The sequence below is a fragment of the Curcuma longa genome, unplaced genomic scaffold (assembly GCF_044706935.1).
Source record: "Curcuma longa cultivar G26 ecotype Majalengka, Jawa Barat unplaced genomic scaffold, ITB_CL_G26_1.1 utg3290_np1212_1714210_RagTag, whole genome shotgun sequence".
Classification (NCBI taxonomy): Eukaryota; Viridiplantae; Streptophyta; class Magnoliopsida; order Zingiberales; family Zingiberaceae; genus Curcuma; species Curcuma longa.
In genome coordinates, this window is record NW_027435602.1 from 343812 (window position 1) to 455033 (window position 111222).

The 111222-nt window shown below is 36.6% G+C and overlaps 15 protein-coding genes, 1 non-coding gene and 1 pseudogene across 17 annotated transcripts; 8 read left to right on the plus strand and 9 right to left on the minus strand.

Moving 5' to 3' along the window:
• Positions 1-5037: 5037 nt before the first annotated feature.
• LOC141820306 (polygalacturonase At1g48100-like) lies at positions 5038-6892 on the plus strand. Its single transcript, XM_074707596.1, has 6 exons — positions 5038-5372; positions 5445-5579; positions 5666-5836; positions 5920-5964; positions 6040-6247; positions 6348-6892. Exons 1-6 carry the CDS (start codon positions 5058-5060, stop codon positions 6890-6892), a joined length of 1419 nt encoding a protein of 472 aa, XP_074563697.1. The 5' UTR covers positions 5038-5057.
• A 455-nt stretch (positions 6893-7347) lies between these two features.
• LOC141820393 (uncharacterized) lies at positions 7348-26993 on the plus strand. 2 transcript variants are annotated; one of them, XR_012601135.1, is made up of 10 exons: positions 7348-7447; positions 7539-7748; positions 10971-11241; positions 11511-11661; positions 14626-14848; positions 15405-15496; positions 15598-15733; positions 22314-22645; positions 25590-25911; positions 26483-26526. XR_012601135.1 is itself a non-coding variant. In XM_074707697.1 (9 exons), the coding sequence occupies exons 2-9, from the start codon at positions 7540-7542 to the stop codon at positions 26731-26733; spliced, it is 1665 nt and encodes a 554-aa protein (XP_074563798.1). In that variant the 5' UTR covers positions 7348-7447; position 7539; the 3' UTR covers positions 26734-26993. The 2 variants fall into 2 exon arrangements, 1 of the variants encoding a protein (XP_074563798.1); XM_074707697.1 differs by lacking the exon at positions 25590-25911 and having other exon boundaries at positions 26483-26993.
• Positions 26994-27037: 44 nt separating this feature from the next.
• On the minus strand, positions 27038-29591 carry LOC141820308 (glycerol-3-phosphate acyltransferase RAM2-like). Its single transcript, XM_074707597.1, has 2 exons — positions 28968-29591; positions 27038-27946 (listed from the first exon to the last, which is right to left on the minus strand). Exons 1-2 carry the CDS (start codon positions 29589-29591, stop codon positions 27038-27040), a joined length of 1533 nt encoding a protein of 510 aa, XP_074563698.1.
• Positions 29592-31980: 2389 nt separating this feature from the next.
• Positions 31981-41008, plus strand: LOC141820427 (putative enoyl-CoA hydratase 1, peroxisomal). Its single transcript, XM_074707736.1, has 3 exons — positions 31981-32461; positions 40124-40406; positions 40689-41008. The coding sequence occupies exons 1-3, from the start codon at positions 32052-32054 to the stop codon at positions 40788-40790; spliced, it is 795 nt and encodes a 264-aa protein (XP_074563837.1). The 5' UTR covers positions 31981-32051; the 3' UTR covers positions 40791-41008.
• A 2017-nt stretch (positions 41009-43025) lies between these two features.
• On the minus strand, positions 43026-43401 carry LOC141820476 (transcription factor ILI7-like). The gene is made up of 2 exons (XM_074707801.1): positions 43261-43401; positions 43026-43178 (listed from the first exon to the last, which is right to left on the minus strand). The coding sequence occupies exons 1-2, from the start codon at positions 43399-43401 to the stop codon at positions 43026-43028; spliced, it is 294 nt and encodes a 97-aa protein (XP_074563902.1).
• A 1424-nt stretch (positions 43402-44825) lies between these two features.
• Positions 44826-88603, minus strand: LOC141820309 (uncharacterized; annotated as a pseudogene).
• On the minus strand, positions 47416-54461 carry LOC141820473 (chaperone protein dnaJ 20, chloroplastic-like). Its single transcript, XM_074707799.1, has 2 exons — positions 53952-54461; positions 47416-47869 (listed from the first exon to the last, which is right to left on the minus strand). The coding sequence occupies exons 1-2, from the start codon at positions 54414-54416 to the stop codon at positions 47726-47728; spliced, it is 609 nt and encodes a 202-aa protein (XP_074563900.1). The 5' UTR covers positions 54417-54461; the 3' UTR covers positions 47416-47725.
• LOC141820475 (uncharacterized) lies at positions 55647-58045 on the minus strand. The gene is made up of 3 exons (XM_074707800.1): positions 57883-58045; positions 57658-57798; positions 55647-55848 (listed from the first exon to the last, which is right to left on the minus strand). The coding sequence occupies exons 1-3, from the start codon at positions 57916-57918 to the stop codon at positions 55669-55671; spliced, it is 357 nt and encodes a 118-aa protein (XP_074563901.1). The 5' UTR covers positions 57919-58045; the 3' UTR covers positions 55647-55668.
• On the minus strand, positions 58523-59014 carry LOC141820377 (calmodulin-like protein 3). Its single transcript, XM_074707680.1, has one exon. It carries the CDS (start codon positions 58985-58987, stop codon positions 58523-58525), a length of 465 nt encoding a protein of 154 aa, XP_074563781.1. The 5' UTR covers positions 58988-59014.
• LOC141820299 (uncharacterized) lies at positions 60162-80267 on the plus strand. Its single transcript, XM_074707589.1, has 16 exons — positions 60162-60428; positions 60537-60622; positions 62352-62506; positions 62587-62651; positions 62761-62952; positions 63036-63090; positions 66274-66540; positions 66656-66789; positions 67376-67562; positions 67678-67737; positions 67815-68042; positions 69878-70136; positions 70210-70415; positions 72516-72566; positions 75310-75332; positions 79912-80267. The coding sequence occupies exons 1-16, from the start codon at positions 60358-60360 to the stop codon at positions 80054-80056; spliced, it is 2184 nt and encodes a 727-aa protein (XP_074563690.1). The 5' UTR covers positions 60162-60357; the 3' UTR covers positions 80057-80267.
• LOC141820472 (RING-H2 finger protein ATL58-like) lies at positions 80931-85388 on the plus strand. The gene is made up of 3 exons (XM_074707798.1): positions 80931-81364; positions 81472-81557; positions 84758-85388. The coding sequence occupies exons 1-3, from the start codon at positions 81155-81157 to the stop codon at positions 85140-85142; spliced, it is 681 nt and encodes a 226-aa protein (XP_074563899.1). The 5' UTR covers positions 80931-81154; the 3' UTR covers positions 85143-85388.
• LOC141820487 (small nucleolar RNA Z161/Z228) lies at positions 86818-86909 on the plus strand. The gene has a single exon (XR_012601139.1). It is a non-coding gene; the product is annotated as a small nucleolar RNA Z161/Z228 (small nucleolar RNA).
• Positions 88604-88851: 248 nt separating the features above from the next.
• Positions 88852-90150, plus strand: LOC141820446 (uncharacterized). Its single transcript, XM_074707763.1, has 2 exons — positions 88852-89434; positions 89499-90150. Exons 1-2 carry the CDS (start codon positions 88870-88872, stop codon positions 90104-90106), a joined length of 1173 nt encoding a protein of 390 aa, XP_074563864.1. The 5' UTR covers positions 88852-88869; the 3' UTR covers positions 90107-90150.
• Positions 90151-90656: 506 nt separating this feature from the next.
• On the minus strand, positions 90657-91362 carry LOC141820411 (dirigent protein 22-like). Its single transcript, XM_074707719.1, has one exon. It carries the CDS (start codon positions 91318-91320, stop codon positions 90766-90768), a length of 555 nt encoding a protein of 184 aa, XP_074563820.1. The 5' UTR covers positions 91321-91362; the 3' UTR covers positions 90657-90765.
• A 1186-nt stretch (positions 91363-92548) lies between these two features.
• On the minus strand, positions 92549-97491 carry LOC141820410 (uncharacterized). The gene is made up of 4 exons (XM_074707717.1): positions 95612-97491; positions 95219-95405; positions 95025-95073; positions 92549-92813 (listed from the first exon to the last, which is right to left on the minus strand). Exons 1-4 carry the CDS (start codon positions 97489-97491, stop codon positions 92761-92763), a joined length of 2169 nt encoding a protein of 722 aa, XP_074563818.1. The 3' UTR covers positions 92549-92760.
• Positions 97492-99024: 1533 nt separating this feature from the next.
• Positions 99025-100990, minus strand: LOC141820310 (polygalacturonase At1g48100-like). Its single transcript, XM_074707598.1, has 8 exons — positions 100781-100990; positions 100530-100658; positions 100265-100423; positions 100122-100157; positions 99841-100048; positions 99664-99745; positions 99488-99596; positions 99025-99426 (listed from the first exon to the last, which is right to left on the minus strand). Exons 1-8 carry the CDS (start codon positions 100988-100990, stop codon positions 99025-99027), a joined length of 1335 nt encoding a protein of 444 aa, XP_074563699.1.
• A 2499-nt stretch (positions 100991-103489) lies between these two features.
• LOC141820397 (uncharacterized) lies at positions 103490-110882 on the plus strand. The gene is made up of 7 exons (XM_074707704.1): positions 103490-103633; positions 103741-103805; positions 105991-106118; positions 109689-109843; positions 109949-110096; positions 110186-110340; positions 110430-110882. The coding sequence occupies exons 2-7, from the start codon at positions 103793-103795 to the stop codon at positions 110527-110529; spliced, it is 699 nt and encodes a 232-aa protein (XP_074563805.1). The 5' UTR covers positions 103490-103633; positions 103741-103792; the 3' UTR covers positions 110530-110882.
• Positions 110883-111222: the final 340 nt, after the last annotated feature.

Sequence of the window (111222 nt, forward strand, 5' to 3'; positions counted from 1 at the left end):
GATATATTATTTACATTTAAAAGTTTAGAAATTGAGTTTGGTATGTGAAAATAATAGGCAATCATTTGTATAAAATTAGACAATGTTGTTCCCAAGGTTGAAGGCAAATCAATTTATTTAATTTGATTTGGCTCAGTTCACTTAATTTGTCTCCGGATCATGGTGCCGCGGTAAGATATCCAGGTTGTCACCCAGACACCCGCAGTTCGATCCCTAGTTACGGCGTATTTACAGGAATTTTCCTCCAAATAGGGATCGCAATTAAAGGATGTTGGACATCTGGGTTGGACCGGATCGGTCACCCCAGGAATTGAGTCAATGCGACTCAATTCACTGGGATTATCATATTTTTTTCAATTCACTTAAGATATAATATGAACGGTTGATAGTAAGTTAATTTGTAATATCAATTATATTCACTACAGGAAAATCTGTAAACTCAATATATCTTTGATTTTTATTAATGAATGTGCACACATTTATAGTATTTACACCAAATTCGAATAACATTCACAATCGCCAACATCACAATCGCCAACGTCACAATACAAATACTTATCACATGTTTTAAACACAGCTAAATTAATGTCAAACGGTTATAACCACATCACACAGTTTAGAAATTAAGTTTAATCCCATCATACAGTTTCAAAGTATCCAAAATACAAACAGTTATATATAATATAATCTTTATCTACTTATTAGTAGGTAGGGTCTCTTGGGAATCAAAAATAGGCGTAGGATATTCGAAAAAAAAAAACAGAAAGGAGTCGAGACAACATCATTCGAGATATAAAATCTCACATTGACTCTTATAATATCGTGACCCAAGCTTTCGATTCGACAATCATGATGACATTGAAATTCTAAGATTGTCTTAAAAATTGATTTTCTCGTTGCTTTTTCATTAAGTGTTTCTAGTTTTCACTCTACTTTCATAAGAATTTATTCAATTTGATTCATCTAGATAGTAAAAATTCTACACATACACACTTAAGACAACGTGAGATAAACCTAACTTTAAGCCTATGTCAAACACATCAAAATCATATAGTTGGAGTTGACCACTTGGAGCATGATCATAGATATATTTGAATATTTTACATGTATAATGAACGAAAGGGTTACAAAGAAACACTTAGTTACTTCATGTAAACAATAAAAAAAACTCCCCCATAAGAAAAACTTATGGGTGCTACTTCCCCTTAAAGTTTAAGTCGTAGATCAAAAAGAATTTGTTGATTGAGCAAAGGGATAAGATAGAAAAATTTTTCATTTTCATTTTAGGCTAGTTGACTTAGCTTATTTAAATGGGCACAATTGCACCAACATGAATGAGCAATCAAAAGTAATCAACCTCCCTAGCCTCACCATCGATCGAACACTATTGTTCATATATAATGTATTAACTATTCTTTTATTTGTAATTTTCAAGTTGAATTGTCTTTTAGTGCAAGTAATAAGATTTTGCTTGATTGATATAATTTTAAATTAAATATAAAAAATATTTACTCATAATATAAATTTTTAGTTAATAATCGAATAAATTTATGAAAGATAAAAAAATAAATAATAACAATTTTTTAAGATTTATAAAGCGTTTAAATTTAAATGTTTGAAAAATATTTATATATGCATGGGGCCAAATTAATTAAGAGATGCGTTAACAAGTCCTAAATCATTCATTATCGATCAAAGGGAAGAAGTCAAAAGAAAGAAATTAATGACATGGATCCATGAAGCAAGGGCAGCCATTCAAACTTTCTCGATCAACCAAAAAAAAGGGCAGCCATTCAAATTTTCTCGATCGACAACCAAACATTGATGTATCACGTTGCTCTCTATCAATTCTCTTGTAATAGTGGCGTACCTGTCAGAAAATCATCCAATCCAATCCAACTCAATCCGAGTAGAGAATACATGAGACTGGGCAGATACAGAGATTCAAAAGATTTCGTCAGGGCCGTCGCGGTCCGGTCCATTTTAATTAAAGATGATTATCTTTCATTGTTATAGCTGTAAAGTTGATTCCTATCAGCAAATATTTCACTTTAAAAAAAAATGATAAATCCCAGTTAGCTCCATTGACTATCTCTAAGGGTGGCCGATCCGGTTCCACGAAAGTTTTTCACCGGCCACCAGGGTAAATCGGGAAGTGCACGCAGCGGCCAGCCGTAGTTGGGGATCGAACCGCAGGTGCCTGAGTGACAACCTGGATGTCCTACTACGGCACCATTGCCCCGAGGACAAACTGTAGTAGGTAAAATTTTTATAGTGAATGACCCCATCGCCGAAACAATTCCATATCAGAAAACCCTTTAAGAGATTTTTTGAAGGCGCGGTACCACTATGTTGATAAGAGCATACTGCCTCAACAATATCCAATAATTAATTAAGAACATATATAGGAGAATAAAACAAGTGCACATTTGGGAAAATGACCAAGTTTGCATTTCCTTGATTTTCCTTTAAAGGAGTTAAATCCTAAATGCATGCGATTAGAAGAATCGAATGATGCATGTACTGACAACTTAGTGATCATAATTAAGAACCAAAATACATGCATAGGAACGTAACTGTAAAGTTTTCCACAAAAACACGTCTCCATTCAAATTATTGATAGAAACGTTGCAATTAATATGGGGGAGTTTGGCACGTGGTTAGTGTGGAAGATGCTCCATAATTACGTCAAAGACACCTATTCACCACGTTGTGTAATAGTTTAAAGATACTACAGATTAATGTTGTTATGTGAACCCATCACAATAAAGAACAAGTGTCATCTGAGGGAGGTCTTCGGAGTATAACTGAATTGATTACGATGGTACAGACTTATAGAAAAGGATAAGGGTTCGAATCTCAACGAAGCTGAGTAATACTCTCCTCTGTCGTAACCAAATACAGTTTCTCGATTTACCTCCTCACAAATGATCGTGGGACCGACCGTGTGGGACCGCTAGGGTGGTGGATTCCACCTTTTACAGAAGAGTGTGATCCGAGGGACAGATGAGTTAGATCGAGGTTGATGAATAGCGATTGAATCTAAAATTATAAATTCTTTCTACTTTTTCTACAAGCTTAACAAGATCACACTATCTTTCTCCTTTGTTGATAACTACAAGAAGAATAAGAGAGGAAGATTTTAAAAAATTACAATGAAAAGGCTCAATATATATAATCTAACCAATTTATATTTGCCAACTTTCAAATGCGCACTTTGCTTCCTTTTATATATAGCCTTCAACCCCTTCAATATTCATTTGTTGTTACTTAATATATCGGCGATGAGTCAACTATATCCTCTCATCAATATACTAATTAATTCCTCTAATCACTTTAGCCCAATTTCTAACAGCTACATGAGTTTATTAAATTGCATCATTAGTAGATTGCTCCATTATAGCCCTTAAATTATCTGATCATTCTAGTGTAACTTTATTTAATCAACATCTCCTTCCGACTATTGTAGAATTAGTAACTTGAACACAGCTCAATCAAGCCAACTCAGTTATACATTTTAGTAGTCCTAACTTAATCAAGGAGTGCTCACATACATTACTTTCGTTATATGGAAGGGGACAAATTTTATCAAAATCACTCACATTTCTTCGCATAACTTATTACATACCCAATGAACAATTTTATAATCAACCTTATTATATGTGATGTTTGCCGATACTAAAGTATTCAACTTGATATATAGAGAATCATAATGGCTTCGGATCAAAGAACTATTTATATTGATAGTCACTATGAGAATATTTATAACACTCAATCCCAGTACATATTCTCTAATATATATTCATGTGTTTAACAAAGACAAAGACTTCAGTGGAATTTAGCAAAAATTAAAATAGCTAATTAACTAGACCCCAAGTACCCCTGGGTTTGTGCCTTGTTCAATTCAATTTCGTTCTAGCATGTCCAATTATATATTTTCTACACAATTAAGTTAGTATTGTTATCATAATAATTATATTAAATTGCCAAAAAAATATGGCAGAAGTAAATCTTGTCATCCTAATTATATACCATATCCTCATTCAGTTAAGAAAAATCAGATGACTAATTAAGGTTGAGGTTGGGCTTGGTTCTTTTTCAACGAAAACAACACTGCAACAAACTCCACAAACAGCTAGCATGCGTCGACATCATGATTCTCAAGAAAGAAATTAGTTACTTGGTTTCAGGGATTAAGCAACTACCGTCACACATCACATGGATACTCTTGTCCCTCACAATAAATTGAAATCCATAATGTAAAATGAAAATGAAAATGCAAATGAAAACGGGGAATGAGAACAAATTATAATTAATAACAGTGATTAGTTTCATTAATCTGCAAGCTAATATCCACTCGGTTCATCCCATACAACGATGGAAATCTAAATTAAATCAAATTGAATCGAAAATATGATATATATATTCTATAAAAAAATCTAGAAAATTGAGTTTAAACTAGTTCTACGTGCACGCATTTAACTACATTTTAACGTTTTAGAGCCCTAAAATCTCGACAAATACTGTTAATCTCGCTTACACGTCTCAGCAAATCAAAACAAAACGTTAAATCCTAATTATAATTACTCTACAAGTAATTTGGTGACCCACCATATATATATGTTCTAGCTATTATATATTTCCTAGCTAGCTATCTAGGCCATTTCTTGTGGAAGCACGTAGCCAATGAGCAAGTGCAGTGCAGAGGAACCCCCGTGATCGTTGCTGAGTTCAGATTGTATATATATAAATAGTTTACGTACGGAGACGACAACGCCGGTTGCAAACTTGCTTCTTGTTTTCACCCAAATGAAACCTTCTCCTTGTTTCATACGATCAGTATATTGAAATCGCATGCAGGTTATGTATGCACTTGTTTACAGGAAATTAAGCTGAGAATTAATTAAGGACTATCCATGATACAAAGAACAAGACAAGGAGGGCTTGCGGTCGATATATATATATTAATATGGCGTGGCTATTTAAGCCCCTTCAGCCCCCTGCTGTCGTCTCACACACAACGAGTGAAAAAGAAAATCAATAAAGGGAATCGATCGATGGCCAACCACTCTGGTGGGTTGAGGGGGTTAGTGGCCATCCTTCTCCTCGTCATGTTCATTGCTACGTGCGATTCAGCAATAGACCCAGCAGCGAACTGGTTGGCAAACAAAAAAGAAGGATCAAAGAGGAAGCCTTCCAATGCTAATCCTCCACCCAAACCCAGCCCTAAGCCTAAGTTGAAGTCGTCGTCTACACCTAAGCCTGCGCCTAACCCGGAACCAACGACTCCACCAGCGCCGATCCAGGGAGGGTCCACGTTCGACGTGCTCGATTACGGAGCAAAGGGAGACGGGGTAACAGATGACACCATGGTGCGTGCAGTAAAGTGTTAATTGTAATTGTGTATTCATAAAGCTCGCTCAGCTTACAACGATTAATGGCAGGCTTTCCTGGATGCATGGGCAGCTGCATGCAATTATGAGGCGCCATCAGCGACGATGTTCGTTCCTTCAAACGGGGAGTTCCTGGTTGGCCCAATCTCTTTCTCAGGACCCTGCAAACCCAACATCGTGTTTCAGGTCACTATTTTACAATATATATAGCTTAATCAACAATAATATTACTTGCAGAACGAATGACTAGCTAATATATATATGTCTTGCAGTTGGACGGAACCATCATTGCTCCAACCAGTGCTGAAGCCTGGGGCACAGGTCGACTACAGTGGCTTGAATTCAGAGTGCTAGAGCAAGTAGAAATCCAAGGACAAGGTACTATCGAAGGCAGAGGCAGTGCCTGGTGGAGCATTAATACTCAATATCTGTTCTCCAATTCTGTAAGTCGATCGTATACCTAGCTCAGTGCCTACCATATTCGCTCTTGTACTGCTTCATGGTGATATATGTTTCTTAATTACAGTTGGACACTGAGCTCAGAGGAAACTTGCCTCACACAAGACCAACGGTAAGATTGCTGCAGCTATTCAATAAGATGCATGCCGAGGTTTTACTGGTCTTGAGATTGATAATGGTGTTGTAGGCGCTTAGATTTTTCGGGAGCTCTAATGTAACTGTGACTGGTATTACAATTCAAAACAGTCAACAGTGCCATCTAAAGTTCGATAGCTGCCAAGCTGTGGAGGTCTCGGGTGTGACCATCTCTTCTCCGGGCGACAGCCCCAACACGGACGGAATTCATCTGCAGAACTCTGTGGGTGTCACTATCCGCAATACTGATATGGCTTGTGGTAATGAGTTTTTTCTAATTAAACTGCAGAATAATTTCTTCAAGAACATTTAATTTCTTTCTTCATATACGTGCCATATAATTAATATAATGGGCGACAGGCGATGACTGCATCTCCATCCAAACTGGATGCTCCAATATCCTGATCCAGAACGTGAAGTGCGGGCCGGGGCACGGCATCAGCATCGGAGGACTGGGCAAGGGCAACACGCAAGCCACCGTGTCCGACGTCACCGTTCAAAACGCCGACCTGGTAGGCACGCCGACCGGCGTGAGGATCAAGACATGGCAGGGCGGGTCAGGGTACGCGAAGGGGTTGAGGTTCTCGAACATCAAGGTGTCGCAGGTGATGACGCCGATCGTGATCGACCAATTCTACTGCGACCGGAGCAAGTGCAAGAACCAAACGTCGGCCGTGGCGTTGTCGGACATCACCTACGACGGGGTCGCCGGGACTTACACAACGCAGCCGGTGCGCTTGGCTTGCAGCGACAGCAAACCGTGCAGTGGAATCCATCTCAGCGACATCCAACTGCAGTTGGCGCAGCAGCGAGGGAAAGTCCTCGACCCTTTCTGCTGGAAAGCCTACGGCGACGTAAAGGGACCAACGGAGCCGGACATCCACTGCTTGATCCCAGAGAAGTAGCTCCCAGTAACAATTAGATTGTATTAATAAGGAGGACTGGACGGACACAACCTGCGTCATCTCTCACTATTTATTCAGACCAAAGAAATAACAAGATTTGGGATAGATGTCCGTTTGCATCTGCGTTCGGCCGAGCAATTTTCAAAGAAATATTATTTATTTTTTAAATCGTTAATAGCCCCATCGCTTACTGCCACTGTGTCACACGGAAAGCTAATTGAAAAGCCTTTTCTTTTTGAATATGGATTTTCGGCCGAGCAATTTTCCAGCCGTCCGTTTGTTCTTTGACGGCGTGGACCACGGGACGTGTCTCACTGGGTTTAAACTATGAATCCTGATAGGGACTCTCGTTGAAGGCCATGTGGGGCAGGACTAGTTGGGCTAGCTGCCCAGATAAATAAAAAGAGCTACTCCCGAATACACTCGACAATACGAACATCTCCGTCACGATAGGGCTCAGCCGGCTCCGCTCACGGTTAGGCGAGGGGTGGCGGTGGCTGGGTGAGCAGCCTCGCCCGCTCAATCCTTCCATCTTTCTCGCCTTCCGCTCCCAAGGTACGAAAAAGCTTCCTGCGAAGTCGCTTGCTTTGAAGGTTTGACGCTTGGATGAATGTCAGCTTAAATCCGCCCTCAATATGTTTGTTAGAATGACGGAAAGGGGAATTTCCATCCTGTTCTCTGCGCGCTCGTGTTTGCCGTTTGATCTCAGGTTTTCATCTGCTCCGCTTTGCCCTGCACGCCATTGCAAGGTCCCTAGGAAGCTTGTATCTTGGCGTTCCCCTGCAAAAGAGTTTGCCAGGCTGAAATACGCTACAAAAGGGGACTATTTTTCCAGCGGGTTGGAGAATTTGCAGGGGTGGGTGTTGTCTTTCATTCTTATAAGCTCCATGAATGTATTTTACTTATCCACCATTTCTTAACTGCCTCAAGTATCTTTTGCACGCACGGTCTGCAGTTTCTTCTTTCCCCAAAGAGTTTTATCGAAGTGGTGAGAGTCGTGGAATGGCACTTTGCTAACGTGACTTTCCTTGGTCAGATAGTGAGCTAATTGTCTTGTCTGCGGCTCATTTCGGTTAGTCATAGTATGGTGACGTGGATCATAACTAGTAATTAGTCAGACTACCTTTTCTGGTTAGTCAATCTATCCCTTTGGGTTTTCAAGTCACCCCTTTAGGATGTTGCATTGCATTTGGATATTTGGATAAATGGTAAGGCCATGAATCGAACCATTTCTTTTTAAGACAATATCGTGTTGCCTAGGTAGTAACGATTTATTAGCAATCAACTCCTATGATATAATGACCATCAACTCGAAATAAGAGTACTCAAAATTTTGAGTCTCGACAAATTTCAATGCCTTTGGTAGTCTTACAGAGGAGAAAGGAGAACAACTCAAGAGTAGACTTTAAAACTTAAGAATTGAGTGACTTGAGAGTGAAGAGGGTTTGTTATATACTAATGACGGGGCGACCCCAATGGGTGAAAAAATAGGAGCGAAGGGGTGAAAGGGCATAAAACGGGGTATAATCGTTCAATTTAGCCCTTTATTTTTTCTTTATTATTAATATTTTTTTTATTTCCACATGCAAGCTGTGTGCAAAGGAGGTGCATCCCTCCTCTACCACGCCGGTGCGATCATTCAATTGTTTGATTATTTGATTAACTGCAACTTATTTTTTCTCGTTGCTTAGGCTTCAAGTAAAATTTATGCCTTGATGCAAGCCAACAAAATTGGATTGAAAAAAAATCCTTCATGCATATTAATTAGTTTCATAAGAATTAACATTCATGTACACTTGAGTTAGTTCTCATGCATTCACCTCCATAAACTATGCTCGTGTATAAGCGTATGCCCTTGTTGGATCAAAGCATATTAAGCTGATAATTTTTATTCTTTCCTTCATCACTTGAATAGGTTTTAGACATTAATTTATCGAAATTGATTTACGGATTTACTTGTGAAATAACTCATCTATGTTGGCATCATCCATGAGTCTGTCTGGTCGCCCGGATATGGCTTCTGATTGACAACAACTTGGTCAAACAAGAACTTTGATCGCCTCATTGGGATATGATGTGGATCACGCTCCAGGTGTTTCCAGTCGCTTGATTCATTTTTAGCCACCTGAATCTCCGATGGACTCTATATCTTGTTTATTGAGATGATTCCTCCGGTAGCTATTGTTCTATTCCTCTAGAAAACTCTGCAGTCGACTAGAACTTTGATTGCTAAGTTCGCTTAGATTGAGTTCTACCCTTCGTCTCAAGTTCACTTAACCCTCATCTCACAACAGTTTATCTTGTGTAGTTTTCCATCAGAACTTTTTATCCCTTGGATGCATTGAATCCTTTGGCTCCCTTCCTGTGCTTCTTTGTCGCTCCACCAATGTGCTTTTCTGCAAAACTTCTTGTTCCTCGGATGTTAGCTTCTTTCCCATGCCACCCTTTTTGCTTGCTTACGTCTTCTGCTCTAGGTGTACTTGTCTCCGATACTCCTTGTCCTTTGGTTCCTCGGGTATCCTATATCACTCTTCTTTGTACTTACATGGACCCTGAGTTATTGGGTATACCTGTGTGTATTCCTATGTTCTGCACACCCTTTGCCTAAACATAAAATCTATGGTCAAATTGTTCGGTCTACCCTTTTCGATGTTTGACAACAAATTGTTTAAATTAGGGAAAATCAACCAGAAAATAAGCATTAATGCCAATCAAATAAAGATAATTCATAATCAAATAAAGGCAATGCAGAATCAAATCAATCGGCTCCTCCTTCATTCATTCTCCCCCTAGATTAACTTTTCAATTTGGATTAATTTTCGGTCGTGATTTATCATGACCTACTTCGCCCCCTTTGACAACATAAAAATGGGGTCCAAATAATCCAGGAATTAAGAATTTTTTTATACAAATCTTCCATTTCTCCCACTTTTTGAAGAAATGTATACAAGTCCTTTCACTCATCTCTTGTGGACTTTCTCCAAGTCTTGAGGTCTTCTCATGTGCTATGCCCCTCAATGTTCCGAGTTTTCGACTCCTCTTAATGTCATCCTTCACACATTCATCTACGTAGTTCACCTCCTCGGCTTTATGTCGCTCTAATGCTCCTCCTCATGTGAACCCTTAGATGCAAGTGTCATTCTTCTTTAATCTCCATGAACCTTGTCTTGAGGTCTCTCAAATGCCTATGTCATCCTTTTTTGATCTCCATGGACCTTGAGCCATCAAGCCAACAAACATGTTGGCCATGCCAAGTCGACTTGTATATATGGTAGATCTTGCACAACTTCACATATGTATCAAATATGATATGCAACAAATCTAACATAATTTATCCAACTCACACTTAATTGACTAACTGCCACGGAGGACGAAAGTTCCAACAAATTCCATCAACTATTTAACACATACTCATAATATTCTATTCATACAATAACTAAGCCTTATCCCACTAGGTGAAGTCGGCTAATAATATTCTATTCATACGAAAGTAAATTTTATTTTATTTTGGAAAAATAGAAGACATGTGTCCTTTTGTTTGAGTTCTTTTAAAATGATACTTTTTATTTGATATTTTATGTCCTGTAACCTGTTCAGACATGTCAATACTAGGTATGCTTGCTAAGCCTTTTTCCTGGCTGGTTTTCATTAGTGTTATGTCAAGTTAGGGTTGGAGTAATATTGCTCCTTCATTTGGGAGATACGACTGCACCATGGTTCTTCATACAAGGATAGCTCATAATCATTCGCTGGTTCCTGACAATTTATATTGTGTATATATTGCTGAGATAAACTTTCATATTTTATATTCTCTATAACTTCTCATGACACTTTAACTATTATGGAACTCTGGTTTCTGTGACTCCAAGACAGAATTTTGTTCAGTTTAAACTTAAGTTCGGACTTTTAATGTTCCCTGTCCAACCCGCTTATATACATCCACTTAGACATTGAATGGGAATTTGAAACTCATGTGGAATGTTTTTTTGCAAATTTAACTTTAATAAATGTATTGGTGAGATGGTTATTTTAAACCGCTTTTATAAATTTGAGATTAAAGAATATCTTATATTAGCAGGTCAAACGTCCTTGATGGACCAACTACTACACTGAATGAGATGAATGAATTTGAGATACAGCTAAATAATCTATTTCTTGAAGTTAGAGCCAAGATTGAGAAGGGGCATATCAATGATGCTTTAGATCTACTTAAAGCAAATTATGCAGCAGTAAAAGAGCAGATAAATGGTGGCTTTAGGGGCATAGAACAAGCTGCTATTCTTGATACCCTAACTTTAGGGTTCATAGGTGCAGGTGACTTAAAAAATGGCAAGCATCTGCTGAATATGGTACTGTTGTTTCCAAACTGCACTTGCATTATGATCAAATTGTAGTATCTACATAGAGAACATTAATTCGCCAACTGCCACTATGAGATCCTTTGCTAATTGCTTGGAATTCAAATTATTGAATAACATCACCTTCATTTTTTAGGACAAATGATTCATTGTATTATATGAAGGTTATGTAGATTGTAGAGGACTAATCTCTTTCATAAAGAATATAGTTATTACTACAATGTTCTTGGTGTTTTACAATGAACTTTTATGACTTGCAGTTGAAAGAAATAGTAGATGATCTGCATGATGACACACTCATATTAGATTCAATATTGATGCACATGGGAAGTGGTTACACTACTTTGGGAAAGTTTGACCAAGCAATTTCTTTATATGCAAGAGGTCTCAAGATCATAGAGCGAAAGTTTGGTAAGTGCTTAATATTTGGTTACAAAATGTGTCATTTGTCCAATTGAGTATAGCATCTATCAGCATCATATTTATTTATGGATTCACTAATACTCTTAGGGAATCTTATTCTATGAACATTATTCCTCACAATGTTATCAAAAAGGTTAATATTGGATCTTATGGTGAGATAATGGCAATGAATGATGAGTCGTGATTTTTTTTGAAGTATAAAATATTCTCTGTAAAAAATTAACTAGAATTTAGACTACAAACATCAAACATCTTCAAAATCTTTAAAATGCTTGAGTAGGGAATTGGATAGTAATTGCATTAATACACTTTCTACTAATTATCTTAAATTATTGTAATATAATTTATATATTTTTAGATATCAAATATTTTTGTAGTTTGTATATTAATATAGGTTTTCGTTGAAAGTGAACTTTTCCCTGAAACTCTTAATTAAAGTACTAAGCTTCTCCTTAATGTGAACAAGAATGTCTAATGAACTTGAATGTTGGTTAGATGTAATAGTTCTTAGATCTTTCGATAATTTATCATTTTGAAGCTTAGTTACATGAGAAGCATTAGTTGTTGTAAGTAACAAAGTGATTCATTTTAAAAAAAAAATTAACAGCCACCATTATGGAATCTTTCTTCCCTTGAATGAGTTGTAAGCCTAAGACAAAATGAATACTAACATCTTGTGATTGTGCATTAGATATAGATGAGTGGTAGTTTGGGAATGTGCGATAGCAATTTTACAAGTTTGATATAATTTGATATAAAGTATGACATCGTGAGGTAAATGGTAATAAAAATGTTACTGAACTTTTATTTTGATCAGAATGTCTACTAAGTGCATCCTCATGTGCTTCTCGAATGTTAATATGGGTAATGAATAAGTAGGAATGGGTAAGAGATTTTGCTTAAAATGAAAAGCATTTTGTAACAAGAAATTTGAGAACTGTCATCTTGGCATACTTTCCTATATGTCACCAAAAAAATACACCTTCATCTCCACAACTAAATTTTATTATAATGAGTGCACTTGGGCTTACCTCGCCTTCCAGAACTAAATTTATAACCATGATAATAACTCCACTACTCCCACTACTTTCTCTTGGATTGGGAGCATGTTGTTTTGAAATGCAAGGGTAGATTGATTTGTCAGGATATGGAATAGAAGTGGAAGTGGCATTTTCATATATACATTAGACACTAGGAATAAAGGTGCCACCTAGAATTTGAGTTTTTAAATTTAGTTAACACAATATGAAGGAACATAATATTAAACAATTTCTCAGTATTAATATTAAGCAAATTTTCAATATGATTCTAGATAAACATCTGGAATGTTTTGGAGCAAGTCTCCTAAATTAGCAACAAAAGTTTGAACTAAACCCTAAACATATAATCATCTATCTTTCAGATTGATAAAGTTGGAAGATATTGCCAATCAAGGAATGAAATCTCGAGTTGTTTCGTCTGATACGAGTGAAACGTCTCGTTCCGCCTGCGGACCGAAACCAACACAATCACTCTTCCTGTGCCGGCGTGTTGAGGCCCCGTGGAGGCGTCGCTGAGTCCTCGCGACTCGTCGGGAGAGGTTACCGCTGTCGCGCGATGAGTCCGGAGGCATCGCTGAGTCTGCGTGATGCCTCTGGAGGTGTCGTCGAGCTTGTGCGGCGACACCAAGGTGTCGCGCTGTGTCGCACGGGTGTGGAACAGAGTACCTATGAACTTTGGTTTAATTAAATTAAAAATCTTAATCAACTCCCAAATATGACGGAGGTAATTTAAATAAGCTTTATTAAAGCCTAATAAAATTATCCCATTAATTAATATAACGATTTTAATTAAAATCATTATATTAAAATAAAATAAAATTTTATGAATTATAATTATAAGTTTTTTTATAAAATGTATTATTTAAATTATATAATATAATTTTTAATTAATAATTAATTACTATATAAATTATAACTACATATTATATAAATTAATAATTAATTAAATAAACTATTAATCAACTAATATAATTATAATATAAAATTTTATTTTTAAATTATTTTTATTAAAATATAAAAAATAAAAAAATATTCTAATTAAAAATTTTAATTTCGTATTAATAATTTATTCAAAATTGAATCTTAAATTATTTTTGTAAATAAAAAATAAATTAAAATTTCTAAAAAATATTTAAAATATTTGAAATAATTTTAAAATTTTATAAATAATTTTAAAAATTTTAATTATTCAAAAAATAAAAAAATATATCACAAGTCAACTAGAAAATCAATGACTCTCTAACTAATCAACCACCTAGTCAACTGCACCAATTGACTTCACTCGGAATCAAAATATTTTATTCACTTAAAATCCACATTCAAGTCGACTATCATGCTCTAGTTGACTAGAACAAAGATCAATCATTACATATGCAAATCCTATTTCATTTAGTTTAATAACTATCATCCCACTAAGTGAGATCAACTATATGTATCCTCCTACGTTATTGGACTAGATCTCCTATTTATTTTTAAATTATACACAATAAACATGTTTATTTAATAATTACTTATATATATAAATAAAAAAGTATCAAAATCATATCGGTACGACATGATATGGTACTAAAATCGTATCGTTTCGGTCTGGGACCGAAACTTCGGCACGGATCGACATTTTAAACCATGTTTCCAATCACCTCATATGCACAATCGTTGTAATACCATCATTGGTTTGATTCTGAACTTGAAGACGGTTCAGAATCCTAGAATCAACTCATACACACAATCAGTATAATACAATCACTGGAGTGACAAAATTTTTCAAACTCAAATACAATTCAGCATCCTAGAATCATAAGTTTTAATTAGCATCTTGCAGCCAAAGTTGTAGATATTCCATATTTTAGAAAATAATTATTATAAAATGAGGCATTAGGATAAATATCATGTGAGAAAATTTTCTTTGCAGGAATCAACAATCCTTTTAACATAACACCTCTTATGGGAATGGCAAAAGCCTTGGGTCTTACTGGAAGAGCCTCAGAAGCTGTAGCACTTTATGGTCGTGCTATTTATATTCTGGAGAATGAGAGGGGAACTGAAAATGAAGAACTTGCAGTTCCTTTATCAGTGCTCGGTAATCTTTTAATCACTGAAGGAAAGGCAACAGATGCTGTAAATTGCTTCAAGAGGTAAGTACCAGATAGAACTTTAAGGTCTCTTCAGAACTATGAATGGTGGAAACATAATGTCTACTAATGACAGTGTGATTTCAGGTGTAACCAGACGTTTGTGAAAATTGGTAATTAGTATTTTTCTGTAGCTTTCTATGCTTTTTACCAGTCTATTTTTGTAGCTTTTGCAGCCACTAGTATAAGAATGTTTACTTGTAGATGCAGAATTAATGGACATTGTTCAGCATTCAATTCTCTTTGATGGATAAAGGGCATGCCATGCTTTTACATTAGCTATTTTTATGCACTAAAATGAACTCAAAAAGACAAATACGATTTCTTTATATTGGAAGCTGCAGAGTTTCTTTCAATTAGGAAATTTCACAATCTTAATGCGTTATGTAGAACTTTGCTTCTTGAAACAACAAAACCAGTTTCCATGTGCATCAGCAATTAACTAATAAGACATTGTTCTTGGAAAATCTCACTTTGCCTTTTCTTCTAAAGCAGTAAGTCATTTAAATATCACGATAGTCATGGTTGTTTGGTACTTACTCCCTGTTCTATTTCCCAGAATCCTAGATATTTACAGGAAAGTGTACGGAGAAACTGATGGAAGGGTGGGAATGGCTATGTGCTCTTTGGCATATGCTATGTGTGCGAAGGGTAACTTCTCTTTACAATTGTTTTAGTTATGCTAAAGTTTTAACTTATTTTACGGGATAACAGCCATCTACTCCCTCTATCTAAAGCTTCTGGTTTTATAGGAGATGTGAATGAAGCAATTTCCATGTATGAAAGTGGTCTCCAGATAATCAGAGATACAAAATATATGTCTGTAGATGACAATTTGCTTGAGAAAATGAGGACTGATTTGGCAGAATTGCTTCATGCTGCAGGAAGGTAAATGCAAATATACCTTTATTTTACAAGGAATATAAATTACCATGTGTATCACACCCATGTCCTGCTTGGTTTGGCTCACCAGAATGAGCTTTGCTCTCCTAGATATGGATGGGAAAAACCCCCAATGACTGGGCCCACACTGCCCCGACTGAAAAATCAGTTTATTTGGGAACGTTGGTTGATTCACTAGCTATAAATTTAGTGATAATGGGATTCTCTAGTGGGTTTCATCCCTAAAATACCCAGTAACTGTACTGCAACTATTTATGTCAATTGTTTTACGATGAAGTTGTTAGCTAATCTGTAATACACAATTTCATTTTTCTAAAAAGGCAGCAAGTCCAGCAACTTTATCTGGAACCTGCTCAATCCTCTCATATTATAACACTAAAATTGGGCTACAGTGGGTTTTTCATTCCTAGCCTAATACTTCATAATGACCTGACCGGGCTCATGCTGGTTTATAACTACCGAACTTGGTATTCAGTTGCAGTTTGATCAAATTCTTGTTACCTGAAAAAGTTGAGTAGGTTCCAATTTATGTTGAAAATGAACTCAAACTGACTCCGCTTGAATTTACCCTTTATTTTAGAAAACTTACCATCTTTCTACTTCTTGTTCTTTTAATACATGACAGTGATAAATGCACAGATCTTATTTTTCTTCCAGGAGAATTATGCCTATAGATTATTTTTCCATTTGATGATCTTTAGAGTTACTTCCAGACTTTGATTCCCTATCAACAAAACCTTTACCTTTCTTTGAATAAATGGGGTTGCGAATATTATTTGGCACTTCATTAACAACATATTATTGTAGGATGGTGTCTACACTAGAGGGGGGTGAATAGTGCATATTAATTTTTTATGAGTTGATAGTAAAATAAATAAATAAATTGAGTAGGCAATTGAACAATCTAAGTAAACTAACTTGTAATTTACTAAAGTAACTAAACTTGCAATTTACTTAACCAAACTTAAGGTAACTGAACTAGCAATTAACTTAATCAAACTTGAATTAACTAAACCAGTAATGATCAAACTAATTAGAATTGCAATGATCGAATTAATAAAAATAATGATTCTATTAAATGATCTCCTTTCTAGAAAGCTTCTGAAGGTGGAGAAAAACCTTTTAACAAGAATCTAAAGTTAAGCACAATATAATCACATATAATCAAAGTATAAGATGTACGACAACAAAATAAAAATAGTAGTTACAAGTATGATCTTGCCGATTTAAAGAAGAGCACGGACACAGCGTATTAGCAAATATGAGCAAGGAGACGAGGACTTGAAGAGTTGTTTCGAAATGTATTAGATGTAGAAACCACTGCCTCAAACCTCCTTTTATAGAGCCTTGTCGATGTCGACGTGGTACTATTCCAGTCAACTAGAAGTCTTTTTGGTCGCTTGGATTATGTTGACATGGCTGTAAACTTCATCTGGTTCGACTCGGGATGAAGATGATTCAGCAGCCTCTGGGCGCCTGAAACTTGGTTAACTTCTATCCTTGACCGTCTCTTCCGGATTGTTGGATCTTGCTTTCTCTGGTCGCTCGGACCTCATTCCGGTCACCTGGAATATTGTGATTGGGTTTGATAATATTATGTGATTCTAGTTGACCAAACTCCTTCTCGTCGTCTGGAACAACCAAGTTGTCAAGTGTTGGTCCAGCTCTTGCTGACCCAATGAGATTTCTAGTACCAAATGTTTGGTCCAACTCTTGCTGACCCACTGGGACTTCCATTGCTTGGTATCTGATCGGCTGACTTACCTACCAAGACTTTCGCCCTTCGTCAAGTTACCTGCATCTGCATACTTGACACAAGCAACCTAACTTTAAACTTATTCTTATCATACATTAAAACATAGGTTCGATATGGTGCTATCAATAATCTCCTCCTTTTTATGTTTAGAAACTAAGTTTAAAATTAGTAAAAAAAATTAAAGTTAGAAAAATGGATATGCATTTGTACATGATAATGTTAGAAATGAAATGCAATCTTGCACTTATGCATAAAATTAAATTTTAATAAATTTTATAAAGTTTCTCTCTCCCCCTAGTAAGAACTTAGTTAAACTTTAAAATTTTAAAAACATTAAACTTTTGTTTTTTCACTCCCTCTTTTTCATACATCAAAAATGATTCGAAAAGAAGTTAAGAGAACTTGGGTTTTCAAAAATCAGAAATTTTTTAAAGTTAATGCTTAAAAAATTATGCAGTATGGAATGAAGTCATTTAAGTATAATTAAACATGCAAAGAAATGAATTTAATTGTAGTGAACTAAAGTAAAGTAAAAATAAGCGTAGAGTCGATTAAAGTAAGCTTAAAGTCCACTTAAGTAAAGTTAAGTAAATTTTAAGTCAACTAAGTAGGTAATCTTCAAGTCAACTAAAGTAAGCTTAATAGTCAATTATGGTCAATAATTCAAGTCAACAATTATAATTTAAGTCAATAAAGCAAGTCAACAAAAGCCACATTAATAGGTAAAAAGTAAGCATTAACTGAAATAAACAAGTAAAGCATTCCATTAACAAGTAAGCACGAAGTAAACATCAAGTAAGCATGAACTTAAGTAAGTAGAAAGTAATCATCAACTTAAGTAAGTGGAAAACATTGGAAGTCAACAAATAAACATAAATTAAACTTAAAAAGTTGACTATATAGCAAATAAAGGCAAAATAAGTCAAACGAGTCTAAAGCTAAGATCTAGTCTAAAGGAGGAGGACGCTTGCTCATATGTCAACAATGGAGGAGGCGCATCATCTCTGAATGTCTCGTCATCATCTCTGAATGTCGCTCCTACTATTGCTCCTCCAAGCACTGGAATCCATGAGTGATTGTCTCCTTGAGCCTAGTTACTCTCTCATCTAGTGAAAGGGAAGGTGGAGGTGGTGGCAGTTGGGGTATATTAATATCAAAATCGAGCATCTCCTCGTCCTCCTTAGGCTACCTTCCATACATCCAAACTAAACCTCTATCTACTAATTCCATTTTAGCTAAGGAAAACTATCTAAGTCATATCTTATCGAAATCGGATAAGGGTTTAACGTTGCCACTGACAACATCATCCCCTAAGGGAGCAAAAGTCGAAGTAAGGACATGACAGTATGGTATATGTGTTAGGATCGGTCCAGTGCGTTGCGTGTGTTTACACAGTTCACAAACGTACATAGTGAAAAAAATAAATAATTATAACTAATTATTACAACACTCGCAATACACGCATGCAGTATACAACAGGTATATTTCATAATTGAAAATTAAAATTTTTAAAAAATAATAATTTATTCTAGGTATACCTGACGGATGTCGTGGAATGGAATTGACATCAATCGAGCGGCTCTATCAAAGCTCTGCCTCTATCGGTGATCCACGCCAAGCTTTCGTTTGGACGACTTCCCAAGTCACGAGTCACGTCATCGTCTTCGGTACTAGTCGATGATCAACAACGGTCGATACGAGAGAAAACCTTAATAATCGAAAATACGCAACAACACTTGTCGTGATAAATTTTTCGGAGCTTTCTAATGATCGTTGGCAATCGTATTTCCGGCGTAGATTTCAATGGTTAACCTTTGACCGCCAGTGTAGGCAAACGGTCGGAACCCTTTCCGGCGACGATGGAACAATCTTTGAGAGCTTCACAAGCTTCTAGCGGTGTCAAACAGCAAGCGACACACGAAAAGGAGCAAGCTTGACGGTGGCAAATAGATAGCCGGTCGTGGATGGCAAGTTCCGACTGCTGGAAACAATTTCTGGTGATGGACTAGTGGCTGGCAATTGCTTGAAAGAAAACCCTCCACCAAGGCTCTGATCGGTGGTTGCTAGACAATTCTTCACCAAGAACTTCGGCACCGGTAGCTTCACAAGCTTGGTGGTCGGAGATCGGCGATGGGCTGCTCACAGGGAAGAGGGAGAAGAGAAGGTCGGCGTGCGATCAACTAGGGCTTTCCGATCACCACTCTCCTGAAGCCAACAACACTCAACTTACCGGTTACACCTGTCCGAGAGCGGCAGACCAAGCTTCAACCATTGCGATTTCAGAAATCGCTAATCCCTTTCTCGCGAGGAAGCGAAAACCGGAGGCAACGCCGGGGAACATTTCCCTTTTTCTCGCGAGCAACCGATCCGGAGAAGGGCTGCCAGCGTTTTGGGAGAATCGCGATTAGGGCAAAATCGCGATTGGGAAGAGTTGGAGAACGCGGCGCTCGGCTTAGGGTTTAAGCTCTCCTCCAGCGAACGACGCATGATTTTGAGGAAATCGCGATTTTGGGTTCATTATCTATCGCGATCGGAGCACCGACCTTAAAAGGGAGAAAATCACAATCTTTTCTCTTGACAACGCTCGCTCGGGAGAGACCTAAACCGAGAGAAGCCAAACCGAGTTAATGATTTACTATAGCAAATCGGGTTTAGAGATGATTGTGATTTAATCCTAACCATTAGGATTCAATATCAACCGTTTATTCATATTTTGATATTATATCTCATACAACATCTTATTTGGGTTTGGATCCAATCCAAAACCCCATCTCTTAACTCAATACCCGATACTCATATGTCAATTAACTTAAGTTCAGTTCAAAACCAAACAAAGTTGGTTCAAAACCAAATCATTTGTTTCAATAATCAAAACACCTTCAATCAGAACCAAACAAATTTGGTTTATTTCGTCTTTATAAGACGAAGTCCATCATCGCTTCTGATCTGCCAAAATATCTTCCATTAGAACAAAATCAATTTGGTTCATTTTGTCTTCATAAGACAAAATCTATCATCTTTGTCCTTTGTCCGATCCAACCAGACTTTATTTCTCTCGTTCTGAGAATCCAATTCTCAAACTTATTTTACGTCTTTCAGAGAAACTTGTAGTGTGTGGCCCAATAGATTCCCGATTATGTTGGTCGTCCTACAGAACAATCATGAGTAGCACTTAGTAGTACATCATGACCCCCAATTGGTCGAAAAATCAACGATTGATTCCAGAACCATCTCTGAACTTTTCAGTAGCTACAATGAGACGTACCTCGTTCCTTTCATCTTCTTATACCCACTTAGTTCAGGACATGGTCTATGTGTGTTAGTCTCCACTAGACTGACTACGTCACACCTAGTTCAAGCTTGCTTTCTTGTCCTGTGAATTCAAGTTATTTATACATGTATCCAAGAATGTCATACTCTTGATATGCAATGCTTTGGCCAAAGATTTCAAGTAACAATCCTGATAAGTGACCGCAAGGTATACATTTCCTTTTTCAAGGAGCGGTGAATCTTCTGTGAGCTATCCAAACACCTTTGGGCACTTCGACTTACATCCAATCATTCCGGATCTACACCTCCTTGGAGATGTTTGCTTAAGATGTCAAAGTATAAGCTTTCATGATCAAGATAACTTGAATACTGTAAGACAAAGGAAATTCGCATTTAAGTTGCACTGAGATCTTCATTGACATATCTCTATAGAACCATATAAGTCTAATGGCAGATCACTCTAATGAACTAGTTACCTTTAACTAGCATCCACATTTAACTCTCAACATCCAATGTCTCCTAGCTAGTGGGAACAGCTGCTTGGTAAACCAACCAGTTTAAAACGTGCTAATCTCAACAGAATCGATGACACCCGTGTTCATCAATTCATCGACTAGGCATAATTTCAATACATTCATAATTGCATATGTAGAGATACTCACTAATTGTGATCCAATTATAAATTCTCTCATGCTATGAATCGTATTGTGGACATTCAATAAATGAGTTTAAGATCCAATCAAACACATAGAGAATGTGCACTCAAATAGTGAATCACTATTTATCTAATAAATAATACTACCATAAGACGATTATCTTAGGACACCTCTCAAATATAACATACTCTCACTTGGCCTAAGGCCAACGGCCATGGTATCCAATACCACGTGCCTCTATATGTTCCTCAAACTTACTTTGAGGTAAAGGTCAAAGGATCCACAAGGTTCCTTTCGGTGGAAATTTTTTTGATTTATATTTTTCTTCTACTGATAATTTCTCTGATCAAATAATGATGTCGAAGCACATGTTTGGATCGATGGTGAGACTTTGGTTCCATCGCCATTCCATTGGATTTTTTTTTATTACAGAACATGAATAACTATCAGCTAGAAGTAGGGAGGAATGCTTAGAATGAAATGATTAATTAGCAGTCACCGCATGATAAATGATAAAATATAATATGTAGCTTGGATCATACCTTGAATATCTTTGAGTAGTCAATTTAAGCATAGTATGAAAGTATGCTGTATAAAATTGGAATACTTTTTATTATCATCATATTTTCTCAATTCATTTTATTACCTCTTATACATGTATGACGCTCAACCTACAACAAGCTCATTTGGATCATGCATATTTCTTGCATCTAAGTGTCAATCTTACTCACAGATATGTTATGTGCTTATACATGCATCTAGATGAACAGATACTCTTTATTGTTTGTGTTTCAATTTCCTTTTTGACCAAGAAGTTTGAGCTTAGTTTAACTTGATTGAATGTCTTAATTCTAAACTGTTCTTGCATCTTCCATGTTCTTAGGGTACAGGAGGGAAGGGAACTACTTGAGGAATGTTTACTTGTCTCAGAAAAGAACAAAGGATTAGAACATCTTAGTTCAGTAACTCTCCTTCTTAACCTTGCTATGTCATATTCTCGTTCAAAAAACTTTGTGGAGGCAGAGCGCTTGCTCAGAATATGCTTGAATATTATGTTGAGATCAGTGGGTCCTAAAGATCAGTCAATTACGGTCCCTATGTTACACCTTGCTGTTACATTATACAACTTAAAACGAGATGAAGAAGCTGAGCGTATTGCTATAGAAGTAGTACACATCCGTGAGAATGCATTTGGAAAGGCATCTCTTCCAGTAGGTGAGCCTGTTGTATTATTTTCTACATTTTTATATTATAAAGCTCTTGCACTGAAATTTTAAGGTGGTCCTTGTATACTCTCAAAATCATTCTATGACCATCAAATTTTTTAGAAAGAACCAACTGTTATTAATTCATTATTTGGACAACACTAAAGACTTTTTCACTAATAATTCTTAAGAGACCAAAAGTATCATAAAGTCTTGTCTGTGAAGTCTGCTAGCGATAAGGAATGTTGTTGTGATCCCCTGGATTCTGAACCTCTCCACCATGTGTATGACCTGACTGAGGCATTTCATAGGGGAATCTTTCAAGAAAATTTTGGCAACACCTCCATTGTAATATATAAGTTATGAATACAACTTTATAATGGGTTGTGTACCTCACAATCCCTAACATAAAATATAACACAACAAATTTGTGGCCACATAACAAGAGTAAAAAAACAAGTAGCAGATAAAGGCAAAGAAGCATTCCCAAGTCGGACTTGTGCTAGTTCCGAGACATCTTAGTAGGCTAAGATCATGACTACTTTTAGCCTAAAATGCCTAAGAATCTGGAGGCTAAGATCTTTTTTTTGCCTTCATAAAAAATACAACCTAATTATCCCAAAAATCTCAAACAAACTTTCTAAAGATTCTAATTAAGATTCAAATTCTTAAAACAAATAAAAATTAGAAACTAAAATTGTTTATGTAGGATTTTAAAGGATTTATAGAATGGATTGAAATGAAAATGGTAATGGGAATGGAATGGTTTGAAGAGTAATCATAAATGAATTGATGAATTTCATTTCTATGTTTTGTTGAATTATGAAATGGAATAAGAAAATAAATTATTGGCAATATGAGAGAACTATGATACTAATGCACTCCCAAATCCTGTTGAACCCTTGAAATCCATGGTGCAATGCACTACTCTTGCCTTCCCCTGATCTCATTCAACCTCCTCAGCAAATTGGTAGCCTTTTCCTTCACTTCCTTCTAAAACACCCTGACTTGTAGCAACTCCTTCCTCTTTTCCCTCGTCCATGTTCCTAGCTTCTACATCATTGACACTGCCATCTCTGTCGCCGCCTCTGACACCCATTACATTTTCTTCACCATGTTGACACTACCAATGTGTGCCTCTATGCTGCCTTCCTTCCATGATCCAACCCAATTAACTCCTGTAGCACGCCCATCACCTTGTTGTTGCTGGCCAAGCAGTACTTTGATGCTTCTGACTCCTTGGTGGTTCCTGCATACCGAACGTAGCCTTATTGCATTACCAGTGACATTGTTTTTTTTTTTTTTTTTTTGTCTTTGCAGTTACCTGTGAAATAGCAGCAATGTTGGTGGATAATTTCAAACTTGCTTTTAAGGAAAAAGTAGAGTGCAGGTTGATAGTTCCCTTGCTATCAATGCTTATAATTTATAAGGACTCATCTAAAAATACATAATATATATATATATATAATATTTTATTTTAGATGGATCCTTTTTAGTTATAAGAATTGCTAGGATTCATCAAAGATGACATTTTAGATGGGTACTTATAAGCTTATGACCATCAGTGGCAAGGAACCCTCAACTTGAACATTACACTTTACTCTCTCTTTCTCTCTCTATATGGTTGACAAGTGTTGAATTTGATAGGATTATGTGTTTTATGATGAGTAACCATTGAATTCAAAATGTAAATATTAAGTTGGTTAAAGAGACATTAGAAATACAAGAATGTTCTTGTTTGATTTGATAAGCATAAACTTGAGTTAACCTCTTAACTTCTTGATTTCTTTGTTGAATTCATCATTTTCTCTGTTATTCTCTACTTAAACTCTTGTAGGTTCGTAGTCACTAACATGAGCTTATCTACACTATTGGCCTTTAAGTCCTTCATTTTGTCTAAGTGTTTAGTACTTTTCCACAAGTTTAAAATCTCATTTGGAATCGAGGTTTCAGCCTCTTGTGAAAATGACTGGAAAGAAAAGTCATTTTTTCGATACCCATGTATGAGGCCAGTCGCAGCAAGAACGAGCAAGAAAGTAAGAGGTGGTGGAGGAGAAAAAGAAGGAAGAAGCTACCTGGACTGGACTTGGCGTCACTTGCACTAGAGAACCGTGAGGAGGGATTGAAATGGCTTAGAGGAGCAATTGCTTGCATTACCAGTGCTGTAGAACTGCAAGGAATTGCTTGCTGTTTCCACAAGGATGATTTGCTCGACTTTACTCACCGTTGGCAGATTGCAAGGAGGATCAGTCAGTCACTTTGCTCTCTGTAATTGCTTTGGTTGCTGCAGTCCAATGGGAATGAGGAACTGCAAGGAAGAAGAACCCTTTTGCTTCTCATCGTCAACTCTTCGCTGTGTCATAGCCATTCCACATCTTGACACCACAGTCAAACAATGAATCTCAGTCATGGTGGACAGCATGGCTTAATCATGCGTTTTGATGAGTTTAAAACAGTTTTCTTTTGCATGGAAAATCATTTTATAGTATATAAGCCAAAAATTATCTTTAACCGTAAACTTGATAGTCTCATTTGACTCCCTGGATTATATAGGACTGCCTATGGTTTTCATCACCAACTAGTCATCAAGGTGGAGCTTTCTGCCAAGTTAGACTCTAACATCAAAACCATTGTACTAATTCTTGAGAACACCTCAGTAAAGGGTGATGGCTTTTGTTTTACAAGGATTTGAACTGGGACTGATCAATGATTGGCCTTGTGAGAGAATCAAACGGGCAATCACTTGAGTAGTTGTTGGATTTGTTTGCTAAATTTCATTTTTCATATTCCTATATTAATCCATCTCCAACCGCAGTCTCTTCATAGAAAAAATATTCAGTAATAGTTTGATCACATTGCTTACTATTTGTAGTCTTGGTCTTAGATCATAGATAACAGCAGCATCCCCATTTGTGTATGTTTGCTGAATTGTTTCCCATTTTTTTATGCTGTAGAGAGGAACACCATGTCCCTACTGATCTCCCAATGCTTTGAACTCGAAAGCCATCACATAATTATTGCATCTTCAACATCCCATTCTTGATACTTTGGATATGTGGAAGCTGGGAAGGCTTTAACAAACAAATGGTTGTTTGTTACATTCCAAGCGATAAGAGGCAGTTAAGCCTTGCAATTTTCCGCCATGGTTTGAAAAAGCATTGGCAAAAGGGAGGATAGGTTGAATTGATATAGATATATTCAGATGTTTTTGACATGATTTTCCGTGAAGAAAAAAGAAGAATTCTGGTATTGAAACCTCGGCTGGAGATTGAACAGGTCAAGCACAATCCTCAGATGAAAATGAACTGGCAATGAAAACTCAACGAAAGAATACAGAATCTGTGAAAATTGAACAATATCAAGAACTACTATGAATGCTTAAAGCAGTAGGCCAAATTCCAATAGCATGGGGCTCAAATACTTTTGAAGAAATTAACTTTCATTCTTTTTCATTACTTTATGTACATGGGTTGATTATCAGTGCATGCCAAGGCAAGAACTACATGCATAGTATTCCAATCAGTGCAACTCTTTGCATGAATGAAATTTTATTTATTTGAAAGCTTGACCAATGATAAGAAATTTCAAAATAAACACGTGTACATCTTTCTTCAATTACTTAGTTATTCTAGGTGTTCCTAGCATGCCTTATATTGCATAATGTTCTCATTAATACTTGTTGCACAAATTCTTCAACTTCTGCAGTCACGTTAACTAACTTAATGATGACAAGGACAGTTTATTTAGCATTGTTCATCTTTAAAGTTGGATTCTTTTAAATTGTTCGCATGCTTTATAGACTACAGGATCATTTTTTTAACACAGATTTTGTTTTCATTATTTGTAGGTGAAGCCCTTGAATGTCTTGCGTCAATTCAGATGAGACTGGGGAAAAATGATGATGATGTGTTAGCAATCCTCAAAAGAGTGTTGGCAATTCAAGAGAGAGAACTAGGCTATGAGAGTGAGGAGGTTGTGACAACATTAAAAAAGGTTGCCTTTTATTTGGATAAAATGGGAAAGAGGGATGAGAAACTGCCTCTTATGAGAAGATTGTCTTTTCTCAAAAGCACATACAAGAATAAAGTTTCAGTTTGAGAGGCAATACCTCTTCAGACTAGTATCAGCCATGCAACTCTTGAAGCTACTACCTACACCTCATTGTGGACCTGCTGAAATCTTCTTTAGCTCAAGCCAATTGGATTGTAACAAATTATGCAGTGAGAAACATAGCGAAATTGGAATGAGATGAGATGTATGTTGCATAGTATATGATTACCTATAAATGTGGTGCATGGCTGAAGTGGGTATACACTTTAGTTTATGATTTATAAATGTAAAATTAATTACAGCTAGTGCGTATAATCATGATATATATATATATATATATGCAGCTATAGTTTTACTTCGCAACCCTGAACTTTGATGTTTCCTCCTTGGCCTTCTCCGGCACGGTGCCATCGTTGCCGGCGAGAGCCATGTACTTATCCTTCCTGGTGAAGTGAGTGCATTCATATGAGAGAACGGAGCCAATCGCATGCTGTATGTAGTTGGCGACCTCATGGCTGGACTTGTTACCGCCACCGCAAGTCAGCTCGGCGGGCAGCTTGTCGAGGAAGGTGATCTGGTAGGCTGGGCTGGGGTTCATGAAGAAGTAGAAGGAGTCCATCCCCTTCCATCCCCTGGCCGTGGTGCCATGGAACATGCTCGTGCTGTTCGCCATCGCCACCGGGATGATCTCGTCCGTGAGCTCCGCGAAGAGCGACGAGAAACGCAGCAGAAAGGGCTCGCGGCACGTGGTGCCCTCGGGGCAGATCACCAGGTCTCCCTCCCGCAGCAGCCTCTTGATCATGGCGGCGTCGCCTGCTCGATCGCGAGTGAGGCGCACGGTGGGGATGGGCGAGATGATCTCGGAGAGACGCGAGACGGAGTAGGTGACGCAGGCGATGGGGCGGCGGAGAGCAATTGAGAGGAATACCGGGTCGAGCAAGGTACGGTGGGAGCAGACAAAGAGGACGCCGGAGCGACCCGCGGACTTGTGCGGGGGCGGCGGTGGCGTCCCGCGAACCGTGATGCGGACGCCCAGCGCGCGGAATGCGTGATAGACGAAGCGCAGCGGGAGCAGCGATCCGGCGGCGACGCGGAGACAGGAGAGGGGGAAGCCCACGGGGAGCCAGAGGAGGGTGAGGACGGCCAGCAGCGGCGTCGGTCGCAGCGCCAACCGGCCATCGTGGAAGACGACGGGTTTGGGCAGCTTCTCTCTCGGGAGGGCCTTCAAGCCTTGTTTATTAGGTTGCACCACGTACCCTTCCTGTTGTTTCATTTTATTATTAGTCGCTTAATTAAATTTTAGTTAAAATTCGATTAAATGTTTATATAAATTTTTAAAAAATTATGTTAGGGATATTAAATAATTATAAGATGCAATTATAACAAAAATAAATTTTGAAGAGGATAGTAATAGGAAATCAATCAATCTTATTGGGGCAAGGGAGTGAGGAGAGTTGAACTAATTGGATCAGAGATAGGATGGTAAATCCAATTTAAACAAGAGATATATTCATTCTCACTTAATGAATTAAATCAATCAATTTAATTGTGGTTAGTTGTTATTGTTAAACTTAGCGAATTCAATTGGGTAGCCCAACCAAGTGTAAGAAGGCATCAGGCTCAAGGTGCCATTAATCGGGTTAGTTATTAGTATAAATTGATCTAAATGATTGGGTCTATCAATCAAGCTAGTTGGCCACTCCATCGACAAGTTACATTGGTTGGTCTAATTGATTTAGCTCGGATAGTGTCTATCAATCAATTTGACATGGTTGATCATTCCAATTAGAATATATTGTTCAAGTCGTCGAGTCGATTAGTAGGCCAATTGTTCAAGTTAGTTGATTTGTGTAGTTAATTTAATCTATTTGGGTTGGTTAAATGACTCATCTGAATTGATATAGCCGATTTATATTGGCCAACTAGAAGCCAATTTAATTTTCACAAAACTAGTATTTTGATTTGCTCATATATAAATTATTTTATAAAAAAAAGCTCATAACTTTCTTTTTCAATTATTTCTTTCTCTTACAGAATAGTTTAATTAATTTTATAAAAAAATATAATTATCTAGAAAATAGAAAAATATTTGATACAGCTAAATTAAACACATTTAAAAATTTTCAAAATATCTATTTTAGTGATCCAAATATTTAATTAATTTCTGGAATGTTGTGAACTAGTATTTTTCCATAAGTAGTTTAATCAATGGTTCATGTGAAAAATAATTAACTAAATAAAGAAAGAAAGAGAGAGAGAGAGAGAGTTAAAGACATATAAACCTGACAGAGATGCATGAACGGGTAATCGGTCTCCCTGTCGCCCAGGCCTATCTGTGGCGCTGCCTCCGGCAGCTGCTTCCTCATGGCCGCAGCCTTGTTCCGGCCGACGAGAACCCCTGAGCGGCTGACGAAGCCGGTGGCCCGGCCCTTGTACGCCTCGATCTCCGTCCCAATCACAAGATGGACGCCGAGGTAGCCCTTCAAGAAGGGCTCCACCATGATCCTGGGGTTGGCCGTCAGCACGCACCTCCGCCCGCACGCCGAGAACACCCTCCACGCTTCGGGGTGCAGGTCCGTGGAGTAGAACTTGGGCAGCACCGCCTGCGCCGCCGACTCGATGTCTCTGATGCGTACCCCGGCAAAAGTGGCGAAAATGAGCACCTGGATGCCGGCCGACTCCGACACGGAGTAGTAGAGCAGGGCGGCCAGAGGCGCGGCGAGCAGCAGGAGCAGGAGCCTCAGCGGGCCCCCGACCTCGTAAGCCACCAGCGCGAAGTAGGGAAAGGAGCTGCGGCCGAGGAGCAAGGTGCCGTCCATGTCCGCCACCACAGTGTGGCTGTCGCGGCCCAGCGACGAGCAGTGTTCTATGCTCTTGAATGCTGCTGCACCGTCGAATGCTTCCATTCTCCCTCTTCCTTAATTTAGCAACCTCGGAGCTAGCTACAATTGATCGATGCTTCCGGTGCACATTTCCGCATATAATTTATAGACGATCGAGAAGCACGCACGCGCGAAATGAGTATTGGAAGTCGAAGTGATTTAATAGGGAGATACATGTGTTGTCTACATGTGTTGTCTGAGATTTCGAATTTGAGTCCTTTTAGTAATATGTATCTGTTGACTGAGATGTTATTTCGATAACAGACTCTTATCAATATAACAGTATCATACCTCTAAAAAATCTTTTAAGTAATTTTCTGAGATGAAGCCGTTTTGACGGTGGGGTCAATACAATTTATGATCACTATAAAAAATTAACTCAATACAGTTTATGTTCTCGGTGCATAGCTGAGTTGGTTATGATGAAGCAGACTTGCATCTAAGAGGATAAGGATTCGAATCATACCCTTCTCCTATGTCATGATCAATTGCCATTTTCAATTTATCTTTTTATATATGATCGTGAAATAGATCGTATAGAGATTTTCTTTTGTAGAGAAAAAAGAGTATTGGAAGCAAGGTATAATGACGAATTGATGGCGCGAGCTAGCTAGAGTGAAATAATTAATATTTGGTTGGCAGTCAGTCGGAGCTCCACCTTCGTTACGTAATTCATCAAGCAACAATCCTTTGGATTTAACGCCACCCTGCGTTCCAACACATGCTTATTAATTGGGTAATCAATATTCTTGTTATGTTATTAATGACTTAGTTAGCTGTTGTAATCGATCATTACCGCCAATCAACTGTTATGCTATTCATGAACCAAATGTTCGAATAAAACTATAGCTAGCTAGTGTGAAGTCTTAGCTCACCATTAACACTTCACAATATCTATCATTTAAAGTCGGAGTTCGATTAAAAATCTAAATGCTCAATGCCCCTTTAATTTGCTTCTACTATATATATATCCAGGTCCTGGACATATATGGTTATTTATTCACCTCCAGTCGATCTCTCCTCTTCAGTTCTCTCCGAGTTAATCACAAAAAAATTACTAATTCCGTCGCTAATTGATCGCTAACTGTTGATTAGCGACCCCGTTCTTTAAACATTTTTCAGCAAGTTCACATGGTGGTCACACTCTAATTGCATGCTGTTGTAGTCTCCTGACACCCCGTGACCATGCCGTTCTCTTAATTATAGGGAAGTAGCTACGCTGCTCCATCACGTATTAGTGTCCATTAATTAACGTAACGTATGACCGATCGATGGCTGCATTGGCATAGCACGTCCAACGCGAAACACGACGTGCATGAGACTAACGATATATGAGAAATTTTGATTAAATCAAAATAACTGATAAATAAAATTAATTTAAAATTAAATTTTAGTTCAGTTTATTCATAAGTTTTTTTTTAAAAAAATAATATTAATCATTTTGATTTAATTGATTTGATTTTCAATAATTTTGAAAAATAACTAACTAAATTGATTATTTGTAATTAAAGGAATTAAGTTTTTATTAATTTTTTTTCATAGTATTCGATTTGTTGAGTCCTCCTACCTTGGACTATGACCGGTGCAACTTCCGTGTGTGAATTTTATAGTATTCGATTTGTTGAGTCCTCCTACCTTGGACTATGACCGGTGCAATCTTTTTGATAGAAATTATAATAAAAATAAATTTATTTTCTCTATAATCATTAAAATTGTTTTTTTATAGTACTAACTGAAGGTAATATTTTTTTAATTATTTATGTAATAAAAAAATAAATTTGACCAGTATTTAAAAAGACTAATATCATTCGAATGAACGAGGAGCAAAGAAGGGAGATCATCGATGAGGAAAGGAAAAGAGCGTATGAACATCGACGAGAGAAGAGAATGACACGATATCACCAATGATTGTGAGGACATATATTTTATAGAATCAATACAGGAAACGCAAGAAGTTGATTAAATTTTAAATAATAAAAAATATATATAATTTAATTTTTAAAAATAATTTAAATTAAAAATAGATATTTTAAAAAATAATTTAAAATTTAAAATAAACTTTTATAAATTTTTTAATATAAGTAATATTAAAATATTAAAAATTAGAGGCTTCAATTTTTATTGAAATCCTAGACGTAGACCTATCAGATGGCACTGAAGAGGAGAATAAGACAAAGAAACTTAGATGATAAAAGTTAGGATAAAAGATTTATATAATATGATAATTTTATTATTGCAGAAGAAGATTTATGTATCTTTTTTTTATTCTTTCCCTCTACTTTCCGTTCAATTTGATGGACTGATAACTTCTTTATTTTCCTTAAATTTTTTATAAAATAAACAAAGAAAATTTTTTTTCTCAATTTTACTTTCCACCCATCCAAGTAAACAGGGGCAAGGGGCAATTCCATTTTCTTCCCGTATTTCTCCGTCGCGTCCACCGTCTCCGTCCGAACCCTCCCCCATCTCCCACCATTCAATCCCATGGAGTCCGTGCGAGCGCAGGAACTGATCGTCGTTGAGCGCGACGCCGATGGCGTCGCCGTCATCACCATCAACCGCCCCGCGTCACTCAACTCTCTTACTCGTCCGATGATTGTGTCTCTCGCTGGTGCCTTCAGGGAGCTGGATGCCGATCCCACTGTGGGTGCGGTGGTGATCACGGGGAAGGGGCGTGCCTTCTGCTCCGGAGTCGACCTCACGGCTGCAGAGGATGTGTTTAAAGGAGACGTCAAGGACGAGGAATCCGATCCCGTGATCCAGATGGAGCGATTTCGCAAGCCCATAATAGGCGCCATCAACGGCTATGCCGTCACCGCCGGTTTCGAAATTTCCCTTGCCTGCGACATTCTCGTAGCTGGAAAGGATGCCAAGTTCATCGACACCCACGCAAGGTAACTGATGCTATAATCTGTCCCGGTGATCTAGTTCAATACCTGTACAACTTTATACAACTCATTCCATTGCACTCTATGCAAGATTTCATTGCTAAGAATATGCAAATAAATTAAATATCTTTTTATTATATTAGTTCGAGTTTTCTTTGATTTCACTCTATTCCACTGCACCCTCTTTTCAATTAAATTAAAATTACTAGAGTCATTTGAATTATAGACCCCATCTCAACTATGTACGGATTTGCTATGAATTAATATTACATGGAAGAATATTACAATGATTTCAATCTATTGCTTCCCACCTTCCAGTTTCGAATTTTCAATTTAACTATCAAAATTTGATTTGATCTGAATTTGGTTCCACAAAATTGGCCACTGAATTAGTCATTTGTGGGACCAATATTAGGGATTGATTTCATGCTTAACCAGTGAGGGAAAACTCCCAAAGTTAAACTAAGCACCCCCAGATTTAAAGGAAACAAATACAATGCATGATGAATAAAAAAAAATCTAACTAATGTGAAAGGACGAAAAGAAGTAAGAATTTTATTAGGAAAGAGAAAGGGGAGGAATAAAGGAAAGTTCTATAAAACGGCAATTAGACCTGCCATGTTATATGGCGCTGAATGTTGGGCTATGACTCGAGCACATGAGCAAAAGATGAGAGTTGCGGAGATGAGGATGTTAAGATGGATGTGTGGACATACGAAGATGGACAGAATAAGAAATGAGAGCATTAGAGAGAAAGTTGGAGTTGCATCTATTGAGGGAAAACTCCGTGAGACACGTTTAAGGTGGTACGGACATGTACTTAGACGACCGATAAATGCTCCAGTTAGGCGGTGTGAAACTATAACAAATACGCATATCAAACGAGGGCGAGGTAGACCAAAAAAGACTTGGTTAGCAACAATAAAACAAGATAAAATTTATTTAAATATAAATGATGATATAATAGGAGATAGAGCTCAATGGCGTAAAAGGATCCATATAGCCGACCCCACTTAGTGGGATAAGGCTTGGTTGTTGTTGTTGTTGTTGTTGTAGAAGGGGGAGGAAAACGACCTTAATCGAAACATTTTCTTATCACGTCCAGGGGGGGCATAGCCATGGTGAGAGACATGGCCAGGCCGTGGAGTTCTCGAGAAGTTTCTATGGCTGTGTTCAGAGGTTGGCACAGCTGTGGTGGTGGACACAGCTCAGCCATGCTTCATTCTGGAAGTTTTCCACCCTCGTGGCAATTGCCACGAGCTAGCTATGGATCCTTCTGTCCCTGAGATCAAAATAAAAGAGTTAAAATGAAGAACAAAGGAAAAAACTCAAATGAAAAATGAGAAAGAAAACTTAGGTTGTCGCCCAAGAAGCGTTTATTTTAGGTCATAATCTTGACCCTCGTGAATCTCAATCGGGAGCGCATGATTTGAGGTGGTTGTACTTCTCTCTTCTCTCAATAAGCCTATCAAAGAAATATCTCTTAAATCTTGCTGGCGTCAGGATAAGATACTTCCTAACTTTGTTGTTGTCATCCTTTGGTCCTCCATCAATTTTGCTCAACTTCAAAGGGTGACCATATCTCCTAAACCTTGCTCATGGAGGAACAAGATATTTGCTAGCTCCATCTCTTAGTCCTTTATTGAATATGCTCAATTCTAAAAGGGGAAGTCCATAATATTCTTCTTTCGCCACCTACTGTAGACAATGTACCATGCAACAAACATCCTCTGCAAAAATTTGATTAGTAGCCTTAGGTAGTTCAAATGCAATTTTACCTTTGCCAATCGCCAAAGAGGGTTTAGCATATTACAGTTGCAACGGTGGCTAGGAAAGACTTTTCTAAAATAATAGGGATTTGAGGAATAGAGTCAACTATAATAATAAAATCAAACCTCCCTTCATGCGATGTTCGAATGACCTCATCCTTTTCGTTCTTTGTATTGTCGTCATATTCATTGCTCACCTTAGGCTCCTCCAAAGTTTTACCACTTCCCAAAGTGATGGCATTGCAATATTCAATAGAATTGGTCTTAGGTTGACTTAGAAATTTATCCTGAGTGCTTGAAAAGAACTAACATCTTGCGAAAATTGAGTTTCCAACATCTTAGTATAATCAATTGATTCATCGAGCATACCTGAGATATGTTTGATTTTGTCCATTCGTTGCATAAACTCATCTTGTTTAGTTTGAGTCGTGATGAAGTTATTTATTAAAGTTTTCAAGTCAGATTTTGGAGCTTGATGAAATTCCGGTGGTGGTCGAAAGTTGTCCTCCTCAACTTGATTTTGATAGTTCCTGTAAGAAAATTTTAAAGGGTTGTCTTGTGGACATGGATTGTCTTGTGGTCACTGGTTGTGGTTGTAGATGGCATCCAAAGATGTAAGCATCCAGCCCGACATCGCATGACCCTCTGTCGCAGCCCACGGGGTCGTGCGATGCCTCTGTCGTGGTCGACAGGGTTGCACGATCCCTCCGCTGCAGCCGTGGGCCTCATGTTGGACATGTCAATCAACGAGCAGAACGCGGAACAAAATGTTTCGCCTATTTCGTCTAGTACGACATGAAATTTCAAACCATGGATGAAACCACTCAACAAGATTGAGCTCATATTGGGTTTCTCTAAATAGGGTAATTTATCAAGGGGGCTCTTAAATCAAGTATTGGAATTTGCTTGGAGGTTCTTGTATCTTAGGGATGAGATGACTCATTAAGATAAAAATTTTGAAAGCATGTTGAGGGTTTCTTAATAAAAGTGTCTTAGGGACAAAATCACCCATTAAGATAAAAATTTTGATAGCATGTTGAGGGTTTCTTAATAAAACTGTCTTAGGAACGAGATCACTCATTAAGATAAAAATTTGATAGCATGATGAGGGTTTCTTAATAAAAATGAGTTACTCTTTTTAACTAATGGTCTGGGTTCAATTAAGAGTCTTTCCAGAGGACAAATTAATCAGAGGTAAGGAGCTCGTCTAAAATGTCATTGGAGAGCTCTCTTGAGGTCAAGTTATCAAGAAATTCTTCTACAATCAAGACATTGAGAAGTTCTTGAAAGTCAAATTATTAGGGGATCTTCTAGGTTTAAGTCAATAGAGGAGTTTTCCTACATCAAATCATTCTTTTTAAAATGATAGATACTAGTTAAATTAGGAAAAACAGATAATGTATGATGATATTTTTATATTTTAAAACGATTTTGATTATACTTATAAGTTTTATAAGAGAAACTAATTTGATGGAGAAAGTTTAAATTACCAATTAAATAAATTAAATTTCAAATAGAAAATGTAATTTACTTGAATTTTTTGAGCCATATGTTGAAGTTACCACGAGGTTTGCATCTCAATCGATTGGCATTGTATCACATGATGCTCCTTTCTGCCTTATAATTTGCAATCAATATTATATTAGATCAAATTAACCTCATGTCCAATTCTTGGGTATTTCTAAGATACCATTTTACAGTAAGCCATGGAGCACATCTAACATTTATAATAGATTCAAAGGGGAGTCAACAGACCACAATAGGAAGCACACTAGCCAGTTGTCTCCATTTTCGACTACAAATGTGATTTGTGATTCAGAGTTGGCTCTTCGCATGAAGGGGTCTATAGGCAAACTGGAAAAAATAAGAAAGGTCTCAATCTCAACACCAAGCCCTTGCTACTCTAGTACTGAGGTGAGATGCGACGAAGATTACATAAGGCCCACTAGTGGAAGCTAGAGATGTCACTATGATCATGATAGCAAGTCTTAGTGGAGGTGGTCTAGAGGTGGTGAAAACGACATTGGTGAAGGCTGATTGGTGCTAGAGTGCTCAATGACAATATTGTGAACACTAGCATTGGTAGTGAGTTTGGAGGTGTTGATCATGCTAGTGGGAATTTGTTTATGGTGGAACATAATTGTGAAGAGAGGTACATGCACTATGTGAAGGCCGAAGATGAGAACAATGACATCATTGGAGATGGTGTAACTTGTGATTGCGAGTAGCAACGAAGATTCTGTTGGTGCCTTTTGTCGTTAGGAGTCAGGGAACAAGTGAAGTTTGTACACTTTGTTAGGCGATGATATATAGTAGGCATCAGGGAGATTGGGGACGGAGGGCTTCCACTTGGTTTAATCTTGGTTCCACAGAGGGCCATGATTATGGGAGGGGAGTCGCGGTTATTGATCTTAGTGATAACAAAGAAGCACGAGCTAGATAATTTTGCACAATAGTTGCTTGCTAGGAGTTCTGCTCCAAGCTTCAAGGAAGAGGGAAGCCTAGTCTATGGTAGTGAGCAAAACTCTGAAAGAAAATATACCTCAGAATGAATTTTTGCAAATTGTCAAATATAAACTTTATGCTTACACACTTATGCAAATTGCCAAATATAAACTTTTACTTAAAATGCATTGTTAAATCATGAAAATGTCAGAGTTAGACCTCACCTATAAGCCTTTTAAGTTTTAACAACTACGACCTTCATTGATCCACTAGAGGTTTGATAATAATAAGTTAATTAGTCAATCAAAAGAACACACTTTTAAAAAAAATAAAAAATAAAAAACACTTATATGCATCGTGTTCTATATGATAACTCCCATATCCCAATTTTTTATGATAAAATATACTCAACTGCAGATGAAGGAAGAGTTTCAGAAACTCTGAAAGAAACCTAAGGTCATAATTTTCATGAGATAATCCATATCCCTAGTAGAGGCTCTACTATCTAAGAATGTCTGTATATAGCTGTGACTAGGAGTTAGACCTTCCTGGAAATCCTCATAAAAAATTACAATACAAGCACACAATCATTAATATATGTTCCAATCGTTTTCACTTTTTAATACTATATGTGCTTTAGTGGAAATTAGATTCAATGTGGTACAGGTAAAGACTTAGTTGACTCTACGCCTAATATAGAATATTACTCTAAGGTTCAAAATTTGAAAAATACCTCATTGATCATACAGTATGATATGTCTTAAGAAGTCTCTTTTTCCCCCTTTTTATTTCAGGAAACTTTTGTGTGAGAGATTGTTGGAGAAAAGATAAATCCCTTTTTTCCTTCCATCTTTAGTCCAAAGTGAAATTTGGTTTTCAATTCCATATAATAGGTCTTGTTTCTTTTTCTTAAAAAAAATTCACTAGGCATTTGGGCTTTTGGGAAGGTGAGATGGGTGCAGCTGCACACACTGGGCCAGACAAAATATAATAAAAAAAGATGGCACTATGAATTTTGAAAGAAACCTAAGACTAAATGGAAGGAATATAAGTTAGACTAGAACAAATGTTTGGTACATCATGAGCTTTCTTTCTATTTATACAGACATTACTCAGACCACAAAAGTAGTGCTTGAATGTTCCTTGCAGCCCTTGATTATATAAGCTCAATCATTGGGATGAATATTTATGGATTTCATCGACATGCTTATTTCAACTCCCTAGTTGGAACTTCATGGATTGGTTCTTGATCGGACTATAGCTTTACTTTGCCTCTTTCCGACCTTAACCATGAGTTTGTATCAGTCTTGCTAGCAATCTCACATTGAGGGCAACATTGTCAAGCTCCATGATAAATCGAGATATGTTGTATGTGATTGAGATGCAACAATAATTGACTTTTGTCACAGCTCTCAAATTAGCCAGATGAATTGTTTAACCTCTACTTGATTGGAATTGGTAGAGGCTAAGTCTTGTTTGTTCAAAATCCTTTACCTAATTGACTGAAAATCATTTCTAATTGAGGGACAACATGAGCAGTTTCCTTTCAATTGACTAATAGTGTGCAAAGGTCTAAGATCAAGTTACAAACTATGACTAAGGGCATATAATTTCCTGATTGAAGGCTTTACAGCCAAGTCATCGATTAGTCTACGCCTACTTAGCTAATCACACCATTTACAATGATGTCCTCAAAAGCAAAATTGGAGATTGTATTCACTTGGCAATCTCTCATGCCTCTCATGCCTCAAGGTCTTTAGCTCCCTTAACCCAAGTCATCAGTCTATAGAGCGCACCAATCTCCCCGAGCTCTCTTCATGCCACTTGACTAACATTCCATCCCATTGAGTCAAATTACTCAATGCTTCATGCTTTAAAGTCTCATGAGTTGCTTCAAAGCTTCACCACTCATATACGACGCTTATATATAATAAATATATGCAATATAACCCAAGGACATGGTCGTATTCTTGTGATAAACGTAATGATTCATATAACATGTAAGGGAACCATGGCCTTATGACTTTGAGATTGGATTTGTAATAGTTGGGTATAACCCAACCTAACTGATAAGTATTACTGATGCCCAATTGATTGAAAAAAAGAAAAGATATTATTAATGCTCAATTGAGTATTATCTCATGCCCAATTGAGTCTTTTGAGGTCCAAAGAAAGGGTATTGTTTATTGATTGACGATTATGATTGAAATTTTCTTTATTTTTCATGATAGAGATTATAGCATTTGCATTGTTTATCTCTTGCATTACCCTCTAAAGTTCTCCTAACAGTGTTTATTGACAATTCTTATATTATACTCGCCCTACAAAAGTTAGCATGAGATGAATTTTTAGGTCTACTCGCCTTGGTTAACCATTATGATTGAGGGTCCTTTTTGTGTTTCATGATAGAAATTGTAGCATTATTCTTTTTAGATTATTAGAGAAGCTCTTCTACTGGTGTCTATTGACAAATCTTATATCGTCTATCTCTTGCATTATCCCGGAAAGCTTTCCAATTAGTGTTTATTAGCAATTCCTTTCGTTGTTAAAATTTAATTTTGTAGTGCTTTATGATTATAAGATTTTATATATTTTTTTCTTTATTAATTATATTATTGCTTATATTAAATCAAGATCCTAGCTCTGCCTCCTGAAGGTGAACTTAATAATATGTTTACAAAATTACTAATATATTTAATTATCTTGAAAATGACATTAGACACTTAGTGATTCTAAAATTAGTTTCTTTTATTAAGATATTTTTTATATAATTTCTGGTGTCATTGTTTTGTTAATTAATTTATATTTTCATATAATAAATAAATTTTGATTGTCTTCTTCTTTTCTGTTTTTATCTGAGTGATCTTGCCGATGGTCGAGATACATCCTGAGCATAAGCCATGGCTTAAGGAGACAAAGCATGATTATTCTATTGAACATGCCAGTTGTGGCAATCTACACAATCAAATCATGAGTCCAATCGTATCCTTCTCTGAGGTTTAACTGGATTTGGTTTTCACTTCCATTTAAAGAGGAGCTCACCTTGTTCATTTGTATCTTAGAGAAAACTGTAATTTCCTGTTTCTAAACTATTCTTCTGTTTACACTTTCTGGGATTTGTGATGAGTGGCTTACCATTTTCTACCTGTAGAGGCGTCAACTTCTGTTACATATGGTCTATAGATTTGAGTTATTCACTTTATAGGTCAGTATCTTGCCTTAAGATAGAGATTGTTCACCTAGAGGTTGATTTTCCTTCTACATTTCTTTTTGCTGTTATATTAAATCACTGCCTTACAAAATAGAAATGCTAGTACAGCTGTTGCTTCACCAGATGTATTCTTGGTGATCCAACAAAATTCTAAATGTCTTCTTATCTTTCACTATTGGCATGTAGTCTTTTGCTGTGACTCACATTAGCAATTCAAGTTGCAAAATTGACACTTTGTTTCAGGTTTGGAATATTTCCATCATGGGGCCTTTCACAAAAACTTTCTCGTATCATCGGAATAAATAGAGCTCGTGAAGTATCACTTTCTTGCATGCCCATAACTGGTGAGATGGCTGAAAAGTGGGGCTTAGTCAACCATGTTGTGGAAAACGGTGAGGTATTAAAGAAAGCGAAAGAAATTGCACGCGCCATTTTAAAAAACAATAGGGACATGGTCTTCAGGTACCGATCAGTTATTAATGATGGTTTCAAAATGGATTTGGGTCATGCTGGTTTGCTCGAAAAGGTGAGATCTGAAAGGGTTCATACTCTCTGTTGGTCAATAGGATGCTAAATTTTAAAACTAATTGCATATGGAATGCAAGTATTCTTTCATTGCCTTCATCTATTAAAGGAAGTATGCGTTGATGGGCTACCTTTGAGCATGACAACATGAAATTTGTTATTGTATGTTTGTCTTTCCAGCAAATGTTGGATCAGAAAACTCATGCTCACACTCACTTTAGTTGATTATTCAGCTTTCTTGTTTCGGTTTCATTAATTCTATTTGCCTTGTCAAAAATTTCAGGAAAGGGCGCATAGCTATTACGATGGCATGACCAAGGAACAGTTTGCAGCCATGCAGAAGTTTTTACGAAATCGAAGTTCAAAGCCACCGTCAAAGCTTTAGATGTATTTTATGCTCATTTCTCTTAAAGTTGCATATCAATAACATCATAGAATAAATCAATTGATGTAAATTTATCACTTCTGATGATCATTATGATGGGACATCATAAATCAGTAGAAAATCAATTTCAATGTGAATTGCATATGTTTATAGTTTCTGAATGAGTTTTAGTCGAGTGTACTTGACTTTGAAGATTAATTACATACTCCTTTCTCTAATGAGCTCATCATGATTATATTTTTATTTTATAAACATTTTTTTAATTTCATGTATCATTTTTTTTCTAACTGGGTGCGGGCAGCTGTTCACGCTGGAGCTACATTAGTTTCATCCATGATTGATGGAGGCTCGTCTCAAATTGATCTTCCCGAGGCACATGTTGAGCTTATTGAGGATAGATCTTTGTCTCGTATGGAGCTCCTCAAAGCGAGTATCGATCGATTGAGTCCTCAGTCTAGGGATGGCAACGGGTTCGGGGGTTCGCGGGGAAGCCTTCTCCATCTCCGTCCCCGAAACCCAAACCCATATACCATCCCCGTCCCCATCCCCATCGGGTATCATAATTTAAATATCATCCCCATCCCCGTCGAATTTCGGGTATCCAGTGGGTTTCGGGGATCCCCGCAGATTTTGGAGATCCCCGCGGGTTTTAGGGTGGTTTTCCCCAGGTATTTCCATTGTTATCCCCATCCTCATCCCCGTCTTATATATATATATATATATATATATATATATATATTATAAAATCTTTACAAAATAACATTATAAAATCAAACATTAAACTCTAAAAGAAAATATTATCTCTAAAATAATATTCCCCGTCGGGTTTGGGGATGGGGACGGGGAATATTTGGAATACCATCCCCGACCCATCCCCGCTTTCTGAGATTCGGGGATTCTCCATCCCCATCCCCGCTTTCTCGGATTCGGGGATTCCCCGATCAAAATGGATTCGGGGAACGGATTCTCCATCGGATCCGGGTCTAATTGCCATCCCTACCTCAGTCGTGTGAGAAATCATCCTCAATAGGATCCACAATGTGATTGATCTGCTTTGCAAACGCTCAGTGGAGGCACAAGCGACAATGTGGGAAGGTCGTCGTCCTCCCCCTGTTGGTCATGCTCCTCGGCTGCAAGGTATCCAGGTTTCCATTGCATATATGACCCTATATATCCCTCGACCATCTTGACCAGAGCAAATTGCCTTATCCCTATCTGATCTTTAACTTTCAGATAGACTTATTAATGTCAATGCCTAAGAGCATCTGCAATTGGGTGTTAATAACATCCCAGTAACGCTCAAGGGTGTTAATCCACGTTGTGAAGGATATTATAACACCTCTTCGCATGAACGCGTTCATGTGGCAGTGGGGTGGGCCAGCAGGGGCTGGCCCACCCAGGCCACATGTATTTTTTTTATTAATATTGTGGTGTTATTAATGCAGGAGCATTGCAGATGCTCTAAGTACTCAAGGAACTCTATGATGAGGTAGCAGAAAGGCATATATGCACCTTTTTACCGTGCATTGGGGTAACAAACTGAGTAATGCAATACAAAAATTTAGAGGGGAATGTTATTATTGTACATGAGCTAGCATTGAGGTAGAAGAATGATTCAACCTGCGCACACAATGCAAATTAACATCATAGGGAGCCAGAGGTGGTCTCCGACAAAACCTCTCTGATACTTAAATTACTAGGTGTCATGAAAAGTGGAAAATAGACTATATTTAGAGAATATAGAGAGAGTAAACGCTTAGTATTTATATAGGAGATACCTATGGATAAGATAAAAAATATTGAATTTATCCCATTAACTACCCTTAAAATGTATGTTATCCCACCTTGTTTAACTCATGCGTCTAGAAAGCATCAACTGAAAGAGCAGATCAATCAAGACAAAAAAGAATAAAAATAAAAAGTAACGCAGAACTCTCAAAATTAGAGATTTGACTCGTACGTGGTTCTCTTGAAAGAAGAGTGGACATTAAAGCATGCAATACCATCTTGATCCATGTAAACAAACCACCAGCTTATATTAATTCCCTAGAAAGGCCAGAGCTCGTCCTATATTCTCGCAGCTTAGTTACCCTATAATTCCAAGACATAAATAACATCTAAACATTATTGTCATCCCTAATTAATATTATAGCACTTGTGGCTTTTTATTGATTTTAACTACTAGTTCGAAGGTTATGATCAGCAGACCACACACTCTTCCATGCAGCTAGCTCCTTAGTTAAGGAAGCTCCTAATGATGGCCGCCTGAGCACTGTTAACTTCGGCGTCCGCGAGCAAATTGGAGAGCCTTTCACTTAAGTCGTCCACCTCGCGGTGCAAGCTCCTGATGTAGTCGCACGTCTCCTGCAACACTTTAGCAGCCGAAGCCTGCATCATTAATGTTCTTCAAACGAACACATTTGTTCATGTTTCAGAAACAATAGATATATATATAGATATATTTACGCACCCGGCGGTCGGTGCTCCGGAGACGAGCCTCAGGGAGCACAGCTTGCAGCTTGGAGAGCAGGTCGTCGATCTGCTCGTCTGTGATACTGGCCGACGACGAGCTCATCTGCCTCGACCGAGCTGATGATCGTCTGCTTGACATCTTAAACCTTTTGATTAATTGGTTCGATGACAGAGGAACTCAGGAAAAGAGGGGGAAGTAGAGCGATCAGTAGAAGGTAGTGAGTGCAGTGAGGTGTGAAGCGGAGACGGACGTTCGTTGGAGAAAGATCTGTGGCATTTAAAAACAGTGATGTGCAGAGAGAGACGATTAAGATATTGTTACCTAAAAAGGTTGAATATGTCATTTTAACGGTTTTACACGGTCGATTCTATGATCAACTGTAAAAAAGTAAATTAAGAAATTATAATTAATCAGGTAAATCGAAAAACTACAATTAATCACAACACAAGAAGATATTACTTAGCTTCATGAGAATTTAAACTCTTATTCTCTTCTACAATACAATAGACGATTAAGATATTGAATTGCGTATATCAGTGCACGTATATCTTTGCATATCCTCCAGTGGAGATTATAATAAAAGGACAGCGTACGAGTATTAAATGAAAAATATTGCTTCAGATCTAATGAGAACCAATTTCGAGAGGATTACCCTGTTCTATTTTGATTTTATTAGGGTAATAATATTGAGAAGGTACGTTCATTTAGAAAAATAACAAGAGATACGATATGATCCTGTTATCCAGGAACGTAGATTTTAGTCAAGAGACAGGTGTGATTGCATGCCGATTAATTATTATATATATATATATATATATGCATGGTGATATTCGGAGGAAGGAGTAGCGTCACTGCAAGAGTAATATTTTATAAGGACACATAAATATTCTTATATAGTATATTTTTAATTATATTAAAGTTTTAGTAACATCATCGAAAAACATCTTATATAAAATGATGTTGTCTTTAGCCCGTCTGATATTTCTGACATTTGATAATAATATCTTTATAAAATATCAATGACAACTTTAATCTCAGTTTAATTAGAGATATAATAACAATCTAAAATATCAAAAAAAAATCATTTTTCAAGACATTATGTATGCTTTGTTATTATTATAATAAGGATAAATTTAAATTTCACCTAAATTTATTTATATTGATAATTATAAATGTCTTATATTTTTTATGAGGACATTAAAAAAAGTTATTGGTAATGAAAATTTATAAGGTCATTTTAAAATACCCCTTATAGAAAATTTATAAGGTCATTTTTGAAGTTGAAAAAGAGATTCATATTAATTAGTTCAACGCTTATGAGTCATTCCTACTACAAACAATAGTCAAAAAGTTATTTATAGACTCTTTGATATCAAATCTAAAAAGTCAATATTTAAAAATAAAAAAGAAATACATATCACCATATATCATTCAAACATCATTTAGAAAATTCATTCTACTATTATTACAATTAATGACAATTGACTAAACATAATACATAGATTAAATAAAATCTCATCATATATCTGTATCAATTTCCACTCCTGCAATATCATCACAACTCAAACCACTCCTTCATGTTTATTGCAATCTTCAGAATTACAAATATAACTTTGAAAATATGTATCAACATCTTCCATAGGTTGTATTTTATACTTCGCTCTGCATCAATGGTAATAATAATATGTCAATCACAATCAATTGAATCTTCCACTTAAAACACTTGCATAGCTTGAAATGCTAAATATATGGCTCGTTATGAGGCCTAACATTTTTAAAATTAGCCAACACAAAATAATCCTCATCCAATTTTAATCATTTTTCTTTAGAGATCCAATCAAATTCAAATAAAATAACATTTTGACCTCCCCATAATCTAACTCAATCACATTAATTTTGTACAATCCCATAATAATCAAGTTCACTTAATAGGGACCAAATCAATCCGATATAATAATAATACTTTGATAATATATAAGTAAATAAATATATTTATTTCTAAATTTTTGGAATAGTTTTATTAAAAAAAATTAGGATAATAGGATAGTTCTATTAGAATTTTGACATTATCTTATTTATAGTTAGGAATTGATTGAAGTTACTAACTTATATTTTAATTATAAAATCTAAGTTATTAATTTTAAACCCTCCGCTCCCTCACCGGCGCTCGAGCGTCCCCGCCGCCATCACCGTCGCTCTCGGCCTTGTTTCCCTCTCCTCCTTGCCTCGCTGCCCGCACACACAGCGCTTGTCTTCTCTACTCTTCTCACCAGAGCAGCCGATGTGCGCAGCCGCCGTCACACGACGAGGAACGCAGCCGCCACTTGCCTTCACTGTTCTCCCCGTCGAGCAGTCGCCGCGGGCAGCCACCTGAGGAGAAAACATCCACACCGTCGGACCGTTGCGAGTTGCCGCCGCCGCAGGCTGGCGTCCAGATGACGGCGATTATACCGAAACAGTAGAGTAACGGTTTATTAATAGGAATTGTTGATTAATTAAGATTATTAGTTGATTAATTTAAATGGCAATTAGGTAATTAAGGTTAGTTAATTAATTAATGCTTGTTTGATTAAACAAATGATATTTGATTAATTAAGATAATTAATCTAGTTTAATTAGATTATTAATCAGTTTAATTACATATTAATCAGTTTAATAATTAGTTAATTAGTTAATAATAGTAATTAATTGCTTTAATAAGTTTATTGATTAATTAGTTTAATAACTAATTTATTTAATTGTTAAGTTAGATAATTGATTAGTAGTTAATTAATTAAGTTTAATCAATTTAATATTGAGGATTAATCTGTTTAATTGAACATTTAGATAATTGATTATTTGATAATTAATTAAGTTTATTAATTATTTTATTAATTGATAAAAATTTAATTAGATGGTTAATTATTTTGATTGACAAATTAGATAAGTTATTAAATTATTAATCAATTTAAGATTTAATGGGCTAATTAATAATTAGATTAATTATTTTATTGTTAACTGTAAATGAATTTGAGAATTATTTAATTAACTTAATTAAAGTAAGATTTAATTATTGACCAGTTTAATAATTGATTAATGATTATTTAATTCATTTAGAGGTTAATTGAATTATTAATCAGATTAATAATTGATTAGATCATATCAATTAAGTATTAATTGAGTTGGTAATTAATTACTACCCAGGGCATGATTGAGTTGGTTAATTACTGCGGGGTAGATTTGCTGCAATGCACAAGAGTTGAATCTCAACAAAGATAATGCCCTTCCCTGTAGTCGTCAACTGCAGCTTCTTGATTTACCTCCTTACATATATTGATCGTGGGACCGAATGTGTGAAACCGTTGGGGTGACGGATTCTATCTTTTATTGCATTAAAGACCACATCAAAGCCGTCGAGGCAAGATTGGGTTGGCTATTGCGGGTTAGATATTATTACAACGAACAAGGTTCGAATCTTGACGAACGAGAAAAATACTCTTTCTACAGTGGTCAACTACAACTTCTCGATTTACCTCCTCACAGATGTAGAATCGATCATGTAAGACTGCTGAGGTGACAGATTTCACCTTTTTTACTACAATTAAAGACGACATCAAAGCATTTTCTTTTTTTATAGTATGTTTACAAAAACTTAAAATATTTCTATTTCTATTTATATCAAATTTTCTATAGAACTCAAAAATATTTTTCTACTGCATTTTAACGAACTCTAATAAAGTTTTATAAAATAATTTATGACTATGCTATTCACTACCGATCCACCACTTCGTGTCATGAAATATAAGGAATGAGAGAACTTGATTCGGAGAGAAGGGTTGTTCCCTCTTTCTCGGGTAAATGACAAAAGCTTACATGTATTTGTTTACTGGTTACTAGCTCAATTGTTGGGAAAGCACTGAAGCACCTTACTCTAAGAACAAACTTATAGCTAACAAATTCATTCCAAGAGCTGCACCAAAAAGATACCTCAAAACAGAAGCTTAGGCAGAGAATTTTTACGCATATGGCCATTAAGTTCAGGAGTGGAACCTCTTCAACAAGGCACCTGGAATTTGTATAATATTTATTTTGATTTTTGTCGAACTAGGAATAGTCATTTCTTTCACCATCCTTGTCATGACTTGTGGAAACCATTTGTCCACAGTATGAAAAAGAAAAGAAAAGAAAAGCTAACCATTTCTTCCGATCAACCAAACTTCATTTCCACCAACTTAGTCACGACTTGAGCAAGCCAGCGCAAGACTACAAATGCGACGCGTAGAGTTTAATATAAAAGTACCATCCATTATAAACAACACTGAGTTCGTTCTTCCACCATCTTTCGCCACTTTAGAGCCTTAGCCTGCTAATTAATTTAGGCCATGTACGATATATGCTGAATCTGTAACCAAGGCATGTGACGCCCTTCTCCGCAAGCAGAAATTTTAACATTAGAATTACACATATGCAAACATAGCTCTGGTCATGTGGATGATTTGGCACGTTGCCTTCGCATTTGAGCCCCCCAAGACAAGTTGCCTTCGGAATCCTTATCCCTGCTCCTCCTCTTCAATTGTGAGAGCTGATCTTGCCACTGGCTCTTCCAGCCAGATCTCTCCTCCACTTCCTGACAAAAAGAAATTATTCATTTGTCATTCGCAAAGAGACGAATAAGGATAAACATGAGTGGATACGTTTCAACATATTCAAAGACTGAGTTAAAGATGCAAATTACTAGTGATAACCTTGCATATAGTGTAGATCCATATAGCTGACCAAAACAGATGAGGGTAGTGTAGATTGTTATCGTTGGTGTACTCAAAAAGAGATACATAAAGTAATTATTTGGAGCCGCATTGACCACTATCCAACCCCATACACAATATGCAACATCCTAAATGATTAGCCAATTATGAACCACATGGATTAGAAAGTCAACCTGTCAATTTGTCATGCTCAACTACTAATCCCAATTTCTTGAATCAAGTTACATCACTTATTTAAGAATATAAATTTTAACTCAAAGTGGCAGCTGAGATCATGAAAATCATGAAGTGGCTCACTCTTTCCAAGAAGCACACTGCTCTCTAAGCCCTTAGAAAAAGACAGTCTGCACAAGAGCCAGACGGACCATGGAAGCCTACAATCTTTCAAATTGATGCCAACAAATCAAGTGAAGAACTAGCTCAAGGTAAATCCAAGTTGGCCTCGCCATCCCAGTGTCAACCTATCGGGTGCACCATAGTAGGATTGTTGGAGGCATGCAGGACTGCTTCCTAGCCTGCCTAGTGTCTACCTTTGTACACCAGAACTAATCTCCCGAGCTGCCAAAGGTAGTGTCTGCTTCTTCCACAAGACCCTTTTGCTCCAAAATGAAGGGAGCATGGGTACAAATCAACTTATCAATTAAGATGATAAACAAAACCGAGAAAGAAATGGGATCCTATAGTCAAAGTAGGAAAAAGTAACTATGGTAGAGAGACTCACCGGCAATGGAAGTGGCAGGACTAACTATCCAACTTGCACAAACCAATGGTAGAGAAGAAGAAATAACCATGAAGCAGGTGTAGCTGACTTCCTAACCAAATTCTACTAACTAATCTGGAAATGAAAATGTTTATTAAATTGGAAATCATCTTGAAGGTCATTAAGTGGCACATAGCAAGGTCATTAAAATTCAGCCATTATGCATGGACATGAGTGTTGGTACAGTGCAATCAGGCCTGGTTTGGTCTTAATTGACCTAGCTTTATGTTTTCATGTTTAAGGAATATGTTTGTAATGTTAAGTAGGTCAAGGTTGACCACAATCAACAAAGTACAAACGAGTCGAGGTCGGCCAGACATTAAGTAGTGTTGAAGTTCAACAACTATTGACAAACGTGGAAAGTCCAATATGAAATCGGCAAGGAAAAAACCAAGTGAGTTTGACTAGATGTTTGATAGTGATGAAGTTCCGATAGGTCAAGGGTTAGATGTCAAACATGGTGGAACTCCCAAAGACAAGAAGACTCTAGGTATAAAAAGTCTAGTAAGTTAAGGTCAACTAGATAATAGGAAAGGATGAGGTCTTAGTAAGTCAAGATCGACCTATACTAAGCATATAAGAAAGTCCCAGAGTCTCTTAACACGCCATAAATTCAACATTAGTGTGACCGAATAAAGAGTGATGAATCTAAGATCATGAAATTATAGTTTAGTTGAATTTGTGATTTGGAGTAGTCAACTGGTGTTGATTAGCAATCAACTATTGAATGAGTCAACTGACCAGTCAACTCAAGCAGAAATGCAAACAAACGTGTTTAGGGACTAGTCAATTGGTCCATCAATTGAAAATAGTAATATCAATCGAGTGACAATCCAAGATGGAGATAAAATTGTGACGACAATCAAATTTTAGGCGACTACAATGAAGCAATAAAACTAGATGGTAATATGCAGCTGATTGAGCAACAAACAATTGACTGGAAGCCAACGAGTATTTGACTAAATGACAGCTTCTAGTCACGAACAGAAAACTCTATAAAGGAGAAGACATTGTAATTCTTCAGTGAGCAATCCAAAGTTATCTAAAGTCAAAGCAAAGCAAAAGTATTTATATAAAGCTTATTTACTTGTACTCATATTTTGAAATCTCTTCTATGGGAAAGGCCCAAGACTGTCAATGTAACCTCCATTGATAGAATGATACAAGACAATCCAAAAGTAACATTTCTACCGCCACATTGATAGAATGATACAAGGTCTTTCCAATTGAATGCCCCTCTAGGCTAATCAACACCAAACCATCTTATCCACTTTTTTTAATGGTCAAATCATCAACAAACAACACTCAGCTCTGTTTTGCTCAAAAACCTCCACAACCGTATCATCTCTTCTATAAAATCTACTAATAGCTAACCATTATTGCTGGCCTTTAGCAAATTAAAGCAAACTCACTCGATATTTTGGCCCAACAAGCTATCGTCCCAGCCACATCACATGGTGCAAAATTTCCCTGAATAGGTAGTTTGACAATACTCGCATTGTAAAGCTTTAGAAATAAGCTCTAGGTTTTCTTGCTTCCGACAACAAAGCATAGACTAACTTTTCTACTAGCATATACTTCAACTCAGGCCCTTTCATTGGATAACTAATGTAGTACATTGGACGTTCATTTCCTTCATCCACCTTCAATAAAACAGCACTTGGTGAATGATTTGATACTGACAAGTAAACAATCAGCTAATACTTCATATCTGGCATAAGCAAGTTGAGCAAACTCACCAATACTTCTTTCAATCCATCAGAGGCTAGCATTTGATAAACAACCCATTTAAACCTTTTAGCTTTCAAAACTTTAAAGAAAAGGGCACATTTTTCCATTGATTTTGATGTAGATCAACTCAATACTATCATATGCCCATTTCACCAAGAGATTTCTTCTTGGATTCCCTGAAATTAGATTCCTTCCCATGGAAACCAACAAAATCACCCCAAGTAAATAAGGCCTAAAACTAACAATTTCCCATGTGAGGTCGTGCGAGCCATCAGTGTGCCACCTGCAATAGGGTGATAAGGAAAACTTGACAAATAGGGCTTCTGAGTACTCGATGCAAAGATATTCAAGAATAGTGTTCATGTTTTGATTTTAAGTTTCTATAATTGATACTTATAAGTTCTTGACTAAGGCTCCTCTTGTATCGCTATACTATAGGTGGTTTTGAGATCCCATTGACTACCATTTGGTCACTTCATCTCCTCTGTCACTCAGAATCAGTCTCCAAGAATAAGGTTCCTCATACTTTTTCTCACCTCTTGAAATGTTTAAAATCCTCCTGCTTTATATTTGATTCACATGTTCCCTACAAATTATTCATCACCATAGTTCTTCCCTTATACCTTTCTTTCCTTATTACCTTGAGAAACATTTTTTTCCCGTCATTCCTGTCAAGAGTCTCTACTGGCAATTCATGGACTCACACATTTCCTTAACTATCACCATTGAGTCTTGGGAAATTTCTAAGCTCATTGCCTGGAACTAAATAACCTCTGAATCATCAAGGAAGTAACTGCATGCTTAGCCTCTTCTGGCTAGTATGACACTTTAGAACCCTTCTTTACTATCAGGTCTAGTTAATTACAGATTGGCCTCTTCTCCTCTCTTCCTTTGATCTCCATGCAGAGTCTCTTTCCAATAGAAGGTGCCAATCTGTTATGTTCAAATCACAAAAAAAAAAAAGTGAGTTCTGTGATTTTTTTTGTTCCTAGCTGGACTTTGACTTTGGGTGATGGGCTAAAGGGGGAGTGATAGGAATTCATCTGATTGATGCCAAAGTTAGGTGGCACTTGCCCGAATCGGATTAAGTTGGCCAAGATGGGAGGAGCTTCACTAAGTGGATTCAAGTCGGCCCATCTAAAGGCACCTCATCTGAGGTGAAGTAGTTAGATTATGGGCTTTGTGGCTGATGTCTTATGGATGAAATGGGTAAAAGTGGTGTCATGGGCCGATGTGGGCTCAAGGAATTTGGCAAGTTTGAAACGAGGAAAGAGTAATGGTGAACTAGAAGAAATGAGGTTAGAGATGTCCAAGGTAGAAAATTTTTCTGTTATATGTCTAACTACTAACTGTAGATATTTTTGGTGGTAAACCAGAAAAACTCCCTCTTTATAAGCCTTCAGATGAGTGCACGACCAATGGGGAACTCACACATGATGAAGTTTTACTAGTGAATCTAGTTGGACATATGTCGATCTCAAGTTGGCTAGTAATAGTTTACACATCGATTCTTGTTCTACTGTGATCCAATTCAAACCACATGGTATCGCCATCTTGACCATCTATAGTTAATAGGCAATATTACCGACACTAGAGCGAGACAGTGGCATGAGAATGAAAGCTCCAATGTAGACTAAAGTTTGCTAATAAAAAGAAAATCTTTTCATTAATGAAGAAGTTTGATTTACCATTATAAAGAAGACAGACTTTCAGAAAAAAGAAAACAGTTGATCAAGGGGATCAAGTACTAAAAAAACAATATACACAAAGAAAGGACCACCTAGCCTTGGTATATGCATCTGATATACCAAAACACCAATTTTATCTGTGTTAACTCAGGTAAAGTTAAGTGACATCTTGAAGTTCTCCATTGGAATTAATTGGCCTGGGAAAGGACAGAAAAGATATTTTCACATATATGTGGGACAGAAAATTGCAATTCCAAATTTGCAATTCCAATCAAATGGTTTGATCATTTGCATTGAGTGTGCAGGATTTTTATCATTTGATTATGGAAATTGAAGCCACAGAGCTTGGATGAAAGAATTGATGAATCAAGGGCAGAGTAGGAGCTTCAAGAAACATTCAAAGACTAGGTGACCATGTCTTGTGTCGATTATTATAATTTATTTTTGATGATTGTATCGATATTTTGATAGAATAGATAGGCATTAAGTTACCTTGAACTTGTTTTCCTTTAAAGTCTTGCAACTAGTGGTGTTTCTAAATCATATTTTGTTGATGGCTTAGGTTTCAATTTAAAAGTGTAGCTTACGGAGTTTGTAATTCAATCAAAGTAGATTACCCAGAGTACAATAGTGTCAATCATTTGAGGAATAAAATGCTACTGTGCGAGCTACAGTACACTGAATAACTTAAGCACACAATTAGGATATAGCTAATCAAATGAAAACCCTTTTTAATATACTAGAACATTTCTATTGGATGAAATATTCATATTCTTAATGTAAGTGGACTAGACTATATTTCTAATTAACTAGACCAATCCTTTTTGGCTTTGTATAAGTGAATATTGGACCATGATACATAAAACTTTTGGATGTTATTTTGAATATTTATCTGCACTATTGTAGACTTCTATTGGTTGTACTTCAGTGCTATTAAATGCCCAAATACATCCAAGAATTTGATTCAAGATCAAGGTTTTCATTCATTTATTCAAACTTCATCTCTTAGAGAGATTAAGGATTTTGAGAGTGTGCTTGTTTCCAGAGGACATCAAGTTTTTTCTGTCTATTAAATTGTAATCGTTTGCTAAAAGTTCTATAGCAATAACAGGAGCTCGCCTGGGATAACTGAGGTAGGTCACAAAAAGAAAGTGAGTAGCATCTCAATGGTTTACATAGGCAGAGGGCATCTATCTTTTGATTTAGGAAGGAGTGAAGATTAAGGATTCACTTGCCTAGGGAGGAACCGAATCAAGGTTGTTTTCATTGTGTTTCATAGCTTGTCATTGTAACGTGTTCTAGCATCTTCTCATAATATTTGTAGAAGTTTACTCCATCATATCTATATCTGTTGCATATTCTCCAATAAATCTTAAATGGTTTGAAGCTAAGGCCTTAAAGAAGTGTGAAAACTTTAACATGTAGCTTGCAACTTGTGGAATTTAAATCCACAATTGACAGTCGGGTGGAGAAAATGGCTTACTGATCAAAATCCAACCTAGTTTTTATCAGTCTACAGGTTTGGAGAACTATGAGTGATAGATTCGAACCTAAAGGAGAGACGACACCAAAGGTCTAATTAATAATCTTAACATTTATTAATGAATTAGGACAAAGAAAAGTAGAAACTAATTTGCCGACTACAACTACTGAATGATGAAACATTAAACAAATCAAATGTCATATTGACGGATTCAACAACAAACGGAAAAAAAATAGACATCTTTCGCATGATCCTTTCATAGATGACTATAATTTACCAACCTCATCGACTCGCCTCCGAGCGGAGAAAGCAAGATGGAGCCCCCGCGCTAAATCGAGATCATAGAGCACGCGGAGGCGAGGATCAGAGAGAGTCTCGTAGGCCTCCTGCACCTCGATGAACCGGTGCGTGTACTCCTCCATCCGATCGGGCGGCGACACGTCTGGGTGATATTTTCGGGCCATCAGCTTGTACGCCCGCTTGATCTCGTCGAAGCTGCCGCTCTCAGGAATTCCCAGAAGCTCATAGAAGTTCTCTCGCGCCTTTGCCCCTTCTCCCACCGCGGCGCAAGCGCGGGGACCGGGAGAGGAGAGCTGCCGCCGCAAGGTGCCACGAGACCGAGGAAGCGGCAGCTGGAAGGGCCCGCCGCCGAGTCGAAGGGTTAAAGAGGTGGAGCGGCGGAGGGGCAAGGAGAAGGTCCGCCGCAGAGCGGTGGAATTGTTCCCAGGGACGACGCCGAGGCTCATCTAATCGATCACAATGGACACACTCGCTCTCTGTTCCACCTTTCCCTTTTGTTCTGTGTGTGTGTTAAAAATTGCGATTGGCGATCCTTTAAAATCCCTCGATGGAAAACTACCCGCACGGCTAGGAATCGAGAAAATTGGGATAATTTAATTTAACGAACGTCTAAAATTAACGGGGGCGGGCCCCACTGAAAACGCAGTGTGTGTGTAAAAAGCTTGGCGTCCACGAAAATACTGAGGCTGAGATAATCCAAACAACGGCGGGGGTGATATTGTTTATAGGGTTCAGCACGACGGATTCCACTTTTATTTTTGTATTGCCGAGTTTACTGTCATAGAAGATGTTTTTTTTTTCTTTAACTTTAACTTGATTAAAATAAAAAAATATATAAATAAATAATTGGTCCATCAGAATTTTGACATTTCTATTAAGAATTTAATATTTTTTACTACAATCTATATATATTTTTTCTAATTGATCAATAAATCGATAAGAAAGATTTATTCTTAGTTGAATGTTTTGATGGATCGCGCAGTTTAATTCAATTGGTTTTTTTCGATCGTTTAAGTGATATTGTTAAGCATTAAAATAGTACGTTAGTTTTCTCTTAAGTAGATATTTGTTCATGGAAAAGATAAAACAAAGAACACCCTTTATTATTATTTTTACTAAAAGAATGTTTTAAATAAAATATTAAAATAGCATCTTATTTTGCGATGGCCAAACGGCGAGGCAAGGGCAGCGGCGGCGGTGGGTCGCGAGTGTCGCGCACAGATCGCGAATTCCTCGTCATGCAGCGTAGCATTTCTCATATATATATATATATATATATATATATATATATCTTATTTCTTCTGCAAAAAAAGGTGGATCCGCCACCTTAGCAGTCCCACACGGTCGGCCCCACGACCATCTGTGAGGAGGTAAATCGAGAAAGTACAGTTGGTTAGCAGGAGGGTATTGCCTAGCTTCACTAGGATTCGAACCCTTGCCCTCTTCTGTAAGTCTGCTGCGTCGTAACCAACTCACCTATGCCCCGGGGCATATATATCTTATTTCAATATTATGTAGGATAGTAACTACTTATGACATCGAGCAAAATTAATTTAACTTGATCAAATTGACGACCTAACCTTGCATGAAATTAAAATTAAAGAGAAGTAACTGATAAAGCACGATTAATCGCATTGCAATGGGTGAAATGAGAAATTCATGGGAAGCTGGCAGTGTAGCAAATTAAATTAATTAACCTCATGACTTCTCTAGCAGATCATTCAGATACAAGTTCAAAATATATCTACTGGTCCTTTGCACATCAAGCCTCTTCTCTCGTGGTTCATACTTTCCCTTGCGTAATTGATACCTATGAGTCACTGCACAAACTGTGTATGTTTCTCCTTCTATCGTCACGCTTTCTCCGCAGTGTATATTCTACAAGAAATCAACAAATATGATTGATTACAACAAACTGTGTCTCTATTGCTCATGCACATGTACCTCACAAAAGAACCTAATTGGAGGATAAAAGTTTCAAAGCTTAATTATATTTATTAGGTATGTTCACCAAATTCAATGCATATATACAAGTGATTCAGATCCTAATTTTCAAAAGTTACTACTATACATAGAGATGTGAAATTCACCCAAGAAGACTCATAAACAAAGTCGAAGAAGATTCAAGGATGTTTAATTTGGGTTTGAAAACGCATCGACCATTTGCCATCCAACAATTTAGTTGTTAACTATTAATTTCATTGCATAAGACAATCCAATCCAAGGTCACAGAAAACAAGAACATCTTAAGAATGTTATGATATAATAGATGAATTGCATCTTGTTTGTTTACTCTTTGATAGTAAACAGCTAAAAGTTAATGATGCTATACAAGATGAACAATGGAACAATCAAAAGAACAACACTTGGGAGCTAACTTCTCTACCAAAAGAGCAAAATCCTTTTGGTGTAAAATGGGTGCAGCAAATAAAGAGAAAAGTAGGCAACTTTGGTGGCAAAAGGATACAAGAAAAAGGCAACTTTGGTGTAAATGGGCAATCTAATGAATAAATGTCAAATTGGAATTTTTGAAAGAATTTCTTGAGTAGGTATATGTTGATCGAATAATGAGGAACATCAAAAAAGGAAGTTGTCATGCCCCTGCTTAGATGAGAGAATGTCTTAGCTTATCATTGCCCCAAAATGCTTAAACCCAAGTTAATAGTCTCGTTGAGATCCAAACTCTCAACAAACTCAAAACTCCTCCCTAATTAGCAGTATGTGAGTTATATAGGCAGTTATTCCTAGTAACTCATCACGCTTAGAATTAAGTCCACTCTGATATCAATTGTCACTCCCCGCTTAGAGAAAGCACTAACCTATTAACATATTGGGTCTAACAATTAGCCTATAATGTTTAAACACAAATGCTTACAAAACTCCTCTATTAGCTCACAACTCTCACTAAGTAGGACTAAATTGGAATATTATAGAAGTGAAGGAAAAGATCTCCATGTAAAGAAAGAATTTTATGGTCTAAAGCAAGCTCAGACCACATAGAATGCTAGACTTGATGATTACTTTAAGAAGAATAGTTAAGTTCAATATCCTTACAGAAATTCTCTTGTATGTACTCTTTATATGAGGAAGAATAACAATGAAGATCTTGTATATAGATGATCTCGATTTTAAAGGAACCAACTCACTCTTGTTTGAAGATTAAATAGTTCAAGAGTTTGAAGATAAATTGCTTGTTTTCTTGTATATAGATGAAAATCTCGATTTTGACGACATGATGATGATGAAAAGCTCAGTGAGAAGCTTAAGAAACTTGACATGTGCAAGACATAAAGGCAGGAACTGGCACTCATGTTTGAAGATTAAATAGTTCAAGAGTTTGGGATGATGGATTTTGGACTCATTTTTACTTGGCATTGAGGTGAAGCAAAGTGAAGAAAATATCTTCATCTCTCAAGAGGCATATGCAAATGAAGTTCTCAAATGTTTCAAAATAGAAAATTACAAACCACTTTGCACACTAACTAAATTTCGCTCTATTTCATCGCACAACAATCAAGCATTCAAATTTGTCATGTCAATACGATAATTTAAGCACATTCCACCGTCTAGTCAAATCCAAGAAATTGAGCTATGTGTTAGCATATCACATGAGAAGCGTCAAGAGGAGTCGAGCAAAGACAACAGACGAAAAGCCAGAGGCGGAGGATGAGGTTGGAGAAATAATACCGAGGGGAAGCAGCGGATGCCAAGGTTCCTTGGTGGCGGCGATATCTCGACGACTTCGAAAGGATGATGAAGATCCCTCTCCTTGTCCTTCTTTCTGACACACATTATCCGCTGCTGAAGGAATCCCGCACCTTGCGCCAGCTGATCAACCCCTCCAGCAAAAAAAAAAAAGACGACTTGGTTACGAGCGAGCAGGATGGATGAGTATCTGATAACTGATCGTACCTTGTAAGAAGGAAACGACGCGGAGGCCATGGCCATTCGGCTCTTCGCGCCGCCCACCGCCGGAAACAGAGGAGAAAGAGGCAACGCTAGCTACTTAGTTACTGAAGTGAACGAGAGAGCGCTGGGTGATGGTGGCTTGCCGTCCTGCCAATGGCAGAAGCAGGAGACGATATTTTGCTGATTCTGGTGGTTTTGGAGATGTGCGAGACGTGGAGTCTCATTGACCTTTCACTCTTGTTGGAAAAATATTTACATATATACGTTTGTCACGAGAAATTCAGGCCCTTTTATATGGTGGGTCTGAATACATTATCGGCCCATCATCAATAACAAATTCAGGTCAATCTTTTTCTTCTAAAAAAAATAGAATCTGTCATCTTAACGATTTCACACGGTCGATTTTACGATCATATGTAAAAAGATAAATCGAAAAATTACAGTTAATCATGATACATGAAAAAAATTCAGGCCAATCAATTGTTTTCATTTTTTTTTAAAAATATCTTAAATTGCTCAGTGATATATACATGTAGATATTATTTGATGGAACGCATAACATCATTCCCTCATCGATCTCTCTCCTTGGGCAATGGGAGAGAGATCGATGAGGTAATTAACAAAATTGTTGTATTTATATATATTAGTTTGTTAAGTTGATGTGCATGCATGAGGCCTCCGCCTTCATCATCTGCTTGAACTCATAAAAATTGACCTTTCCGTCGCCGTCGACATCGACCTTGCTGATCATCTTCCTGCATGCCTCGACAGTGTTTCCTTGCTCGAGGCCGAGCAACCTGAGAACCAACCCAAGCTCCTCGTCGGTGATGAATCCGTCCCCGTTTCGGTCGAAGACCTTGAAGGCCTCCTCCATTTCCTGCTTCTCGTTCCGCTCCTCCATGATCATCAGGTACAATGCCCCGAACTCCTCCACGTCCATGCAGCCGTCCCCGTCCGTGTCGATCTTCTCCATCATCTCTGCCAGCTCCTCCTTCGGGATGTGCAAGCCCATGTTCTTCAACGACGCGTGCAGCTCATCCTTCGTGATGCTTCCGTCGCCGTTTTGATCGAACATCTGGAAGACCTGCTTCAGCTCCGACGGGTCCATTTCCAAGCTTCCTGTTGGAGGCGCGGCCGTACGTTACGGTACGGTACCGGCGATCGATAGATCATATGTATGGAGAGCTATATATAGCTAGCAGTATGGCAGCTAGCTAAGCTAGGCAAGTTAAGAAGGCGATCGATCGATCGATCGAGGCAAAATTAAGGAGAGATATATTGTGAGCTTTTTAATTTGATGGCAGAAAACAGAGGAGAGGAAAAGGAGGATATATTGTGATACAGGTTAATAAGGACGTACGTACATACGTACATGCAGGAAATTAACAGCTTGAAGCTTTCCCAGCCTTGAATTCCTGTTTTAATTGTTTGAGAGGTGGTGAGCAAATTATGGAGCTAGCTAGCCCACGAGTGCCAAAATAAAAAAAAATATATGTTAAATTTTTTCGTGGTGGTCAACTGTAACTTTCCAATTTACTCCTGATAGATGATTATGAGATTGTGGGACCGCTGTGATGATAAATCTCATCTTTTACAGAAAAAAAATAAATCATAATATATAAACAATAGTTCTTATCAACTTTTTAAGAAGGACAATGTTCGCAAATTTATTTGATGATCAATAACATATTTCTGTGGGATTAAATTCATCATCTCTAAAATTAATTGAGTCAAAAAAATTAAATACCTGATTTAATAAAAAATAATGATTAAGTTTCGGGATCATGGTAATTAGACTCTATTAAAAGATTTTATAAAATTTTGTGCTTTTGAAAAACAAAAATAAAAAAAGTAATCACATGAGAACCTTATTTATCTTAGGAAAAGATGACCCCTCGAGGTGAAAAAAAAATTAATAATATCATTTGCTACGTATAATAATATCTAAATATATAAAATTGTAGACAATTGCAGCAAAAAAAAATCTATTATCGATGAGATTCGGCTGCCAAAGGTATATTTCAATGAGGATAATTTTTTTATTTAAAATTTTATAAAAATAATTTAGTTTTTTTCGGTAAGAATTTTTTAAAAGAAAATTGATAGAAAATAATAAACATAGATGCAAAACGAAAATAATCCTCCCCACGAAAATAAGAGGAGACTGAACGCCCGCCTTCTCCGTCTTCCCCTTCCGCGCCCTCCGTCCTCGCCTCTTCCTTCCGCGATCATGTCCGAAACCCTAGAGAAGTAAGAAATCCTGGATTGGCTTCATGATCTCACATTACTCTAATCCTTGACTTGAAGATGGATCGGGAGAATTAATTGTTAATATGAGATCTGGGTGCAGAGATGAGGCATGCTAGGTTCTTTTGATCGCTTGCATTTCGGAGGATTAGATGCCTCACGGCCCTAACCCCATTGACCATCCTCTACAAGATTACGCGATCGCGTTGAGTCCTGTTCATCCCTCTCGACATGCTGGAGACCGTGCATGAGATCGCCATTTACATTCATCGCTTCCATAACCTCGATCTCTTTCAGCAGGGGTAATCCTCTAGTTCCTACTTCTTCTGTTTACATTCAACGGCAGGAGGAAAAAAAAAAGCGAGCTGGATCATCTTGGTTTTGAGTCAATTTTTTATTTGAAAAAGCAGATGGTATCAAATAAAGATAAGTGCGATGAGAGAAGATCCTACCCTGCATTCTTATGGGACTCCATCCAGAGTTATTCAATATGAAGGTACAATTTTGTTTTTAATTTTTTGTCAGAAAAGGAGACAGTCAGGCCCTACTTGTCTTGAGAAACTGTCCTTATAGTTTGTCCTCTAGATTCTTTAGAATTTTAGTTGTTTTTAGCATAACTTTCTTTTTTTTTGACAAGGCTTGTAATGGTTGAATGGTGCAGAACTTGTGTGTGTTTGAGAAAAACTTAGTGAATATTTTTTCCTAAAAGAGTTTGTATTCAGTTACAGTTTCTGATTGAGATGGAAGATATATATGTTCCCATTGATTTACCTCATGCTTTGCTGTGTCATTGTAATGGGAAAATTATGACAAATATAGAAGTCTACCAATCACTTATGTTGGCTTGAACCTTGATTAGGGATGTTGGCCGGCAAAGACCAAGATGATAGGAGCTTGGCTGAAGCAAGATCAGCGTTTGAGTAATCTCAGCTGAACTGCAAGAAGCTCAATTAAAGTGGAATAAGGTTGACCAAGGTGCATATAACTCAGTCAAGGTGAGAGTGATGCAACATAATAAGAGAGATTGAGTGTTGAAAGGTTTGTGGAGTAGGAATTTGAAATTAAGTGGTAAGAAGTGTAGAAAAATTACAGAAACTTAGGTATCACACCTAAGGGTTCCAGGCATCACACCGTAGGGAGATTGCATCACACAACCTAAAGAAAATTCTCAAAAACTCAATTTCTATTCCATGTCCCAGCAATACTAGGATCGTGATGTCAGTGTGGTAGAGGAGGTTGCATACCAAAACTCGCCTGCAATGTTAGTGTTATACAGAAAATAGCGAGCAACAAAAATAAAGAACACAACTAGAAAATCAAACCAAAGTGACACCAATAATTTACGTGATTCATAGCCCTCAGGTTGCCAACGACCTATGCACAAAATATCCACTATCTTTCTCCTCTTTAGTTAATCATCGGAGGTAAAGAAACCTCTTACAATTAGTCAATAATAAATTGAAAATACAAGTAGAATGAAAGATAATGAAGGTTTAAGAAGACTGAGTGTGGGCATGATTTTCAAATCAATTGTTGCTATTCTCTATTTATAGCCTTCAGGGTTGATTTGGCAATCATCAATCGACTGCTTGCTGCTCATTTATTGACGGATCTTTAAATCTTATCCACATCATATTGTTAATCTTTTAAAGATTAAACTAGGAAAAATAATTTCTGCTACCAAATTAAAGATAACTAACCAAACCCAATAATTACCAAACAACTTAAAATCAGAATTTGAAATTCAAAATATGAATCTTTTTCCTGCATCATATTTCCTCTGTACCATCAAACTGTTTAACTCTGTGGAGGAAAATTTCCACTGATTTTGCAGTTTGATATCCCTATAAAATTTTTCCACTGTTGGATATGAGGGGATCTGAAGGTTCATATGAATGGAAGTAGAAACAAACCCTTTAATCTTGCACACCAAAAAAAACTGACTTCAGTTTGCTTCATTGGAGTCATTTTAATGTTAACATCTACTTTTGGAGTACAGTTTAGAAAATGCAAACCAAATAGGTGGGTTTTCATTTGTACTTTCCATCAAATACTGCGACCTTAGTGATGTGTTTCAACATCTTATAGTATATCCTTAAAATTTTGATATTTACATATTTATAGTATATCCTTAAAGTCCTGATATTTATATACTCTTCTTTTCGCTACATTCTCTGTGAATATTTATGGGCATCACTTTTAACATCCTAAGTCAAACTGTACAGCCCCCGATATAGTACCAGACAGTATATTTCCTGTTTGGAGGATTGATGATACAGAGCACAGTTTCAGCACCCAGTCATTCATAGTTAAATATGCTAGACAGGATGTTCAATTATCCGTCATGGTGTCTTTTAACTTTCCAATAGGAAAAGATGAGGTTAGCCTCCTTTTTAACATGCACATTTTTAGGGAATATTTAATTTGTCAATACCATCATCTTTTACTTTTAATGTCCAGAGACCGCTAAACTCTGCAGTAGTTTTGAAGTTTGAACTTATGTATGCTCCATTGCTGGAAAATTGGTAAGCAAACATTTTTCACCCTATAAAAACTCTTCTGCGATTGATCACTTGATTTTTTGTTCTTGATGATTTTTATGACTATTTTTATCTTTTATCTTTTCTTCCACAGCCAAGAAATTCAAGCCCCTTGTGTTATGCTTCCAACTGCAGTCCATGAATTCAGAATCCCTCCTAAGGCACTTCTTGGTCTTCATGCATACTGTCCCGTTCATTTTGATGCTTTTAACTCGGTGCTTATTGATTTAAGTATCCATATTGTTTTCCTGAAATCTGCTACCAGCATACGCGAGAAGGTGCCAAGGTTTATAAAAGCCTCAATTTCTTTCTCTTTCCTTATTTGCTAAATTGACTAGTTTTCTTGACATTTGAGTTTTTATATATTAGCAAGTCTCCAAAGGTGGACACTCTTGCTCAAGAATGTTATGCTGAAGCTGATCAGGTAAGTGTTTTTGAAGTTTGAACAACAAATTCATATGTTCATGTGATCATTTGATTTTCTTGCAGATCATTATGTCCTAACTATTCCTATTAGCACAATTTTTCCTTAAATTCTACACTACTAGGTGGAAGTGCAACCCTTTATCTTTATTTCCTTGTATGCCAAATTTATCTTCACATTGTTTGTATTTATAGACTTTTCACTTGCTTATTTAGTTCTCTGTAAACTGCCAAATTATCTTTATTTCCTTGTATGCCAAATTTCTCTTTTTTTCTACTGGTATACAGATCAACGAGTATTTGTTTCTCAACTGTGTTGTCTCTGTATATCAATAGCATTAGTTAAGCTATAAGTGTACAAAATAAAATCTGGTATATCCAAGTTTGTGATGACTTGGGGTATGCCACCATGTATAAGGAGGTACCCCTCCTAGTGATAATTCACTAGAAAGCCATAACAGTAAGCATGACAGGAAAGGATAAAAAAAAAACTTGATATCAACATACGACTAAAAAGGCAATTATGCATTGTATTCATATGTCAAAGTAACATAACAGGGTTCCATTATAAGCAAGAATATCTCATATAAGAAATAAAATTGTTGTAAGAAAAATATAATTCGTATATATATGAAAAATACACTAAATCATGTGTAAATAAAATGCTAAAACAAATGTAAATGGATGAAATTATCTATTGACAAAATCCATTTTTATTTTCAGAACATATCTCTGAACAACTTTAACTCTAGCTGAAGTCGACTAGGACCCTAAATTCTTATCCTCCTACAAAAATGGAGGCTAAGTAAAACACAAAGTGAACATAAAATTATAGAAAACAGAGTGAACACAAAATTTCTAAGTAGGTGAACAGAAAAGACACATAAATTATAATTGATGTCTTTTTTTTTAAATTTAGCATAGATCATACATTAATTTTATTGTTTATTTGGTTGATCTTAAGTAAAACCCCTAAAATTAGGGATTGATGATGCATTTATGAAAAGCAAACTCAGTTTGAATTCTCCGTAATGTTTTGTGCATAAGTTTCTCTATGTACTTGAATTAGTGTGATTTTTGATGCTACAGAGAGCTAAGAGATAGGGTTTGATGCATACATCTCAAGGTGGTTTGGTTGTTTAAAGGTACAGAAACATACTGCAAGATGGTTTATGACTTAGATTCATCAAATGTTTTTCAAAGAAGACCCCCACTTAAGACCTAAAACCTTAAAAAATATCTGTAAAAGAGGAATTCAACAACAACTAAGGGGAGAATTCAATGTGGAGTTAGGCAAAGAAGTAGTGTGGAATTTGGCAAGGGATTGAATAAGTTTTTCAATTGACGAAACTTATCACAAAGAATTTATTTTACTTCTTTTTGTCAATGCAATCAGTTTTGATATTAGGCAAAAGGTTAAGTCAGAATATGTGCTTGATTAGTTTGTGACGAATACATGCAGGAGTAGGTCACAAACTATGATCGGATGCCCTTATAGATTAAGGGTGATCAGATAGTTAGCCAGAACAAGTCTCAGCAGGATGATCAGATACTTGGCAAAACAAAGTCCTAGCTGATGGAAGGATTGGCAAGGCAAAGAAGATTCCATATAAGGTCCTTCTAGTGGCTTGACAAATTTTATTTGTGCAACAATGAATGGAGTGAACATGTAATTATAGGGAATTGAGAGCTAGATTAGGCATGAACAAAGTTTTAGAATTGGCTTAGTCACCACTCTAGTCAACTAAATTGAAATTATCAGTCGAGATTGCTAAGTCAGCAGATGACCTGGAAATATTCTATTTGTTTTAAACATTCTGTTTTGTCATCCCTGGAAAAGCAGTTACTGATGATCACTTGAATCAACTGAAATAGCAGTTAATTTATTGTAATGAAACGATTAATTTGTTGTAACAGTAGATAAGAGTTGATAACAGTCGACTAATGATAGGAGTAGTCGATTGATCGAAGTTGGATGGCTATAATGAAATGGTTAATTTGTTATAATGAATGTTTCAAGAAGAAGGCAAGTGACTGATGGAGCAAACAGTTGATCAAAGTGATCGTTGGAGTGGTTACTCAATAGCGGCTAGCAGTTATCAGCTCATTGATGCTCAAAGACTAGTCAGTTGATGCAGGGCAGATTAGATGCTTTTAAAGACTTCTTGGGAGTTGTTGACTAAATTGAACTATCTTCAACTCCTCAAAAATTCACTAACTCGTCCCGACGTGTCTAAATTGAACTGCCCATGTTTACAAATTTATTTTGGCTCTAAAGTGGCAAAAACAAATTTAAATCGACCCCGGTTCAAATCCACGTGACTCTAATCATTACAACTACTCAATGAGTTTATTTCAAATCCAATTTGATTTCAACTTGATGCTAAAAATTTAATTTGTTTGTTTGATACAACTTATTTTGTCTGTGAGTTTGATTCAATTTGGTATTAGTGCCTTTTTGTACTACATTAATTTCTTATTATAGTGTTCTTGTATTACATCACCCTTCTATATACATTATGCAGTGACTCAACCGTATACCTTCTGGATGTTGTTTTTTTTTAAACTGTGGTTCCAACTTGCTCCCCTTATTCTATGCACTAATGAGATGGTGATTGATTGGACTTATTGATAGTGAATGTCCTGCCACATAAGGAACATTTTAAAATTCAAATATAAGATGTCTTTTGTATCACTCCTGTGCACCAATGAGTAGTGATTCAATGATTCATTGGATGGATACTAGGGATACCTCCCAATAAACGACATTCTTAAAATCCTTGATCTGATTCTCAAAATCAGATGGTGTTTCTGTTGCTTCTGTTCTTGATAATATCAATGAAGTAATTAAGAATTTGGCTACTTATCCTCCTGAATCTGCAGTTCATGCATACCTAGTGAAATTTAACTTGCTTTTTTTTTTTCAATCAATTATGTTGAATCAGACATTCAATTTGTATTTAATGATGTGTTATTCCTGAGCATTGCATGCAGATCTCTCTCACTTGTTGAATATTTTATTGCATATTTATGTTTATGAAGTTGATGAGATATCTTGATTATTATTCCATGCACTGATCTAGAAATTAGAACAACCTCATGCACAACTGAATTAACTTGATCTTATGCCTGTTACGTTGTCGACCTTTTGCACATGGCTAATTTTTTTTTTATGAAATGTCAGTTATTAGGTCATGGTTGGTGCTCAATAGCCATTGAGACTGTGAAGTCACTGTTTGTTTCTCGTGAGATGCTTTTGGAAGAAATGAAAAACTTGAGCAGCACAATAGGTCAACCAATTGATGATTTTCATGATGCTGACCTGAATCTTGGTAGATTTGAGTTTGTTGGTTCTTCATTGAAAACTGATTTATCTACCGGTGATGGGGGCCTTTATAGGTCAAAGATGGGTGTTGGACATTTGGCTGGGATGCTACAAAATATTTTGGAGGTAATTGTCAGCTTGTTCTTATGTAGTGAATTTCCTTGTGAATTTTGGTCATTTAACCAACAGAATTTATCATTTAAGGTTCGTTTTCAATTGATGCTTATAATTGATTATGCAGAAATCAGACAATACAGCTGATTTTGGAAATGATGCCAAGCTCTTCTCTCTGTCTAAGGAAGAACTGTTGAATGTATGTTTCACTTTGGGTAGCCATCTGTCTTTCCTATGGAGTACGTTTTTGAAATTCCATAGGTATGGGTTTTCTTCTCCTCGTGAGTTAATATAGTGAGTATTACATTCTGATCTTTGGAATGATTGTGGAGGTATGAATTTGATGATGTAAATGCCTTTCTGATAATGTTATTTGTTCACTTATGTAAGTAAGCAACATAGTTTCTTGAGTAATTTAAGGGATGAATTACAGAATATTGCATGTCCAGAATGAAATGATCCAACACATTTTTGGATTTGCATCTTTATAATTGTCATGAATATGTTGTTTGAAAATGCTCAGTGGTAAGTAAGATTTGAAAGTTACAATGCTGTTGAACAATAGTGGTGAACATGTGTAAACATCATTATTAGCAAAGATTATATCTGTGTGATACTTAACAGATTCTTGCTGCTAGATTTATAGCATGTAGAAAATAAGAAAAAATGTCAAATGGATAATTGGTAGTCTAAATTTATTTTGATCATTATATTATGAAGAAGCTAATCTTCACCTATTTATATTGCATATTGTTTGGAAATATGATGTGATATTACAATGGGTACTCTTGCAATTATGGTCGCTATGTTAAGTCAGTGAATAAGGTAGTTTTCTTTTGGCTCTTAGGAAAAATAGATTTTCCATACTTGAACATCTCCATGATACTTGGGCTCTGGGACGCAAGGCAGAATGGTCGATATGGATGGTTCATCTGAAAACTCAAGTTCCCCACCGTTACTTGAAAAGTGGAGCTGATGATTCTTCTCACCATAATGGACCTGGAAATGTCGGTCCAAGAAAGTCCAGTGATGAAGTATGTTAAACAATGTCAATTTAACTTTATCAGACTTGTATGACATGCAGATTATTTTGTAGAAATATTTTTTAACTACAAAGGAAAATAAGTTTTCCTTTTCCATTATGTGCAGCCAACTCAAATTGCAGTGGCACGTGCGGAACTTCAGCGGAAAAGTATCAACCAAATGAAAGTGAGATATCATAATTGTTTAATTGGTAATATGATAACTTTTACCTGAATTTTCTAAATTTCATAGGTCGTGTGCAGATCAATGGCCTATATATTCAAGACATGCACATTTTTCGTGATCCTTCACGAGTACCTGTTGTTCTTGTAGAACAGCATGCTATTAACTTTCCCAACAATTCATCACAGCTTTCTTTGGATCAGAATGATGCCACAATAATTGAGGAAGAAAATTTAGTGCCCAAGTTCAGCATGGGAAATAAGAGCAGCCATGTACTACATGCAGTTGTCTTTGTCCATGGTTTTCAGGTTTATCCTCCATTACATTGCCAGTTGATTCCTTGCATTCTTTTGATATTAACTAGCATCTGTAGTTCATGTTGATTTGAGTGAAATTTCCTCATAGTGGCCTAGATAGCCCCCACTACCTAGAGTCAACAAGGTATGTTACATATAAACCATTATTTATATAAACTTGTTTATATGACTCCCTCTCCCCCTCAAGACAGTTGGAATATATTGTAGAACCTAGCTTCCTAAAAATATACTCAACTAACTATATGTCTTTTAAAGATTTGGTCAATAGGTCCACTAGCAGATCATTAGAGTTGACAAATAAAGTAATGATTTCCTTTGTTTGCGCCTTCTATCTTATGATTTTACAATCAATGTATATGGTTTTGCACTCGTGAACACTTGGTCAACAACCTATGTGCGTAGTTGTTTGATTGTTACAATAAACCCTGTTGGTGTATACCCTATCTTAGTCATTAGCTGCTTAACCCAAATTAGTTCACATGTTGCTATTGTTGTGGGGATATACTCTACCTCCACATTTTATTTAGCAACCACAGTTTATTTCTCACTAGATTGCTTCTCAAGAATATACAATATCGAGATGTAAGATCTTCTATTTCTAGGATAGTTTATCCACTCTATATCAAAATAACCCAAAATCCAATGATGATCTCACTCATGAAATAAAGTATCTTTTCTCAGAGAATTTTTAAGTTATTGAAGAAGTCTACCATCCAATGTTCATGTCATGAGTTTTTTAAAAAGTGGCTGATCAAACTAATCGTGTAAATATGATGTCAGGTTGACTATGAGATAGGTTATTTTTCCTACCAGCCTTTTGTATATCCCTAGATAAATTAATGGCTTCTTCTATGGTCATATAGATTTGACATTAGAATCCGTAGGAATATCTACTTTTTTAGTCCATAGTATGCTCTTGAGTATACTCAAGTGCTTTTAAACTTCTATATTCAATTTCTCGAGAAAGATCAGATTAGCCTTTGCCAGTACCATTTCATCGAGGGTGATCTGTTTGACCAATTTTTACAACTAGGTAAAGGTTGTAACTGCATGCAACATTATCTCTAAAGTGCAGAAACTGAAATATGGCCTAACAGTAGTTACATTCTTATTACAGGCTTGGTTGTTGTTGTTGTATAGATCTATCTTGTGTAAATGGACAGTCTGCTAGGTTTAGTGCAGAATCTACTTTGCATTGATTTATTGGCAGAAAATCAAGAGTGACCTATTAATATTTTCTGCCTAAAATACCCTCTGCACTCCACCTTGGAACTGCTTTGTACAAAACAACGTGACCTTGAACTATTTTGATCAAAGCAGCTCCAACCTTGGAGCTTTGACCAAACTAGCTCTAAGGTGATTTTCCTATTTTTGGTTTTCCTTTCTTTGTTATCTTTTTTACTTTTGTTTCCTTTTCTTTTTTTAGTAATTAGATATTAAAAATAGAAAATAAAAAAAATAGGTTTTTTATTTCTTAGTATGATTTTCTATTCTATTATTTTTCCTTTTTCCTTTCCTTTTGTTTTGTTTTCCTTATTTTTCCTTTTTTTCTCTTCTAATTAGTATATTAAAAAACCAAAAAAATAAAAATAAAAAACCAGAAAATAAGCTGGAGTTGCTTTGACCAGAATAGCTCTAAGGTATATCACACAGGGTTGTTTTGGATAAAATTTTTTGAGTGGTACGCTGTTATGATAATTTTTAAAAAAGGGTGTCCTTTTGATGATATGTGATAAAAGGGTCACTCTTTTGATTTTTAGTCTAATTTATTTCTTCATAGATTCTAGCATGTCTGACTGTTTCTACCTACATTCATGTGACAACAGGGACACCATCTGGACTTACGACTTGTTCGGAATCAATGGCTTTTGCTAGATCCTAGAGCTGAATGTCTCATGTCAGAAGTTAATGAAGAGAAGACTACAGGAGATTTTAGAGAAATGGGCAACAGGTTAGCTACAGAAGTGATTCTCTTCCTTAGAAAGAAGATGGATAAGCTTTCAAGATATGGAGGCTGTAAAGGCATAAAGCTTAGTTTTGTTGGACATTCTATCGGAAACATTATCATAAGAAGTGCCTTAACACGTAACTTTCAAATAATTTTAAGTATTTTTTGTTCCATTAAATTTCTTTCCCTAATTCCTATGATCTTTTGCAGAGAGTATAATGGAACCATTTCTAAAGCACTTGCATACGTATATGTCTATATCGGGACCACATTTAGGGTACTTGTATAGCTCAAACTCTTTGTTCAATTCAGGAATGTGGCTTCTGAAGAAACTAAAGGGTGCCCAATGCATTCATCAACTGACCTCTACTGATGATCCAGATCTCCAGAATACCTTCTTTTACAAACTCTCTATGGTAAAATCAAACTACAATTATTAATATACCTTAAATTGCCGCATAATACAAAATTTATATACCTAGAAGTTGAAAATTTGGGTACAAGAGTAATTATTTTATTGAAGGTAATGGTTTGTTATTCTTATGCCATTCTGTTAGATGTCCTGTCCATAGTCAGTTGAAGAAGTAAAAAAGGAATTTCAATATGTGGTAGCTCTCCCTATTTCCAATATGAACTTTTGGTTATTCTAGTTTATTTTCACGATTTTTATGAGGAATTTTTAATAACAGATGCGTATATTCATTATGCATGTTTGGCGTTGTTGATCCAAAATGCATGATCTGCTCCATAGGGTATATTAACGAGTTCCCTAGTTTCCTAGATTTGTATTGCTTGTGAACATGGTAGCCATATAATTAGTTATATCTAGATGAGAAAGGATAAGTGTAGTCTAATCATGCCTCTGCGTTAGTGAAAGTGACACATTTTAGGTGCAACATGCTTTTGAAAACACAATTATCTTTAGCATGAAGTGAATGCATTAAAGGCATGGATTGAGGTGTTGAACTCTGCCTTGTAGAATTTACTCTTCCCATTGATAGACATGAGAAATGCTTTGGCATCGACATCGGAGCAGTGGTTTGTGAAAGAAACAGGAGAGAAAAGAGATGAGGGAAAGGAGAGGGGAGAAGATACTAGAGAGAGAAAGAGTATCTTAGGACAGATGACGAGTGTTATGGGCAAGCAAGAGGGTTCAAGGGAGGAGAGTGAGGAGTGTATGGAGGAAGAAAATAAAAGGGAAATAAATAATTTTTAACATTATAAAAATATCATTATTCTAATTAAATAAAATTGAATTAGACTATCCTATATATATATATACTTAAATTTTAATTTGATTTAGGTAAGTAGTTATTTAAAATAGAAAGTTTTAAATAGGATAAAATTTGGTATCTAGCATCAATATGTTTTTTTTCATATTCTAAATTTTGTGACATTGGGAGAGAACAAGGGAGTTTATGTAAATAAGCAACAAAAAATAGGATTCAACAAGATTATGTGGAGCTTCTCCTTCTCTTTTGGGTTTTTTTCTCAGCTTTGGTTCGAGTGTCAAGGAAATAGGTGCGCACTGAGATTCATTTTTTTATCTTTTAGAAATTTTATGATATAAAATTAATTACAAAATCCTAAATCTAATTTAAAACTAAAATATAATATTTTACATCCTAAAATTTGAACATCTGTCTATTTGTTGGCCACTCTAATAATTGTAGTCACTTAAAAAAAATGTTAAAACTAAATGACAAATTTGAACTGATTTATTGTAGCTAATAGTTCTATTTAGATTTGATCAAATAAAATATAATAAGAATGTGATATTTAATGCTTGATTTTTTTTTTCAAATTCTCTTGAATAAATTTCAAACAAAATTGCATAAACCTATAAAAATATATGTTCATTTCAAATAAAATTAAATTCTTAACAATGAAAATATCTTGGGTCTTCAAATATGAAATTGTTCCAATGTTGCAGAGTTCTAAAGTAAAGCATGCCCTCTTTCTACAGAACAGGCAACGCCTCATTTTTTTTCATTGCTCGTTTCATTATATTTGCAAAAGAATAGATTATAAGTGTAATTCATTATGAAATTGAACAGGTTTACAATTTATAACTGACTGAAGCTAAAAATTAGAATTATAATTCAATTAAATATGTGTAAAAACTATAACGACATAACATGATATGGTATTGGAACTGTATATTAGAAACTGAAACTTCAGCACAGCTTAAAGATTTAGAACCTTGCATTAAGATACTTGATAGGTTATGTTCACAACAGTTAAAGTGCATGGCTAGGCTTCAACTAAGGTCAGACATTTTAAGTATCATATTTATTTGTTCCAATGTGTCTTTCCTGCTCATGAAATAAATAATGAATGCAAATAATATTATAATTTTTTTTCTGTTAAGACTACTTATGTCTTTGTTTCATTGTGTGACTTTCCTGGTTCTCATATTGTTCATTATTTAATTGCTAATAGTTATAAATCTTTGTATCTTTTCTATCATTATTACACGAATTGAGTTTCATGAATGCTTTCTTATTCTTTTTCAGAAGAAGACACTGGAATATTTCAAGAACATCATCCTCCTGTCCTCCCCACAGGTACCATGTTTTAGCTCTATCTTCAAGAATTTTAAAGTTGAAGCCCATGGATACAAAGTTGTTCCTGATGCAAACTGTATTCTTTCCATGGCATTTGCTTGTGCTTTTAGTCTATCACAGGACATATTTTCATAAAGTTTAAGCAAAAGAATAGACCATTAGTTGTGTTTTCATTTTTTCCATAAATACTTATAATGATTAAACACAAGTTTATAAAAAGTGCATGTAGGTGGTATATAATCGGCACATTCATGGGTGCATACGAGTTGGCGTATGCAATTGGTATTAATTCTTTAAAAAGTATATACTAATAAAAATGACTAATGTATATACACAAAAAGTATATTAATAAATGCGTCCAATTCATATCCCTACATAAGATAAAAAAAACATTAATTATAAGGATAATATTAATCAACAATATTGAGTAAACGAGGTATGCAACTTCTCATACAAATCTACCTTGCTAGTAGCATCTGCAACTCAGATGAAGTGTTGAAAACTATGATTAAACATTCAAAAGATAATGTGGGTTCATTGTTCATTTTAAAGGTCTAAAAGATAAACCTATTTTATTTTGACAAAATCAAAACAAATAGCATTATCAAACATGTTAATTCACAGTTCCTGGAACTGATTCGTCTTATCTTTTTGTTAGAGAAAAAAGAACAAATGAAAATTGCATAACGTAATTGTGATTTCAATCTGGCTTAATTAGCATAATTGACTTTCAATTTTTACTCCTGCATGATCCCTAGTTTAATCAACGCATAAATATTGTTACTAATTGTTATGCATGATGATCATTCTTTTTTTATTTTCATTGGAAAAATTACCATTGTAAGCAAGCAGACAATTGCATGTTCTGAGTCAACTAATACCTATTTAAGAACCACAACAACAACCAAGCCTTTATCCCTAAGTGGGGTCATCTATATGAATCCTCCTACGCCATTAGGCTCGATCCCCTATTATATTTTCATCTATTTTTAAATAAATTTTATTCTGTCAAGGAATTGTAATCACTACAACAAAAACAGTCATAGACATCGGTGGAAAACCGATGTCTATGAGAAAATCGACTGATGTCTATGAAGGCGTTGTAAAAGGTCTGACATTTTAGACATCGTTTTTTAACCGATGTAATACAACTCAACGACATCGGTTTGTAACCGATGTAAAACCGATGTAATATCACTCAACGACATCGGTTTCGCAACGGTGTACAACCGATGTAATATATGTATCACAACGACATCGGAACTTGCAACGGTGTAAAACCGATGTAATATATGTTTAACATCAATTTAACAACGATTTTCGACCGATGTAATATCACTCAACGACATCGGTTTCGCAACGGTGTAAAACCGATGTAATATATGTTTAACATCAATTTAACAACGGTTTTCGACCGATGTAATATCACAACGACATCGGTTTCGCAACGGTGTAAGACCGATGTAATATATGTTTAACATCAATTTAACAACGGTTTTCGACCGATGTAATATCACAACGACATCAATTTGGCAACGGTGTAAAACCGATGTAATATATGTTTAACATCAATTTAACAACGATTTTCGACCGATGTAATATCACAACGACATCGGTTTGGCAACGGTGTAAAACCGATGTAATATCTGTTTAACATCAATTTTAACAACGGTTTTCGACCGATGTAATATCACTTATTTTTTTTATGATCGAGCAAGATGACAAAATTATCATAATATATAAATTCATCAAACAAATCACAAATACAAAAACATAGATATATTTAATCACCTCAATATTTACAAATAATCAAAAGTAACTAACAAAAATTATTCTTCTTGCAACATATTACATTGTTTTCATCCTCCTCAACGTTTACAAATAACCTTTTGACTGCTGTACTACAAATCCAAAAGGGAAAAGTAAACAAAATCTCCATATAGCATAGCAATGAATCATGAGCCACTCCATTCACCTCCAGTCCTGGTTGTACCACGTCTACCACCCATAGTCGATACACATACAAGTAATTCCTTATTGTGTGATAATCCAATGATTAGCGAGCAAACTCCAGACCTTTGGTGCCGATTTGAATTACAACAAATGCAGGTGTCATCTTCACCTTGAACATGATAGGGCCAGGATGTGTAAAGTATGGTATACTCACCAGATTGAGCAGGAAAGTGTTAAAATCGAGATGGACGGTAAGTCTCTAAATCAGGTTCTACTATACATCTGAAATATGGATGCAAGTGAAATTACATAGTTTATAGTTAAAGCACAAGGCATGATGCACAACACAAATGGACCGATAACTTACCAGCTTTTGCTTTATCATCAGCCTTCACTGTCAGAGCAGCAGCATCGTTTATAGTATGGCATGCTACTAGGCTGATATTTGCAGAAGATATGTCAGAAATACTATATATTCAATGAATGCAATGCTTAAAGGGGGAAACAATATCCATGGACAACATAAAATAATCCAATAAAGAAAATAAGGAATAATTTACCTGAAAATCGAAATGATCAATGATATAAATCATAGAGCCACCATCCTCACATGGTCTTATCAAATAACCACTGGGCAACATTTCTGACCTTACAAAATGTTCCAGGGGGGCATGCTTGGACCACCTAGCATGCTATTGAGAGATCTTTGACAGACCTTGTCAGATATAATTTAGATTGTGAAAGGGGAAAAACTTGTCAAGCATACATTGAAGTTGCTGGACTGTTGCAGATTGTGGCCAAACTAGGGATCAGGTGCTTACCACAAGACTGTTGTCTTCAAGAATTTTAGTATATCTTAGCAGCCAGAAGTCCTGAGCAGGTGCTAGAGTCGTTGGAGCATAGACCTTCATTCCAACCATTTTAGTTTGACAGAAAAATGTTGCCTACAATATTTAACATGCAGCGAACATGAAGTCTAGCAGACATGACAGTTTACCATCCTTCTTTTGCACAATATAATCATCCTGTCACGCATCAAAAAACATTAACTTTAAATATATACATATATCATATATGTACAAATTAAAAAGCAAATTATGTCTAATTTTTCTTACAATCTGATTCACTGTTTGCTTCAACGCATCGCCGACAAAGTCCCCTTCTTTATTGATTCGTCCTCTCTTCCAGAGAATGGCTCTGTTTATCTCCTCGTCATCACATAATTCACTGGACTGCAAGCAAAAGAACACACGAAGTCAACATGTATTTAACACCAATGAAAAAATCGACCATAAGTAGGAATTTAATGTTAACTAAATACTTACTATTTCTTGAGACAACCCTGCATATCCTTTTCGAGAAAGTCGGTGAGGGTATAAGTTTGCCTTGACTCTTTGACTTTGTAGTTCACTTTTTTTCTACACATTGATAGATGAATTATAACCACAATGAAGAAATTCACATAAATCAACTAAAGTTAAAAACAACAACATAAAAACTTACTATAAAGTCTTCAGACATCCGACTAATAACGAAACTACTCCAATCTTTAGGTGATATGCAATGCCCTTGAGGAACCTTGTTCAGAAGCTTCGGATTATTTCTATTTGGTCGGATGAATGTCCTGGTAAGGTGAGTTTTATACTGACGCCACTTTGCATTTGCAGATGTCAAACACCCATTCCTCCATTTAGGGTCCAATTTGTATGTCAACTACACACAAAAATTCTAAAGTAAATTACTAAAATATAAGAAAAAATTGTATCACATAAGTGTCATGTTACTTACATTGACGGATTCCCATATCATGTTCTTAACTTCATTCGGAACCTGCTTCCAAGAGTGGTAATTAATATTAACTTTTTCCCTAGCAAGGACACCAATAAAACTCTGCAGTTCACAAGCCTTTTGCCCCACTGGCTGTCCATACTCATTAAATTCCACACTCTGTTTATCTCCATGAATCCTCTGAACAGCAAGTTTATTCATTTGAGGACAGTACATCCTGACATGTTTCCATATGCTGGGAAATCATTAATTGTCCATAATAGGACAGCTCTAAGCAAGAATCTTTCTTCTCGGTGTGCATCATATGCTTCAACACCAACTTCCCATAATTCTTTTAAATCATCAATCAAAGGTGCCAAGTACACGTCAATATCATTTCCCGGCTGTTTAGGACCAGAAATCAACAACGTCAGCATCATATATTTTCTCTTTAAACACAACCATGGCGGAAGATTGTAGGTAATCATTATTACTGGCCAACAACTATATGTAGAAGTCATCAAACTATGCGGATTAATCCCATCAGCTGCTATGGCCAATCTTAGATTTCTCTTCTCAGAAGCAAAATCTGGCCAATTATGATCCACAAGTCTCCAACAAGGTGCATCAGCTGGATGTCGCATATAGGCATCACATACTCTTTTATCAGCATGCCAAGTTAACTCCTTAGATATTTCCTTACTCCGAAACATTCTTTGAAATCTAGGAATAGGAGGAAAGTACCATAAAATCTTTGCAGGGACTCCTTCAATTATCCTTGAATTCTTGGCCAACTTCCACCTTGACATCCCACAAGTAGGACAATGGGTAAAATCCTCGTACTCCTTCCAGTATAGGACACAATCATTAGGGCAAGCATGTATTTTCTTATAAGTCATCCCCATTGCACATAAGCTTTTCTTTGCATCATATAAAGATAAAGGCAATTCATTTCTAGCAGGAAGCATTTCTCCAAACAAGATAAGTAGGTCAGTAAAACTAGTATCACTCCAGCTGTATTTCGCCTTCAAGTTATATAACTGCACAATTGCAGATAACTTTGTAAATTTTGTACACCCAGGATACAGAGGTTTTTCAGCATCTTCAAGTAATTTTATAAATTGATCTGGATTCTGTGAACTTTCATATGCAGCGTGTACCATATCTACAGGTTCATCAGCAGCAAAATAGTTTTCACATTCTCCATATGCATCTTTCTCTTTCTTTAAATCCCCTAATATAGATTCTTCCCCATGCCATATCCATTTTTTGTATGTTAAGTCTATACCATTGCAGTACACATGTGCCCTTATGCTGTTAATATTATTGTTCCATAGATTTCCACATTTTGTACAAGGACAAGGTATACTAGTAGGATTAGCAGCATGTTGCAGCGCAAATTGCAAAAAATATTCCAATCCAACTTCAAATTCATGTGATAATCTATCCTTTGACATCCATGCTTTGTCCATTTTGTTGTACTGATGAATCAAAAATATCACATTGTTAACAAAAATCATTGCTCTCCAAATTGAGAATTGTTTATAGAATTTAACCAACTCGTATGTTTACAGCAACAATGCAGAAGAAATCAGATTTGCCTTCGAAGTCAAGTTTATACATTTTGTACATGCTACATATAATTTAAGGAGAATTGTTTCAATTATAAACTTAAGATGTGAAACTAGTTTAAAAGATCTATCATAATTTTTGCCAAAGAGATTTAAGCATGTAACAGGGTGGTTCAGACAAAAGCAACTTATATGTGAATATTAAGAGAAGCAAGTTTCTCCTACCCAGAAAAGAACATCCATTTGATTGAGACAACATTGTAAATGAAAAATAAAATGCCAGAAGACACCCAACTAATTATGAATTAGTGTTTATTTCATCTGATCACTATAAGACAAAAGCAAATATTATCAGTAATCAGTATATGTTTCTAGAGAATAGCAATCAATAACCACAAACACTTTTTTCCACAAGCCATAGTGAACTTACTCTTATTTCACACATCGTGTTAAAAGTTTGGTATTTACTCATGATCAAAGAAATGGTTAACTAGATCAGATTATACCTCAATTAAAATCCAAGAAAATGTAGGACCGATCTTGCCCTAGTTTCCCCTCAAGCTCTGGTCTTCTCCAAGCTGGCAGCAAGGGCGGAGGACTGAGGAAGGAAATCAACGGCGGTGGCTCCCCTATCTTCTCCCTGCGGCAGCAAACCGAAAAGGAAAGAATCTGGTTAAGGAAGGGGGAATAAGGCTTCAGCGTCGGTGCAGCAAGTCAGTCGAGGAAGAATCGGTGACAGTAGACGGTGGTGAAAGGCGAAAGGGATGCGGTGTTGGCTTGCTCTGTCGGCTACGGAGCTGACGAAGGCGAAGAAGCTTTGCGGCGGTTGCGGAGGGGAGGTGGGCCACTCGAAGAGATAGGAGGGGAGGTGTGGAAGTGGAGCCAAAGGTTGCGGAGGAAGCTTAGCGGCGGTGGAAGCGAAGCTTAGTGGAGACGAAGGTTGCGGAGGAAGCTTAGTGGAGACGAAGGTCCGGAGGAAGCGAAGCGGCGGAGATCTCCCGAACGTCGGTTGAGAAGGGGAGGGGAGGTTGAAGACGCGGCGGTGTCGTTGAAGTGTCGTTGAAGCGGCGGAGAAGATCGAAGATGCGGCAGTGAAAGGTGCGGCAGTGTCTAGGGTTAAGACAGAGACGAGACGTCGGGAGCGCGAAGAACAGAAAGGTGCGGCGCGACAAAAACCTAAAGGGCAGTGCGTGTTAAGTCGAGCGGCGGATGGGAAAAAGAAATAAGTTTTTTTTAAACTATTTATAGTTAATCATCAGTAGTCACCTACTACTAAGTAAAGTTAAGTAGAGTTTGGAAAGAGAACTAGAGTAGTAAATTAATATAATTACGGATAAGAATTGTTTGCGAATAAATGTTGTCGCACATAGACAACGGTTTAAAACCGTTGTTGTATCCTCAAAAAACTGTTGTCGTAGTCTCCAATCAACCTCTCAAAGACAACGAAAATAGACAACGGTTTTCAAACCGTTGTCGTAGTCTTCAAAAACCGTTGTTGAAAGCGCAAATAGACATCGGTTTTAAAATGTTGTTATAGCTTCCAAAACCGTTGTTGAAAGCGCAAATAGACAACAGTTTTCAAACCGTTGTCGTAGTCTTCAAAAACCGTTGTTGAAAGCGCACATAGACAACGGTTTAAAACCGTTGTTGTATTCTCAAAAAACTGTTGTCGTAGTCTCCAATCAACCTCTCAAAGACAACGAAAATATACAACGGTTTTAAATTGTTGTTATAGCTTCCAAAACCGTTGTTGAAAGCGCAAATAGACATCGGTTTTAAAATGTTGTTATAGCTTCCAAAACCGTTGTTGAAAGCGCAAATAGACAACGGTTTTTAAACCATTGTCGTAGTCTTCAAAAACCGTTGTTGAAAGCGCACATAGACATCGGTTTTTAAAACCGTTGTTGTAGCCTCCAAAAATCGTTGTCGTAGGTTCTAACCGATGTCTCAAAGACATCGGTTTTTGTTAAAACCGTTGTTAAAAAGTAAAAGACATCGGTTTTGACATAAAACCGATGTCTTTTGAGTGTTGTTAAAGACCGATTTTCTTGTAGTGAGCGGTGTGATGTGAATTTTGACACATCTTCTCAAGCCAAAAACTTGAATACATACATTGGCCGAGCCGCACACATAGAATTTCTCGAGTCTGACATATTTGCAAAATTCATCATGTGGTCCTTCCCGGAGTACTTTCTTTGACAAATTCTCCTCGTCGCTAACCATTTCCATGCAACTTACTGTTATCCTCCAACCTACAGGAGCATGTTGAAAATTATCTGGAGCCATTCCTTTTCCTCCCTTAATTACAATTGTTTGGGTCTTTCTAATAGATGTATTTGTCTTTATAGTTATGTCCACAATGTGACCTTATTCAGCAGATGTTTATATGCTGAAAAAATGTAGCACGGTCGGTTGCTGTGTTGATCAAATTTTCTGTACCTTACTCTCGATAACATTATTAAAACATCGGAACAAGCATAATTTTGTTGATTTGTCATTAATGGCAGAGCGAGCGGAACTCGGTGCTTTGAAACTATGGTGGAAATTGATGATAAACTTCGATTGTAGGATTAAGTCGAGGGCTACTTGATGAATGTTCTCTTGTAGTATTCTACTTCACCAATTGGGTATAGAGAAATATCTTCTTTTGTGAGGAGGTAAATTGAGAAATTATAATTGGTCATAATGGAGGAAGGTATTGCTTAGCTTTGTCAAAATTTGAATTCTTATCATTTTCTACAAATTTACTCTGTCGTAATTAATTCAGTTATGCCTTGAGGACAGATATAGAGAAACCTCAATTACAACAATTGGTATTATCGAGTGCAAGTTATGGGATCTAACGAGACCCCTTTGTTTTATGCCAACGACGTCAACGAAACATTATTATTATTATTTTACTAGTTATAACATAAAAACTATACTAAAATATTATTTTAGTTGTTAAAAAATATAAAATTAATTCTAATAATTAATTTTTATTTTTACCCAATCAAATTAGCACCGGAGAATTGCGGCTATTGGTCTGTAGCTTTGATGAATCTCGTCAAGGAGGACTGACGTGGTCCCTCCGTCTCCTCTCCTCTCCAAATAAAAAATTGCTTTTTCGTCGTCTGTCTTAATCTCTTCTTCTCTTGTTCATCTCACATCCGATCCATGAACCACTGACTCAATTCTATTCGCATTAGATTTTTTTGCCTTCCATGAATCCCCATCATCTTCGCAGGGCATCCTCCCCCAAAGATTTCGCCCCTGGCTGTCCATGAATTGGTACCAGGGTTTAGGGTTTTGTTTGTGATGTCTTGTGGTTCCTCAGACCCAGCCACATACTGTTCAGATGCTTCCCCTGAGCTGAAGCTCTACCAGGCCTTCATCTTCTCGGTTCCGGTCTTTTTCACCTTTGTCCTCCTGCTTTTGTTCTATCTGTCCTACTTGCAGCGCCGCCGGGCGCATTGGCAATCCCTCAGATTGAGGGCCGCCCAGCTCAGTCGAGGAGAAACATCGAGAGTATGTTATTATCTTTTAACATCGGCGTGGGTTCTGCCGAACTCTGTTCTAGTTGCTTTCATTCTTTAATTTTTCTTTTTTTTTTTAAACTTTATGTGCGCATCCAGCGGCCGGAGTCGGGCATAAAGAAGGAGTTGAGAGAGATGCTTCCGGTAGTTGTGTTCAAAGAGAGCTTCTTGATTAGAGAGACACAGTGAGTGGTTCCCATGGCTCATTTTACGAATTTCGTCATTCCTTATTATATTGATGCGTTGAGTTTTACATCCTTTGAGCATATCGTAGATTGTTGAAAACGACGTGCACTTACTATTCCCTAAACTTATGAGAAATACTTGACTATCTTCCTTGCGTGCAATCTTGTCTCTATTGTTTATAAGTGTTTGCTTCAATTTGGTAATGAGTTCCAACTGCAACTGCAACTGTGATTTTGTGATTAATGTAGTTTTTTTTTTTTTTTGGTTTGTGACACTGCCTTGTGTTAGTGCTCTTGCCTACAGCCAGTGTTATAAGGAATCAACTTTGTTACCCATAGAGGCCTCTGTGCCATATTGGATCTTCTGAATCCACCAGAAAAGCAACACAACTGTGGCTTGCCAATGCACTGTTTTGTTGAGTAGGAAAGCAATGTGAGGTGTTGGCGGGCAGATTTCTCCACCATTAACCAGAAGAGAAATTGTGATATATTGCTCTGATATCAATGTTGAAATCAAAATGAAATAGACTCACTGAATTTCAGCAGCTTCTATCATTGTTCTAAGAAGAGATCACCAATATGGAAAATCTTCTTGGATTCACAATCTAAGTATCTTCTCTTGTAGACATCATAGGAAAAAGATGAAGTTAATGGGAAGGAGAATGTTTTTTCCTGTGTCATATCATTTGGATACCTGATAGGTATATAACACAAACATGAAATAACTACCATGTACTTATTGTAAGGTATGGTAATGTATCCATGTTTATCCATTATGGACAAATCTGACCTGATCTATTTATTCCTTCATAGGAAACCTCTCTTCTTGCTTGTCGTACCATTTTTCCTTTTCCTGTTTAAGCCACGGGGAGAGGGGATACAAAGCACTTCTATATCTCTGCAATTAGCCCTGCCATAAAAAATCCTATGCACAATTTCTTTCTGTTTTCATCTTCCTTCAACAATTATTCAAAAGAATTAACTTTGTGCTTTCATCTTTCTTGGTTGATTACTTAATCTAGTTCTAAGTTTATTTTCATGATGACTCACCATTACAATTTTGGAAAATAACTAATTCTTTTTCTTGAACATGGAGTTATGTAATTGTGGGTTAAGATGCATGTTAGTGTTCAGATCAGTATCAATCCAGTTGTATGTTTTTGCAGGATGCTTCCCTTAGAGAAGACTCTACACTTTTGTCCATTTGGCAAGTAATTTGCCAATATTTTCTTCTAAGTTTTCCAGGATGTCCAATACAGTCTTTATGGATCTAAGATTGTCTTCTGTATTTGAGTGTTTTGATTCCAAGGTCCTCACACCAAATATCTACTTCTCTCACAATGATGGTGTTATTTTCTCTCATCGTTGAGGAGAAAGTTGCTACAAGTAAATGTTGATTATAAAATAAAATTGCACAATAAACTAGAGCTTTGTGATTTCTTTATTAATAAGGTTTGGTGCAGTTTTTACTAGAAATGTTAATTAAATGCTACTAGCCAATAAAACAAAACAAAAGTGATTTCAAAAGGTAGTGAGTGTACTAAGATTATATTGACTTGTCTTGTTAAAGTTGTCATGCATCTAGATCTCCATGTATTGAGTGTAGCTTTATACTCAGTGGACTGCAAAATTATTCTCCTCATTATAAGTTGTCCAACTGCTTTTATGTCAATTGGGAACTCCATTGTTGCAATTGATCCCAACAATTATAATATCAAAAAATTGTGTGGAGACTTGTACTCTGTGAACTGCAACGCATTCTCTCTCTCTCTCTCTCTCTCTCTCTCTCTCTCTCTTCTTTGAAGTAATAAAATTGTTGTTACATGGATTACAAACTCCATTTTGGCAAGGGATCCCAACAATTATATATAATTTTCATATGTGGTCTACAAATGATGTTAGTTCCTGACTGTTGTCTTCAAGAGAGGTGGACAATGAATTCTAGTTATGCCAGAATTTTTGGGAATTTAATTTGGTAGGGGTTGGTAATTTTTTGGATAGGAGGAGCCAATTCATTGATTTACGGGAGAGAGGTTTGACAGCATGCTCGAGAAGAAGGGGGAAAGAGAAATATGGTGAAGAAGATAGAAAAGGGGAGAAATGATGTTAAATCCTGGCCGTAGTCTAACTAGGGTGGACTTGTTTACTGGTGACGAGACAAGGCAGATTTTGGATTGAAGTTGGGCACCAATGGACACAGTGTCTTGATCACAAGCTCATAGGGTGGCATGCTTTAGTCAGGGATATCTTGAGGGAGGAGAGATAGAACATCAAAATAGAAAATTGTGTTAATAATTGAATGATATAACAATGAGGTGCAGCTTCTTTTATAATCTTTACATGTTCTTGCTAAGCTAAAATAGAAAGAAAATAGGCTGTGTACTGAAAATAGTTAAAGTAGCAATAACAAAATTGTTATCTTAAAAATTTGTATCTTGGATCAAATAGTATAGAGGTTGTAATTTAGCCCTAATTCTGACTAATCACTGGACCAACTTATTTTAAATGATTATTTTATTTGCATCACTTTTGTGTTACTTCAATTGCAGAGTTTTTTTTTTCTTCTAAATGATGCTCTCACACAACCAGAGTCAAACACATTCCTCCTATCAAGGGTTGCTGCAGGTTCAGCATCTAAATATAGACTAGTCACCTTTTCCCTTCTCTATCATTGTGCTCATGAAAGAAACATAAAAATTATGTTACTCTCATTCTGAGATCATATATTGTCAAGTTAGTTGACAAAAGTCAATGGGAGTGAAGCATTCATTAAAGAAGATTTTGGTGCAAACAAACTTAAAGTGATTGGAGAAGATAATAAGGGTTGTTGTATTGAGCAACTTGAGTTTGTCTTGTCCACTTATTAACTCAGTAATTGTCATAAATTTTGAATAATGTAAATACTATCCAAATACATGATAAACCAAGGTCAATGTGATTGCATCATACCTAAAAAGATACAGTACATTACATAACTGATGGTGCATATCAGTTCGAGCCAGAAATGAACCATCTAATCTCTATTAAGTGGGAAGATGCAGGTTGTGTAAAAGGTATTCCAAGTTCTCCTCTTTCCTAAAATTTTCATTTAAATTAGAACAAATTAATCTGATGAACTATTCAACTTTTCAATAAGATATGACTCAACTCATGTCGCATGCTTTATGAAATGTTAGTTGTTTTTTTTTTTATTTGTCTAGATGCTCTGTATGCTTGGGGGAATATCAGTCAGATGATCGCCTTCAGAGAATACCTCATTGTGGCCACACTTTTCATGTCGACTGCATTGATCATTGGCTTGCATCCAACACCACATGTCCTCTCTGTCGAGTTTCGCTGCTTCCTTCAACCAAATTCACATCTAGCATTTCAGATCACACGGCCATAGCAATGGAACATGGGGTATTGGACCCACAACCATTGGAGAGGCCGACTAATTCAAGACTTGTTAGCTCCGAAAATGAAGCATTTGATGCACAAAATGGTGTCAATGGATTTGCAGGTTCCAGGAGAGAGGTTGAACAACATACAAATGTTCAGCAAGGGTCAGTGGCAATTGTAATTGAGGCCAGTGGAAGCGTCTGAGGAAAGTACTAGTGCCTAATCTTCCACGAATGTTATTTCGAATAATGTGGCATCTCAGGATGTACCAATAGTTTCAATTATCATGCGCATGCTTTCCGCAAGTAGTTGAGTCTGATAAGAGTTGTTTGATTGAATGAGGTTGGAGTTATGCCATTTGCAGTAAACATGTAATTTAAAATAATACCACATGTTGTAAACATTGAACTGTTCAATGATTGATAATGCAATAATTATCGTTTTCATAGCCATGCTTAATTTCCAAGATGTATTCGGGGGTGAACAGGAAGAAGAATAAATTAGGTAAGTTAGTCAAACTAGACGAATTAAGTGAGATGCATGGTGGAGTTCTATGTGAAATATAATGGATTATGAAGACTAATGCTTGGACTATCCTATAATCCCAATATTATATATGTTTTATTATTATCTATGGTCTTAACTTTATTGCACATCCAAGAGGGTCTATATAAAAATCAAGCTACCTTGTGGGGCCGCTAAGGTGGCGGATTCCACTTTTTTGCAGAAGAAATCAAACTAGCTAGCTAGCTTACATAATATCAAGAATTATTCACTCTAGGTTTATCTAACCTCGATGATTATAAATCCGTCTAGGATGTCATGCTGTAAAAATTTAATGTAATTTAAATAAATATTAATAAGAGTTAATTAGAACTAATTAGATTTAAAACAAAGATTTTTATGAAGGAATTAAGTATGTAGTTTAAAAATTGATTTAGTGGTTTTAGATTAATTTTTGAGATACTTTGAGGATTAGATGTAGTTAGCTAGCTAGGGTGATATATATAAATGAGGTCTACTTAATCACTTAAAGATCAAATTATAAAGCTTGAACTAGGGAAAGTTCAAATTTAAATCAAATGTTTTATGGATAAATTAGTGACAAACCAAGTTGAATCAGTTTAGTTAACAAAGTTTAATTGGATTAAGTTTTAGGTATATATATATATATATATGATTAATATCTCTTATTTCCTCACATCTGCTCGTCCTTAATCACATAAAGCTAAAAACCTTAGTTAGTATAGAGTTAATTAGGAGCTATTTACAAGAACAATTTTTAAATTTATTTAGACCTATTTGCATGGTAATTAACTTTAGACTATAATTAAGAAAAATACCTCATTTTCATTTGAAATTAAGGAGAGATTAATATTTTTAGCCTTTTTAGGGTTTTTGAAGATTGGTCTAAGCAAGCCAAACTTGACAAGGCCCAAATTTTGATATGTACGTGCATGACCCAATCAATCTGCTTGACACCATCCACTAACTAGGGTTTTAATAATCCCCCCTCGCACGCTATAAATATTGGTCCAAGTTAGGGTTTCTTCCACACGCCCCCACCCAACACCAAGCCACGCCACTTCTTCGACGGCCCTTGTTTTTTCCTCAAGGCCGCCGGTGTAAGTGTAAATGATAATGCAGTAGATACAATTATTAATTAAGCTCTTTCATGTTTTGTTGTCAGTTGGTTTCTTGTGATGTTCTTCCGTTCCGTTCAGATCAATTCATCTCCATGAAGCATATTCAACTTAATTATTTCTATCGCCATGCATTTTTTTTTCTCTTTCATGGTTTTGAATCCGACGACGTTGTTTTTACGAATTATATTTCTTCTTTTTACACTCTACTCTTAATTATATCGATCGAAGTGCGAAGCTTGATGATGAGAATGGATATTTACATCTCACGACGGTCATCTGAGACGCTTCAGTGTCAATGTCGATGCATATCCAAACTCTGATAGCTCCTCTTTACCTTTTATATATATAATTCAGGTGTCAGAATTTCGATAGACAACTTTCTTCTTCTTCTTTAATTCGTCTATCAAATAAATCTATAGATAAATCTGAAGCATAATTTATACACACTACACTTAGAAAGCCAAGGAATGCATTAATATTTTATTTTGCAAGTTATCATCCTGCAATGTTTTAAATAATAAGAAATTAATTATTTAATCTATGAAAATTATTATGAGTAATAAAATCTATTAATATTGGATTCTGGATTAATTTTTAAATTTTATAAACTAATATTTAATATCTTTTTATTTATCTGATTTTTATAGTTAAAGAATAGTCATCATGTTTTAAATTTTATAAAATTATATATAAAGTACTTAATTTATAATTAATCCTGTCATTATGCTTGGATAACTTGAAGAATAGTCCTAAGAATTACACCGTAATTTTTAGTTTTTCTCTTACGTTCCACTTAATCTAAATCCATTTGAAATAAAATTTTCATATCATATGATATTGGGGCCTCTAACAAGTGATTTCAAATCATTTAATATTAGATCATCTTCTAGAATATTTATATCTCCAATCTATCATACAAGAAAATTTTAATAAATTATCTTTGAAAAAATTACAACATATTAATGACTATTACAACGCAACTTACATGATTAACAAACCACGAGGCAAGTAGAAATTGTCTATGCACAAAAAATAAAAATGTTGAAGCAAACTAATTAAAATTGAATGGAAAATTACAAGAGTTTCTCCAAATTCCCTAACCAAAAGCTTCTATTTAGGATTCCAACATGCATAAGTAGGCAACGATATTTTTTAAAAACTTAAATACCAAGGGTGACTCGCGGTAACATGAGGCGGCCACGGGTAACCTCGGAATCACCATGAGGAAATGACTCGTTATTGTGATGGGAAAAAGAAAGGAAGAAAGCTTAACTCGTCGAGAATGAAGAGAGAAGAGAATTAGGTTAGGAGGAAGATTTGAGGGAAAAATAAATCAGATTGGGCTAATCAGTTTGAAGGAAAAATAATTGACTTATAAATAATAATGGCATACATTTGTGAAAAGTGTTGTTAATTTAATTATGATTTTTTATTTTTTTAATTAATAATTTTTAATAAATATAATTACAAATTAAGTGCTTGTAATCATGTTGTAAAAAAATATCACAATAACTATTTATCTTTAATATAAACTTAATTAAACTCTTTAATTACCTACCATATCACAATAAAATAATCTACTATATCAAATTTTTAACCACTAAGAGTATAAATATTTCCGAATGTGCTCCGATAAACAAATCTACTTAAAATCGCCAATATAATAATTAATTTGCATATTTAGATGGACATAAAAAATAGATTATGTCGCACCAAATTAATTTTGTCTGCCCTACAATTGGTGTAGCCCTACAGAGAGAGAGAGAGAGAGATTGGTGGAGACCAACATGCTTTTAGAAAATTGATTAGAGAAGACATGGGCAAATAAAGACGGAGGCGGTGATGGACCTTGTCTAGGAAACACTGCATCCACTCACATGCTTCATGTACGTCGATGTTGATGCTTGGCATTGAACACAGCCACGGCAACCGCATGACCTCTACCTCCTGACCATCGTCATTCATCAACCAAAGGAACAGGCCGGGCTTCATGTGTGTGCCCTGCCCTACCCCCAGCATCACCACCTTCTTAATTAATGTCCCTTCTCCTTTCCCATTAATTCATCCTGGCCACGTACAATCAATGTGATCAGGCTCTTTCAATGGACGGTGGGCTTGTCCTTTACGCCGTCTGCAGCTGGACTAGGCCCCTTCCTCATCCCCCATGCATGCATCGAATCATCAGGACGACACCAATTACCTAACCTTCATTATATATATATATATATCTGGAGTTCAGGATCGGTATATGGATTAGAAGTAGTGTACATGAACAAGGAGAGGAAATGGCCGTGGAAACAGTCTCTGCCTGCAAGAGAAGTAAACCGAAGAGCCACAAGAACTCATCACTTTCATGGGGATTCCTGAGAAAGATCTTTTCCTGTAAAGTCCCCTGCGAAGAAGGCGAGCAAATGAAAAAAAGCAAGAAAATTGGCTCCTCTTTGTCTGTCTGCAGCATGAGGCACTGCAGTCCTAGCGTTGTTAGTCCAGAAACTGATAGCGTAGTTGAGGTAGTTGGCAATGCTTCGAGCAGGTACTCGAGATCTCCTTCCAAACACATGACTGCTGCTGCAGCTGTTCCCACTTCCTTTTCTTCTTCGTCGTCGTCGTCGCATTCGTCTGCCTCCATCACTGCCTCTGCTGTTTCTTCCTCTTCTCTTGGAGGATCTTCAAGAGGAATGCACCTGAGGAAGCTCTCTGGGTGCTACGAGTGCCATGTGATGGCTGATCCGATCAGTGGGCCTTATAAGGTTCCTTCCTCCAGGACTAACTTCTGTCCTTGCCCCGAGTGCGATGAGGTGTTCCTTAGGGCAGAATCCTTGGAGCTCCACCAGGCGGTTAGACATGCAGGTAACTCCTTCATTCAGCTGCTTGTCATTTGCCGGCCTAATTACATCTGTCTTCTCTGAACTAGTGTCAGAATTGGCCCCTGAAGACGCGAGCAGAAACATAATCGAACTAATCTTTTACTCGAGTTGGATCAAGAATCAAACTCCGAGTTGCAAAATCGATAGGATTCTCAAGGTCCACAACACTCACAGGGCCATCACAAAGTTCGAGGAGTACAGGGACTCCATAAAGATCAAGGCCAACAAGCATGCGCGAAAACATCCTCGGTGCGTTGCCGACGGCAACGAACTGTTGCGGTTCTACTCCACGACCCTCGCGTGCTCCCTCGGCCTCCATGGATCCACCAGCTTGTGCCAATTAAGCAAGCAGTACTGCAGCGTTTGCAGCATTATCCGGGACGGCTTCAAAGCGGATGAGGCAGGGAGAATACGAACCATGGCTACGAGCGGAAGGGCGCACGGCATGCCTCACATCTCGTCGGATGGGGGGAAGAGGGCCATGATCGTTTGCAGGGTAATTGCAGGAAGAGTGAAGAAGAGCGAAGATGGCTTTGGGGAGTATGATTCAGTGACTGATCACGCAGCGGAAACCTGTTCAAATTTGGACGAGCTATTCGTGTTCAATCCTGGAGCGATCTTGCCTTGCTTTGTTGTGATGTATACAAGTTTCTAGTGGGATTAATGTTGATACAGAGAATACATGCGTTTCATCTTCATTATGCCCTTTTTCAGTTTTATGAATTCATAAGAATGAATGTTTGGTTGAGGGTTAGTTGTTCTATGCTGTCAATTTTCCAGTGTCTCAAATTGATCGAACAGAAACTAAAAGCAAAATACTGAATTTAACACTAAAACACTATGAAATCCAACCACTAATTTAAATCAAGATTAAAATAGTGAGTTAGGTTCATGGAATAGATAAAGAAAAAAAGTGTCCTGACAATTGAATAGATAAGGAATATGTATTCCTTCTTTTTGGTTCATAAGAATAATGAAATTCACACTACAACAACCTTCCTACAAGATCAAGACAAAATGAAAGCTTAGAAGATCAGGCTACAAGAAGGTTCAAGACAATAAAATGTTATTCTTGGTCTCTATTTTATAGCCTCCAACATGTTCGACTTCCACTTTCTGTTCTTCTATTTCTATAACTGATCAATCAACAGATCCAATATCAGTCAATTATATTATTTTCTTGATTGCTATAGTCTTTAGTCTACCAATGATCTACCTGTTGATATCAATAACATCCAGAACATAACAATAACATCCAGAATTACTTATTTTCCCATAACAATACCATCCAGAACTTGGATATCTGAGTTACATTTAATTTTGAGAAAAGTGCTTGACATACACGTCGTACTCGACAATGGCGTCCCCGTTGGCGAAAAAGGTATGCGTATGCGCCTGCGCGTAGCCGCGGGCGAAGCGAAAGAGGCCGCTCCCGCCGACAACCGGCATCTCGCGCATGTTGTGCAAAGGCGCGTTCCGGCCCTGCACGGTGAGGACGCTGCCATTGTATTTGCCGGCGGTGAAGACGAGGTTCATGGGTTGGAGGAAAGCCACCTCGGCGAGGTCTGCCGCCGCGTAAAAGCCCTGAGCCCGGCCCACGGCCTGCGACGTCGGCTCCGGCCCCTCCGTCAGCAGGTCGTCTATCATCCTCACCAAGCCGAAAAACGTCCCCGTCCCCGTCCCCGCTGGCGACGTCACCGGGCCAATTATGGTGACGGCGGTGGCGTTGCGGCCGCTGACGACGTCGTGGAAGAAGAAGTGGAGGTGGGTCATCTCGTTCTCCGCTGTGCTGCTGCCATTGGCCGAGATGATCGTGGGAAGGAGGCTCATAACCGTGAGAAGAAGCAGGGGAGCCATCCTCATGCACATGGTCGCTCGCGCTTCTCAAATCATCATTAATATGAATGATCGAGTTAAGCTTGTGGAAGATCGGGGTAGCCTACCAACCTTCTTCAGCAGAGAAGGTTGGTATGAGAAAAAGGGTAGCCTACTAACCTTGCAAAATAATTAAAATAGAAATATAAATCAAATCCCCCACTTTTAAATTGAGTTTCACTTTTAAATTAATCATTTACAAATATATTTAATTAAATATATTAATCTTAATAACCTCCCACTTGATGTTACATATACTAGAAATGAGTTTACCTTGAAGAGCACTCAAAATTCTAATATGCTCTGTAAATAACTAGCCACTTTGTATCTTTTTTTAATAATAAAGAATTTGATGTCAATACAAACTCCTATTGTTGTTGGAGAACCTAATGTTAATTTATTGTCACAAAATATCTTTAATGTTATTTCAATGTTATCCATAATTTGTAGCCTCATGATAAAATTTTACAACTATATTTTATGATTAGATGTCTCATAATATGTTATAAATTTTGTTGTTATAGTGGAAGAGACTACAAGTGTCTACTTAGCATTTCCCCAAGATATATAGCCCTTCCAACGAATAATAATATATAATCTAATGTAGAACTTTAAGTGTCTTGTCATCCAATAAAATTAGAGTCTGAATAACTAATGATCTCTAATTGGTTTGATTCTATATAAGCATGAAGTCTTTTGTTCTTTATAAATATTGCATTACTCGGATATTTGCCCAACATCTCAATAATGTATGGAATATCCGAGCATGTGCAAACTTAAATATACATTAGAATATCCCAAAGAAAACTCAGATCATTTCTATTTCATAGCCTGTAAAGATACATTAACCAAAAAAATTATATAACTCACTTTAGCCTTATAAAACAGTTTCAACTTCTTAAGTTACAAATGAATAAAATAATTCGGTTCGCTTTTATAATTCAGGCACTTCATATTGAATCCCAAACTTCCATTACACAATGCCCCATTTGATGAACCCAATGCAGTGCCCCTGTGTTCATATGCATGGCCAATGCTGGCAATCATAAATACACAATACCTTGATTCACACAAGGATCATAATGCGGCCTCTTATTTGGATTCATGTACTAATACTGGGATACCATTTCTTTCCCCTCCTACCTTTACAGGCCACTTCTACAGCGCCCTCCAAGGTTTTTCTAACACAGAATTGGCAGGGAACAAAAGGAATTACTTGGATCAGAAAATTATTATTATTATAAGAAATGGCATAGAGCGAGGATTTCACCAAATAGACAGCATCATATATGATCAATTGTCTTTTACGGCTGTGACCAAATTGATTCTTGCAACTACAAATATTAATAATACAACAGTGAGAAGTTTTAATTGCCTAGATGTTTCCAGTGGAACTGGGCAACCTTTTAATAGTAATAGGATGCAATTGAAATGTCAAAAGAACTTCTCATAATCCTGTGGTGGCTGGTCCCACACATCAATAAATCCTGGGAATACAAAATTTTGCTCAGATAGACACAAAAGTTTTCAGTAGTCATAATTTAAAGCTATCAAGAGATGGTCCAAGTTGCCTACTGAACTTAATATTCATAACCAATTTGATGATAGAAAAGTACAGCCACACAGGCAGTAATTAATAAAGAAAAAGCAAACATGAATACAGATCAATATATTGATATCTTATCAGAGTATAAAGCACATTAATCGAGTATTTTACCATGGAAAAAGTCAGGATGTATATGCCTTGCAAGGTGTGAACTTGATTCAATCTATTACAGTTCATTGGAAGTCATATTTTGGTAAATTTGGTAAATCGAAACCAAAGGATGATGGTCCATTTAAGGTGCTTAAGAAAATTGGCAAGAAATGCTTGAGATTCAGCTACCGGAAGATTATGGGGTGTCTCCAATGTGTAATGTGACTGATTTAAGTCCCATCATGGAACAAATGAGCACTTGAGGATAAGTTTTTCCAACCCGGGGAGATTGACAAAGGAGTGCCTAATGTGCTGCGTTCAGCTTTTGTGAATCTTGCTGACCCTACTGTATTATCCACAGTCTATGAGCCAAATGAGTTGCAAGCCCATTTTTCAATCCTGCAGATGGCTCAACTTGAATACTAAAGAGTTAAGGGGCATGCTTTCATGTGAAAAAAGCTCAACCACTAAACTTATGAGCATGTCAAAAGCATCTTCAAAGGAAAAGTCATTGTTGTTTCTTTAATAGGTGCCTAGTGTGCAAGTTCAAAGGGAGAATGAATTCAGCTTATGTTCTTAACCAAGGAAAGTATTAAAGAGTTTAAAGTCTATTTCCATTGCATATTTCTGATAAGCTTTTAAAATAACTTGAACTTTTAAAAAGCGCTATTTAACCCCCCCCCCCCACCCCCCCTAACGCTCACTGCGATCCTACAAAGGAAATAAGGTCTTTGACGGCAAAAAGGAGAGAATTTCTTTGTTTATGAGGAAGAAAAGAGTTCTGTCAGCCTTATTTAGGCATGTTGAATCTCTAGAGTTGATTCCAACACTACAAAAACAATGAGCACAGCTTTGAGGCTTACACAGGAGATGAGTAGTTCCAACACAGTAGTGTTGGGTAGTCTGAATATGCAACCAATGAAATGGAACTATCTGATGAGAAAATGATCCATTGTGTTTGTTGTGTCAAATCTAGTGTGCAAATTTATAATTTTGAAGGATGGATTGCAGGTATGAATAGCAAACTCGCCTAAGGAAAGCTCGAGCTTTGAATTATGAATAAGGTGGAATAAATCTGAAACGATGGACTGGAAAGGTGAGTAAAGGGAGAAAAGAATCAAAATAGTCACAAGATTGCAACAGAGATTTAGAGTTGCTTGTTAGGCTCGTTGGCAGCAATGCTCGTGATAGTGCTTAAGTGGAATGAGGTAGACCATGGTTGAGGGATGTGGTGGGATGCATGCACAATATCTAGAATGAAGTCGTGTAAGAGAAAGCAGAGTGTCAAACACCAACATCAAGAGCCAGATACCAAAGTAGCACAACAGCAAATTAAAATTCACACAATACTTTACATTGATGCAACATGGGAAATAGATAATTTCTTATATAGATATAATTGATCTCATGGGGGAATTGTTTTTTTTTTTAACTGCTACAAACCAAAAAAAAAAATTGAAAAAAAAGTATATATATTGTAAGAAATAATCGTATACCTAAAAGGACTCAATTACACTAGAAAATAAATCAAATTATAAACTAGGTAATGAAACTAAATTAAATAAGCTTCTACCAACACTTCTCTAAAATCCTAAATAAGAAAATTACCACATTGGAGACTTCCTTTAAATGATTTTTCTCCTAAAGATGAAAACTTATCACAATAAACTCTTGCAAATTTACTTTCTAAAAACCAAATCCCTAAGTTTGCATTATTACTTTTCATGTTCCAATTCTTTCCCATATCCTAGTGTCCTCACTAGAATTGAATGGATATCAATTCCAAGAAAATAGACAATCATGGAACTAAGTAATTGGTTTTGAATCACAATATGATATGTGTATGCGTGTGTGTGTGTATAAAGTAGTGAATAAAACATGCCAGTTGATAAGCAAACGAAAAAGAAGTCACAATCAACTAATGGTCAAATCAAGTTTGCTAGATATAAATAACCATTTCATGGAAAGCATAATGACTACAACAAAATAATATTTGACAAACCTATATCTCCAAGTGCTCCATATATTGAATCATCAACCACAGCAAACTCCTATAAGACAAATACCAAAACAACAAGTAGGTTTTATATTAGTAACAACATCGCATTTAATACTTCTGTGCCATGTAAGTTACAGTGACATTGTTCACTCAAAAATAATAATTGAATCTCAATACCAGAATTCAGTGAATGATACCTCTGCACCATGAAGACCCATTCCAACTTGAAGGTTATTAAGTTCACCTTGGTCTTGTGGCCTGCATGTCATATCAACTCCCAGATAATCAGAAATGGCCAGACCATAAGTATCCTGAACAACAGGAAGTTCATCTGAATGTGCTGTGTGGTTTAGAACATTCTCCACTGGATATATTATTTCATTCCTATAACAACATGAAATTGAAGTTAGACTATACAAAGTGGCCTTTCATATAGACAAGCCTTAGAAGTCAATGAGGAAAACATAAAATATATAGGATATCTAATATCCTGCTTTAGGGAAGTAGCTCTCTATAATGTACCAAGGTCCAACATCTTCCAACCATGACATACAAAAAACGGTCCAATATTCAGTTGAATGAATGCTTACTTAGATTTCAGAAGATCATTAACTTCCATTGGGGAGTCTTCTTCCAAATCAATTACTTGAATGGCTTTTCTGTCACCTGAAAGTTGGTTGGAGTCGTATGTATCGTTGGCTCTGTTATTTCTTGACTGGCTGAAATCAACTAAAAGCTGTTTTCCAGATGCCTGTGGAAGAGCTGAAGTATGGGAAGCACCCAGCATATGGTCCTCAGGAACATCAGTTACATCAGGAGCCTCCATTAGGTTGAGGTCACAGATCTTAAAAGAATTTGATTGGTTACACTTTACTCCATCTATTTTCAAAATGGTTTCGGCCTCAACAATTGAAACCGAAGGGGCAGTGATTGGTTTCAGTTGATAACCTGGCTTAATTATTTCTTCGTCCTGTGATGGCATCTCAATGAACAGGCTAGACTGTGTTTCTGTAACACCATCAAGCTGAGAAAACTCATTCTGCTGAGATGTATTGGGTGGAGGTGAACTAACTTGTTTGTTAAGTTCCTCTTTACCAGTCTGCTCAGTAACCTTATCATCCTCACATTCACCTACTGCAGTAAGGGACATTTTTGAACTAGGCAGGCTCTGTTGAAAATCACACTGAGACTCTATTGATTGCTTGGAGGACTGGATATCATCATCAGACAAATTGACTGGCATTTCACATTCAGGATTGACATTGTGATGTATATGTGAAACTTTCACTATGCTATCAGTTAGAAATTTGTTTGCAATTGTTTCAGTTTCTCCACCAGAAACTTCGACCACATTCACACCCTCATTCCTGAGATCATAATCAAGGAAACTTTTATAGGTCAATGATGCTCGGGTTTGTTTCAGGGAACCATCAGTTGGAAGTTTGTCTAAAACCATTTCAGTTTCTCCTTCAGAAGCACATTCAACCCCGTTTCCCACCTTTGGAGAAGCATGAGCAATAGTGTTTTTGTGTGCCAGTGATGACCGCAGTCTTCTTGGCACCTTTGGAGAACCACCAAGTTTCAACAGAGTATTACTGTGATCAATGACAGAGCCACATTCCTCAACTTCACCAGGATTCACGGTCAAATAAATCTCTGCAACGCCCTTCTTACCCACGTCTTCACTCTCGCAGCTCCTAACTTCTCCAGCTTCGGGATTTGAGGCCATCACATCGTCTGCCCCGTTCACATCAGCACACCCCTCGGTGGGGGCATCCTTTCTGGTATTATTCGAACTGGCCTTTGATCCAGTGTCCTCCAGCTCCGATACTGTTTCGCCCACCACTTCAATCTTCGATTGCTGTTCATCTCCAGCAACCCTGCTGCTCCCAACCTCCCCACGCCCGCTCTGGCGGTCTTTGTTGTATCTCGGGCGGCCCAAAAAATCATCGTCTTCCTCTTCCACCATATCAGAATAGCTTCTACTCCGTTCCAACCACGGTTTGTGTCTTGCCCGTTCCCTACCCCAGTCCGGACCACCATAACCTCTGTCGTAGGACCCCATTCGCCGCGCCCTAGCGTTCTTCCTCGGTCCAAATCGATCGTAATCATCGTCGAACCTTTTCCTTGCATAGCCAGCGCCAGCACCGGCGTCCCCCAGCCTGTCCCTAGCCGGAACTCGGGAGTCATTGAAAGACGACGGGCTGGGGTTTTCTCGCGCAGGGCCAGTGAATCCATTTGGGCGGCTGTCACTTACGAGGTCCTGTGGGAGAGCACTGGAGGGGAACACTCCCTTGGAGACCAGGTATTCAGCGGCGAGGCGGCCGGCTTCCATTAGGATTTCCAGTTTCATGGCGGGACGGTTGTGGGGCTGCGAGTAGCTGCGGTTGAAGCCTCCGCGCCTCTGGTGGCGGCCGAACGACGCCCCCGATCGGAATCCATCGCCGACGTTGCGGTACTTGAATTGCATTCCGTTCGGTCCGGAAACAGATCGCCTGAAAACGCATTTGGGATTAAAGAACGATCGGCTCCGGCGCTACGTGACGCTTTTAGGCTGTGTTTACTTGAGGGGGGAGAGAGGGGAGAGGGGAGAGAGGCGGTGGAAGAGGATAAGATAAGGGGTTACTAGGTTGAAACTTAACATTCTAGTGGAGCACACTCAACTTTTACAAATATTAAATTTCGCGCACTATATATATTTTTTAATTTATCAAATTATATATCTTTTTACTAAAATACCCTTTTATTTCTATACTCTCTCATATGACACATCTAAGCCACCAAAGTATATTTAAAATTTTTAAAAATTAATCATATTTTATAATATTATAAAATTATTATTTGTCTCCTTTAAGAAAAAGTTGAATTTTTTTAAAAACTCACGGCGGATTAAATATTGTGTGGAATCAAAATTACAAGACGTAGTTACAAGTCTTAATTTTAATTGAATCTAATATATTTAAATTATGAGTTTTGATTAAAATTTATTAAAGATTATATATATGATCTAAATTTAAAGTTTTTTAAATATGATCAAAATCAAGAGAATCTCAAGGATACATAGAAATGAATATGATAAATCTAAATCCATTAAGAGATTTTGTGATAAAATTATATGAGATTAATTTTTAAAAAATTATAATAAACTAAATAGGGTGTAAAAATGTTTAGAATCTAAAATTTTTAACATGATCAAAGTTAAGAAAGTTTTAGGAATAGAATGATGAATGATGTTGTTGCTAAGTAAATATACGGCGACCAATATAGGTCTAAGTTCAATAATAAATTTATGTCAAATTTATTTAAGATGATATTTCAAAAAGCCTATATAAGGTGTGAAATCAATCTCTAATATTGATTATACTTAGGAGACTTTTCAAAATACATTGGTTTTAGTTGGTTGAATCTAATAAACTTAAGTCCATTAGAAAATTTTGACTAAAACTCACTAATAATAGAGAGTTCAAATTCAAAAAATTTAAATATAATCAAAGACATAAGAGTCTCTAGAATTGATATTATTATTAAATGACTATAATAAACTTAAGTCATTAATGACTCTGTAATAAAATTACACAAGGTTTTTAAAAAAAATTTAAAAATCATAATAGATTAAATAAGGTGAGGAACCAAGATAGGAGGGAATGCTTACACTCAAAAGAGTCCCAAAAATACATGGACCCTAATTTAGATTGAATCTAATATGTCTAAGTCTATGAATGAATTTTAACCAAAATCTACTAATGGTAGTACAATGTTCAAAATCTAAAATTTTCAATATGGTCAGGGTTAGGGTTTAAAAAATACATTTGTATTGTCGTTGAGTAAATAATAGGCTTAACTCCAACAATGAATTTGTATCAAATTTACTTAAGGTGGTATATTCAAATCAGCGATCTCACTTACTGATTCTATTATTTATCATTAAGTCTAATTAGCAAAATTACCTTTTGGCAATGCAGTTGATAGAGAAGTATGGCATTTAGAATTTAACCAGTACAATTCAGTAGCAAGAGTCATTGTGAGACTTGGTGAGGGCCTTGATCATCTTGGTAGTCCTCTCTAGGCAACCAACACTAGATGGCTGGAGCAGGCCCTGTGACTCCCCATATGAATTCCAGCAGAAGGCCTCCCTGCGATCTTCGGTTTCATTTACAGGGGATAGCTTGATGTCCTCCAGAGCAACTCCAGTACATGGCATGCTATCACTGCATGCTATATGCACAGGCTCAAAGGAATAGGTCCCTGATATTCCTCTGTACATGACCTCAGAGATGGCCACTGCATCAGTCTTGTTTCTGCACCACTTCTTGTTGCAGTAGTACTGATCGATCACAATGGGCGTGTCGACGTGATCAACTCTAACATTGGAGAATGATAAATTCTTCACTGATCCTATACCACCCTGCAACATAGGCTTAAAGTTCAGTTTCCAAATGTAGTAGAATAGCTAGCTGTCTAGTTACCTGCCATGTTTTAATCCTTACTCCAGATAGAGCATTCTGAACAAGGATGTTTTCGACGGAGATGTTAGAGACACAGGCCAAACTATTTCCTCTCCCAAGTCCTCCCACACTGCCATGGTTTCATATGTTCAGTAAATGATATGGTAAATCTCAGTTCAGTGTTTTGGTTTCTTCACCTGATCCCATGGCCTGGACTGCATCTGATATGGTGTATGTGGACATTAGAGCAACCGGTTTGTATTGATACGCAGTCGTCGCCTTTGAATATAGAAGAGATCGAATTTTGTTACTCTACTTTTATCTCATAAAATTCGAATTTTGTTAAGAGTTTATGCTTATGAATTCATGCTTACCGCATCCGATATCAGAGTGCTTAACTTCGACGTCGTAAGTATTCTGAAGGTGGATACCATCCGTGTTAGGACTGTCTTTCGGTGAAGAAATTGAGATATTTCTGACTCTGATGCCGATAGAGTTGTCAAACTTCAGATGGCACTGAGGACTGTTGATTATCTGAATGCCATAAATGGTCACGTTGTAGCACTTGTAAAACCTTAGGATCTGAGGAAAAGGACATTAGACGTTATATGACTTGTAAGAAGGAAACAAGTAGCTAGTGATTTGCATGCCATACAGTTGGCCTCACAGAAGAGTCATCTCTGGTCTCTTTCTGCAATACATGTCAAGAAATGAAATTTTCAGTCACATACAATGAACACCATTAAACATACATATACACACAGTTAAAGAAGCCTTAGTTTAATTTGTTTCCTCGACCTCAATGTGGTGGATTTCAGAGACATTCCACAGGGCAAAACCCTGACCATCTGCAGTGCCACTTCCTTGTAAGGTGAAGTCGTGAAGCCATTTTATGTTGATCCATTGTAAACGCCTGGATGTTGCCACAGCAGGAGGGGCAACAAGAGTCCCATCTATCTGAATAATATCATGAGTTCAACTTTTGTTGCAGCAATGCCAATCAATAGAGTAGAGTAGGTCATTGTTGTTTTACTTGGGGAGGAAATGAAATGAAGAGGAAAACCTGGAGAATAAGTTGAGGCATGCATGGGCCTTCAAGTGTGATCGGTTTAGTAAGAAATGTAAATCCTGAAGGTATCTCCACTGTTGCTCTAGGGACCAAGCAGGCAGCTTTCCATGCTGCTTTAAAGGCCTGCACTTAAAACACATGAGACTTGGTTAGTTAGTTTAACAAATTGGGGAATTACTCAATTGTCTATCAATCAAAGAATGGCAGATTTGAACAAACCAAAAGAGAACAAAGGTACATCTTACCTTTGAATCGTCAGTAGTTCCATCTCCGGTAGCACCATAAAGAAAGACATTGAAGGTTTTGGAATGTGGCTTGTAAGAACTGATAGGAAGATCAAGCTCAAGGTCATGCCTTTTAGCTAAACACTTCAATGGTGATACGAAGGCCAACCAGAGTAGAACAATGGAAATAATTGAGTAGTGCCTTCCACCTCTCAGGTTGCAACAAGACATGAGAGTTTAGCTCTATGTAGATCCTACTTTCTATCTTCTCTAACAGGAACCTTGAAGCAGTTTATATAGCATTTGAATTACTCCCCATATACTACAATTACGTTTGATCATCAAAGATATTGCAAGGGGTAATTGAAAGTGCTGAGCATGTGTTATCATGGAGTAAAGATGCTGTGAACCGAGCAAAGTGGGTGAGCATGAAGTGTATCTCAGGTAATAATTGTTACTTTGCAAAGTGAAGAAGAGACCAGTTATATATAATATAATATGGAGAAGTCTGAAAAGTGCTTATCCTCAAGGTCCACTTTGCTTTTATGCCTGTTTAATTTGAGGTACGAGTGAGAGAAAGATAAATTATACAGAAATCCAGCGGACCTATAAAAAATCTATCTATCAATCCTGTGACCTCTCTCACAGCCATGACAGCGAGCTCGCAATAGGCTGCTACAAGTCTCTTGTGGCAGTCATGGACGAACTTGCGCCTGCCTTGTGTGCGGCCGTGAGAGACCACGCAGCCGCCTTGCCAATCACTAGGGAACCCGAGATGATTGGTTAAAGGTTGAACTGTTAGGGAAAGCTCAGCCGTCGAACAAGGAGGTTGGACAGGAAGGTCAGGAAGGTCGAGTAAAGAGATCAAGCAAGGAGGCTGAGTAGGGAGGTCGAGCGGGGAGACTGGACAGAGAGGCCGAGTAGGGAGACCAAACAAGGAAGTAGGGCTATCGAGGAGGAGGTAAAGTTGCCGAGCAAGGAGACAAGGCTTTCATGCAGAAGCAGGGTTGTCGAGCAAGGAGGCATGGCTGTTAAGTAGGGTGTAGGGTTGTCCAATAGGAAGGTGTGTTAAGCACTGTCGAAGTTTGGTATTTTGACAGCTTTATTCAGAATCTAAAGTACAGTTCAAAATAGGGCCGCTGGATTGAGAGGTGGCAATTAAGCACTAGGCTGATAGCTCTGATCAGTTCTCTAAGTACAAATCTAAAGGACAGTTACATTCTTTGGGGGTGGGTCAGAACTGAAGACAACAGTAGGATCTTAGAAATGCACCTCATTAATTCTTTTTCTGCTGGCCGGGTGGGCTTCATGTTCAGAGGATGGAGGAAAATAATATGATTTCTGTTTACTACAGATGACTATAGCCCTTTATTCAGAATGATATTTTTGACAGCTTTAATTTAATTTGTTAGCTCTCACGCATGCAGGCCACGGCATGCACATGCACTGGTGTACAAGAGCGAGGGAAACTGTTGTGGGTGGATATGTCATTATATGATTAGGAAACAACTAGATTGCAGTTCTCTTCATCATATAATTGAAATTATCTATATAATCACATGTGAAGATACAAATGATCTAATTTGGATTACACATCGATATCCTCATATTACATGCACAAATTTGCTTAGTTAAAAGCTAAAGTCAGCATCTCGACTAACCTTCTTCTAGGGTTTAACTCCTCAATTAACTTTTCTTGGTAAGTTAATATCAATTCTTGTAATCTCCTCTTTAATTACACCCAAATTAAAGCAATATGATCTTTGTCAGCTGTTGTCAACTCTTTGCCAACTCTAAGATCGAGTCTGTCTAAATTGAGTTCTACTAGATCACCTAAACATCATATCTCGCTAAAGACTTACCTTGTACCTTGATTTTGCCTTGAAGTCCTCTTCCTTCAAGTGGCACGTTCTTTAGATGCACATGAGCCCATGACTCCTAATTAACCATGCCATCTTTCACGTCTTAACCTTTGAAGTCTACTCCCCATGACTATCGTTCTAGCTATCTCATTGCTCCTCATCTTGTACATGGCCTCTTAAACTATCTCACGCCTTGACCACACTAAACAGTAACCTCTCCGAACTCCATATGTGTTTCTACAAGTTCATACACACTCAATAAACACACAACAAAATAACAACCTAGACCTAACTTAAATTCTTTATTCAAAATATCAATTTAAATTTACATCAAACTACTTGGGACACAATTGCTCCAATATTTTTTTCTTGTCAACTCTCTATTAAACTTTTAATTTGCCAATACTTTCTAGACTCCCTACTTGCCACCACATGTTAATTTTCCCACGTATCAATATCAGATAATTTTGCTCTGTTTCTTGTTTCAGGGATTGAGTCCATGAGACTGACTGGGATTTATCATTTTTTTTCGTTAGAAATTATACAAACAATATTTAAAAAGTTTATATATAATTTCAAATAAATCGAAGCAATCTATTGATTAAATAATTATTTGAATATATTTTAATAAATATTAATTATGGAGGAATCTTTTGGTGGAATGCTAACTCGGCCCTATTATTAAAGCCCACAGATTTGGTCAAATCGCCGCCGCTTAATTCCCATCGCAGTCAGGGCGCACCGCCTGCATCGCCGATCCCTCCCTCTCTCTCTCTCTCTCTCTCTCTCTCTGCGCCTTTTCTATTCCCATCGTCTCGCCTCATCACCACTGCCGCTTCCGTCTCTGCGCCGCCGATTGCATCGCGCGGTCCCTAAATATCGTCGGCTGATCGATCGGGCCGCCCCTGCTTCTTGCTTGTATCCGTACGCCGCCAAACCCTAGTGGATCTTGTTCTTTTTTCTGGACAGCATCCAAGTCGAGAGAACTTCTGATTGGTTCCTTGATTGGGAGGTACGATCCGCTTCGAACTAGTGGAGCTTGGTAATCAATCTGCCTGTGGATGGTATGATGGATGATATATTCTTATTCGGGTTCTATTCTTGTACTTTTCCTTGCAGATTAGATCGTGTTCTGAAGCAGTAAAGTAATTGAGATTGAAAAAAGGAAATCATGGCTGACTGGGGTTGGTATTCCTTCAACTTTAGATTGTGAAGACCTTTATTTATTAACTTTAGATCGAGTTCTGATTATTTATTACCTTCTCAAGACATACTCAGAACTAAACAAATATATCTTTTCTAATTATTTTAGCTGTCAAAATTATTCATTTAAAAAAAATTCGTGTGAGGTATCCCTAGAATTTTTTGATTTCAAAGTATAGGAAGTTATTGACAAAAAAACTTTTATGGATAGACTCATATTTTGGGAAGGGAATCATATTAAAGGCTGCATAGAAGTCTCAAATGAATTGTTTAGGTGTTTTTGTGCTGAAACATACCATCAAGATATTTTTGACAAAATCCCATGATAGCTCAAGTCAAGTCCTTTCTGCTAAAAATTTATATTGTGACTTTGTAGGAGTCTCCAATGGAATGCTCAAGTGTTTTTAAGTTGAAAAAGGTCATTTTGCTTATTGTAAGAGTCCTTTTTTGGTGACTTTTCTTGAGCCATCAAAATTGTTCCTTTTTAACTTAGTGTGGATATATATATATATATATATATTCAACTCAGAAACATCTGAGAAATTCATTTTAGTATTCCTTCATTTTAATTTTCTTGCTAAACTGACATGATTTCGTTGATTAATCAGTTCTTAGGAAATACTCCTTTTATATTTGAAATTTCTGGTTATGCCTCTTGCTCTTACAAACTATTTTTTTACAGACCTTTTCTGCGCTCTTTGAGAAAAATCCAAAATGATGAGCAATATTCATTTTCTTTTTCCTGTTTTTTATTTTCCCCAAAATGAATAAACTCAATGAACTTTTAGTCACACATTCATGAGAAGTCCAAGCATCTAAGACTTGTAAACCTCGAATGGGTATGTTGGAACTCATAGTGTCACATTCATGAGGAGTTCAAGCCTTCAAGCCTAATAAATCTCAAATACATATTCCTTTTGAGATAGTTTTTCTTGGGAAAGGGAAAAACTGGTCCACTTGTGCAGATAATATTGACTAATTGACTTGGCTGAATTTAGTATGCTCTCATCAAAAGATATCATTACTGCGAATGACAATAGGCTTCACTGTTCAAATGGAGAGGGGTTTGCATTATATCAGAAAATAATTTAATCATGGGACTTATAAGGATTGAAGATACGCTGCCTCCTGAGATACCTTTGGAGAAATGATAACATGATGAGGGTTTCATTCCCACAGTGATAACTCCTCAATGGGCTTATGGGTGCAAATAAATAAGGCGAAAATGCACTTAGCAGATGTTTATATAGCTATAATTTTGTTGTTCATATGTCTTTTAGATAGAGTTTTTAGTACCACTTTTGGAACAGTGACGTCTTAACACTTTAAAACATTTCCTTATCCAAGAGGACTTTTGTTCGAAGAACACCAAGTCCATAAAAGAGTTTGAGGCAGTCAAGTTAATCAAAGGGGATAATACTTTGATGGGGTCATAGTGTGAGCCAATACGTTAAATCCATGCTTAACAATTGGTATCTCATGCAGGTCCCAGAAGCCTGTCTTTAAAAACCAGGGAAAAACTGTGAGATGTGCAAATCACCTGTCGCAAATTATCTGAAAACTGGGCCACACATCTAATGTTGTAAACTACCCTTAACACTTTCTATTTTGACAAAAAGTCAACCTTTTAGATTGATGAACTTCTGCAGCATAACTTCAGCTAAATGATGGCAGAACTGTAGCCACGATTTGTATTTTAGATTTGAAAGAAAGGAGACATAAATTGTGGGACATATGTTTATGTGCTTCAGGCAATTATACTGCTTGTTATAAATAATTTATGGTGGAAGGGTCAGCTTCACATGCATATTATGTCATGATTAATCCAATCTTTAATACTCTTATCCATGATAAAAAAAGTGCCATCCTTCTAACATAGTGGCTAATGGGTGGATTCATTAGGGAATTTCTTATTCCCTAATGAAGTGACGTGAAGTTTATGGAAGGATTGTTATGTTTGATTGACATTCATGACATCATGTTGATGATGTTAATGATGAATTTCTTGTGTAATTATAAATTGTAGGAAGACATTAATAATGTATAGTTATCATGGGTATTTTTAGGAATTCTTACGTATGATTGTTCATATCTCTCCTTTACTACTGAAATCTATCTTGTAGTGTATAATATCATATATGGTTTTCTTCAATTTTAATTTTGCAGAAGAAGAAGATTTTGAGCCAGCACCACCAAGCTTAGTAAGTAATAAGCCAAAGAACCAATGGGATGATGAGGATGTAGACGATGAAAATGTCAAAGAATCTTGGGAAGATGAGGAAGAACCAGTCCAGGTAAAGTATTCATTTTTTGGTTTTCATGTACCCATTTTATGTCTTTGCACTATTTAGAACTTCACCAAAGAGCAATTTGGAAGCATTTTTTATGTTATTTTTGCGACCAATGAAATTTCTGCCGTATATTATGACAGTTTGTCCATTTCAGTTAATTCATTTATTTCTATTGCCTTATTTTGGTGAGTCATTTATTTAGAAGTTGAGGTTAACTTGTATATCTAATTATTATTAGACCAAAGGATGCACACACTAAAGTTTATAAAAATGACACATATTTTATAAAATATTAGAATGTAATATCAATACACAAACTCTCTAAACACCAATATTCAGGAAAGCACATGCAAAAGATTTGTCATGACTTCACTAAGAATTTGAGTGTTGAGTCATGCTAGTCAACATGGTGAATGTTTTGCTTGACGTCCAATGTATATGATGATACTGGCATGATAAGACACAAAGCTTGAGTGGTGATGATCGTGTGCAGTGAAAATAGAGAAACAAGAGGAAGAGGGAGACCAAGAGAGAGGAATTGTTAGAGAAGGCAGAAAGGGATTGATAGCTAGTGGCTAACGGCAGCTAGTGGGGTGGGCAAGGTAGAGGAATTGAGGGAGAGGAGAGTTCGAGGTAGAGAAAGGGAGTGAATTCCTAACCTCTCCCAAATTCCGCCATCTTAATTAAATACGACTGAACCAAACTATCTATATATCAATTTGGTTTAGTTCTAAACTAACCAAAATAAGTTCAAATTGAGTTTGGTTTAAACCCATCTGATCCTAATAACCATTATCACCAAATTACCCAATGGACTCCACTTGACCCTACACCAGCTTCCACTTAAGGCTCAAAATCCAAATATTGATGAGATCATGTTGAGCTTCTTCTCCTTTGCATCTTCTTAATCTTCGGGCTTTAGTTCGGGTGTCAAGGAGCAGCTAGGGTTTAGCATGACAATTTGATTAAATGAGAATTTACTTGATTAAGTTGAGAAAATAATTCATTTTTTATATAAAAAAACTCTATGTGGTTTGATTTTTAAATTTGATTGAGTTGAATCATAGTCAAATTTCTTATTTTTATTATTTTTTAAAATTTTGTACTTATAAAATTTAGTTACAAAATTAAAATATAATTTAAAGCTACAATATAATATTTACATCTAAAATATAAAAAACTCGGATCTTCTATAATATTTTTACATCATCAACCAAATCTGGAATTGCTATAGTGCTGCAAAATTTGAAAGCAAAACATGCTTCAACTTATAGGATACCAAAGAATGTCCCATTTTCTCCTTGCTCATTTCAACATTCTACTTAGGGTTGTAAATAAGCTAAGCTGAGCAAAACACTCTACTTAAAAACTAATTAATTATTAAGTAAATAATCAATTAGAAAAACAGTTAATTAAAAATTAATTATGTTATCATTAACATTAACGTTGTATTGATACGATTATGTGGTACTGAAATTATATTGTCCTAGTCAAAGATTGAAACTTTGGCATGATGACATTTTAAACCTTGGACTTCGCACATCTAGAAGCTCTGTTGTATATATTGTTTGATGTGCTTGTTTAACTATTTCATTTTCATATTGTGGATCTCTTTCATAGTTTTCCGTAGTATGCATGCCCTTTATCATGTCATTGAGTTACCCATGAAAGAACTAACTAAACCACATCATCAAGGCGTGGGCAGCACTCATTTTAGCACCAAAATAGGCTGTATACATCAGCACCCATCTTCACATTCGTTTCCACACTCACCTTGTTTACACTAGAATTTTATTGATCTCTGATGATCTACTGTAGAAAGTCATATCTAGAATTCATGTGAAAGCTTGAAGATTAACCAGTTGGCCCAATTAAGAACTAGTGGTTTGATTCTCATCATGGAAGTTCCATGAAGATTCTTTGATGTGGTTATTTGACTTTATCATGTTCACTTTGCAGTTTGGAGTGTTTGTTATTTATCACGTCACCGCTTTACATAAGGGACTAGATTAGACACATACTTTAGCAAGCTCTTTGTAAAATGCATAAATATTTCAGTGTATTCAATGCTAGAATTTTAGGTTTTCTATACTATTTGTTAGCTTAGCAGCAAATGATGTTATGCAGAATTTTTTTTGTTAGTTTGACCATGGCTTCAGTTACTGCATTGGAGCACTTTGTCAGGGTAGACAAGGATGTTTTGATTTTGAACAATGATATGATTACATTTTATAGAGATCTCAATTTATATTTGGGAGAAAGGTTATATAAGTATCCATGTAATTTGCTGTATGTTGATTCAATCGTTATTTCATGGACATTGAAAATTCATGGTTTTTTAATTGAAGCCAAATTGGTTTATTCTAAAATCAATTAATGTTGTACTTTTGATCTTGAGAAACAGTAATGATTTGTTTCTTGCAAGTGATATATCAGCTTTAATTCTATGTCTATTTGGCTGGAGGTAGATTTGGAAGAAAGGAGGAGGAAAGGAGGGGAGGGGAGAGAATAGGAGTGATAAAAAATGTCTACTAAGATGGAAAGGATAGGAAGGAGAGAAACTGAAAAATTCTATTTCTGACCTACAACAGGTTCTCCACACTATTTGGAAGTGACAATGATAGTCGATGTCTGTGGATCGTCCAACAATGTCCGAATGATGGTTGTTGGTGGTTGAAATGCAGATCCAGCGGCCATTGTGTTTTGGTGATGGCCCGTTGATGACTGATGGTAGGCTTATGGTCAAATTTGACAGTTGATGATGGTTTGAACAGTTGAATCTGGTGGTCGAGATAGTCCATGAACAATCGACAATGGCTGGCAATAGTTAAGCAAAGGCTGTTCTGGTGATGGCTGATGGCAATGATTGATGATGCCTCAAGGGCAGCCAATGATGGCCTAGCGGTGACTAAAATGTTTGATGGTGTTTGAGGGTTGGTGATGAAGAATAATTTATTGGTCTTTATCATTTTTCTTTTCCTCTCCTTTCCATCCATATTTGGGTGGATTAATTTTGGCGGGAAAGAAAAGAGAGGTCAAGTGATCATCCTTAGTTCCCTACCCTCTATAGTTCCATACAAGTAGATAGATGCTCCCCATCCTTTTGGTGTCCCTCCTCTTCACCTTGGCTTTCATTAATAGACATTCCCCAAGCACAAGTTGATTTTCTTTTGTAACATGTGGGGACATCTTAATTATCATATGGATATTATCTAAAATTATTATTTGAATATATGTGAAAAATACATAGTGGTCATCCTGGATTAGTTGGTATTTGTTATTGCTTGAATTCGCTAGTGTCTTAGAACTGTTGGAAAGTGAAGGAATTCTCAGTATTGTCACACTGGTTCCTCAATTCATTGCTTGGAAGTGCAATGTTAAATATTGCTAAGCTTGTTCATCAGTTTATCTAGGAGCCTCAGTCATCCTCGGAATGCATTTTCAGCTGGTGCTTTTTTCCATTAGGAGCTTTGAAGAACTATTTGAAGACATTGAATGACCCCTTTGGCATAGTTGAAAGAGTCCTAGTACTGGGTATAATTCTAGTGAATGACAGGTCATGCTTTTCTGCAGCAGGAAACTAAGTCTCAACAAGCAGTACAAGTTACTGCAACAAAGGCGGGTGGTAAAGGTGCCACGAAGAAAGAAAAACAACCAGAAGCCAAGAAAGTTGAAATAGCTAATGATGTGCTAGCAGATCCTGTTGCTGAGAAACTTCGCCAACAAAGGTGTGATAATAAGAATAACTCAAAGACAGATGCACTTGATACCTTAGTTTTATATTAATTTGTTTAATGTGCCTGCTGACTGTAACATATGATCCACTTCCATAGGCTAGTTGAAGAGGCTGATTATAAATCAACTGCTGAGCTATTTGCCAAGAAAGGAGATGAGAAAACTCTTGATAACTTTATTCCCAAATCAGAGAATGACTTCTTGGAGTATGCTGAGCTCCTTTCCCACAAAATCCGTCCCTATGAGGTACGCACTGTTTTTTTGTGAAACTTTTGGGCTAATTCTGGATCTTTTTTACCTTGTTACTTATAGGATTTCCTTTTGCTACCATTCAGAAAAGCTTCCATTACCTAGGCCTTCTTAAAGACGTTATAAGACTGTCTATGACTTCATTAAAAGCAGCAGACGCAAAAGAAATCTCTTCCTCGATAACAGCAATTGCAAATGAGAAGCTCAAGGCAGAGAAGGAAGCTAATGCTGGGAAGAAAAACAAGGTAAGCATTAGAAAGTTCTTATTATTACATAAGGACGTGTTCCTATGCTGACAAACACAATATGGGTGCTTTGTTGCTATAATTTGATAGGTGCAAAGAAAAAACAACTCCACGTAGACAGGGCTGAGGATGACTTTGCCACTACTGGTGGGTATGATGATGTCGACGATTACGATTTCATGTGATTACTTGAGTTGATTTCCTTTTGTGTTATTTACCATTACATTATGAAGAGTAATTATTACGGCGTTGCAGAAGAACCGTGATATTTTCTTAGCGAGTCTGTCATTTTTGAGATAATGTGTCACTTCATAGGTATGTGATAGGTGTTTGTTTTATTCTATTGTGATTGCATTGTGTGGGAGACGGTATCGTTTTACTTCACAACAGATTTTGCTTTTGATGCGGGTAAAAACTTTTTGCAGAATTTGGTTGAATGTAACATGTTATAATGAGTTGGGCTCATGGTTTGGTTGTAACATGAAAAATACATTGTAGTTTCTCTCTAAACAAGGGTGCCTCTGTTTGTGTTTGTTCATTAAGTTCATTTAATTTGTTTGTTAAAAGTTTTATCCAACTCAACTCAAGCCAAGTTTAAGTTTTTAATTAAGCTCGATTAAGGATTTTTTTTAATTCAGATTATTAATTAGGGAGTTGATAAATAAAAGGTTCAATAGATAGTTGAAGAATATGAAACTACAACTGTCCAATAATAGAGGAGTGAGTTCTGGTCAAGTACATGCCTCGAATATAAGTCTTCATGTAAGGGGAGTTCCAAAGAGTAGGTCTTTAGGTAGTAATTAGGCATGAGTGAAATCTTAGAGAAGAGGAATCTCTAGGTAGGTAAAGTGTTGGTGAGTCAAGATCAATAAATACTA

Coding starts and splice junctions, on each gene's coding strand:
- LOC141820306 (XM_074707596.1), top strand. CDS start 5,058: ATGGCCAACCACTCTGGTGGGTTGAGGGGGTTAGTGGCCATCCTTCTC. Junction 5,580..5,665: donor AACCCAACATCGTGTTTCAG/GTCACTATTTTA, acceptor TATGTCTTGCAG/TTGGACGGAACCATCATTGC. Junction 5,965..6,039: donor TGCCTCACACAAGACCAACG/GTAAGATTGCTG, acceptor ATGGTGTTGTAG/GCGCTTAGATTTTTCGGGAG.
- LOC141820393 (XM_074707697.1), top strand. CDS start 7,540: ATGACGGAAAGGGGAATTTCCATCCTGTTCTCTGCGCGCTCGTGTTTG. Junction 11,662..14,625: donor GATCATAGAGCGAAAGTTTG/GTAAGTGCTTAA, acceptor TTTTCTTTGCAG/GAATCAACAATCCTTTTAAC. Junction 15,497..15,597: donor ATATGCTATGTGTGCGAAGG/GTAACTTCTCTT, acceptor CTGGTTTTATAG/GAGATGTGAATGAAGCAATT.
- LOC141820308 (XM_074707597.1), bottom strand. CDS start 29,591: ATGGAAGCATTCGACGGTGCAGCAGCATTCAAGAGCATAGAACACTGC. Junction 27,947..28,967: donor CGTTCATGCATCTCTGTCAG/GTTTATATGTCT, acceptor ATGAAACAACAG/GAAGGGTACGTGGTGCAACC.
- LOC141820427 (XM_074707736.1), top strand. CDS start 32,052: ATGGAGTCCGTGCGAGCGCAGGAACTGATCGTCGTTGAGCGCGACGCC. Junction 32,462..40,123: donor TTCATCGACACCCACGCAAG/GTAACTGATGCT, acceptor ACTTTGTTTCAG/GTTTGGAATATTTCCATCAT. Junction 40,407..40,688: donor ATGCTGGTTTGCTCGAAAAG/GTGAGATCTGAA, acceptor CAAAAATTTCAG/GAAAGGGCGCATAGCTATTA.
- LOC141820476 (XM_074707801.1), bottom strand. CDS start 43,401: ATGTCAAGCAGACGATCATCAGCTCGGTCGAGGCAGATGAGCTCGTCG. Junction 43,179..43,260: donor TCCGGAGCACCGACCGCCGG/GTGCGTAAATAT, acceptor TTAATGATGCAG/GCTTCGGCTGCTAAAGTGTT.
- LOC141820473 (XM_074707799.1), bottom strand. CDS start 54,416: ATGAGCCTCGGCGTCGTCCCTGGGAACAATTCCACCGCTCTGCGGCGG. Junction 47,870..53,951: donor CTCGGAGGCGAGTCGATGAG/GTTGGTAAATTA, acceptor TCTTTTTGTCAG/GAAGTGGAGGAGAGATCTGG.
- LOC141820475 (XM_074707800.1), bottom strand. CDS start 57,918: ATGGCCATGGCCTCCGCGTCGTTTCCTTCTTACAAG. Junction 57,799..57,882: donor CGTCGTTTCCTTCTTACAAG/GTACGATCAGTT, acceptor GGGGTTGATCAG/CTGGCGCAAGGTGCGGGATT. Junction 55,849..57,657: donor GCATCCGCTGCTTCCCCTCG/GTATTATTTCTC, acceptor GATTTCTTGTAG/AATATACACTGCGGAGAAAG.
- LOC141820377 (XM_074707680.1), bottom strand. CDS start 58,987: ATGGACCCGTCGGAGCTGAAGCAGGTCTTCCAGATGTTCGATCAAAAC.
- LOC141820299 (XM_074707589.1), top strand. CDS start 60,358: ATGCTGGAGACCGTGCATGAGATCGCCATTTACATTCATCGCTTCCAT. Junction 66,541..66,655: donor TGCTACAAAATATTTTGGAG/GTAATTGTCAGC, acceptor TTGATTATGCAG/AAATCAGACAATACAGCTGA. Junction 66,790..67,375: donor ACGTTTTTGAAATTCCATAG/GTATGGGTTTTC, acceptor TTTGGCTCTTAG/GAAAAATAGATTTTCCATAC.
- LOC141820472 (XM_074707798.1), top strand. CDS start 81,155: ATGTCTTGTGGTTCCTCAGACCCAGCCACATACTGTTCAGATGCTTCC. Junction 81,365..81,471: donor GTCGAGGAGAAACATCGAGA/GTATGTTATTAT, acceptor GTGCGCATCCAG/CGGCCGGAGTCGGGCATAAA. Junction 81,558..84,757: donor TTCTTGATTAGAGAGACACA/GTGAGTGGTTCC, acceptor TTATTTGTCTAG/ATGCTCTGTATGCTTGGGGG.
- LOC141820446 (XM_074707763.1), top strand. CDS start 88,870: ATGGCCGTGGAAACAGTCTCTGCCTGCAAGAGAAGTAAACCGAAGAGC. Junction 89,435..89,498: donor CCAGGCGGTTAGACATGCAG/GTAACTCCTTCA, acceptor TCTCTGAACTAG/TGTCAGAATTGGCCCCTGAA.
- LOC141820411 (XM_074707719.1), bottom strand. CDS start 91,320: ATGTGCATGAGGATGGCTCCCCTGCTTCTTCTCACGGTTATGAGCCTC.
- LOC141820410 (XM_074707717.1), bottom strand. CDS start 97,491: ATGCAATTCAAGTACCGCAACGTCGGCGATGGATTCCGATCGGGGGCG. Junction 95,406..95,611: donor AATGATCTTCTGAAATCTAA/GTAAGCATTCAT, acceptor ATGTTGTTATAG/GAATGAAATAATATATCCAG. Junction 95,074..95,218: donor TGGGTCTTCATGGTGCAGAG/GTATCATTCACT, acceptor TTTGTCTTATAG/GAGTTTGCTGTGGTTGATGA.
- LOC141820310 (XM_074707598.1), bottom strand. CDS start 100,990: ATGTCTTGTTGCAACCTGAGAGGTGGAAGGCACTACTCAATTATTTCC. Junction 100,424..100,529: donor TGCCTCAACTTATTCTCCAG/GTTTTCCTCTTC, acceptor GATATTATTCAG/ATAGATGGGACTCTTGTTGC. Junction 100,158..100,264: donor CTGAAATCCACCACATTGAG/GTCGAGGAAACA, acceptor CATGTATTGCAG/AAAGAGACCAGAGATGACTC.
- LOC141820397 (XM_074707704.1), top strand. Junction 106,119..109,688: donor ATGAGGAAGAACCAGTCCAG/GTAAAGTATTCA, acceptor GCTTTTCTGCAG/CAGGAAACTAAGTCTCAACA. Junction 110,341..110,429: donor GCTAATGCTGGGAAGAAAAA/CAAGGTAAGCAT, acceptor TTGCTATAATTT/GATAGGTGCAAAGAAAAAAC.